Source organism: Staurois parvus, unplaced genomic scaffold (assembly GCF_062004578.1).
Source record: "Staurois parvus isolate SC_StPar_1 unplaced genomic scaffold, SC_StPar_1.0 ptg000116l, whole genome shotgun sequence".
NCBI lineage: Eukaryota > Metazoa > Chordata > Amphibia > Anura > Ranidae > Staurois > Staurois parvus.
Window position 1 is genome coordinate 5,276,462 of NW_028317912.1, and position 144,179 is coordinate 5,420,640.

The 144,179-nt window shown below is 42.3% G+C and overlaps 1 long non-coding RNA gene across 1 annotated transcript; it reads right to left on the reverse strand.

Moving 5' to 3' along the window:
- Nucleotides 1–14,873: 14,873 nt before the first annotated feature.
- Nucleotides 14,874–63,592, reverse strand: LOC149467298 (uncharacterized). The gene is made up of 4 exons (XR_016311977.1): nt 63,237–63,592; nt 34,353–34,423; nt 16,965–17,126; nt 14,874–16,878 (listed from the first exon to the last, which is right to left on the reverse strand). It is a non-coding gene; the product is annotated as an uncharacterized LOC149467298 (long non-coding RNA).
- Nucleotides 63,593–144,179: the final 80,587 nt, after the last annotated feature.

A 144,179-nucleotide genomic window follows, 5' to 3' on the forward strand; every position in this document is an offset into this window, starting at 1 on the left:
ACAGATGTACAGCAGTTCTCAGAAACAGTGCTTATACAACTAAATATTAATTAAGTGATTCAAAGGAAAGCAAAATCCTCAAACATTTTTCAGTTTCTATAGTGAATGTTTGAGTTTGTAAAGAAGAATACAAACACTGCTATTTTTTTGAACAGTCTAATATTCACTTTTCTTCAATTTTTTTAGAGGAACAACACAAATTTGATATATTTTTCTTCATGTTTTGATTTGGAATAGAATGTGTAGTGTTCCCAATGCATTTGTGTGAATTGAAATAAAAGCTATTAGAAGGATTTTGAGCTTTATTCACTTTTTTCAACACACTGCTATTATTTTGAACACAACTGTATGTGTATGACAGTAACTCATAAAGGTGAGCAATACCATATTTACGGTAACATACCTGTGTTACATTCACCTAAACTTATGAGTCCTCTTTCCTGTTATATGTATTTCTTCAGCTCTGATAACAAAAGAGTTGGGATAAGCAGCTTCACCTTATGATTACCATTGCTGTATTTAGATGCTACCTTCCTGAAGACGGTATATTACAGCTACCTCATTGAGAGGTTTTGCTCTTATTGCTAATTATGTTTCCTGTTGGATTTTTTACTGAATTGTGTATGATAGAGAATGAAACAGGGAGTCAAAACTTTTTGTGGGGGATAGAAACACCCTTATGTCCAAGGTGGGCTGGAATAGAGCTAGGAATTATGGCAGGAAAATCTCACTTCTAGAATCTCCAAGCTGCTACACTGCTACATGATTATAAGCAACATTCAAATGTGCTCAGACTTGCAATATGCTTGACTTCACTGAACATAAATAAATTGTAGCACTGCCAGTACTAACCTTCTACAATCATTGATCTTTACCTGACAATGAGGTCCCAGGGGCATTATTCTGAGGGATTGATTCTTTTCTTGGGATGGAAGAAAGATGGATGCCAGTCTCTTTAAAGTTAAACTTCAACAGGTTTATTGCACCAGTGCATAGAGAACAGGAAGGAGGGAGGACAGAGAACAGGATGTGGTTACTTCTTTAGAGAACAGTGTTTGATCTTTTGTAAATCAAAACTCTTTGAGTCTTTCTCTCCCTGGTCTATGTTGTATGGCCACTAAATTTAGAATGTGGCTCTTTGGCAATTGAGGTTCAAGTGGTAAATCAATCACTCTGTGGTCTTTTTAAACCTTTCTAAACTCTCTGGGTCTTTCTCACACTGGGCTATATTGACTGTCCGCTAAGCTTAGAATGTGTCTCTTTGGCAATTTAGGTTCAAGTGGTAAATCAATATTTATGTCTCAAGGCAGGATTACATAGAGTGGTTCCTGTCTATGCTTTCCATTCAACCAGTCATTCATCACCTCTTTTGTAGAGATCAGTTTGAAGCTTGCTTCCCCTAGGCTAGAACAGTGTGTTCCTTCCTACAAAACCCTTAGGGTTTCCACCCAGGAGCAGAAACTCCTGCAGCACTCGAATCCAAGGAGTTCTTGGAGAATCCTGAGCGAAAGGCAGTTTTCACAGCAGGCAGAAGTCCTGGAGAGAAGATCATGTGCCAAATATTTATTACCTTTCTAGTCAGTTCACCAGGCTCCCAAGCCTGCTGATTGTCTAAGTCACTAAACATCCAAAACACAGAATGTCACCTCTCTAGCACACACTGCAACAGCAATCTGAAACAGTGGCTAAGAAAGTACATGCCATGCTAATGCAGGTCATAGACAGGTCGTTTATCGGGTGAATTTTTGTCTGCATGAAAAATCGGCCGATATTCACGCCGTTAGTGAGGCCAGCCTGTTGGCCGTTCTTCGCGGATCTTCTCATTTATTTTTATCGGTCATGCTGGAAAATCGGTTTTTCGTGGATATTGGTGGCAGCATCGGCAACGTGGCCGACCGATTTTTCGTTTATCGGCCGAAAGTTCAGCCGATAAACGGCCCGTCTAAGGCCTGCTTTAGAGAACACTAACTGGAACACACACAGGCTGACTACAATCCAATGTTTTCTACAGTATTACAAAAGGTCAAAAAAAGATAATTTAAATAAATACTGCATTCCTCCAAAATGGATGCTTTTTCACACAAACATTTTTTATTTTTTGGAAAATTCTTTTTATTTAAATTTAAAAGGTATTAACCACTTGTCGTCCGGCCGCTGTATATAAACGGCCGGATGGTGGCAGTCCAGGGGCAGGTTGCCGTTCATAAATGGCGACCGCCACTTTGGACTGTGCACGCTCCCTGGGAGCTTGCAGCACCACGATCCAGTGCCCGCTGCTCCGGACACAGTGGAACACCGATCATCGTACGGGACTTCTGTGTGAGGTCCCTATCATGTGATCACATGCAGAGTAGTAAGCAAGAGGTCACTTCTGACATCATTACTTACTACATGTAAAATCTGTGAATGATCACAGAGGTCACATGGTACAAGGCTATTCACAACAGCCTTGTACCATGTGACAAGCTGTGACCAATCACAGCTCACACAGTAGTTCTCAATGGCTGCAAGAATGCAGCCAGAGAGAAGGAGAAATGATTGATTTTCCAGCCTTTATGGGTGTAAAAGCAATCAGTGTAAGAAAAAAAAAATCTTCATCACTCCCTACAAGCAGTACGGTGTCACCATGGTGACATTGTACTGCTAGGGTGACAGTATGTAAAAAAAAACACATAAATAATAATATAAAAAAAATTAAATAAAAATGTAAAAAACGTTTTTAAAAAATTATAATTTTTGGTTATAAACTAATTTGGGTTATTTTTTTTTACTAAAAAGATATCTGAATAAATTTTGGCCAAGATTTTTTGATGAAATGTTATTTATTTGCTAAAGTTTATAAGAAAAAAACTTTTCCAAATTTTTGGACATTTTCATTTATATAGCAAAAAAAATAAAAATCCCAGTGGTGAATAAATACCACTAAAATAAAGCTTTATCTGTCTCAAAAAAATGCTAAAAAATTCATATGGGTACAGTGTTGCATGACCGCACAATTGTCATTCAAAGTGTGATAGCGCTGAAAGCTGAAAATTGGCCTGGACAAGAAGGGGGCAAAAGTGTCCGGACTTGAAGAGGTAAAAGTATACAAAACAGAGCCTATAGGGCATACCCAGGCTTGGCACCACACTTGACAAGGTTAAAAACTTATAACAAAAAAAAAACAACAATAACAAGTCAACTGTACGCTCAATCTCATGTAAAGTTCAAGACATTTCTTGATACCAAAAAACTCTGGAAAAAAAACTTGCCTTCTAGGAAGCTAACAGAAATTGCAACACCAGGGCTCTTATACCAATGTTAATACCATAACCACTGAGATCTCCATGAGAACAAAAGAGATAACAGTTACATTTCAAGCTAAATGGAGGAATCTTGCTCCTCATTCATGTCTGGCGAGTCTACCCAAATATCCCAAACCTTATGGAATTTATGAGGACATCTCCTTGAGAGATAGGTGGCCTTATACACCTCCAGAAATTAGAGGTGGAGGCAATCAGAGACTTCCACTGCAACACGATGGCCTTTCTAGCATAAAACAATAAAATTCCTAATGGGGTTCTGGAAGCCCTACTGTGACAGAGAGTCGACTAGCCCCAACAGACATAAATCCACTGATAACGGTACTGGAATGGTGGTAACCAAGAAGATACAGGCCACCACTGATCTCCAGAAAAATTGAATATGTGGGCACTGCCAAAAATATATGAATGAAATCAGCTGAGGGCGCCCCACATTTCCAGCAGTCAGCCGGAACTGAGGAATATATTCTATGGAGACGTATAGGGGTGAGATAAATACGGTGTAAAATTTTCAACTGTATCAGCCTGTCTTTAATGGAGACCAGATGTTGAAAGGAACATTCCCATACATCTTCCCAATCCTCACCATCCAAGTCTGGAAAATCTACTAGCCACTTAGTTTTAAGTGCCTCAAGACCCTTATGGACCGATGGAAGCATTTCTTTGTATATATTGGATAGAGGTCTGCCAAAAGTGTCATCTCTGAGCAAATTCTCCAAATCAGATTCACAAAAAACAACAGGTGTTACTGGAAATTGAGTAAGAAAAACATGTCTAAGTTGTAATTATCTAAACAAATAAGTATTAGGGAGATCATATTGTTGTTTCAGGTTGTCAATTGTGCTTAACTCCCCTCCCAAACAGATTTGGTCAATGTACTTAATGCCCTTCACTGCCCAGATATGAGGGTCAGGGATCATAGCAAATTCAGGCAATCTAGGGCTACACCACAGAGGGGTTTGTTGAGAGAAAAATCCCGGGGGAACCCATTGATCCATATAAGCTATGGACCATGCCCGTAAAACTGTTTTCATTGCCCTGGTCAATGGAAGAGAAGCCGATGGGTCTGGGTAGACAAGATTCCCCAACGCTTCATAAGAGCCCAAGCAGGAAGCTTCCAATACTACTGCTGCATTAGAGTCATCTGCAATCATCCAATTATGTGCATGTGTAAGCATAGCCGCTAGATAATATTTAAATAAAAACAGGGCAGCAAGACTTCCTTGTTGCCAGGGTCTCTGTAATGTCAACAGACGGAATCTTGGCCAGGCAACAATTTCATTTTAAAGAGATTAATCTGACCCATTAAAGTAATCGTATGACTATCCCAGGACCTCAATTTAATTTTTATGTTGTTTAACAGGAGGACCATATACAATACACAATAATCAGAAGGGGAAGAAGAGATCGTAATACCTAAATATTTCATCTGATTGGCTCATACCAAAGGTATATTAGGGTCAGCCTGTTTACTGGCATCAGGGTCAATAGGCAGGATTTGTGATTTTCGCCAATGAACCTGTAACCCTGAGTAGGAAGAGAACTCTGAAGGGAGGGTCCTGGGTCATTAAGGAATAAAATGAAGTCATCAGCATACATCACCAATTTTTCATCCAGAACTCCAACACGGATACCCGCCACGGATACCGCTGGGGAACATCTGAGCGAGGCGCGCTGCCGCCCTACCTGTCCCGCCGATCACAGCCGTGGATGTCAGTCTCCGGGTCACAGCCGGTCGTTACTAGCTATGTCCCGGCGATCGGCGGCAATCGCTGACAGAGAGCACAGCTGCAGAAGCTGTGCTTTCTGTCAGTTCCCTGACAGCTCCAGGACAAGCTGATCGGGACAGAAGAGTTTCTCTCTCCCAATCAGCGGTGTCCTGTGCAGTACACACCCCCGCCCCCTAGTAAAACACTCCCCTCACACAGTTAACCCTTTCCCTGAAAAATAAACTTAACCCCTTCCTCCCCAGTGCCATTAGTACAGTGTCAGTGTTTTTTTTTTTGCACTGATCACTGTATTGGTGTCACTGGGGATGTCAGTGACCCCAAGTCAGTACCCCCCAATGTCAGAATGTCCGCCGCAGTCCCGCCATAAGTCGCTGATCGCCGCCATAAGTCACTGATCACCGCCATAAGTCGCTGATCGCCGCCATTATTAGTATTGAAAAAAACCTAAAAATCCCAGTATCTTTCCCGCCATTTGTAAACGCTATAAATTTCACGTAAACCAATTAATTTACACGTATTGGGTTTTTTTTTAGCAAAGACGTGTCGCAGAATGCATTTTGGCAGAAATTTATGACTAAATTTGATTTTTAAATTTTTTTTTACTGGACATGTTTTATAGCAAAAAGTCCAAAATATTGTTTTTTTTCCTCAATATTGTCAGCCTTTTTTTTATAGCGCATAAAATAAAAACCGCACAGGCGATCAAAAACCACCAAAAGAAAGCTCAATTTGTGGGGGAAAAAAGGCTGTAAATTTCATTTATGTACTGTATTGCATGACCGTGCAATTGTCCGTTAAACTAGCGCAGCGCTGTATAGCAAAAAAATGGCGTAAATTGCAGTATTTATACCATAGTTTGTAGACGCTATAACTTACACACAAAGCAATCAATATACACTTATTGGGATTTTTTTTACCAAAAACGTAGCAGAATACATTTTGGTCTAAATTTATAACCAACTTTGAGTTTACTATATATTTTTTATAGCTGAAAGTAAAAAATATTGTTTTTCTTCATAATTTTGGGCCTTTTTTTGTTTATAGCGTGAAAAATAGAAAGCGCACAGGTGATCAAATACCACCGAAAGAAAGCTCTATTTTGTTTGGGTGCAACATTGCATGACCGCACAATTATCAGTTGAATTAGTGTAGCGCCGAGTAGCAAAAAGAGGCCTGGTCATTAAGGGGGTAAATCCTCTGGAGGTCAAGTGGTTAAATCATAATTGAGCAAGGAAATAGGCCTAAGAAACACATTGAGACTGGTCCTCGCCGGGTTTAGGCAATATAATGATATGAGCCTGATACATCAAAGGGGGCAGTGTCAATTGTGATCTACACTCTGAGTAAAGTCGAAGAAGCCTAGGTGTCAGAGTAGCAGCATACATCCCATATCATTCCCCTAGTATACCGCCCAGACCAGGAGTCTTGTTGCCCGGGAAATATCGTATAGCTAACTCAATTCCTCCAACCGTGAAGTCTTTGTCAAGCTCCGCAGCCCCCTCCTGCGAAAGTCGAGGGAGAGCCAGAGCAGACAAATAATCATAAAGTTCTGATCCAAACACACTAGAACTGGCACCATAAAGACCACCATAAAAATCAGTGAATTCCCGTAAGATGCGGTCAGGGTCAGAATTCACAGTGCCATCTGCACAGGTAATAGTGGAAATAACCGTATGAGCCCTAGAATCTGCTGCCAGATTAGGTAGCAATTTGCCATTCTTGTCCCGAGACTCAAAAACCCTGCCTGCAAGGGACCTGAGATCAAAATGTGTAGCAGAGGTTAGGTGAAGGAACAAGTTGCGTCTCGCCTGAGCAAGTAAATTAAAATTATTTGAGATCGGGGAGGCAGAAACATTTTCTGCTGCCACCAATGATTCACTGTCCTCCAACTTTTGTAACTTTGAAGACAGATCCTGTCTAACCATCCTGATGGCCGAGATATATTTCCCTCGGACATGCACTTTAAATGCATCCCATACCATAGGAGCTGGAGCAGAGTCATTATTTAGTTCCCTATAAAGGGACTTTGTAGGGGAAATCACCTCCCCAACCTTTGGGTCCTGTATCCACTGGTGTGCTAGACGCCAGCAGCCAGAATGGTGGGCAGTAGATAGGGTAACTCTGAGCTCTATAAGGGCATGATCCGACAGACCCGCAGGTAGGTAGGAGACTCCTCGCACCGATGACAAGGCTTGAGTATTTCCAAAACTAAGGTCTAAACGGGAGGCAGATTTATGCATGGATGAGAAACAGGAATAGGTTCTAGTAAAGGGGTGTTTCCATCTCCAGATTTCAGTAAACTGAAAAGCCTGAGCCCAATGAAGTAAGTCAAGGCTATATGCTCTGAGAGGGTTAGAGGAATCTAAGTGCGTGTCACGAGTCAAGTTGAAATCACTTGCAATATACAATTGGGAAAACTGGAGAGGAGCGAGTTTGTCATATATGGTATACAGGACCTGCTGGTTAACCACCTGCAGACCGCAAATAGCCGAATGACGGCTACACTGCGGCCGGCCAGTTCTGGGAGAGCGTCATATGATGTCCTCCCAAAACGCACTCTCCTGCGTGCCCCTGGGGGCGCGCACCCGGCGATCTCTGTGATCACTGTGTCCTACGGACACAGCTGATTACGTGGTGTGGTAAAAGGAAAATCACAGCGGCCTTTTACCATGTGATGAGCCATGTCCAATGACACGCTGATCACCAGGAAATGCAATTGCCAGTTCTCGGCTGCACTTTCCTCACGCTGACAGAGCGTGAGGAAAGTACTGACGAGAACCGGCAGTTGTCAGAGCAGGGATCTGCACTGATCATCAGGGCACTGATGATCAGTGCCCTGAAGATCGGTACCCAGCAGTGCCACCCACCAGTTCTATCCACCTGTGCCCAGCAGTGCCCACCTGTGCCCATCAGTGCTGCCCACCTGTACCCAGCAGTGCACCCACCTGTGCCCAGCAGTTCACCCACCTGTGCCACCCAGCAGTGCCACTTACCTGTGCTCAGAAGTGCCATCTACCTGTGCCCAGCAGTGACACCCACCTGTGCCCACCAGTGCCACCCACATGTGCCCACCAGTGCCCATCAGTGCAGCCCAGCAGTGCTGCCAGTCAGTGCCAAGAGTCAGTGCCCAGTGGTTGTGCCAGTCAATGCCCAGCAGTTGTGCCAGTCAATGCCTAGCAGTGCCACCAGTCATTGCCCAGCTGTGATGCTACCTATCAGTGCTGTCTATCAGTGCCACCTATCAGTGCCGCCTATCCTTGACACCTCATTAGTGCTGCCTATCGGTGCCGCCTATCCGTGCCACCTCATTAGTGCTGCCTATAAGTTCCCATCAGTGCTGCCTATCAGTGCCGCCTATTAGTGCCCATCAGTGCTGCCTCATCAACGCACATCAGTGAAGGAGAAAAATTACCTGTTTGAAAAATTTTATAATAGAAACAAAGAAACTTTTTTGTCAACTTTTTTGCAGTTTGTTGTTTATAGCGCAAAAAGTAAAGTGCCCAGTGGCAATTAAATACCACCAAAAGAAAAGACATCAAATCAATATCTTCCTATTGATATCATTTATCTATATCTCACTTCCCCTACCCTCCCCTCCCCCCCCCCCCCCCTACTCCTTCAATCACCCTCCCACTCTGCATTTCTCTTCTAACCCAAAGATTTTTTTTTTCTCTCTAAAAACCATTTCTAAAATCCATTTTTATTTTGAGGGGTATAAATCATCATCATATATTTCTCTTTTTCTCTATACTCTTCCCATTTTTTCCACTTTATATAATACTTCTCCATCTTATCTATATGCATATAATACAATCTTTCCATCCCACAAATCTGATTCATTCTGACCATCCAATCTTCCTCTGTCGGCACCTCCCTTTTTTTCCAGAACCTAGGTATAAGACTCTTACCTGCGCTCAAGAAATGCCATATTCCTGAATCCTTATATAATCTCACTGGAAGCTCTGTGACATGGAGAAGACATACAGTAGCTCTGGATCCAGTCTAATATTGATCTCAGTAATTTTCCTTACTAAGTAAACAATTTTCCTCCAAAACACCTGTATCTTTAAACACTCCCACCATATTTGATATGCCGTACCCACTTCTCCACACCCTCTCCAACACAGTGGTGAAATTTCCCCATTCAATTTGTGCTCCACATTCGGTGTTATGTGCCATCTTACTAAACACTTAAGAGTTCAACTCCACTTCCCACATGCTAATATTTTTGTGAATTAATCTAAACATTTTCATCTGCTACGCCTTGTCTATTTCCCTTCCCATATCTTTTTCCCATTTCTCTACATATATTAGTTTTGTGCCGGTGTCTAATTCTGTTAGTATTCTACATATTTTTGCAACTCCGTGTCTCCCATCTCCCCGTGTTTCTAATAATCTTTCAAATTCACTCCTTTCTAGTTCTCACAGGTTTTGTGAGACTCCCAAAGAAATATATGTCAATAGTAGGATATTGATTTGATGTCTTCTCTATAGAAGAATGTGATTGTGATTTGTATTTGGTTGAAAATTAATAAATATTTATAATAGAAAAAAAAATACCACCAAAAGAAAGCTCTGTTTGTGAGAAAAAAATTATACAAATTTCATATGGGTACAATGTTACATGACCACACAACTGTCATTCAAAATGCGACAGCGCTGAAAGCTGAAAATTGGCCTGGTAAAGAAGGGGGTATAAGTGCCCAGTAGGCACGTGGTTAAAGGGCGGGGGAACATACACATTGACGACAGCTAACATAACAGCTCTAATTTCCAGCAACAATATAATAAATCTGCCCAGAGGGTCAGTTATTAGGTGCACTATCTTATATGCTAAGGATTTATTGAGGAGAATGGCAAGTCCTCGAGCATAACAGGAATAAGTGTAGTGAAAGTAATGTTGGGTCCAAGATCTGTGTAAGGCTACTATTTTTTCCCCATAAGATGGGTTTCTTGCAGGAGCAAGATATGAGGCTTATGATGACTCAAATATTTAAACATGAGTGCTCTTTTAAATTTATCATTGAGACCCCTAGCATTCCACGATATTAATTTGAACTCCATATAGTAAAAAGAATAGGGGAAATCACAACCGGATAATCCCAAGGTGGAAACCAGAATACCTCATATAGCCCCGGAAAGTGCCAAAACCCAAATGTCATAAAGAAGGAGATAGGTGTTGTTTCGTATAGAGCAGCACGTAACCATAATAGAAATTGTGCATACAGTTGAAAAACAACAATTAACCCCCTACTGACCATAATACCCCAACAGACAACTTAGGTCAGTTTAATTCCCTAAACTGGAACCATAACTTCTTCAGTGACGAAGTCCAAACTGGTGGTAGAAGGAGGATTCACCAACATACAATCACTGAAGATAGTCGGGGAGATAGCTAGATTACTTCGTAAATAAGCAGAAAAGCATCTCAGTGTGGAGTACTCCCGAACAACAGGTGACCTCAAGAGAAAGGTAGTGTAAGCTGGTAAAAGAGGAGAACAAGCAGTATTATTATTATTATTATACAGTATTTATATAGCGCTAAAAGGTTTGCTCAGCGCTGTACATTGTAGTGGGGGACAGAACATGAGACAATACAGTAACAAAACAAAACACGAGGGGGTCAAGGGGCCTGCTCTTTCGAGCTTACAATCTAGGATGACAATTAACGTTGTACACCAGCATGACAGAAAAGCAGGTTTCCCCAGGCACAGAGAAAATAAAAAGGTAGCATCAACATCAACCCCTGCAGGCCCAGATATACGGTCCTCCACCATATCTGCAAGTGAAGATGGCCACGGTCCTCCCATAGGGCATCAAGAGAATGTGAAGGATGTGGAGAAGGAGTCAGTATTCCAAAGACAGCATCCCAGGAGAGATGATATGACATGACAGGAACAAACATGAAGGAAACATGGATAGGTCTTATCACAGCATATCCATCCAGGAGTCCACCTCTGCTGGGGTATCAAAAAATGTCATTGTCTCCTCATGTTGCTCTCATAGACAACTCGGATAAATCAAGTTATATTTGATGTTGCTATCTTGTAAATGACGGCGAACTTCGTTAAAGGTCTTACGCTTCTTTTGTAGCTCTTATTAGAAATCTGGAAACAACATGATGTGGACATTGCCAAACTGTAGGAAGGGATGCTTCCTAACCTCCGCAAGGATAAGGTCTCGATCTCAATGTTTAAGAAGCAAACTAAAAAGGGACAAGGGGGGCTCCCACGTATGAGCCCTTTCAGCTACATATGTGGGAGATACTTCAGTAAGATGTAGGAGATCCTTGAAAAGAGTTTCTGCAAAGACGCTGGTCTTTTCCCCTTAGCACCCTCAGGTAGGCCCAGGACCCTTATGTTGTTGCACCAAAGACGATTCTCAGCATCGTCAGATTTTGCAGACAGGAGCTTAACAGTATGTTGCAGTTTAGATAGCATATCCTCATGTTGACTAGTGCGATCCTCCACAGTTGACACCCTGGCTTCAGATTCAGAAAGGCGGCATCTGATCTTGTCTAGGTTGGATCGTATAAGATTACTTTCTTCCCCTAGTTGGTCAATCCTGACCATTAGCAATGTCTTACTACGCTCTATAGTCGCCAGGATCAGGAACGTGTCGTCAGCGGGCAGGTGATCAGACTGAGGGATCGGAGACTCCGATGCTCTGCTCTCTCCCATCTCTGATAGAAGAGCCTAGATCTTTTTGGCCAAAATGGTGTCGACACATGGAGAGGGAGCCGCTGCCGCCTCCATTCCCTGCACTTTGCTTGGCTGAGCCGCAGAGGAGCGATGTTTGGAGTGCATGGTTCTGTGCCCAGCTCCAGCGGTACCCCAGGAAAACGTGGGGGGAACCTTAGGTGATCAGAGGATCAGCAATTAGTTCAGCATATCAGGAGCTCCACTCTGGCACGTCCGCTCAGGTCCACCTCCGGCCACGCCCCTCACACAAACATTTTTAACAGAAACTTCTCATAGGTGAAACACAGAGGCTGCTGACACTGACCATCTTGCTCCAGTACCTCTCCACTTACAGACCTGGAACATGTGAAGCAAGCAAAGTACGTGTAAACACATCATATTAATACTGTTCAGGTCTATGATTTAGAAAGTATTGAAACAATTAGAGTAGCATTTTTTAGTATGCAATGGCATACATGCTTCAGTCACAGATCCCTTTTAAAGTGTGCGTGCAATAGAAGCAACTCAGCTGACCTGTGCGTGCAATGTCTGAACACAAACACTTGCTTGAGGAATGCAAAGGAAGAACTTTGAAAATTCAGGTGTCAAAATCAGACCGCAGTGTGTGCTTTACAATAAAAAAAGTACACAGGTATTTAAACGTCCCAAGTTTCCCAGCACAGCCCTGATTATTATCATATCCAGTATCTAAATCCAGTTAGCCATGCCTCTGTTTTAAAGGAAAGATTCAATCTTGTGATTTGCTATTAAGAAATAAATTAACTTGTGAGCCACTGGAGTCAACAATTTAATCAATTATTGTATTAGGTCGCAGGCTCCCTTGCTCTCCCTCATATAATGTGTGCTAAATGGAAGATAATAAAAAAATAATTAGTTGCCACGCTCTAACACTAATATTCCAATTAAATTAACTTATACTGTAAAAGTTAAGTATACTAACTCAATAATGTGTTGTATGAAAATATTGGTGTCAACTTATAAATTACATCACCATAAAAGGTCAAATTGTGATCACACAGTGAAAGACCAAAAATAGAAATTACATTTATAAATATGAAAATAAAAGTCCAATTGTGATATTAGATCAATATCAATGAGAAAGAAAAAAAAAATATTAAAATTTTTTTTTTAAATAAATATGCCCAATGTGCAATTGTGCAAAAAACATGTGAAAAGAAGTTCAGCAGAGAATAAGATATCAATATACTCTCCTTCCAAGCAGCCTGTAGTTGTATAAGTGGGATTCTGCAGCTTCTCTATGAGCCTGTGTGGGTGTAGGGATCTCTCCCTCCTTGAACTGCTCCTCACTCCAATTCTCTATGTATCCTCGTGTGAACCATAAAAGAAAGGAAAGGATATATGGTGCCTTATCCAAGATGTAAAAAGCCTTTATTGTGCTTCCATATTGCACTCACAATAATCAAGTTAAAATGCGCTTATCATGCAAATAACCGCTGAGTGCGGTGAGGATCAGCCTCGTGCATGTGTTGACACACTCCGTCAGTACTCGCCGTATCGATGAACAGATGCGTGGTGACGTCACTGCCCCTCCCCAACGCGTTGCACCACAGAGAACACGTAGCTTCATCTGGGGGATGTAGTCAGACGAAGGGAAAGAGGAAAAGAGATTTAGAATTTTGCTATGGTAGTCTGTGATTTTTAGCTATACCCTGACATCAGGTGATCGGTGGAGGGCACAAATCACTTCAGTTACACATCCTAGAAGAAGTTAGAGTGTTTTAGAGGTGGGAAATCTCCTGTGGTCTGTGAACTGATGCTCTTTCACAAACACTGTAGTCAGTGGCGTATTTACCACACAGCAAACAAGGCACTTGCCTAGGGCAGCACCTCCCCCCAGAAGAAGGGATGAAAGAAGGGACATGCATTCCATAGGAACCAGGTGGGATCCGAGAGAGGCTGCAGGCTGCTTGGTAGTGTATGTAGAGCCTCACTCTCGTTCCCAGGGATGTCTGGAGCTCTGAAGATGAGTGTCTTTCTCTCTATTGCTGGGGGGGGTAGTGGAAGTCTCTCCCAGGTGGTGGGCAGGGGTGTTGTTGGTCAATATCAGACTCTCTCTGCGGGAGGAGGAAGGGGGGGTGGTGTTGGTCAGTGTCCGTGGGGGCAGATGATTTTTGTGGTGCCTAGGGCAACACAAAACTTAAATACACCCCTGACTTTAGTACAAAGTCAGATCATACAGTATAGCACAGAATCCTGTGATGGGAGGCTAAACTCTCTGAAGCCCTATGAGAAGCTTTCTAAATCAGGCAGTGTTGGATGATGTAAATTTTAGGAGTGGACTGATTTTTTCACATCTGAATTTTTTCCTGGATAGCATTTGCAGTGCACCACCACAGTGGCTAAATGGTTAGCACTTCCACCTGGCAGTACTAGGGTCATTGGTTCAAATCCCAATCATGACACCACCTGCCTGGAGTTTGCATGTTCTCCCTGTTCTTGCGTGGGTTTCCTCTGGGTACTCCGGTTTCCTCCTACACTCCAAAGACATGGTGAATTGGCTCCTGTCTAAATTGGCCCTAGTATGTGTATGTATAAATGTAAACCTTAGATTGTACGCCCCTTGAGGGTTAGGGACTGATGTGAATGTACAATATATAAATAAAGCGCTGCATAAAATTGACAGCACTATATAAGTACCTGAAATAAATTACTTTTTGCCAGGAGCTGCTCTTTAAACACAGTGGGTTTGATTGTTAGTCATCTAATATAACGTTCTGTATCACTGTTACAGGAAGAAGCTGTTGTTTTCCGGTTGAGGTGGTTGGGCTCCGTGTTTTCCTGTGATCCATAATTTATCACTTAGTAATACATATCAATGAGCAAGCTATGACTGGCTTTATTTACAGATTATAATGGCAGCTCAGCTAATGCATCCTGTACACTGTCTCCCGCAAACACCAGCACATTGGATAATTAACTTTGAAATTACCTTGATCAGGAAAAACAAATATGCATCCATGTGTTTTTATGTTCAAGATTTCCTGATTTCCTCTTTTCATAGCAGGAATTGTGACAATTACTGTACTGCTTTTGTCAAGTAATTACTGTAAGTTCTAATAAAACGCAAACGAGCAGATGAATAGTAAATTTCATTCTTGAAAAATAATACAAAAATAGCATAAGTGGCATTTCTTGTTTACTGGGAAAAGAAGCAAGAAATCACATGACCTACATTCCATGTGACATTTGAAAGATTGCAAAAAGCATTACATTTCTTGTTTTTTAGGACAATCATATCGGAAAGTTACAGTTTGTGTGATTTACAAAACCTGTGTTTTTTTGTAACACTGATTTCCTATCTTTAGCTTTATCACACATTTGGAGCTTGGATCATATACCATCATCTTCCTAGATAGGTTGCTAGGATGTTAGGTAAATTGTGTTCTTTTTGGCTCCTCTATAATCATTGGGGCAGCTTTTGATTTCTTTTGGCTGTTTTGGATTTCACAAACTGCATGTTTGATTGCTCTCAATTGCCTTGTTGGGCAAGGCAAATGAGCAGCATGATTATTTATTGTGCTGCAGCCATCTCTGGGAAGATGGACCCAGTAGGTGGCTGAAGGGCAATAAAAAGCATGAGCAATAGAACAGCATGGTCTTCCTGTTGAAGGGATTCCACCCATCTGGGCACGGGTGGCTATCCCCCTTCCTGCAGCAGTTCTACTGATTCTTCAGCTGCAGTTCATTGAGGTCCCGGCTATAGTATAGCTGCGGGGGCCTATTTCTAAATGTCTAAACTGGACACTCTTCAGTGAGGGAAACGTTACTGCTCACAATGCCACTAGACAGCTATGCACTCTTAGCTTTCACCTGGGACTCTTCAGGGAGTTCTCCAGACTGGATCCTTAGCTTCAAACAGCTTGCTATGGGGGAACCCAAGTAGGCGTGCTCCCGAGCTGCAGCTCTGCGTATCCATTACACACATTTTTGCTCTGCCCCGCCCCTTCCCTTTCCTTATTGGCTCACTGGCTGTGATTGACCTCAGCAGGAGCCAATGGGTCCCACTGCTGCTTCAGCCAATCAGGAGTGAGAGTCTCCGGAGACCGGAGGCACTCGTGGACATCGTTGGATCAAGAGGAGGCTCAAGTAAGTGTTGGAGGGGGGGCTGCTGTTGGGGGGGGGGGTTATCAAAACATAAACCTTTTTATGCAGGCCATAAGAAAACATATAACATTTATTTGCCAATATGATGGCATTAACTTTGACATTACCCTCCCCAAACAAGAAAGGCAAAAATGTTAAATATATAAAAAAACGAAAAAAAAATGTTCTGAACCTTTTTATATAGTACTATATTCTAGCAGCTAACGCAATATGTAAAACTGTGAAATTGGTCATACAACTACATGGTACAGCAGGCACATATTATGAAAAATGATATGTTAGGTTGACATGTTGTCAATTTAACGTAAAATAAATAAATACATCATGATTGCTATTTTGGGGTAAGTATGAGGTTGGGTATGAGGTTGACCCACTGCTGGTTAAAGGCCTTGGGGACTGGGAATCATGGAGTTTGAATGGTGTGCTAGGAAAAGGAATTGGCTGATAAACCCTTTGAGTGAGTGGGGTGCCAAGTGTGGAGGGCATTGTGATAGAGTAGGATATGGAATTGGGGGATGTGATGGAACAGGGACATTTCTGTAGTCAGCGGAGTATGGGCGGAAGCAAGGTGGAAAGTAAGGATGTTTTCTGGGTGGCGGAGGGGTTGGATGGGGGTAATAGGGTCTGGATGGTGGTGGTGGCCCAAACACATTAGGTGGTGAGGTGGTCCCTGGCTCATCCATGAAGGAGTTCACCAGGTCCATGACTGACATCTTCATGTTGCGTTTTTTGTCTCTGAGTGGATCTTTTGGAACATGCTGCCAAGAGCATTCCAAATGCATGGTCCTCACTCTGGTGCTCCTCTAATTTTTCATGGCATTTGTTGACCACCTCCACAAATTTTTCAATACTTTTGCCACTCCTCCCTCTTGCAGGTCTGTATGGCCAACGACTAACAACCTGGCTCCTCTGAGGTTGCAAACTGAACAGGCATGCTAACATGTCATGTGGATCTTCTCCATCAGCAGTCTCCTGTGACTCCTCCCCTCATCATGGCTCCCTTTCCAACTAGCTTGTGTTCTGAAATACAAAGAAATTATTGTTTAGGCACACCATTCATGCATTTCCATAGTTACAAAATTAAATTATGACAGATGGTAGATTACTCTCTCTCTTTCCAGGAATGGTTTTAAAAAGTCCAAGTCCCTTGCATGGGCATATGGTACTATGCTTGTTGCTTCTGATCCGGTCCTTTCCTCCCTCAGCTTGCTTCCTAAGATAGCTGGTGAAGCAGTCACTTAGGCTCCATCTGGTTTGCAACACTTTCACTGCAAAAGATAAAAAAACATACAAAGTAACATTTGTTTTTCCTTTCAGGTACCTGACAACGGGTTATTCCTTTGCTAACCTGCATTATGGTGGGGAAAACAAACATCAAGCTACATTAAAGAGGACACCAGCGGAGTCATATGTGATGTGATGAAGAATGTGGTCATGAAGAAACTAGCATAGGCAGATTGGACCAATATAGCCCAAGTTTTTTGGGAGCGCTACTATTTCACAAATTGTGTTGGAGCTATTGACTGGAATTACATGCGGATCATCAATCTCCTAGCTAGTGGCAGCAAATACTTTAATTACAATTTTTTTTCTTTTGTTCTATTAGCAGTGGCTGATGCAAATTATTGGTTTACCTACATAGATATTTTGTCATATGGGAGTAGCTCAAACTCCATTATTGTTGCGCATTCTTCAAATGCTACGTGAAAATAAATGGGAGCTTTCTGAGAACTACCTGTTACCTGGAACTAGTGAACCTCCTCTACCCTTCATTTTTGTCAGTGAGGAGGTGTCCGCGCTGAATGAACACCTGATGAGGCCTTACTCATACCGCAATCTGCTAATAAGTGGCATTTGCTCCAGTTTTTCTTTAAAACTAGAGAATGCTATATCTGCTGTTAAAGCAGCATGTGTTCTACAAATCTTTATACGTCAGCGTGATGGCTATCTTTTCAAGGATTCATTCATGCATGACATGGAAAGTGCACATGGGACTGCTAATAGGGGCTCCAGCAATGCTGCCAGAATTTGGGAAACTTTCACATCCTACTTCTTTCTTCCACTGGTGAGGTTGCATGGCAGCTTGATTCTATTTCATAATTTATGAAATAAGTACACTATCTGCTCTGGGTGTGTCCATTAACTAACTCGTTGTACAGCCCTACTTACATCACTGTCTGTTTTTTTTTTTTAAATGTTAAAAAAAGGATGTAAAAAAAAGAGATCTATACCTTACAGCATTTTATACTTTGTTCTGTAATAAAATAAATATTGAGATTCTGACATATGAAGTGGTTGTGTGATATACTGTATATATTCAGTGTCTCTATATTTTTACAGATTTGGTTGTTATAAAAAAGCTGATATGAATGTTGTGGTGGTTTATGTAAGGATATATTTTACTTATAAAGGGCGTGTCCCTTTCCCTTAGATGAAATATTACAGTGCCTCCAGCCGTTAAAATACAGCAAATATTTAGTAAACCAATAATTTGGACACCTTGATAATTTGATCACCACTTATTATTATACCTTGAATTCTTTTAGCCAATATGATTTCGTACCATACACACAAAATTTGCCTTATAATAGATAAATATAAAAATTTATTTATGTACAAAAATTATATATATATTAACACAAAACGCAAAAGACTGGTGATAAATGAACATTGGTACACACAATCAAAGATATATCCTACCAATGTAATACACAATAATAAGGTTTCTAACTAATTACATCAATATCACAATTTCTAAATGATCTGATTAAAAATTAAATTTATTAATAACTAATAATTTCGAGTATCTCAAAGGTTATATTCTCACAAGCCGTGGCCATAGGATTGCAAGAAGCTATTCCTTGATAAATTATACTCTGATTATTAATATTTAATAAATTATGAAATATGGAAAAAATTATAATATGGCACCAAACAATTTTTAACAGTAAAACAGGATCTCTCTACATATATATATATCTACCCAATATTGTTGTGATACACTAAGGTAATTCTATGATTCCACACAACAGAGAAAATAGGTAATGCAAAGCCAAATAAACAGTCTCACCGCACCCAGCATTCAGACTAGGAAACTCTCCTGTGGATTTAGCTGGCAATGGAACGCCTTCAGAATGATGACCACAGGATAAAATGAGATAGAGTTCAATAGTGTGGGAGGATGTAGGAAGTTAGAAGGACAGAGGTTTAGCAATTTAGTAAAGTTTGGAAGTTTAAAAGGATGGAAGAGGGGTTATAGAGAGGTCTCTTCAGATGTCTTCAGAATCATGTCTTTCTTCAGTCAGGCTTTCTTTCTTTTGATCAGTTTTCTTTTGATGAGTTTTTTTTTTTTTTAAAGGTGCATGGGCTTTTATATCCACTAATCCATTGTTCTAAGATACCTTCCCACCAGGCTTCCTGATTGGCTAGTTGAGAAATGTGTGTACATAAGCTATTTCTCACCTGCCCGCCAGATGGCAGTCATGTATCATAGAACAATTTGAGTATTTGAGATGACTCATACCTCGGGTGGAATTTTAAGGTAATTACAGGGATTAAATATACGTCTTTCCAGATATATGAGTGATCATACCTATAATATTCTAAATAGGGACCATGGAATATTGGTGTATATTCAGTTATTCCTTCTTGAAATACCATCCTGTCTGTTTCCTGATAAGACATATAACTACTGCTAGTTTACATCTTACTTTCCATCATCTCAATACTCAAGTTAGTGATATATAGTTCCCATTGCTGAATATCTGGTGGTGTGTGAAACCTATTCTTTATAACATCTCTAGATACTATGTTTTTGTAGTTAGATACATTCAATTTTTAGTCTTAAATGTCCTGAATTTAACTTCTTTGTTTTAGAACCAACATTTTCTATGTGTAGGGAAAAACTCTCTGTTTGCCTGGCTCTTGTATTGGAGTCACAGTAAACAACTCTTAATACTTTCACCCTTGGTGGACAATAGTATATTGTGATAGTTTCAGAGGTCTGTTGGTTTATCACCCTCTGCAAGGTTTGGGTAAACTTCCAACCAGTTGAGTTCCCGTCTCATTATTGTTAAAATGTTTGAAAGTCGAAGTCCTATCTGGCTATCTGTTTGACTTTTTGTATATACATTCTTCTCAACCTCAATATACAAAGAGTACTTGTTGACAGTCCAAACAGTCTTATTGTCTTGGAAAAGTCTCACTTCCCCCATTCTATCCATTTCTTAACTAGGATCCTTGGAGGGTTCAACCAAGACAAAATTAACTCTTAGCATCCGGCTATACTGATCTGCTTGTCATATAATGTTATGTCTTGATAAAGTCATGTTTTTGAGACATAATTCAAAAGGTCCACAACAATGTAATTCCTTATTATAAGGAGACATTATTTTGTTTTTTTATCAAAGTAACATTTTACAACAAATATGAAAAAAAAGTTAAAAGGATTTAAATTGAGTTGCATATTTCTTGATATTAACATTACTTAGCAACAAAGTAAGACCATAAATAAATTCTCCCACTCATGATGATCACAACAATACAACATATATCTGAAGTATACTAGTTGTTGTCGGTACCCTTAGTAACAACAAACAGTAGGGCCCTTTTTCCTTTTTTTTTTTTTTTTGGTGATATCCTAACTAAAACAATAGTCATTTCAAACGAGAAAAAAAAAAAAAAAAAAAAAAAACTACTCAAAATATACTTAGTTCAAACCATGATCTATTTTTTTTTAGCCTTCACATGTAGATAGGGGAGACATGGTTTACAGTGCAGACAACCAAAAAAAAAATTTAAGAAAACAATTAAAAAAACAAAACAAAAGCAAAATAAAATGTACTTTTTTCAGAGTGATCTGTTGTGAATAAAGTGTCCCATTCCATATGGCAAATTCTGCAGATCTCTAGCCATGCACGGTCCCTCTTAACTTGATCCTTATAATTAGCAGCTCTGTTATACAGCTGTGGAAGGTCCCGAAACAGCCTGATCAGCAACTCATTGTCCAGGACTTCTCTGGGTGCTCTGGATGACATTTTGTATTCCCTTGCGCAGGTGACAAGTGCTAGGAGGAAACTGATGTGCACAGCCAAAGAGTGGGAGGAGCTAGCAGAGCAGGGATTGGCAGGGGTAATTTTCCTGTAATGTCGGCACAATAATCACAACTATTTAGATGAGGATCTGACTTGGACATGACTTCTGTCAAAGTCTATGGGCAGAAGCAGGGGCGGACTGACAACTCATGGGGCCCCCGGGCAATGGGGGATCATGGGGCCCCTGTGTCCTCACCCACACTCAAACCGCACCCAAAAAAGCCTATGAAAGGTACCAGGGGCATCTCATGGGGCCCCTTTTGACCCAAGGCCCTCAGGCAGTGCCCGAGTTTCCAAATGGTCAGTCCGCCCCTGGGTAGAAGTAGCATCCAAGTCACCTCAAAATAGTGTAGGAACCTTTTCTGAAGTTGTCAATTGGAATGGCTCCTATAGAGAAGCATTGCATTTCACATGTCCCTCCACTTTGGGTCTTACAAGTAGGATCCAAAGTCACAGGAGTGGACAGCCCAGAGTTGCTGTGTAAATTCAATAGATGTATGAGTTGCTGTTGTCAAAAACTGTCTGAGAAAATAAACACTGTTCCGATGCAAGATAGAGAGATACAAAGTAACATTGTTACTGTCAGGGATCCCCTCGATCCCCGCCGCGTTGGTCCCGGCGCAGGCGCAGTATGCCGCCCGGCGCAGGGACTCGAGCACTGGTTCCGGGCCGGCCGCGGCGTTCGAGTTCGCGCATGCGCAGTAGAAGCCGCGGCCGCCCGCTGGGCACCAATGGCAGCGCAGGGCGGGATATTTAAACGACCCTGAGCTGTCATTCAGTGCCTTCTGGTCTTTCCTGCATTCTGAATCCTGTGAACCTGTACCCTGTAAATTATTGACCCGGATTGTACCTGACCTTGCTGTTTTCTCCTGTTCTGACCCTTGCTTTGCCTGACCTCTCTCCTGAATGCCCCCTATTGGATTTGACCTGCTGTTGCTGACCTGGCGTGTGACCCGACCATTCTATGCCCGCTGCCTTGTACCTTGCCGCCCTCTCTGTTACCGACCCGGCCCGTCTGACCCTGCTCATCCATCCATCCATCCCGTGCAGTGGGGTCTTCTGACCTCCTCACATCAGACTCTTCCCCGTGGGAGCCCCTTGCGCATACTACTACCACTGACGGACGCACCCGGTAGTCACGACCTGGTCTCAGGGAGCTCCAAGTCCATCCCCACCATCAGGGGCCCTGGTGAACAAGCACCCTGGGACTTAGACTCCGTGCGCTGGGGACGCCTATTCAGTGGAGTGCTAGTAGTACCGCCGGGCGGTCCCTTACAGTACCAGAAGGCCATGACTGAGTCTAGAGGAGGTCCCTCGCCGCTGGAGGAGATCTGTAGGCACCTATCCAATTTGACACAGGCCGTATCGGCCCTGCAGGATAGATGTCAGCAGATTGAAACTCAATTCCAGGCCTGCACTATATCCGTTCCTGCCCCACAGGCCGCGGTCCCCACACCTCCAGCTGTAGCAGTCCCTGTGCTGGTGTCTGGGGCATCCGCACCACTCCCGGCGGCCGACCCCCGAGTACCCTTACCAGAACGTTTCCACGGGGACCGCACTCGGTTCAGATCATTCCGCGAGTCCTGCCTCCTCTATTTTGAGCTACAACCCCGAACCTTCGTGACTGAATCCGTGAAGGTGGGGTTCGTCATATCCCTCCTGCAGGGTGAACCCCAAGACTGGGCCCATCGATTACGGGGAAAAAATGACCCTCACCTTGGTTCGGTTGACAGTTTTTTTGATGCTATGGCCATCCTTTATGATGACCCGCAGCGGGCAGCTTCTGCTGAAGCTACTCTGTACACACTCCGGCAAGGCCGCCGAGCGGCGGAGGAGTACGCATCTGAATTTAGGCGGTGGATGGGGGATACTCGCTGGAACGAGTTCGCACTCCTGCATCAGTTCCGTGTTGGCCTATCAGACGGCCTGAAAGACGAGCTCGCCCGGGTGGAGGTACCTGAGACTTTAGAGGACCTAATAGCACTGACCATTAAAATTGACCGTAGACTGCGGGAACGCAGGTTTGAGAGGTCCGGCCAGGGTCACGGAAATCCCTGGGGATCATTTCAGGGTCCCAGTCAAACACCTAGGCCAGTCATCCAAAACCGGCCACCTGGAGACAACCCCGAACCCATGCAGCTCGGCCTGGCACGGCCTAAACTATCCCCAGAGGAACATCTGCGCAGACGATCCCAGAACCTGTGCCTCTATTGTGGAGAAGCTGGTCATATGGCGCGTTCCTGCCCGCAGAAACTGAGTAAGTGCACCTCTTCTTCCTTATCCCTTGGCAATGTTGGTCCATCCCAATACTTAGTGGTGCCCCTTTCCTTTCAGCTTCCAGAAAGGACCGTGGAAGTATCGGCCATAATTGACTCTGGGGCATGCAGCTGCTTCGTGGATATTAATTTTGCTCACCAGCAGGGTATTCCCCTTCACTTGAAACAGAAGGGGTTCAATATTTATTTGGCCGACGGTTCCCGAATAAAATCGGGGGTAGTGAACCAGGAAACCCCCTCCATCACCACTGTCATTGCCGGCCAGCACCAGGAACTCCTCCGCCTGGATGCTATAGCTTCACCCCTCTTCCCAGTCATTCTGGGGCTCCCATGGTTACGGGCCCATAACCCCCAGATTGACTGGGAGACCGGAGTAATCACGTTCCCTTCCCCATACTGTCGAATATACTGCCGCACTTCGGGCCCGGGGACCCCCCAAATCCTCCTGTGCTCTGAGGGGGAAGCTGAATTAAAACAAGTAATCCCTGCGGCCTACCATGGGTTTCTAGATGTGTTCAGCAAACGGGGAGCTGATACTCTACCCCCCCACCGCCCTTATGACTGCCCCATTGACCTGTTACCCGGCTCAGAAATTCCTTTTGGGCGAATCTTCCCCCTTTCAGAGCCCGAATTGGGGGCCCTAAAGGAATATATCGAGGACAGCCTCCAGAAGGGGTTCATCCGCCACTCCACTTCACCGGCGGGGGCGGGAATCTTCTTTGTTGAAAAGAAGGACAAAACCTTAAGGCCATGTATCGATTACAGGGAATTGAACAGGGTCACGATAAAAAACCGTTACCCACTACCGTTGGTACCTGAGCTGTTCCAAAGTTTAAAGTCAGCAGTAGTTTTTACCAAGCTGGATCTGAGGGGGGCGTACAACTTGATTCGCATAAGGGAGGGGGACGAGTGGAAGACGGCCTTCCGCACCCGCTTCGGTCATTTTGAATATCTGGTCATGCCGTTCGGGTTGTGTAATGCTCCGGCCACGTTTCAACATTTTGTAAATGATATTTTTAGGGACTTTCTGGATGTCTTTGTGATCGTTTATTTAGACGACATTCTGATTTTTTCCCCGTCTCTGGGGGAACACAGAATACATGTAGCAAAAGTATTGGGGCGGTTGCGGCAGCATGGGTTGTACGCCAAGGCAGAAAAATGTTGTTTTGAACAATCCAGCATTGCCTTCTTGGGCCTGATTATCTCCACCGCGGGGGTCGCGATGGATCCCCAGAAGGTCGCTGCAATACTGGATTGGCCTGAACCCACAGACAGGAAAGGCGTCCAGCGATTCATCGGCTTTGCAAATTTTTACCGGAAGTTCATCAAGAACTTCTCGGGTCTGGTCTCCCCCATTACTCAGCTAACCAAGCTGGGAACCCGATTCAGATGGACACCAGAAGCGCAGGGAGCTTTCGAAGCCTTAAAGAAACTGTTCACTTCGGCACCCATTTTGGGTCACCCAGACGCCGCTCTGCCCTACATCTTGGAGGTAGATGCATCGGAGAATGCGGTAGGCTCCATCCTCTCCCAACGAAAAGGCACCAAGGAACTGCTCCACCCGGTAGCGTTCTTCTCACGGAAGCTGACCCCAGCGGAGAGGAACTATGATATCGGTGACCGTGAGCTACTAGCGATCAAAACGGCGTTAGAGGAATGGAGGTACCTGCTGGAAGGTGCGGTGCACCCCATCTTAATATTTACTGACCATAAGAACTTAGAGTATCTGAGAACTGCCAAGCGTCTACGCCCGCGACAGGCGAGATGGGCACTATTTTTTTCAAGATTCAACTTCCATATTACGTACCGGCCGGGATCAAAGAACACTAAGCCGGATGCGTTATCACGGATGTACGAAGACGCCAAAGAGACCCCAGTACCTGACACCATCCTGTCCTCGGGTAACTTCTTGGTCCTTCAGTCGGACCTTCGTTCCAGGCTAATGGAGGCATCCACAAACTTCTCTACCCCAGGCGGAGGGCCGCTCCAGAACAAGGGGGGACTCCTATGGAGGGAAGATCGAATTGTGGTGCCGGAAGAAGCTCGAACCCTGGTCTTGGGGCATTGCCACGACCACCCAATGGCGGGGCACTTTGGCCCAGAAAAGACCCTGGAACTTCTCCGACGCTCATTCTGGTGGCCAGACATGGCTAAAGATTGTAAGGGCTATGTCAGGTCCTGTGTCACCTGCCAGAAGAACAAGCCCTCAAGAAACAAGGTTTGGGGTCTGCTGCGACCCTTACCTATTCCTGAACGGCCTTGGCAAAAGATCTCACTGGACTTTATAGTCGAGCTTCCGCCATCCCGAGACCACACGGCAATCCTGGTAGTCGTGGACCGCTTGTCCAAGATGGCCCACTTCATCCCGTTGAAGAAGACCCCCTCGGCGGCCGAGACCGCGCGAGTCTTCATTCGTGAGGTAGTCAGGTTGCATGGGGTCCCCGAAGACATTGTCTCGGACCGAGGGGTCCAGTTCACGTCCAGATTCTGGAGAGCACTGTGCAAAGCCCTGGACATCAAATTATCTCTCTCTTCTGCGTTCCACCCTCAAACTAACGGTCAAACCGAAAGGACCAATCAGACCTTAGAGCAATATTTAAGATGCTATACCTCGTTTACTCAAGATGACTGGCTGCCACTTCTTCCTTTAGCAGAATTTGCGTATAACAACGCCCGCCACTCAGCAACAGGGCAGTCCCCGTTCTTCGCCAACTATGGCTTTCACCCAGTCTTCCTCCCGGATTTGGTGTCGGAATGCCCAGTACCAGCAACACAAGATGTGGTAACGTTCTTCGCTGCGAACAATAAGAAGCTTCAAGTGGCCATCAGTCGGGCCCAGGAAAACTACAGGAAAGCATTCAACAGGAAACGGAGAGGAGATCTGGTATTGCGGCCTGGGGAGAAGGTTTGGCTGGCGACGTCCAATCTTAAGATGCTTTGCCCGTCAAAGAAATTGGGACCCAAATTCATAGGCCCCTTCTGCATTAAACGGATGGTTAACGAAGTAGCCTATGAACTCGCCCTCCCTGACACGCTCAAGATCCACCCGGTCTTTCATGTATCCCTTCTGAAGCCTGTGGTCCCAGACGCCTTCCCTGACCGGGAATCTAGACCCCCGGAAGCGGTAACGGTCGAAGGAGAAGAAGAATTTGAGGTTGAAACTATCCTGAAGTGTCGAAGGAGGGGAGGCCAGACCCAATTCCTTATCAAATGGAAGGGCTATGGTCCTGAGGACAATTCTTGGGAACCAGCCCATAATGTCCATGCACCCAGACTTGTCCGGAGGTTCTTTCGCGATCACCCGTGGTGGAGAGATCGGGTGGGCATCCGGAGGTTGCCCGTAGGGGGGGGGCAATGTCAGGGATCCCCTCGATCCCCGCCGCGTTGGTCCCGGCGCAGGCGCAGTATGCCGCCCGGCGCAGGGACTCGAGCACTGGTTCCGGGCCGGCCGCGGCGTTCGAGTTCGCGCATGCGCAGTAGAAGCCGCGGCCGCCCGCTGGGCACCAATGGCAGCGCAGGGCGGGATATTTAAACGACCCTGAGCTGTCATTCAGTGCCTTCTGGTCTTTCCTGCATTCTGAATCCTGTGAACCTGTACCCTGTAAATTATTGACCCGGATTGTACCTGACCTTGCTGTTTTCTCCTGTTCTGACCCTTGCTTTGCCTGACCTCTCTCCTGAATGCCCCCTATTGGATTTGACCTGCTGTTGCTGACCTGGCGTGTGACCCGACCATTCTATGCCCGCTGCCTTGTACCTTGCCGCCCTCTCTGTTACCGACCCGGCCCGTCTGACCCTGCTCATCCATCCATCCATCCCGTGCAGTGGGGTCTTCTGACCTCCTCACATCAGACTCTTCCCCGTGGGAGCCCCTTGCGCATACTACTACCACTGACGGACGCACCCGGTAGTCACGACCTGGTCTCAGGGAGCTCCAAGTCCATCCCCACCATCAGGGGCCCTGGTGAACAAGCACCCTGGGACTTAGACTCCGTGCGCTGGGGACGCCTATTCAGTGGAGTGCTAGTAGTACCGCCGGGCGGTCCCTTACAGTTACTTTTGTATTTTCCCTGTTTTAATTAAGGGCAGATCAAATGGATCAGCTTCTGCATATGCCAGTTAACCACATGCCCTCCAGAGAATTTAACCCCCTTCCTGAGCAGGCCATTGTTCACGATACGGCACTGCGTTACTTTAACTGACAATTGCGTGGTCATGCAATACTGCACCCAAATGAAATTTATATACTTTTTTTCCCACAAATGGAGCTTTCTTTTGGTGGTATTTGATCATTTGTGCTTTTTTTTATTTTTTGCACTATAAAGAAAAAAAGACCAACAATTTTTAGAAAAAAACAATATTTTTGGCTTTTTGCTATTAAACATGTCAAATAAAAAAATAAATAAAATGTTTGTCATAAATTTAGACCAAAATGTATTCTGCTACATGTCTTTGCTAAAAAAAAATCCCAATACGTGTCAATTATTTGGTTGACATAAACAGCGACTTATGGTGGGGCTGCGGGACTACGGTGGGCATTCTGACACTGTGGGGAGGGGGGACTGACTAACTGTCACTGACATCCCCAGCGACACTAATACAGTGATCAGTGCTAATAAAAAGCACTGACACTGTACTAATGACACTGGGCAGGAAAGGGTTAACATCTGGGGCGATCAAAGGGTTAACTTTGTGCTATGTGAGCTTTACTGTGTCAGCACATTGCTTTGTATGGCTTTGCTATGCAGAGCAAGACAAAGCAATGTGCAGAAACTGACAGGAGAAAGATCTATATTGTTTACATAAAGGTCTCTCCCCATCAGTAATACTTGGCGATCGGCGAGGGAATCACCACCCGGGACCCGGTGATCAACAGCTGAGGCCGCCAATGCAAAATCACGTATATATACATGTAAGAAACTGGAAAAGAGTGAGCGCCTGGTTGAACAATAGCTGCTAGCATTCAGGATGAACCTCTGTATCCTCAAAACAGCAAGACAAAGCAATGTGCAGGAACTGACAGGAGAGAGATCTGTATTGTTTACATATAGGTCTCTTCCTCGTCAGTGATACTCGGCGATCGGCGAGGGAATCACCACCCGGGACCAGCTGATCAAATGCAAAATTACGTATATATACATGTAAGAAACTGGAAAAGTGCGAGCGCCTGATTGAATAATAGCTGCTATCATTCAGGATGAACCTCTGTATCCTCAAAACAGCTTGCTAAATAAATAATACAGCGCTGAAAATTCTTATAGTGACTGATGCATCAAATGTGAGCGCTAAAATTGCTCTAAAGTGATAAATGTAATGGTTAAGTGGACCGTCATAAATTGACGCATAAATTAGTGGCTTATACAATCATCGTGACTTCAGTGTTTAACCTCCCTGGCGGTATTCCCGAGTGTAGCTCGGGGTAACATTTCAGTACCAAAAGCGGTAACCCCGAGCTACACTCGGGAATACCATGCGGCGCTGCTCCGGCATGTGTTCTTCACTTACCTTACCCTGCGCTCCCACGATGTGTCCCCTGCAGCATCCCCGGCCATCTCCTCCGGCTGATGCCTGCATCCGGCTTCTGTGTCCTGTCCCTGTGACGTCGGGACGTACGGGCGGCGCCGCCGCCGGCGGCGGGAAATTTAAAAATTTTAAAAAATGTCATTTTTTTTTTTTTTCATTTTACACAGTAAAACATTGCTGTTTCAACCTATTTCACATACATATTGTCCCTAGTGCTTTGTCCTGTGCCCTGCCTGCATTTTGTCTGTTCTTTCTGCCTGGAAACTGAGAAATGTCCATGGCGTCCAAAAAGTGTCCCTTTAGGTCAAAAGCGGTTTAGATCAGCTAGAGAACAGCGATAGTAAATCAGAACCACTTACAGAATTGAGTGATAATTAGAGATGAGCGAATTTCTCAAAAATTCGATTCGGCTGATTCGGCGAATTCCAGTGTGAAATTCGATTCGATGCGAATTTCTTCGCTACGAAGATGACTTATAAAAAGGGTTTCTAGGCTTCAGAGAGCCTTTAAATTAGTGCAGAACACTGTACCTTTAATTTAAATGCCCTTGGAGATGAGGAAAGAGAAGGAGAAGGAGAAGGAGAAGGATGAGAAGAAGGAGAAGGAGAAGGATGAGAAGAAGGAGAAGGAGAAGGATGAGAAGAAAGAGAAGGAGAAGGATGAGAAGAAGGAGAAGGAGAAGGATGAGAAGAAGGAGAAGGAGAAGGATGAGGAGAAGGAGAAGGATGAGAAGAAGGAGAAGGATGAGAAGAAGGAGAAGGAGAAGGATGAGAAGAAGGAGAAGGATGAGAAGAAGGAGAAGGAGAAGGATGAGAAGATGGAGAAGGAGAAGGATGAGAAGAAGGAGAAGGAGAAGGATGAGAAGAAGGAGAAGGAGAAGGATGAGAAGAAGGAGAAGGAGAAGGATGAGAAGAAGGAGAAGGATGAGAAGAAGGAGAAGGAGAAGGATGAGAAGAAGGAGAAGGAGAAGGATGAGAAGAAGGAGAAGGAGAAGGATGAGAAGAAGGAGAAGGATGAGAAGAAGGAGAAGGAGAAGGATGAGAAGAAGGAGAAGGATGAGAAGAAGAAGGAGAAGGATGAGAAGAAGGATGAGAAGAAGGATGAGAAGAAGGATGAGAAGAAGGAGAAGGATGAGAAGAAGGACAGTTCTGTGACAGTTTCTGTCTATTTCTGACAGTTCTGGGACATTCACTCCATACAGCTGTTTCAACCGCTGTATGGAGGGAATGTCATGGAACTGTCAGAGTCCCAGAACTGTCATTAATAGTCTATTTCTGACAGTTCCATGACATTCCCTCCATACAGCGGTTGAAACAGCTGTATGGAGTGATTGTCCCAGAACTGTCAGAAATAGTCTATTTCTGACAGTTCTGGGACATTCACTCCATACAGCTGTTTCAACCGCTGTATGGAGGGAATGTCATGGAACTGTCAGAGTCCCAGAACTGTCATTAATAGTCTATTTCTGACAGTTCCATGACATTCCCTCCATACAGCGGTTGAAACAGCTGTATGGAGTGAATGTCCCAGAACTGTCAGAAATAGACTATTTATGACAGTTCTGGGACATTCACTCCATACAGCGGTTGAAACATTGTATCTATTTTTTTCCATAAATGACATTCTGCAGATACACTTAGAGGAGCGCTGCAGATACACTTTTTGCCGGCTTGGAATTATTCTTATTTTCATCCTACTTCTTCTTTTTCTTCTTATGAGGATGAGGATGAAGAAGAAGAAGTAGGATGAAAATAAGATTAATTCCAAGCCGGCAAAAAGTGTATCTGCAGCGCTCCTCTAAGTGTATTTGCAGAATGTCATTTATGGAAAAAAATAGATACAATGTTTCAACCGCTGTATGGAAGGACAGTCCCAGAACTGTCAGAAATAGTCTATTTCTGACAGTTCTGGGACAATCACTCCATACAGCTGTTTCAACCGCTGTATGGAGGGAATGTCATGGAACTGTCAGAAATAGACTATTAATGACAGTTCTGGGACTGTCCTTCCATACAGCGGTTGAAACATTGTATGTATTTGTTTCCATAAATGGATCCATTTATGGAAACAAATACATACAATGTTTCAACCGCTGTATGGAAGGACAGTCCCAGAACTGTCATAAATAGTCTATTTCTGACAGTTCTGGGACATTCACTCCATACAGCTGTTTCAACCGCTGTATGGAGGGAATGTCATAGAACTGTCAGAAATAGACTATTAATGACAGTTCTGGGACTGTCCTTCCATACAGCGGTTGAAACATTGTATCTATTTGTTTCCATAAATGGATCCATTTATGGAAACAAATAGATACAATGTTTCAACCGCTGTATGGAAGGACAGTCCCAGAACTGTCATTAATAGTCTATTTCTGAAACAGCTGTATGGAGTGAATGTCCCAGAACTGTCAGAAATAGACTATTTCTGACAGTTCTGGGACTGTCCTTCCATACAGCGGTTGAAACATTGTATCTATTTTTTTCCATAAATGACATTCTGCAAATACACTTAGAGGAGCGCTGCAGATACACTTTTTGCCGGCTTGGAATTAATCTTATTTTCATCCTACTTCTTCTTCTTCATCCTCATCCTCATAAGAAGAAAAAGAAGAAGTAGGATGAAAATAAGAATAATTCCAAGCCGGCAAAAAGTGTATCTGCAGCGCTCCTCTAAGTGTATCTGCAGAATGTCATTTATGGAAAAAAATAGATACAATGTTTCAACCGCTGTATGGAGTGAATGTCCCAGAACTGTCAGAAATAGTCTATTTCTGACAGTTCTGGGACATTCACTCCATACAGCTGTTTCAACCGCTGTATGGAGGGAATGTCATAGAACTGTCAGAAATAGACTATTAATGACAGTTCTGGGACTGTCCTTCCATACAGCGGTTGAAACATTGTATCTATTTGTTTCCATAAATGGATCCATTTATGGAAACAAATAGATACAATGTTTCAACCGCTGTATGGAAGGACAGTCCCAGAACTGTCATTAATAGTCTATTTCTGACAGTTCTATGACATTCCCTCCATACAGCGGTTGAAACAGCTGTATAGAGTGAATGTCCCAGAACTGTCAGAAATAGACTATTTATGACAGTTCTGGGACTGTCCTTCCATACAGCGGTTGAAACATTGTATCTATTTTTTTCCATAAATGACATTCTGCAAATACACTTAGAGGAGCGCTGCAGATACACTTTTTGCCGGCTTGGAATTAATCTTATTTTCATCCTACTTCTTCTTCTTCATCCTCATCCTCATAAGAAGAAAAAGAAGAAGTAGGATGAAAATAAGAATAATTCCAAGCCGGCAAAAAGTGTATCTGCAGCGCTCCTCTAAGTGTATCTGCAGAATGTCATTTATGGAAAAAAATAGATACAATGTTTCAACCGCTGTATGGAGTGAATGTCCCAGAACTGTCAGAAATAGTCTATTTCTGACAGTTCTGGGACATTCACTCCATACAGCTGTTTCAACCGCTGTATGGAGGGAATGTCATAGAACTGTCAGAAATAGACTATTAATGACAGTTCTGGGACTGTCCTTCCATACAGCGGTTGAAACATTGTATCTATTTGTTTCCATAAATGGATCCATTTATGGAAACAAATAGATACAATGTTTCAACCGCTGTATGGAAGGACAGTCCCAGAACTGTCATTAATAGTCTATTTCTGACAGTTCTATGACATTCCCTCCATACAGCGGTTGAAACAGCTGTATGGAGTGAATGTCCCAGAACTGTCAGAAATAGACTATTTCTGACAGTTCTGGGACATTCCCTCCATACAGCGGTTTCCGGCAAAAAGTGTATGTGCAGAGTTCCTCTATTCTGCAGATACACTTAGAGGAGCTCTGCAGATACACTTAGAGGAGCTCTGCACATACACTTTTTGCCGGCTTGGAATTATTCTTATTTTCATCCTACTTCTTCTTCTTCTTCTTCTTCTTCTTCTTCATCCTCATCCTCATCCTCTTCTTCTTCTTCTGAGGATGAGGATGAGGATGAAGAAGAAGAAGAAGAAGAAGAAGTAGGATGAAAATAAGATTAATTCCAAGCCGGCAAAAAGTGTATGTGCAGAGCTCCTCTAAGTGTATCTGCAGAATAGAGGAACTCTGCACATACACTTTTTGCCGGCTTGCAATTATTCTTATTTTCATCCTACTTCTTCTTCTTCTTCTTCTTCTTCTTCTTCTTCTTCATCCTCTTCTTCTGAGGATGAGGATAAAGAAGAAGAAGAAGAAGAAGTAGGATGAAAATAAGATTAATTCCAAACAGGCAAAAAGTGTATGTGCAGAGCTCCTCTAAGTGTATCTGCAGAATAGAGGAACTCTGCACATACACTTTTTGCCGGCTTGGAATTATTCTTATTTTCATCCTACTGCTTCTTCTTCTTCTTCATCCTCATCCTCAGAAGAAGAGGATGAGGATGAGGATGAAGAAGAAGAAGAAGAAGTAGGATGAAAAGAAGAATAATTCCAAGCCGGCAAAAAGTGTATGTGCAGAGTTCCTCTATTTCTGACAGTTCTCTCACAGCTTCTTCACATGAACAGTGGTTGAAACATCTGTATCCTAAATATAAACTAATAGATACAATGTTTCAACCGCTAAACATGTGTTCCTTCTGTCAGAGAACTGTCAGAAATAGCGGAGCTCACTGCAGGGACACTTTTGCCGGCTGATCGGGAAATGTTCGATTCGCGCACCCGAAGTAGGCAAAATTTCGGTTTCGCCGCGAATCGAATATTTCCTGAAATTCGACTCGAATTCCGGTTCGCCTGGTTCGATTCGCTCATCTCTAGTGATAATGATTCGTGGGGGAAATTCGTCATCAGAAACTGAAAACGATTTTGCGACTGAGCTCAGCAATGTGCGAACTTGGCGCTCTATTTCACATTTCAGTGTTTTTGGTTTGATTATATTATTGAATTAAATATTTTATTATTTTTATATTATTTTTATGATTATTTATTAAATTATAATTTATGATTTTGTGTTTCAAATTTTATCATACCCGGGATGTTTACTAGACTCTTTTTCGGACAGATTTCAGTGAGTTTTTCCTAAAAATTACAGCCTACAATAAAAAAAATACATATTTCCATGCAAAAAAATGGTACCGCTTTCAGCACCAAAAATCTGAAATAATCATACCGCCAGGGAGGTTAATAAATGTAATTATGGCGTAAAATCAATAAAATATGGAAAGGCATAAAATAGTCCAAATTATTCCGTGAGATCCGTGCACGTGACTTCCGTGATAAGAATCAATAGTGTGATTGCACTCACCAGAAGCGCATTATTATTCTGCATGTATATATATTATCCTCTGTGGTCATCTGGGTTCAGGCAAGGAATAAGAACAGACACCATACAAGGCATAACTCCAGACCTCACTCACAGGACCCTCTCAGTATCCAGAAACAGCTCCTCAATACTTTATCAACATCGGATAATAATAGCTCAAAAAAGGATGTTTCACCTTAAAAGGCTCGTTATAAACAAGCCAGAAACAATAAAGTGCTGATAGTGTAGTATTTTATTGGTATGCAAAAAGGATCAATCCATAAAACAGCTGTCAGCACACACTTACAGGGACAAAAGATGGCCGTCGGCCTTCCATGCGGCATCTGCAGTGTGACCTCAATAAAGCAGGGCTCCTCCCTAAAAGGATAGGGGAAAAAATATTTTTTTATTATGGTTTGCTTAAAAAGTAAAATAATGTTTTCAAGTCATATTACAAAAATAAAGGAGCATGTACTGCTTTACAGGTAATCTTTTTATTTGAAAATTTAAGTGACAGAGTTGTGCATACTTTATATTTTACTGCATTTAACACTTTATCACAGACAAAAGTGATAACAGAAGGTTTACTAATGCATCTTGTGCACAATCACCCACAAACACCAGCCCATTTCATAAATACCACTAAAATATCTTTTTCATGAAAACAAATATGCATCCATGTATAATATTTTATGTCATTGAAGGAAGGTAATGGTAAGTTTGGTTAGAAAGCAAATAATCAAAGAAAAGATGAAGTGAGTAAATGTCAATACAAAAAAATGAAATTGCCAAAAACATTTTTGAACAAATCTTGTGTATAATCTGCTATAGGTTTTGCATTCTCCATCTAAGAGGCTTAGTATGTCTGCAAGGTTTCTGAATGCTGTATCTCTCAAATGTTATTAAATATACAGTTCTATTTAACAATCACATTCTGAAAGGGTTCATTATTTATTTGAATATGAATTTAATGGCTGATAAGGATAGAAAAGTTAGGAATCTTATTAAAGGGTCAACATATCTTTGATATAGTTTCATGTAAACTGAAGACTAACTATAATGTGTTTTCACAATAAAGTTTACTGTTTGATTTGACTTTTTTCATTTTTACTTGCTTACCGTGTCATATTAACATGTTCATATTTCATAAACACATTCTTAGGGTCACCAAATAACGAGAGGATCAATTACTTGTTATTCATAATAATGTATGAACGATGGAAGAACCGCAAGCATTAACTGCGGAGAAGGTTACTTCATCCAGTAGTTCTTTCTGTAGCTAATCGGGAAAGGGATTCTTTGGACTCCTTACTAGCTTACTTGGGGAGCCAAAACTACAAAGTGAGTTACTTCTTTATTAGCACAGTGATGTCAAAAGGATATGAGAATAATTTCTTATAATTTCCTGTCCATTATGTCAGTGGATAAAAGTGGAGTTCAGCAGGATATGTGGAGCACACCTGTTATGAGATGGAGCTATGGCTCCATGTAAAGGGTGACCTAATGCTTTACTGTTAAGAGTTTTGCCGAACTCCATTCACACCTCAACTGAGCAGGTTGTCCATTTGTCAGGGTGTTTTATTTGATAAAAATTGATATTAATGCAGCTTTGACATTAACTAAAATATGTCTTCTCCAAAAGCAAATTTCAACGGAATTTGTATTAATGCAAATGAAGATTGCAAAGTCAACCAACAACAAAGAGCATACGATCATTAGCACATTGACCAGTAGAACCTCTGGGGTTCTTTTAATGCTCAAACCTGGCCAGTTTTGCAACATGGTTCCTGGGGAAAGATCGTATGGACATCCTATGTAATCATCTGCTCAAAAAAGGAATAAACCTTTGTGATCTCTGGTGCAATATGTCTTCAACAATAGATCAAGGATGCAATTTACTGGGATCAAACCGATGGTGCTTCTCAAGACTGGACAAGAAGCCCTGGTGTGAGAGAATGATTTCATGTCAGCCTAGAGAGGACCCCCTTCTTCCTTGTATATCTCCCTTCATCTCCCTGTTACTTCATCCACTTTCCCATTTCCCTATTAACTTTAAGGTATGTATATCGATTTGTAATTAAACTCAACCCTTGTTTTAATGCTCCATTCACACTTGTGCAACTTTTCTTGCAACTATGGATGCATAAAGTCACACGACAAGTCACAGCCCATGTATTTCAATGAAAGACATTCAAATCTATGCGACATAAAGGTTCCTGCACTACTTTAATGTGACTTTCATGTGAGTTGAGTGTCATAGACTGCAATGTAAACTCTCAAAAGTCATATGAAAGTCAAACTTTAATGTTATCAATGCACAGTTGTGAAACAGTCAAAACCAAAGTGAACAGCCAAAGTCGCGTCCAAGTTGCAGCCACCCAAAGTTGCATCAAAGTCGCAATGGAAATCGCACGCCTTTGGATTCACACAAGTGTGAATGGAGCCTAACAGTTAGTCATCCTTCACTGGAATCAAGGCACGCCAAACAGAGTATATCTTTCACAGGCCGAACTAATATTTGGTGAACATCTGCTTGCTTTGGTTTGGCCTGATCTTGAGGGATTCCACTCATAGTTATAACTAATCGCTACAAAGTGATAAGACTTCAGTAAAGAAGCTTTTTAATAATTGCTTTGAATGAATGCCCTTTGCACTACCCTAATGATTAGAGAGTGGGAGAATGTATACATGATTTTCAGTTTTGTGATCAAAGAAGCCAGCAAACACTTTACAGTATCATTCATGTCAGTTCCAATATGCAACTCTTCTACAAATAGCCCACGGCTGGAGTAGTGCAGCTGATGAGACACCTGAGCAGACATTTAAAGCCAGGCAGCAATTTATTAATGTTCTGGAATCCTGATGACATGAAGCCAAATCTGTTCAGCCATCTGTATTACATCTGGAGCAAAAAGCCTACCCCGAAGAAGGTGTATGAAGTGCCACTCTTGCCGACAGTTGATACATATGCGAAGACTAGGGATGATTGATTACAGTGAAGTTATGCAGAAGAAGAAACTTTTAATTTAGTTCATTTAGCTGCTTAGGTGAAATTTTCTTGAAAAAAAAGACCTGCTTTTTGACCTTCATTTAAAGCACGTCTGTATTTTATTTAGGTGTAATTAGAATTATTTGGTTTATTTAATTTTTTGTTATTTGTATTTGTGTTTTTTTCACTTTTTATTATGTATCTGATCATTATTATTAAAGAGTTAGTAAACCCACAACAGTAAAATAAGTCCTGTATATGCAGTAAAGCATGCTTGTTATACTCACTGTGGAACCTAAGGAGTTAATCCTCTGCATTGTGTAAAAAATCTGTTTGATCCTTTCTTCTATGCTCCTCCCCTTTTTCAAGTGACCACCTCTTATCTCCAGACTGAACCATAGGCATACACATGCTCAGTTTGGTGTGTATTGCTAAAGAGGGATTTGTTGTTTCTTGGGAGACTGCATGTGATTAGCATAGGGCCAATCAGCACTGTCCAGACAGAGGTCAGGGGATTTCCATCCTCCTAGAGCAGAAAGAAAACTCCTCCTACAAGCTTTAGCTAGTGCTGGGCTGGACACTGATAGAAGTCACAAGACAGCTCTAACTTCTGATGAGAAAAGGTATTTAGCAGTTTATATTTACTAAAATAATTGCACTTCCATGTTCTGTGTACTGTTGGAGACCAGATGTAGTGAATGCAGGGTCCTGGGTTTAGTAACACTTTAATGTACTGTCACTTTGACATTTTTATGTTACTTACGTTTTTGTGAAAAAGGAAATAATAATTAAGTTGAAAAAAAGGCTAATAAGAGGTCTTTTTGGGCACATGAACAGGTTCAGAATGGGTGAAAGGAGCTTCTGTAACTATCAGGAGCCATTTAAAGACCATTAAAAAAAACCCACCTTAATTTGAACTTCACTATTGACTCATGCGTTTTGCCAGAATAGTGAAATATTGTCAATATCTACATATTTTTCCATAGGAAAATGAAAGCTCTCAATTTAGCTCAAACCTGGGCAGGATATGAGGTCTACCACAATTATTTTAAAAAGTAATTTACCATATTAATAGCTTATTTTTATAGATAGTAGAGCAAATGCTCTAATTCATAGCATCAACCAATCAGAATTTACCTTTCACTGATCTAACTTCAGCAGATAGGAATCTGACTTGGTTTCTGCACTTTACTTCTTACTGTTTAGACTGATTTATCCAACAATCCTCCTGCTGTCAGTCCAGCCTCATAACATTATTAACCAAAACCATCAACGTCAAAGGACATAAAAATATGTATAATTCTGAGAACTCCTTGGAACATAATACTCATACCACTGTATTGTAAATTTGTAAACAGTTCACTTAATAACACATTTAAGAAAATGTATGAGAGATAAGAGCTTTCTCTGAGAACTTACAAGGCTAGTAGGGACTAATAAATCTAACCTTTAATGGGATATAAACATAGTTATTTTTTGTTGTGCACAGTCACTGTATAAGACTCTCATGACTCTTGCCATAGGCCACACTGACAATATATGCTATCACAGAGTTTGTGATTGTATGTGTTTCATATTTCTTACATCTGACCTACTCTTGCCCTCTGAATCAAATATTTCCCTGCTGATAGGGTACAAGCCTGCAGATGATTTATTGGAAAGTGTGTAATTGCACATTTTCAAGAAGTGTAGCAGTTGAAGATGGCCAACTTTCTTCTACTGACCCAAAACTGTGGATACAGAAGCTGGTCTTAAAAAAAAGGTGCTAAAGAAAACATTTCATCAGCTCTCTTGATTTATATTTAAACCTGGAAAGTTAAATGACTATTGAGAATGAAATGGTTGCCATCCTTTAGAAACACTTTCCCTACATCAGTTTTGTCCACTTTAGCAGAGAGAACTTGAGTTCCACCAAGGATAGTTACAGTACCTGCATCGAATTTGTGTTTTCCCTTAATGCTCTGGTTTCCTCAGATTTGTGGACAAATGACCATCACAAGTATATGATTTTGCTGGAAATCCCATTCCAAAACCATGGAATTCCATATAGAGTTACCCCACCTTCCTTTTTGTATAACTATGTCTGTGGAAAATGGTGCAAATTGAGCCTGAAGGGCATTTGTGAGGTCAGGTATTGATGTGGGAAGAGAAGACCTGGCTCATGATTGTCATTCCAATTCATCCCAAAGGTTTCTGCATCACTGAGGTCAGGGCTCTGTACAGGATATTTAAGATCTTCCACATTAAACTCATGAAGTCATGTCTTTATGGAGCTGGCTTTGTGTACATGGGCACAGTCATTCTGGAGCAGAAAGGGGACTTGTACCGCTACAAGGTTGAAAGCACACAATTGTCTATAATGCCTATAGCATTACCAGTACCCTCCCCCAGAAACACTTGAGCGCAATAATATATATACCTATAATAACATAGTAGGTGTGATCATCAGGTGTGCGCAAATGTTTGCAATCAGAACTATAAACCAGTAATGTTGTCTGACTCTCCAGAACCAAATTAATTACAGACTACTGTGTGGGAATCACAACTGATAAAACAATATGAGAGCTGTGCATCAATCTCTCTATGGACAGAACCCACTAGGTCCTAAAACATAACTCTTATTCATGCACAGCTAAAAATAATGTATGTTGGCATAAATGTAAAAATCATGAACCTACAGGTGGAAGTAGGGGATAAAACATCTAGTATTCAAAATGGGTTTTCCATGAAGAGAAACAATCCTATAGATATATCCAAAAACTGGACATACTAATGAGTGCCTCCCACACCAGACTATTTTTTAATTTTACCTTGCATCCCCTGATAATATAACACATGAAAAAGTGAGCATCCTAACCCCAAAACTCAACACGTTTCACCCATAAAAGGGCTTCGTCAGGAATAAAAAAGTGCCATTTTAAATAAAAAGTGTGTTTCTTCAAAACTATGCCATTTACATGTTCCAGGGCATGTTGCCTAATCATTTTCCCAACACAAAACAGTGGGTAAGGACAACTGGCAACGTATAGAAGCCCACTGGAACAACAGTTGTAAAGAGGGCTTCTCAGCCAGTCCCCCAGACGTTGTGATTTCTGACCAAACACAAAGGGTAGGTCCTACGATGATAACGTAATCACGCACAAGACCATTGATTGACAGCTGGGTCTGTTCAGAGAAGCCTGTAGGAATGCCATAGAAATACTGATACCCTTGTGAAGCCCTTGCTATACTACTTTTATGTGAGTGCATAAAAGAAGTTTATAATAAATGCTTGATAAATATAGTTTTACACTACAAGAGTGCTCTTGTAATTCTATTTTTTACCAACCAAGCCTTTATATTTTATGTATGCCCTGGCAGAGGAAATCATACGATGTGAGAGAGATCTTAAGATCTTGAGTGCAGTTTGACCATTTGTGACACAGTGGTCTTTTTGTCTGCAAAAAAGCTACCTTTTTCCTCTTGCTTGGGCACACTTTCCTTTGGATTTGGAGTGACAGCATATTTGTTACCTTCCAACACATGGTGATCTTTATCTCAGCCTATGAAGATTCCCTTTCATTTTGTGTTCACTATACTGTCTTTGTGGACTTTTGTATTCCATTTTTTTTTTGGACTCACTGAATTGTTTGGAAGATCGCTTCCTTATTTCACTTTGCAGTTTTACCCCCTAATATTTATCTGAGCCCCATTGCAATCCAGCAATGTGTACAAGAGCCTCAGCTCTCTGGGAGCCATTGGCTCCCTCTGCTGTCAATAACAGCCAGTGAGAAAATGAGGAGAGAGAGGGTGTGGGGCCGAGCAGCAGCTCAGGAGTGAGCATGCTTGGGTGCACTTGGCATGAGGAAGGGGCCAGGAGTGCTGGCGGGGAACTTGAGAAGAGAAGGATCACTGCTGCTCTGTGCAAAACCACTGCACAGAGCAGGTAAGTATGGCATGTTTTTTTTTTTATTGCCTTTAATATCACTTCAATGGCAACTTTTTGAATTTCACTTGTGAAGTACATGCCAATGTTGTGAAGTATCGCAAATGTTTGGCCATATAGTGTATCTTGGCAGCTTATTGCTTATGTATCAGTATACTTGTTGTAGGGACATTAGAATTGGATCCTCTTGGGGAAGAGAAGGATCACTGCTGCTCTGTGCAAAACCACTGCACAGAGCAGGTAAGTATGGCATGTTTTTTTTTTTATTGCCTTTAATATCACTTCAATGGCAACTTTTTGAATTTCACTTGTGAAGTACATGCCAATGTTGTGAAGTATCGCAAATGTTTGGCCATATAGTGTATCTTGGCAGCTTATTGTTCATGTATCAGTATACTTGTTGTAGGGACATTAGAATTGGATCCTCTTGGGGCAGAACATTTTCCATGTGCTCTTTGAAGTACTGCATAATATGTTAGAGCTATATAACTACTGGAAATTATAGCAAAATAAATATTTTTGCCTCTAGGTGTCCATATTTCAGACAGGTATTCTGAAAACAAAAAAATTAGCTCCTTTGTGAGATATTTGCAGTGTCTATACAAACCAGTATTTTGCAGTGTGGAAAGTACACCCATTTACATTGCATTATATTCCAACACACAGTATTAGCCATGAGCTACATGTAATCACCCCTCTCTGTGCCTCTTCAACTTCAGCTGTCTTCAGCTGTCTCCTCTCTGGCTCTTCTGTCATCACGTTCAGTCAACCCTGTCCATGCATTGTTTGGTAAGGCTCTTAATTTCCGCAGTTGGGATGGAGGAGACATCCGGTTATGCAAGTTTTCTTATGAGAAAGCCAACATAATTTGCAGGTTAACAGCTGGTCAGATTTAGAGTAATATGAGTGGAGCACCTCTCAGTGTTAACATTTACATTTTTTTTAAGCTTTAGTTTGCATCTCTTCTAGTGAAACTTTACCTTTAATATAGTCACATGACCACGCCCAGTGTCGTAATTTAAAACACTGCAACACACGCATTTAGCATTCTCTGCAAGCATCTCATAAAAAAATGATACCCCAAGACTAGTAAACCTATACAAATCGGCAGGTATTCCATATCCCATGCCATAGGCTGCCTACAATTTGACTTCAAGTTGTGTCTTGTCTTTATAAATGGCATCTACATCCACACTAATGATGAAATGCAGTGCATAAAGTGGAACTACACTGCATCTGGGCACCACAAATCAAAAACACTATTTGATTAATTTTTATTATTCAAAGCAAATTCCACCATCCAGCCATGTCTCCAAGCTTTATTTTGCTGAAAACTCACTTTGAGAAACACCCCCTAGCATTTCTGGCCATGGCCATCTTACCTAAGGGCATATGATTCATACAGCAATTACCTCCTGGAATCCATATGCCCTTAGCTGAAGCATACAGGCAAGGGGGTGAGCATAGCTGAGAAAACTCTTTCTCCCCTACTGAAGACTCCTGGGTTGTATGACATCATTTGCCTAGGCATGGAAACCAGGGGAAAAAAAGGTTAAAAAAAATATACTTTTCTATCTATTTACTAATGCTAGCAGAATAAGAATTAAAAACAGTCACTGTTGAGAGTGAAATTCTGCTTTGTTTCTTTTTTTTTTCTTTTTTAAAGTGACTTTGTCATGAGAAAAGTATAGGAGCTGCCATTGCTGACTTCTTTCAAAATGCTAGTTGTCCAGCAGTCATACTGAAACACTTTTTTCAATGTTGCCTGAAAAAATATAGAAATAAGGAATTCTGATAATTATTAACATCACATTTTTTCCAAGTCTGTGACTCAAAAGTATTAAAGGATATATAGCCAAACAAATGGAATTTTAAAACAGAACCGGTAATGCGAAGGCCCATGCTTTTCTCATGACATAGTTAGTTTAAAATTATTTCACTATAAAAACCTTTTATGAGATTAGATAAATGTTTCAGATTGTTATGTTTTTTAGTTTTAAATTGTGACAAGTATTTTATAATGTGTAATGTTCTGTAGTGGGACGTTCCACTGAGGCGGTGATATTCTAGGGTTAAATACAGAACATACAAAAGCATAAGGTTTATTTTATGGTTCATTATGTAAAATTTTTTTTCACTTGATAAGACAGAAGAGTTTTTGGTTTGATTACTTTCTGGATAATTTATCACGTGGCAATGAATTTTTACCCTGCTCTACTTTCCAACATGCATGCCATAATCCTTTGGGCATGTACCTAATTCATTATTGTGACAGTTTACTTAAAAAGGGTTAATGTTTCGTATCATTTCACTTCCATGGTATAGGATCAGAGATCACCATACAGTGCTTCACCCTTTTTTTGGTTCTTAGATTAGCCATTCCCATAAGAATCTTCTGTATTAACTACTGCTCAAGGACCCTTGCATTTCTTCTTTTCACTAGGCCAGCAACATGTCTCCATGATATTAAGGAGTTTCATGACACAACTCTGAAAATGTATTCCCAAATCAGGATAGAAAGCCTTCTGCTACAGTGAATATAAAAGGTCCACACACCCCTGGTAAAATGTCAGGTTTCTGTGATGTAAAAAAATGAGACAAAGATAAATCATTTCAGAACCTTTTCCACCTTTAATGTGACCTATAAACTGTACAAATCAATTGAAAAACAAATTGAAATCTTTTATAAAAAACTAAAATAATGTGGTTGCATAAGTGTGTACACCCTCTTATAACTGGGGATGTAGCTGTGTTTAGAATTAAGTAATCACATTCAAAATCATGTTAAATAGGAGTCAGTACACATCTTCCATTATTTAAAGTGCCTCTAATTAACCCCAAATAAAGTTCAGATATTCTAGTAGGTCTTTCCTGACATTTTCTTAGTCACATCCTACAGCAAAAGCCACGGTCTGTAGAGAGCTTCCAAAGCATCAGAGGGATTTCATTGTTAAACTGTATCAGTCAGGAGAAGAATACAAATTAATTTCTAAGGCATTAGATATACCATGGAACACAGTGAAGACATGAAGTGATGAAAATATGGCGCAACAATTACATTACCAAGAACTGGACATCCTTCCAAAATTGATGAAAAGATGAGAAGAAAACTGGTCTGGCAGGCTGCAACAATCTCCCGTATTCTTCATATGTCTGAGCTGTGGGGTACAGTGGCAAGATGGAAGCCTTTTCTTATGAAGAAAATCATCCTACACTTTCCGAGAAAACTGATAAGCATAAGCTCAGTCTATATGGTCAACTGACTGAAAGAGCCAAAAGGATATTGCGCAGTATTGTGACCTGGAAGAAAACAACTGCTGCAAAAGTGTCTTCATGGGATTGAGATTGAGCTCTGCAGTCACTTTTGTAGCACTTGCTTTCTTATTCCAGGTCACAATATAAAATATAACCAATAAGTTTTTTTTCTGTCTTCAGTGCAGACCATTATGTGGTCTGTATTTTTGAACAATTTAATAGTTCTAAAACAGTTTTGTGTAACCAGTTTCCATTTTTCTGTGTCCCCATGGATGTGAAGTCAGCTAACACTGAACACAATAAATCAATTTTTCTTCTAGAAGTCATATTATTCACAACTTCTGAAATATAGTAACTGAAAGTTTTGTATTGTGAATTCACTTATCTCTAGCTATACATTCTTTGAAAGAAATATAGAAAAATAATATGCTTGTAATTTATAATATGGTATATATTATTCCATATATATTCAATTATTATCTTTTGATCATACCTACCCATGTAGGTAAGTGTTAGATTCTTATGGACAGAACAGAGAGGGAAATTGAAGTTGATTGGCTCATGCTGGTGCTGGACCTATGACAGATGTTTGATCTGTCACCAGGGGCGGACTGACAGCTCATGGGGCCCCCGGGCAATAGGGGATCATGGGGGCCCTGTGTCCTTGCCCATACTCAAAGCACACTCAAAAAAGCCTATAAAAGCTACCAGGGGCATTTTCTACTGACCCTGGGCCCTCAGGCAGTGCCCGAGTGCTCGAATGGTCAGTCTGCCCCTGTCTGTCACTGTTTAAGGCCTTCTGCACACCTGGCATTTAGCCCAGTGCATGAGATCCCTGTGTTTATGTGTGGCTGGAAGGCATAGGTGCACCTCCCTGCCCTACTGCTTGCAGCCTGTAAAACTCTATGAAAAGCTGGAAGCTGCTGCAACTGGACAGTGCACCATAATGAGATTTAGGGCAGCATTAACCCAAGGAGGAATGCCTAGAATGCAGACTGCTTATATTCCTGACATACGTTTCTGGGCACACTCTACTCTAAACCATAGAACCAGTGCAACATCCAGCCCTGTCCAGCCTAAGCAGCTTTCAGTCTTAAAAAGTCCTACAGGCTGTCAGCAGATGGAATGTGTCTTCTACTTGCACCAAAATGCTAGGATCTCATGCAGTGGAGTTAAATGGGCCAGTATGCATGAGGCCTAAAGATACAGATATTACCTGTTTCGACCGTGAAAAGGTTCCTCAAAAGGTGTGAGACACATTGGAGACTGGTGATTGTTGCCCCACAAAAGGGAATCTGTCTAGATAGTCAATGTTCCCTCCCCGGGAGACAGATTGCTGCTGGAGCAGTGGATGTGTTTAGACAGGCACGCAAAAACCAAGTGTCCAGGCTTGTCTGACCTTAGAGGCAGACCGATGCCTGAAGAAAGGTTTAGGATCCCTGTACACGAGCCTACCCTGACCGCCGTCCGCAGGAAAATGCAAATCGCGGCAAACTGTGGCAACTGCGGTACCGTGATTTTGCAGCATTTTGTGTTTTCAAAACGTTCCTATCCTGAACGCAATTCTTACATGTTCAATAGAGAGAGGTTTAACCTTACCTCAGCTCCTAAACTCTGCTAAAAGCCTATGTGTACATGGACACTGACTTTTATGGAGTTGAGTTTAGGAGATTTGGCAAACCAAATGCCAAAAGCTCCAAAACTCGAGTTTAGGAGCTGCTCGTGTACATGAAGCCTTAGGGCTCGTTCACACTTGGCTGTTTTACCAACGCTTGCCAAACGCCCCTATGTTGTTTGGCAAGCATTGGACCGGCGTTTGTGAAGCGTTTTTTAACACTCGGCAAACGCTCCGCAAACACCGCATGCGCAGTTTAGCGGCGGTTGCTAGGCATTTGCCGAGCATTAAAAACGCCCCACAAACGCCTATAATGCAGTTTGAATGGTGCTACTGCTCCGCAAACACCCCGGAACCGCGTCGCAACCGCACCGCAAACGCTGGCCAGGCGTTTGTGGAGCGGCACCATAGACTAGAATAGGAGGCTTCAACGCCTCCTGACTCGACCAGAGGCATCCGTTTTGCCGCGATGCGACGCAAACGCTCCCGTTAGAACAGCACCATGTGCTGTAATGTGCAGAATTGGCAGAGGCGTTTGGGAAGTGGTAAAAACGCTTCCCAAATGCCTCTCTGCCGCCTTCACACAACACTAGTGTGAACGTAGCCTTAGTCTGCTAAAGCAGGATGAGGGTCTAGGCAGACAAAATAGCCAGGAGGCTGAAGTTTTACTTTATCTTTCTGTGACAAAGTAGTCGGGAGTAAACAAAATATACGTTTTCTAAGTAGCCTTAGGCTGGCAATACACTGCTCAAAATTCTGCCATACCTGATGAATTTCAATCAGTGTGTAGTTTTCCCCCGCTCAACACAAGTGGATTATTTTATTTCAGTCTAAAGCCCCATGCACATAATGAGAATATCGGACAAATGATCATCCATTTTTTTTTTTGCACACTAGTCTCATATTGAAAGAGAAGAGGTTACTAAAATTATGAAAATTCTTGTATGACAGAACAAATATTCAGAAGTGGTGTAATGTATTTGTATTGTATTTTCAGATGAAAACTGTGCTGATTAAACAAAAATCGTACGCTCTGGTATCGTACAAGAAAAATATTTGTGCTTGTCCCTTCAAATAATTTAGGATGAATCAGACTAACGATCAGATTGTCATACAATTGCTTCAAAAGCAGTATTTTTCATATGATTTTTCTGATCGTGTGTACTAGGCTTAAGGGGCACAATGGAAATTGTTTAGTTGATCAGTTGCTGCCACTGTCAGAACACAATGCCCTAGCGATGGACTTCCCCTATATACTTTATTTGTGTGGATCAAAGAATGGTTGGAAAAAAAAAAAAAGGCTCCATGTACACGGGACATTTGGAAAACACTTCTGCTGGAAAACGTAGGTTAAAAAATGTCTGTTTAACTGCGTTTGCATACCACGTTTATGCGCATTTATGTGTATTTATGAGCGTTTGCGCTTAGAAGCGCTTTTTTAAGATAACCTCAGGAGACCTTCCAAAATTCCCAGAATGCACTGAAAAACAGTAAAAAATTTACTATTTCAGACATTTTGAGAGAAATTGAGAGAGCAGAAGCAGAGACAGCAGTATGTGTTGAGAAGACCTATCTTTTCTGGTTGTATGCGCTATGGATCCCATCATGAGCCTAATGCGGCATGTTCTACCATTTTTTTCTTCACGCAAAACCTGGAACTGACTGCACTGGTGTGCTAGGTCCATTTGAATACATGGAAAATGCTTTCTGATGAGGAAAAAAGGCTCTGGACAGCATTTGGATATGGAACAGTTAGCCGCATTTACAAGCATTTACAAGTGTTTGGCATTTGAAACGCTGATAAAATCTACTCCTGAACGCAAGTTTGGTGCATTAAAAAAAACGATTGTAAACTCAACTGCCTGTAAACGATGATGTGTACATGGACACATAGGAAAACATTAGGGAGAGTTCAGAGGCTGCTGAAAAAAAATGCTGAACAGCTCCTGAACATGAGTTTATCAGCTGCAGTGTACATGAGCCCTAAGTGTGTATGGCCATTCCTGGAAAGCTCTCTCTTTGGAGCTAGGAAAGAAAAATGACGACATAAGCATCTATGTTAAAGATATAATGTATATCACAGTATTTAGGAATCATTTTCCTTGTGGTTATGTACTAGTGGGTTTCTTCCCAAATGCCCAGAAATGTAACTGACAATACCTTGGGTCCTGATAGGGATCTGGTGGCTAGTCCATTGGGACATTGCCACATCTTGATGCACCATTTAATTTAATTTAGGAATAATCCCAGGGCTATTTTGTCTGCATATGAAGCAAAGGTAGATTGCATAGCTCTTGACCATGCATGCTCAGGGATAAGGATGGCAAAAAAAAAAAATGCAAGAGGAGGACACCCAGTGGAAGATTAGGTAGTGCCAAAATGCAGAATGTGGGATGCAGGTGTTGCCATGAACACTAACAATGATTGATTCCAGGCTGTACTAGTATCCAGTGGGAAGGCTTACCTTAAAAGTGCACATTTACAGGACAGGAAACATATTGTTTATATTACTGTGGTCACTATACCAGAGTAAATTTGTTGTTTTTATTAATCTTATTATTAATATTATTGGTTGAATTTTGGCCTTACATTAAAAAAAATGTTGTAGCACTTCAATATGTGCATCTGCACTTACAGATTTCTCTTAATCCTTGTAACGCCTGTTGAGCCTCCCAGTATAGTCCACCTAATGCAGTTTCTTGTGATGTGGTTGTAATGATGCAGCACATGTGACTTAAGAGTACTGCCATATAGTACTCTAGGTTATGCCTGACTACACTACAGCGGGATGAGAAGACTAGGCAGGTGAATATAATTATTGGCATTGTCACTGCTGATTCACAAGCCTGTAGCTTGTCAATCAATACCTGGCTACATCTAGTCCTGGCCACTGCCACTGGATTGTTGCTGAAACCCTCCCACTGTGAGCTGCAGTGTCTGGGAGGGGGAGCATAACGCTCCATGCACACTGGACCTTTTAATAATGCTGGTAACATTAGCTGTGTAAACTCATGTTAAAAACCTTTTTCAGCATTTTTTTGTGTTTTTATATTAGCGTTTAGCGGGGTATTGCTGCGTTTTTTTGAGTTTGCGTTTCCAGGGTTAAAATATATTTTTTTGGTCAAAAGAAATGTCCAAAAACGCTGGTTTGCTGCAATTTACCACATTTTACTATGTTTTGCCACGTTTTTCAGTGGTAAAAATCTCCTATAGAAACCCACAAGTTCTTGGGGGTTTTTCTAGACAAAAAACGCCCCTGCCAAGTCTATGTGTCCATGGACACATAGGATAACATGCTGGGGAGTTTACTGGCTGTAGAAAAGAATGTCAAAAGCCAAAAAGAGCAGCTGTAAAAACATCCAGTTTGCATGAGGACTCAGAGAAACAAACCAAGGGGGATTTGGTTCAGTCAGAGAAGGTAAAGGACGTTTAGGTTGTACATTAAAGTCAAGAACAAAAGGTAATCCTGGTGGAGTTGCAGTTTCTGATGTGCTTTTCTGTGTGTGGTGTGTCTGAAGACAATTACAATTTCTCTTCTCATAATGGTTCAGCTTTTCTAAATACAGTATCTCACAGAAGAGTCCACCCCTCACATTTTTGTAAATATTTTATTCTATCTTTTCATGTGATAACACTGAAGAAATTACACTTTGCTACAATGTAAAGTAGTGAGTGTACAACTTGTATAACAGTGTAAATTTGCTGTCCCCTCAAAATAACTCAACACACAGCCATTAATGTCTAAACCGCTGGCAACAAAAGTGAGGTCAGGCACTGATGTCCGACGAGAAGGTCTGGCTTGCAGTCTCCATTTTAATTCATCCCAAAGGTGTTCTATGGGATTGAGGTCAGGACTCTGTGCAGGCCAGTCAGGTTCCTCCACCCCAAACTTGCTCATCCATGTATTTATGGACCTTGCTTTGATGTACTGGTGCACAGTCATGTTGGAACAGGAAGGGGCCATCCCCAAACTGTTCCCACAAAGATGGAAGCATGAAACTGTCCAAAATGTCTGAGTTTGCTGACACCTTAAGACTTCCCTTCACTGGAACTAAGAGGCAAAACCCTACCCCTAAAAAACAACCCCACACCATAATCCCCCCTCCACCAAACGTTTTTTGCAAAATGAAGTCAGGCAAGTGCCTTTCTCCTGGCAACCTTTAAACACAGACACGTCCATCAGATTGCCAGACAGAGAAGCGTAATTCGTAACTCCAGAGAACACATCTCCACTGCTCTAGAGTCCAGTGGCGGCATGCTTTACACCACTGCATCCAATGCTTTGCATTACACTTGGTGATGTAAGGCTTGGATGTAGCTGCTCGGCCATGGAAGCACATTCCATGAAGCTCTCTACACACTGTTGTTGTGGTAATCTGAAGGCCACACAAAGTTTGGAGGTCTTTAGCTATTGACTCTGCAGACAGTTGACGACTTCTGTGCACTGTGCGCTTTACCATGTGCTGACCCCATTCTGTCATTTTACGTGGCCTACCACTTGGTGGGTGAGTTGCTGTTGTTCCCAGTTGCTGTCACTTTGTATTAATACCACTAACCACTGACCGTGGAATATTAGCAGCAAGGAAATTTCATGGATGGACTTATTGCACAGGTGACAACCTATCCCAGTACCACGCTTGAAATCACTGAGCTCCTGAGAGTGACTCATTCTTTCACAAATGTTTGTAGAAGCAGTCTGCATGCCTAGGTGCTTGTTTCTATACATCGGTGGCCAAGGTAGTGATTGGAACACCTGAATCCAATGATTTGGAGGGATGTCCCAATACTTTTCGCAATATAGTGTATATATATATATATAATTCAATCCTGTAAACTCATTTGCTCTGCATTTGCACCATGAATAGTTTAGTAAAGCTCAGTCATATTTATTCGATAAAGCATGCAGAAAGCCTGCTTTCGGATTTGTCTTCCCTTACCTTCTTTGTGGTATGTCACATGCCTGCCCACTGAACTCCAGGCGCAGGTAAGGTAAATATCCAAACATTGCTAATCTCCACTGCCTCTGTGCTAAGCACAAGACGGATAAACTATAAAGGCAAACATACTACACTGTTCAATCACCTATCCAGTGTCCAAATGTGAATATATTCTGATAAATAAATATTCATAAATTAAAATCAGTGAACTAGAATAGAAAAATGGCAATACCTGAAAAAAGTCTGTGCTAATAAAGACCCTGATCAGATAAATCAGGTTTTGTAAACCCACAGTACTTATTTGCAGGGCTATCCACTGCACCATTCTATATGCACAGCAAAATCATATCATTATGTTGGCTTTTATCACCTTCTGAAGAGATCTCTCTTTCACATGTTTTTGATTCTGAATGGAGTGGATTTACAAAAGGCAAATAGATTGTACACTTTGCAAGTGCAGTTGCACTTACTTTCCTTAGTAAATGTAAATGCGGTAAAACTTCACTTTATAAAGAATACCCAATCAGTTGCAAGGAAAATAAAAAAAACAGCATTTTTGTTTGCACGTTTGGATGATGGAAACCAGCAGAGCTTTACCATAGTTACAAAGCTCTGCACGTACAAAGTGCAAAGTCTGTTTTCTTTAGTACATGCACCCCAATGTGTCAGAGAATCCCATTGACATCAACAGGCAGTACATACAGGTGAAACTCGAAAAATTAGAATATCGTACAAGAGTTCATTTGTTTCAGTAATGCAACTTAAAAGGTGAAATTAATGTATGAGATAGACTCATTACATGCAAAGCAAGATAGTTCAAGCCATGATTTGTCATAATTGTGATGATTATGGCTTACAGCTCATGAAAACCCCAAATCCACAATCTCAGATCATTAGAATATTGTGAAAAGGTGCAATAGTCTAGGCTCAAAGTGTCCCACTCTAATCAGCTAATTAGGCCATAACACCTGCAAAGGGTTCCTGAGCCTTTAAATGGTCTCTCAGTCTGGTTCAGTAGGAATCACAATCATGGGAAAGACTGCTGACCTCACAGTTGTGCAGAAAACCATCATTGACACCCTCCATAAGGAGGAAAAGCCTCAAAAGGTATTTGCAAAAGAAGTTGGATGTTCCCAAAGTGCTGTATCAAAGCACATTAATAGAAAGTTATGTGGAAGGGAAAAATGTGGAAGAAAAAGGTGCACAAGCAGCAGGGATGACCGCAGCCTGGAGAGGATTGTCAGGAAAAGGCCATTCAAAAGTGTTGGGGACTTTCACAAGGAGTGGACTGAGGCTGGAGTCAGTGCATCAAGAGCCACCACACACAGACGGATCCTGGACATGGGCTTCAAATGTCGTATTCCTCTTGTCAAGCCGCTCCTGAACAACAAACAACGTCAGAAGCGTCTTACCTGGGCTAAAGAAAAACAGACCTGGTCTGTTGCTTAGTGGTCCAAAGTCCTCTTTTCTGATGAAAGCAACTTTTGCATCTCATTTGGAAACCAAGGACCCAGAGTATGGAGGAAGAATGGAGAGGCACACACTGCAAGATGCTTGAAGTCCAGTGTGAAGTTTCCACAGTCTGTATTGATTTGGGGAGCCATGTCATCTGCTGGTGTTGGTCCACTGTGCTTCATTAGGTTCAGGGTCAATGCAGCCGTCTACCAGGAGATTTTGGAGCACTTCATGCTTCCTTCCGCAGACGAGCTTTATGGGGATGCTGACTTCATTTTCCAGCAGGACTTGGCACCTGCCCACACTGCCAAAAGCACCAAAACCTGGTTCAACGACAGTGGGATTATTGTGCTTGATTGGCCAGCAAACTCGCCTGACCTGAATCCCATAGAGAATCTATGGGGCATTGCTAAGAGAAAGATGAGACACATGAGACCGAACAATGCAGAAGAGCTGAAGGCCGCTATTGAAGCATCCTGGTCTTCCATAACACCTCAGCAGTGCCACAGGCTGATAGCTTCCATGCCACGCCGCATTGAGGCAGTAATTGCTGCAAAAGGGGCCCAAACCAAGTACTGAGTACATATGCATGCTTATACTTTTCAGAGGTCCGATATTGTTCTATGTACAATCCTTGTTTTATTAATTGCATGTAATATTCTAATTTTCTGAGATTGTGGATTTGGGGTTTTCATGAGCTGTAAGCCATAATCATCACAATTATGACAAATCACGGCTTGAACTATCTTGCTTTGCATGTAATGAGTCTATCTCATATATTAGTTTCATCATTTAAGTTGCATTACTGAAATAAATGAACTTTTGCATGATATTCTAATTTTTCGAGTTTCACCTGTATATTGGGGTTAATTTACTAAAGGCAAATAAACTGTGCACTTTGCGAAGTGCAGTTACTTCAGTAAATGAGATGAAGCTTCACTTTGCAAAGAATACCTAATCATGTGCAATAAAAATAAAAACAAAAACATCATATTTTCTTGCACATGATTGGATAATGGAAGTTATCAGAGATTCTGTTTATTTGATAAGCTCTGGAGCAACTGCTCTTGCAGTTTGCAAAGTGCACAGTCTATTTGCTTTTAATAAATCAACCCCATTGACTGGAAGAGAAAGAAGGAGAATGCCAGAGAAATGTGTGAAGCAGCCTATTCCCTTGCTCCAGGGGCAGCTGAGGAAGTTGTTTCATTTCCTAGAATCTTGTGATGTAACTTTGAAGAGGCTTTCAGTAACTTTTTATGGCAACATAGGCACAGCCCCAAATCAGCAGCACCGACCATGACAGACTGTACCCCATATATCCTTCTGTGGTAGTTCTGCGGTATAGAAAGGACGTCTTAGTTGGGTTGAAATAGTAATGAAATTGTGCACACCTTTCATTTAACCATAAGCCGCCCGGCCAATGGCCGTTTGGCGGCTTCAAAACTGCCTCTGCACTCCGGGTGCACGCCATTTGGCGTGCTCCCGCACATGCGCAGTTTGCGCTAATGCAGAGCGGCGCAGCAGTGCGATCTGTCACCGGCCGTGCACCTCGGACACGGCCGATGACAGATCCGAGTACCGGCTCCCGTTGCTGGTACCATGTGACCTGCTGTGACCAATCACAGCAGGTCACATGACAGTTGTATACAATGGATGGCTTCATTCATGATGCCATCCATTGTATACTAGTGCCTAGCTGTGAATGGTCACAGCTAATCACATGCACATGTCATGTGATTAGCTGTGACCAAATCACAGCTAAGCACAAAAAAGAAAAAAAAAAGCTGAATGAATCGATTTCATTCAGGTAAATGCTTGCTTATAGCAAAGTAATTCTTTGCTATAAGCAAATTGTGTAAAAAAAAAAAAAAATACTGATCACTTCCCCAAAGTAGTACAATGTTACTATGGTAACATTGTACTACTTTGGTCATAGTAAAATATGAAAAAAAAATCTTTAAAAAAATAAAAAAAAATGTAATAAAAAATTAAATATAATAAAAAAATTAAAAATATATATATATATTTTTTTTTTTCATACTGTCACCAGTCAGTGTCCCTGTTCACCACCAAGCCAGTTATATGATGATGCTGTACTGCACTGGTGACAGTATGTAAAAAAAAAATAGTGAAAATAATTTTTTTAATTTTTTCATTTTCCGAAAAATTATGACAAAAAAATACAACTTCAAAAAACTCGCCATGCCTCTTATGAAGTACGTCGGACTGTCTACTCTGCAAAAAGGGGTCATTTGGGGGATATCTGTACTATTCTGACATTCTTGGACCTCAAGAAATTAGATTGGCTGTCAGTACTTCAGGATTGATCAATATTCAGATCTATACCATAGTTTGTGAACTCTATAACTTTCCTAGAAACTAAAAAATACATCCTAATTTGGGTTATTTTCACCAAAGACATGTAGCAGAATACATCTTGGCCTAAATTTATGAAGAACAATTATTTATTTGTAAACTTTTATAACAGAAACAAAGAAAAATGTGGTTTTTTTTCAAAATTTTTGGTCTTTTTTTGTTAATTCAGCAAAAAATAAAAACCCCAGCGGTGATTAAATACCACCAAAAGAAAGCTCTAGTTGTGTGAAGAAAATGATAACATTTTAGTTTAGGTACAGTGTTGTATGAGCGCGCAATTGTCATTCAAAGTGTGAGAGCGCTGAAACCTGAAAAATGGCCTGGGCAGGAAGGTGTAAAATTGCACGGTATTGAAACGGTTAAAAGAGAAAAAAATATTTCTGGAGACTTTTACTATTATAAGCAGGGGTGAAATCCTACATATGCAACACAACAGCCTAAAAGGACAATGAGGCCCCTAAAGAACATTGTAATATATCCTTGGGATAAGGACAGGTGTTAAGAATATTTGAAGGAACTTTATTCCATTTTTGATCACCTGAGATTCCCTGCCAGTAACCAGACCCCAATCAGAATGACAAATTGTGTAATGTGAATTTGTCACAAATCCGAATCACAACAAAGAATATGACGTAAGAATGCATGAGCAAAGTAAAATTATATCTGGGGTGCTGAAGTTATATGTAAATTATATGTAAACTATGGACTATTCGACTCCCCAGAAAGTCTCCATATTGGTAAGGAAAATCATCTATTAAAGGTTCAAGAGGCAGGCTTAGGGTGTAAAAGGTGGGGTCAGGATGAACTTTTACAGGAACATTCTACATGCGTTTATAATTTAATTAGCTTTCTGGAACTGATTGAGGTGATTGTAGCCATATTAGTGCACTTGCGACAGAAACAATTCAGTACTGTCCGTGATACTTTTTTATTTGCACTAGCATACAATTTTGAGGACAAGCTTTCGGGGAGTGTCCCTTTCTTCAAGGTCCAAGCAGTACTGAGTACTGAGTATTGAGTACTGCTTGGACCTTGAAGAAGGGGACACTCCCCGAAAGCTTGTCCTCAAAATTGTATGTTAGTGAAAATAAAAATAGGATCACGGACAGTACTGAATTGTTTCTTTCTGTAACTGCTAATTGTTTTGAAAAGTAGTTATTACTGAAGATCAGTTTAGACTGCCTGGTTTCTGACAGGTTTACTTTAAAGTGGTTATAAACCTCAGACATGAAATATGAACAAAGCATATCCCTCTATAGTGTGTGCTTGCCTCATTTAAGAGCACTACGTGTTATTTCTGTCTGCTGCCTCTTTCTTCTGCTATGAGCACGAATCACTTCTGACAAGTATTCCTGACACCAAAAGGAAAATGGTGACAGGGGAGGGAACTCCACCAGATTGACAGCCTTAGCTTTGTTTCTGTGTGCTGTGTAGAGGGGGTGTGTCTCTTCCCTCCAATCAGCTCTCAGAGCTCTCCTCACTGATCTCTGCAGAGTGTAAGTTCAGCTGTCTACTCTACTTTTTTTTTACAGCTCTAAAAATATAAAGAAGACTGCAGATAGATGAATACAACTTATGTAGGAGGATTTGTTACATCTCTGTGTATTACCTGAGACCAGTAACTTCACTAGGTATATGTAAGGGTTAACCACTTTCTTACCATGCTATACCCAAAAGATGGCTACAGAGCGTCTTTATTGCTACAGGAAGGAGTCCATGGACATCCTCCCGGAACCAGAATGGAAACAACAGACAAGCCTACTTTTTAAAAAAACAGCGGGGCTTACTCCCCAATCCTTACCAGGCCCATTGAATATGGATTTTGAGGGGGACCCCATGCCAATTTTTTTTTTTAATGGTGTGGGGATTCCCCCTAAAATCCATATCACACTAAGTGACCCACACTCTTGTACCCTGTAATGTCATCAACAGGTGCATGTTGGGTTGATGATGTCACAAGGAGTGGGGTCATCCAGAGATGTCAAAGGGTTTATTTAGCAGTGGGTGGGCACCAGTGCTGTAACACGGCGGGGGCCAAGCGGCAGGTGTGGACTGTTTTTTTTTTTTCAAGCCGGTCGGCAGCCAGCATTCATACCTGGTAGTGTTGGGGAGGAAAACAGTTTTTAACACCAACTCTTGTTTACATTCTACTGTCAGTGGGTAATCCTGCTAACAGCAGATTAGTTATGGTTGTTAAGGATGCAGTGGGTGCTGGCTCCTTAACAACCAGTTATTCACAGGTTGTTAAGGATTCTGGCAGCTGCCGGACCTTAACAACCAGCTATTTCCTGAGGGTGCCAGCTCTTTGACAACCAGCTAAAATGAAAATATTCTTTAACTATTGCATACCTGGACCACTACTTATTTAACACATGCATTTATTTCCTTCAGTGAATTGACTAACACTGTTCTATATCGTATTTACCAGGTCTTTTCGCTTTTTGAAGTAAGTACCACATAAAGGGATAATGAATTGACATTTGCAGTATCGCATACGATATTTGGGGAAAATGTGTCACGTGACCTGATATGCTTTATTGAATTGAGCCCATTGCCTAACATGTGCCTGTGACCTTCGTTTATTACCTTTGGTATCACTTGTCCCTCCCTTTTAGATTGTAAGCTATCATGAGCAGGGTATTTCTAACTCTCTTGTGTCGAATTGTATTGTAACTGTACTGCCTCCCTTTATGTTGTAAAGCGCTGTGCAAACTGTTTGTGCTATACAATGCATGTATTATAATAATAACAAAATTATGAAATTGTGCTGTTTGTATTATAGAATGTGAATATTTCACTTTAGTAGGTGTATGCATGAGGCACATGATAAAATCAATGATGATTCATGTGGATGCAACAGATGACTGAAATGTCTATTTCTGTAGACACGACAAACATTGCTCTGTCATCAGAGACTGAACATTTTTACTCATAGGCCTGCTATTTCATACAGAATGTTTATAGTGGAAAAACATATAAGAATTGTCAGCCTTTGTCTGTGGGAATTTCCGAAACAAATATAATGCATACTTTACATCAGACTGTTATACTGAAGCTACACTCCAGTTAAAATTGTTCTTCAGGGTCCATTCAGATTATTCCAATATGTTATTTTCCATGACTTTATGGGCAGTATTTCACGTAATAACATACATTTTTTGTTATGGCAGACCACTGATTTTAAATGGGCTGTTAAAACAGTACAAGGCATAATTAAAGGCCTATGAACCAACACAACACAGTGCACCACAATGCACAGATGATGGATATCTGTACCTTATGGTGTGTTAAAATGCATGTATGGTATAGTGCAATGGCTAGATGTGTTGGGGTACCATTCATGGATATGTGTTGCAGCATATTATGACAAATTATATAGTGTAGCATTACATTTTTATAAGAGTAAAAATATAGAATTAACCCCAAATCATTATAGCTCAACTCTAACCACTAGCCTACAGGGCACCTATACCCCCTTCCTGCCCAGGCCAATTTCCAGCTTTCAGTGCTGTCGCACTTTGAATGACAATTGCGCAGTCATGCAACACTGTACCCATATGAAATTGTTATCATTTTTTTGTGACAGATAGAGCTTATTTTGGTGGTATTTAATCACCTCTGGGATTTTTATTTTTTCTTAGACAAACCAAAAACCACTAAAAATTTTGAAAAAAAAAATGTTCTTAGTTTTTGTTATAACATTTTGTAAATAAGTGATTTTTCTCCTTCACTGATGTGCGCTATTAAGGGTGCACTGATGGGCACTGATAGGCTGCACTGATGGACACTGATAGGTGGGACTGATGAGGAGGCACTGGTAGGTGGCACTGATGTGTATTGACAGGCATCACTGATTGGCACTGAAAGGCAGCACTGATACATGGCACTGACATATGGCACTGATAGGCGGCAATGACTGGCACTAATATGCAGCACTGACTGGCACTGATAGGCTGCACTGACTGGCACTGTTAGGCGGCACTGACAGGCACTGATAGGCGGCACTGATAGGCAGCACTGACAGGCGGCACTGACTGGCACTGATAGGTGGCACTGATTGGCAGCACTGATAGGTGGCACTGATTGGCATTGATAGGTGGCACTGACTGGCACTGATGGGTGACACTGAAAGGCAGCTCAGATGGTGCACTGATGATCAGTGTACATGTCCCCTCCGCGGAAAGACGATTACCGGCTCTCCTCTCCTCTCGAGCTGTGACAGCTCGAGAGGAGAGAAATGCCGATAACCGGCATTTCCCTGTTTACATGTGATCAGCTGTGATTGGACAAAGCTGAGCACATGTCCGAGTCAACATCTTCGGCTCTTTCCGTGATCGGTGATCCGCTGTGTCCGAGGGACACAGCGCACCGCCGATCGCTGCGCGCTCCCCATGGTCATCACTGTCACACTCTATACATTTGATGATCGCTTTACGGTCCTTTGCAAAGTGTTCTGAGGAGGCACAGCATTTGTAGCAAACCCAAAATTTCTTCAAAAGTTCCTTACGTTCTTGGAGGGTTTTCTTTCTGAAGCCCATACATTTCTTAAGTGGATGTGGTTTGTTATGTATTGGACATTGGCGATTTGGGTCCTCAATTTTCTTGTTTTGATCAGTCTTTTCAAGAACTGTAGCAGGTGCAGGTAGAACATTAGTCCTTTTTCACTAACGCTGGACCTCTACGGTCTCTGTGCGACATATGTATGTTCGTAGGTCTTTGAAAGAGTGGACTGAGAGAGTTACATATGACCCATATGTAACCCATATGAGAAACGTGGGTCATTCTTAGTGTCTGCAATTCTTTTGATGAACTCGCAGAAGTAGGAAAAAGGAGGAAAGGCAACTCTATGTTCTTCCTTATAGTTTGATCCAAGTGCTGCTCATCTTTCTTGAATTCCATATGGTCACTTGAGAACAATAGATTTAATGCCATGAGAGGTGTCAAGGTAACTGAGACCAGGTAAGTTGATGTCAGCCATAGCAAGTTGAACCTCTAATAGAACATCGCTGAGTTCTTGAAACTTTAGGTTGTCGCTAGCAGAAATCATTGGGAAGCTTTGCAACCTTTTGAAAAAAGCATCTTCAATGGCCTCTGGGCTGCCAAAGGTATGTTCAAGTCTAACCAAAGCAACATTAAGACCTGCTGCAGGGTTGTCAATATGAACTGCTTTGAGTCTCTTGATGCGTTCAGTAGACTGGGGACCTAGCCATCTGATGAGTAGATCTAATTCCTCTGTGTCATTGATGTCTAGGTCACTCATTGTGGCCTTAAAAGTGGATTTCCAGCCTCTGTAATTTTCAGGCTTGTCATAAAACTTGGTGAGGCCTGCCTTAACAAGCTCTCTGCAGAGCATGTATTTAGCAAACTGTGACATGTCCGTGTTTTCAAATTTTGGGTGCATGACTGCAGGTGGAACAGAGTTGGTTGTGATGGTTGGTGGACTTACGTGGAGTGACTTGGGAATATATATTGCTGCTAAGGCATTCCATGCCGGAGCTGGCTTAAAGTCCACTGGCATGTTGGTTTGTAGAGTAGTGCGTTTGCTAGGAGGTACCGTATATACTCGAGTATAAGCCGAGTTTTTCAGCACATTTTTTGGGCTGAAAAATGGCCCCCTCGGCTTATACTCAAGTCAACGTCTGGGGGGGCGCGAGGCTCCATCAAGGGGGGCGCGTACAGGGGTGGGCAGAGGGCTGCTGTCTCTTACCTGGCTCCCACGATGATCCATCCAGGAAGCGCTGCTCCTTCCGTCACTCCGGCCACTCCCTCACTCCTGCCGCTCGGCTCCGCCTCCTCACCGGTGATTGGCCGCCAGAACTGTAGCTCAGGAAAGGTACACAGGTGGTCAATCACGGGCGAGGAGGCGGAGCCGAGCAGACCCGCGAAAATCGAGTGAGGGAAAAGCTGGTAAGTGTGCAGTGCAGAGGTGCTGCTGCAACCACATATGCTGGCTGCAGCAGCACCATACTGCAACAGGGGTCAGCAAGTGTCATTGGTGTCAGTGGGAGGAATAGTGCCGCATCATTGGTGTCACTGATACTAATGTTGAGGCATTATTCCTCCCACTGACACCAACGATGGGGCACTATTCCTCCCACTGACACCAATGATGGGGCACTATTCCTCCCACTGACACCAATGATGGGGCACTATTCCTCCCACTGACACCAATGATGGGGCACTATTCCTCCCACTGATACCAATGATGGGGCACTATTCCTCCCACTGATACCAATGATGGGGCACTATTTCTCCCACTGACACCAATGATGGGGCACTATTCTTCCCACTGATACTAATGATGGGGCACTATTCCTCCCACTGATACCAATGATGGGACACTATTCCTCCCACTGACACCAATGATGGGGCACTATTCCTCCCACTGATACTAATGATGGGGCACTATTCCTCCCACTGATACCAATGATGGGACACTATTCCTCCCACTGACACCAATGATGGGGCACTATTCCTCCCACTGATACTAATGATGGGGCACTATTCCTCCCACTGATACTAATGATGGGGCACTATTCCTCCCACAAGATACGGTATTTTTGATACCATATTGTTTTTGTTGACCCCATTTTCCACTTACAGAGCTATTTTACTGTTTTTCGTTTAAATAAATATTCATGTGATTTTATTGGTCTCTATCTTTATTTTTTACATTGACTAGTAGGTGCCTCATTTCCCACCCTCGGCTTATACTCGAGACAATAGTTTTTCCCAGTTTTTTGTGGTAAAATTAGGTACCTCGGCTTGTATTCGGGTCGGCTTATACTCGAGCATATACGGTACTCTGTTGGTGTCAAAGTAGGGTGGACGGTCTGTTAAATACACACCAGTGTCTGCGGCTGAGTGAGATGCTGCAGTCTGATGTATTAGAGGATATAAAGGCAAATGGTCTTGAGGTACAGTAGGTGCAGAGAAGATACTTTGATTGAGTACTTTGGCTTCTGTGACAGGGAGTTGATGTTCTGGAGAGGTGTGTGAAGAATCTGAGACATAAGATACAACTGAGTGTCTGGAACTGTTGTCTCTTTCGTTTTCACTAGCGGCTTGTTCTAAGACCCTTAACCTTGCCATGGCTGTGGCATGCTCACATTGTTTTTCCAAAACTTCAATTTCTGCCTTTTGATGTGTGGCTTCAGCCTCCATTTGTGCTTTCTTATATGCAACCTGAGCCTCTATTTCTGCGGCCTGAGCCTCTCTTTCTATTTCTGATGTGTGACCTGAGCCTCCATTTGTGCTTTTTGATGTGTGGCCTGAGCCTCTATTTCTGCGACCTGAGCCTCTCTGTCTGCTTTCTGAGGTGCGGCCTGAGCCTCCATTTGTGCTTTCTTATATGCAACCTGAGCCTCTATTTCTGCGGCCTGAGCCTCTCTTTCTACTTTTTGATGTGTGGCCTGAACCTCCATTTGTGCTTTTTGATGTGTGGCCTGAGCCTCTATTTCTGCGACCTGAGCCTCTCTGTCTGCTTTCTGAGGTGCGGCCTGAGCCTCCATTTGTGCTTTTTGATGTGTGGCCTGAACCTCTATTTCTGCGGCCTGAGCCTCTCTTTCTGCTTTCTGATGTGTGACCTGAGCCTCCATTTCTGCTTTCTTTTGGGTGAAGGCTGCCTGAATTTTAGAAGCTTCAGCATCAGCACGGGCTTTTATTAGTTGTTGACTGAGTGTAGAAGATCTTGAGTGTAGGGATTTGGAAGATCTTGAGGGACGTCTAGTAGACGCAGAGCGATAAGATCTGGATTCATAAAGCTGTGCTATTCTCACCTCTGCCTTTGTCTTTGTTTACACCACTAAATTGTCTCTTTCAATATTGAGCTCCTCAAAACTCATTAATTCTTCCAATGACCATTGACAGTTGTACCGCTTTAACAGAGCAATATATTTAACACACAGTCTTTGATAATTCTCATAAGCAACATTAAATTGCTGGATAGCGCCCTCTAGTTGTAATGGCTCATGAGATTGTTGGGAGAGAGCAGACATGCATTTAACAGTAGTAGACCATAAGTCATTAATATTAGACAGCAATTCTGACTTGTCAGCATTAAGATTTTCTTGTACCTACCAGGTTAGATTTCTTAAGCGTTTTTCTCTTTTATCTAATTCAGGGTTTAAGTCCTGCTCTGGATGAAGCTCTGATTGTGGTTGTGTATTAGTTTCCCCAGACTGTATATTGCTCTCCTGAAACATCATGTTAGCAAGGAGAGGGGTTGATAGAAAGCTTACAGAGAAATGTATAACTTCTTCTCTGACTGAGTTCAGGTTTTAATGCAATCATTTTCTTTCTTATAAGTTCACAGACAAGAGTTGTGTGGTAATGTGTACACATGCAGTGTATAAACTTGCAGTTGTAAAACATTCACATCAATAATGTGTCCTGACACTGATGAGTGTTATGCTGGGATATACTTGCAGACATGTACAGACTTGTGTAGAGGTGGCTGCACTCTCTATAGCTGTTATATCCAGTATCCATGTAACATCTCACTGTGTATAGTAGTTAGCAAGGATTCCTATGAAGCATTCCACTGTTCTTTTGACTAGCCAGGATGAAGCATTCAACCGTTCTTTTGACTGTTCTGTGTGTCCAATCTAAGCATTGATAGTGTGATCTCTGTAACTTACAGTTGTGATGAGATGGTGATAACTTCAACCTCAGTTGGGGTCCACAGTCAGTGACTCGATCAGAATGATATCTTGCAGATGTTGTGAAGTTTATTCCATAAACTGAGAGAATCTTACAACAATAAACATTCGATAGGTTGAAAGAACATACTTTTTCTGCTTCTTGCCATGAGGCTGCTGCAATGCATCTCTGGGAAGGGGGGAGGGCTATCTATGCAACATTCGTTAAACTAAAGGAAAGGGAGGAGCAGAGACAAAACACTGATAACATTTAAAGGTAAATGACAGTCAACATGACAGTCAAGTGAAACATGACAGTCAGGATAGGTTGGACAAGCAGAATGTCAGGGAAAGTGGCACACCTAAAAAAGAAGCCAAACACAGTTCATGTTATAACCAGTGGTGACTAGACGTAGCAAATATACAAGAATGAGCCAAGAACACAGACAGATGCCAGTTCTAAATAAAAAATGGCAGTCTAGCAGATCAGGATGCAGAGGTCTTTAATCAGACATTCAGATTGCAGGTAGAGATCACAATTTAAGCTCTACTAACTGGGACTAGGAGATTGATTTGCTAAAGGCAAATAGACTGTGCATTTTGCAAGTGTAGTTGCTCCAGAGCTTAGCAAATGATTAAAAGCTCTGGTGATTTTCATCATCCAATCATGTGAAAGCAAAAATGCTGTTTTTTTATTTTCCTTGCTTGTGATTGGGTATTTTTTACAAAGTGAAGTTTTACAGCATTTACTAAACCCTGGGGAAAATGCGTGCAACTGCGCTTGCAAAGTGCATAGTCTATGTGCCTTTAGTAAATCCACCCCAGTATGGCTAAGTGTCCCAGAAAGAAGACGTAATGCAAGTGAGGTAAGTAAGGTGCCAACAATCTCAAAAGTGCCGGACCCTTTCACACCCATATGATCCGATTCTGCACATCACACCGCTTTTTTGTGAACTGATTTCGGTGTGTCGCTAACTTAAAATACACACCCGCAGTGGTTTGTATGAACAGGGTGTGATTATAATGCGGTGCGGAAACTGGTGCAAATTCCTCACCGCATTAGTTTGAACCCAGGCAAAAGGTGGCAGCTGATGAGAGAACTGCATAGTTAAGGCATTCTATGCATGAAAGCAAAAAAAATTCAGCCTGCAGAACCAATTTAAAAGATCAGTGTTGGGTAGACAGGAGATCTGAGGGATTGAACATTTTCCATTTAATTTTAGTAGTGATAGGAAAATTGTCTTATAGTATATGTATGTACTAGACAGTGGTTGTGCATACTGAATGAAGAAAACACTTGCTAAGAGTATACTGAGCTTTGTAATTTTTCAAAATATTTTTGAAGATATGATCTCCCTACTCAAAGACCAATTTCAGTTTTTTTTTTAAGATGAATGCTTAAGCCATGGTTTAAAAATAAAGTAACTCTAGCTGCAATTCTTACTTTCTCTCTTGCTCTGTCACTTTCAATGATTCCTTTTCATCCCTGATGTTCTCAGGATTAATGATAGCCAGTGTCATTCAACCTGGAAGGCTGAGTATGACCTGTGAGTGAAGGGTGTCATGAACCCACCCCCAGAGGAGGCAATATAGCAATGCAGAGACCAAAGTCATCACGTTAGCACCAGGGGCGGACTGACAGTTCATGGGGCCCCCGGGCAATAGGGGATCAAACTGTCCTTGCCCAAACTCAAAAAAGCCTATTAAAAAGGTACCAGGGGCATCTCATGGGGCCCCCTACTGACCCCGGGCCCTCGGGCATTGCCCGAGTTTCCAAATGGTCAGTCCACTCCTGGTTAGCACCATGACTGGGGACTGTCCAGTGCCAGAGAAAAAGGGAAGAGGAAGAGAAACATGTGTGTAATGTGACTGGCCTGAAGACATCTGGAAAAGGTATAAAAACAACAAAAATTACTAGCTGGGGGCATCCAGAAGGGGGATAGAGAAGAGGTTGTAACTGAGCTTTAACAATTCTAATAGACATAGATGCTTGTTGTACTAAAGCAGACCATATACATATAAAATTTTTCCTTCAACCAGAAAATTTTTAACAGATTGCTTTATCCATGGTAGACAGAGCAGATAGACAAATCTTCTGCTGAAGCTACTGAATTTTGACCACTGGCTCCGCCAGATGTAAAAATACATAAACAGTGCCGGAATCCAATTGGATGTAGGAACTGTTTGGTTGGCAAATGTGTTCCAGCTCCTTTTGATTTTTCAATCGGGAGATGTGGGGCAGTAGGCAGCCAACAGGGCCACCCACTCAACGAGTTTCAACCAGTTCTTCAGGAACCTAGTAGAAATGTTCTCCATGTATGTATCAAATAAAAAGTCACTTGGCTTTTATAATATTGTGCTCCTCCAGTTTATGCCAGGATAATATTGATATTGCAAGCCTTAGCAATGCACAGTATATTGTAGGAGCTTGATGTCCTACCTCCACAGGTGGGGGAGATTATAAAGACTGAACAATAGTTTACTACTGTAGAGTTAAGAAGGCGACAGGGAAACCAGCTACTCTACAAATGCAGAAAACGTTGCCACAGCATAAAAATAATGAAAATGTTTTACATTACCATTATAATTGTTATAATGATAATTACTGGAAGTTCAGTTTTGTTTTCCTTTAACGTATCTATGTTACGCAGTATTGTGGGATGAACAGAATATTACAGTATTGTGAAATAGTACAGTGGACTTGTGTCCGCAAAGCTTTTTGATATGAAATATGTTATTGGAATCACACAGTAATCTCCCCATAAAACACCCGAATCATCTATGATTCATTGGTATTTGGGAGATATTGCTTGATGTAATTTTATTGAAGAAAGGTCTTAAAGGTAGCACTTGGTCAGTCTGGTTTTGTGTTAGTCATACAATCTAAAAAACTTACTTTATATTTCTCCCTGAAATGGGTGATGTTTCTTGCAAAGAGACTAGATTTATAGTTGCATGATGCTAAAAAAGTATTTGTAATTTTAAATATTTATCGGTTTGATGCAAGTTATTAGATTTATGAATATACTTTATTTACTTCGGGCAGCACAGTGGCTAAATGGTTAGCACTTCCACCTGGCAGTACTAGGGTTGTTGGCTCAAATCCCAGCCATGGCACCTCCTGCCTGGAGTTTGCATGTTCTCTCTGTGCCTGCATGGGTTTCCTCTGGGTACTCCGGTTTCCTCCCACATTCCAAAGACATGCTGGTAGGTTAATTGGATCCTGTCTAAATTGGCCCTAGTATATGAATGTGAGTTAGGGACCTTAGATTGTATACCCCTTGAAGGTTAGGGACTGATGTGAATGTACAATATATATGTAAAGCGCTGCGTAAATGCGCGGCGCTATATAAGTACCTGAAATAAATACATTTACCAAAATGTTTCAATGCATTTTTCTAAATAATCACCCTGACTTGTCCATTATACAACTTGCTTTTTACATGCGTTTGTTATATATATATATATATATATATATATATTGATTATATTGATCCAAAACAGATATACAGGCACACATGGGTCTTGCAGCTGAGGTTATTAAAAAAACCCAGAGTTTTTATGGTCTGCATTTCAATGAAGCTCAGTCCATATTTCTCAAGATGTGTCGGGAAAGATAGACTTAGCATCATTGAAGCATCAGCAATAAGAACATTGTTATTTTGATTTATCTCCTCTGAAAGACCCGTGAGTGTCTCTTTAACTGTTTTGGATTTGCATGGATTTCTTTGTGGGTGAGTACTTGTGCATTTACTGTATCTCACACATAGAGAGTGGTAGCTACCATTAGGACTACATGTATATACAGTATGTATTTCAGCGCCACAAATTCCAATAAAAAAGTCGTATAGCTTTGTTTTAAAGTGAACACATACCTGTTAAAGTCTACAAGTAATCGTTACGCCTAAGAATAGATATTAGTGTTGGGCTAGATATTTGAGTCGAACATAAGTTACACAGCAGCCTTGTGTAGTGTGTTGGTGGAGTTAGTTAGGTGAGGTTAGGTAGACAGTGTAGTCAGTGTAGTGCGGTGTTGTGGAGCAGTCTAGTGGTGTTCGTGTTGTTTTTACAGCACTTCTGCATCACCACTGTTCTCATGTTTAATTGTTAATTTTTTTTCTTAATTTTAGACAAACTGGAGGGAAACCCTCAGTGAAGGTGGGACTTTAAAGGCATTGTACTCATACAGATTATAATAGATAAAATAATAATATGTATTAGTTCACATATAAATTGTAAGCAATTCCATATCCATTGTGTACAAAACTTTTCTTAAAATCATAAAGCTTCAAAGATGAGGTAGTGTCCTGTTTGTAATACTGATACGTTTTGCAGTTCACATCTGCTTCATCAGGGACCTTGCGGGACTGTCCAAATAATTTTTTCACAATTATTACATAGCAATAGTACCATTCAGGTAGATAACATGAACATCTCTAATTTACAGACTATGTGGTGATTAAATCCTCCAAACAAACCAACCTTACTTGATACCCACAACTATTTGAATCTCAGTTACCACTACTTCCTGAGAGGGCGCTATGTGTGTAGTTGAAACACCCTCACCTCACCAAAGACAGCAAGGGAGGGCTACCTGGAAATTGGGCCAAGAAGAGAGAAGGGAGAAACAGGCTACTATTGGCCAATAGATTCACACTAAAATTAAAAATAAAATAAAAAGTACAATATAGTCTAACAAAAATAGTAATAATGAAAATAAAAATGTAAAATACATATATCCTATATGATCATTCAGTTATGCATACTTACATGCTCCTACCCAATTGGAATATATTGAGGGGACAGAGCGTGCACATATAACCCTACAGTGATGTAAAAACAAGGGATGGAAAAGCCATTAGCCCTACCCACTAAAAAACAAAACAAAAAAAACAAGACACATGATATGGAAAATTATCTATCATCCATCAATATCAAGTAAATAACCACATGGAAGAGGACCACTTAACCCTATACAAGGACCTAGCTGGTCCAGAGACCATGGTGTAACTGTCCACAGCTGCTCCAAATAAGTTAATGCTCGTGAGGAGAGGATTGTTTGTATCAAAAAGAAGGCAGAACAGCAAAGACAAGTCACTAAGTTGTAATTAAATCCTCCAAACAAACCAACCCTACTTGTTACCCACAACTGGGGAAAGGCTACATCAATGATAGCACAACACATAATATAATATAATATAATATAAAGAACAGTCCATCAAAACAATAAGTATCCCCCAGTATGCAGGACACAGATATATTATTCCAGATATCAAACTTTAATACTCACATATGGTATAGTGATTCAATGTGTCCCAGTCACAGCGTAAACCTACAGCAGCGGGACCTGCTTCTCACCCCTCCTCCCTAAATGGCCCCACTGGGTTGGATGCCACCACGCAGATGTCTGGTACTAATTGACTTCAGGCCGGTATGTGACGTCACGTCCAGTGCAGGTGCCCAGCAATAGCGCATGTACCCACACAGCAAAGGTCAAAAGAAGCAGACCAAGGAGCAGGTAGAACGCAAACTACAGGCAGAGGTGGAATATTGCCTCCAACCAATGTGGGAAAAAGTTGATTCCCCCTAAGTGGAAAACTCTGGGCGCCTGAATGTCCGGGGAACTTCCCCTAGTGGGGGAATACTCAAACCACACAAGGGATAAATAGCACCGTCTCAGGTTACAATAACATAATTAAGGTGCCCAGCAGTGTTTTCCTTTTTTTTTATTTTCCTTTTTACTTTTTAATTGAATTAATTTTTTTTTGGCTGCAGCAGCAGCACTAAAACTATATAGGACATAAGTGCTGTTCACTCTGCTGCATCGCAGGCGTTCCTCCTTCTGTGTCAGCAGTGGTTCCCTGTTTTTTCTTTTTTTTATTTTCTGAATTCTTTTATTTTTATTTAATTTTTCTTTTTTGCCGCAGCAGCAGCAGCATAAATATTGCAGGCATAATTGCTGTTCCTTTTTCTGAGTTACAGGTGTTCTTCCTTCTGTGTCACAATTTCTTTTTTGGCTTTCTTAATTTTTTTACATTTTTTTTTGCCATAGCAGCAGTAATAAAAAAATATCCATAATTGCTGAACCCCCTATTTTCTGTAAATAAATAAATCGGCTTATAGTGTACCAAGCACAAAAGTATTGCAACCAAGCATTAAAAATTCCCATCCCACAGTCAAAAATAAAACGTTATAAAAATCCCCATCATGTCTGAAAGGCCAACAAGGAGAGGCAGACACTCACAGGCAGCTAAGAGAGGGCAAGCAGCCTCTGTGTCCACAGTGAAAAGTGGTGGTTGTTGACATGTTGTATACTCTGCAGGCAGGGCATGCTTGCCCTTTTTTCCAGTGCTGGCTGTGTTATTGAGCCACAACATGCAGAAGAGGTGGTGAAGTGGATAACTAAGCCATCTTCATCCTCCTTATCCTCTGTCACCCAGGCTCATACTAGTTTGCCTTCCACCGCAGCTGCCAAAGCAGCCTATTCCACAGGCTCCTTGTCTACCACAGCTGCTCCTTCCGTAGCCCCACCATCATGCACAGAGGAGCAGGGGTGGACTGACAACTCATGGGGCCCCGGGCAATAGGGGATCATGGGGCCCCTGTGTCCTTGCCCAAACTCAAAAAAGCCTATGGAAAAAGGTACCAGGAGCATCTCATGGGGCCCCCTACTGACCCCGGGCCCTCGGGCACTGCCCGAGTTTCCAAATGGTCAGTCCGCCCCTGCAGAGGACTCACCAGAATTATTTGATTGTAGTGTCAGTTACATGCTGCTGGAGGATGCACAGCAATTTGAATTCTCCAATGTTGGTTCCCTGGTCGAGGAAGGGAGTGACGTGAGCCTAGACAGAGGGGTTGCCAATGAGGGAAAAAAATTGGTAGTCAAGTTCCCCGCAGCCGCAGCACACTGCCAAGTTGGCTCCAATGACTAGGAGGGAGGGGATGATAAGGTCACTGACTGTACTTGGGTGCCTGAGAGAACAGAGGAGGAAAGTGGCACAACTCCAAAGAGGCAGGATGTCCTCCAGGGGCAGGTGTAAGGGCACCCACCCTATTGCATCACACGACAGAGCTCCACAGGTGCAGGACGCTGCAGACTCCTGACTAACTTACAAAAGTTCAATGGTGTGGACTTTTTTCAACATATGTGCAGCAGACCGCAGCGTTGGTGTTTGCAGTCTCTGTCTGAAGCGGATGAAGCATGACCAAAACACCAGCCGCCTGGGCACCACATGCTTGACAAGACATATGACAACCTGCCATGCAGCCAGTTGGCAACAGCACCTGAAAGACCCACATCCTAAAAAATTGCTCCTCATTTGGGATCTCTACCCCTACTATAAAACCTCAAGTCTTCTCAACAGCCTACACTGAGAGTGATGGTATAGCAAAGGGTGCCACAAGTCCTTGCACCAAATCTGCTAAAAGTACACCACCTGTTAATCTCAGCAGGCAAATTCCGCTACCCCAGTTGCTGAATCGTAAAAAAAAATACTGTCCTATCCATCCATATGCTCATTGTCTAAAAGCTAGCTTGGCCAAATTGCTAGTGTTACAACTACTGCCTTTTCATCTGGTAGACTCTGCCCCTTCATGAATTTGCAGAATATGCTGTACCACAGTGGCAGGTTCTGAAAATACATTTCTTTTCACATAAGGCCATTCCAGCTCTGTACCATCATGTGGAAGGCAATGTTTTTGGCCTCGTTGAACAGGGCGGTCAGCAGCAAGGTCCACTTTACTGCTGACACATGGTCCAGCAGGCATGGTCAGGGACTTTTCATATCGTTCATGGCACACTGGGTAACTCAGGGTTGGGTTCTGGAGCTTGTTCTACTACCACGCCTCCAAAAAGCAGGTGTTGATTCTGCCACACCTGTCTGTTCCACCCCCTCCTCTTCTGCTGAATTGTCCTCTGAACCAGAAGGTCTGTAAGCATTCAAGGGGCTACTCAAGCAGCCAGGCTAAAAGATGCCATGGTGGTGCTTCAGCTGGTCTGTCTAGGGGACAGGAGCCACACCAGGGCAAATATTCTGTCAGCTCTGTAGGGGCAGGCTCAGAGGTGGTTGACATCATGGAATCTTGAGCCAGGAATAGTTGTATGCGACAATGCCACCAACCTTCTCTCCGCCCTCCAACAGGGACACTTGACACATGTTCCATGCTTGGCACACGTCCTGAATTTGGTGGTGCAGCATTTCTTGAACAGGTACCCAGGCTTTCAAGATCTTCTGAGGCAGGCCAGAAACGTCTGTGCTACTTCAGGCGGTCATACATCGCCAGAGTTTGGCTGGCTGACATTCAACGGGAATTCAACCTACCCACCAACTGCCTCATTTGTGACATGCCCACCAGGTGGAACTCAACATTGGCAATGCTGCAGCACAGCACACACAGCAGAGGGACATCGATGAGTACCCATGTGAGTATGGCCCAAGGACAGGCTCAGGGGATGATGAGAAAGGATGCATGCACTATCCTGTCACCATTTGGGGAGGTCACAAGAATGGTGAGCCATGACAATACATGCATCGGTGACACTATCCCTCTAGTCTTCCTGCTGGAGCACACACTGCATAGAATCATGGACAGGGCACTTGAGGCAGAACAGCGGGAGGAAGAGGTGGACTTACTTTTCTCTCAAGGCCCCGTTTATGCAGATACCATTCCTGCGGGGCCGCAGAACACACAGGCGGAGGAGGAAGAGGAGGATTGTGGCAGCATGGATGTAGAGGATAACATACAGCAGTCTTCAAAGGATGGTTTGCAGTCCCCGGAAACCCAGCCAGGAGTAGTACAAGGCTGGGGGGAGGTAGTTCCTCACAGTGTCATCCTCAGTGACCCAGAGGGCTCAGAATCTCATGCCTCCTCAAAGTTACATTCCTACGCCCAGCAAGAGTAACAATAAGGGGATACAGTGTTCAGGCACCACCAACACCCGAAGCCCAATTTTTCTGCACCTGCTTGACAGGTGCATCTAATTTACATTTTTTTACATTCTTTCCCTAATTGTTAACAATATTTAACAGTAGGGTCCATTCCTGCACCCAGCAAGAGTAATTGTGAGTGGTAACAGTACTCAGGCACCACCAACACCCAAGGCCCAATTTTTCTGCACCTGTTTGACAGGTGCATCCAATTTAAATTTTGTACAATCGTTCTCTAATAGTTAACAATTTTTAATAGCAGGGCCTATTCCTGAGCCCAGTAAGAGTAACTGTGAGACGTTACAGTATTCAGGCACCACCAACACTCAAGGCCCAATTTTTCTGCACTTATCTGACAGGCGGTAATTTTTTTTAAGTTTCGGCAAGTCAGCGTTGTTGTGACAGCGCTGGACGACGTGATTGACAATGGATTACAATGCTAGAATCATTTTTTGGGGCTTTTTTTATTTTTAAATAAAGGACTTGTCAAAAACTGCTTTTTGGGTTTTTTTCAATAAAGGATTTTCAAACGTCTGGTTTCTTTATTATTTCACAATTCTAACCCTTTAGTGAACGGGTAGGGGTACAAGCACCCCTTACACATTCACAAGGAGGGGCAAAGCATCAAGGTGCCCCCTTATTTAAAGGGGTACCCTGATGTTAATGAGCTCACCTGTCCTCAGACCCCCACAACCATCAGGCGAGGGTTGTAGGGAAGAGGCCCTTGTCCACATTGGCATGGGAACACCGTCCTAATGCCGAGGGCACGTGGCCTGGTAATCATGCTCCCCCCCCCATTTTTTGGGGGGTGGGGTTCCCCTTAAAAGTTCTACCAGGCCTAAAGGCTTGGTATGACTTTTAGGGGGAGTAGAGCAGAGGATAGTGTCAGTAGAGTGTCAGTAGGGCAAAGAATGATGTCAGTAGTGCAGTAGATGGTGTCTGTAGTGCAGTGGATGATGTCAGTAGTGCAGAGGAAGGTGTCAGTAGAGCAGTGGATGGTGTTGGTAGGGCACAGGATGGAGTTAGTAGAATAGTGGACAGTGTCAGTAGGGCAGTAGATGGTGTGAGTAGGGCAGTGAATGATGTCAGTAGGGCAGTAGATGGTCTTGGACTTGAAAAAGCGCATGCGCACGAAACATGTTGTCCCGGACACCAGGACATCGCAACCACGTGGTCCCTGATCTGACAGGCATTCATCTCCTCCACTGCTCCCCTCTGAGTGGACAGGCCGTCCATCTGGAAACCTGGCGTCTTAAAGCCACAGGCTTGTGTTTTATCATATTACCCTGTGATGTTTTATTAAAGGCACACCTCCATATAAGGTGTTTTATATGATTACAAACTTCACAGTGCCTGACTCTTGTCAATACTCCTTGATATACTTATGTGTTTTACTATGGCAGCAGTGAGTTTATACCATTGATGACAGTTGACAATATTTACCTTTTCCTTTGGGGCACATCTGTGTGCTTATGTCTACAGTGTTCATTCAGTAGGTTGTGTCAGTAGTGCAGTGGACGGTGTCAGTAGGGAAGAGGATGGTGTCAATAGAGCAGTGGATGGCTATCAGTAGGGCAGAGGATGGTGTCAGTAGGGCAGTGGACAGTGTCAGTAGAGCAGTGGATGGTGTCAGCAGTGCAGTAGACAGTGTCAGTAGTACAGTGGACGGTGTTAGTAGGACAGAGGATGATGTCAGTAGAATAGTGGACAGTGTCAGTAGGGTAGTAGATGGAGTGAGTAGAGCAGAGGATGGTCTCAATAGAGGAGAGGACTTTGTCAGTAGGGCAGAGGACTGTGTCAGTAGTGCAGTGGATGGTGTCAGTAGGGCAGAGAATGGTGTCAGTAGAATAGTGGACAGTGCAAGTAGGGTAGTAGACGTTGTGAGTAGGGCAGTGGGTGGTGTGAATAGGGTAGTGGATGGTGTCAGTAGTGCAGTGGATGGTGTCAACAGTGCAGAAGATGGTGTCAGTAGTGCAATGGACTGTGTCTGTAGGGCAGAGGACAGTTTCAATAGGGTAGTGGATGGTGTGTGTCAGTGAGCCGTGGATGGTGTCAGTAGGGCAGAGGACGGTGTCAGTAGGGCAGTAGATGGTGTCAGTTTGGACATGGACTGTGTCAGTAGGGCTGAGGATGGTGACAGTAGGGCCGAGGACAGTGTCAGTAGGTCAGAGGACAGTGTCAGTAGGGCAGTGGATGGTGTCAGTAGAGCCGAGGACGGTGTCAGTAGGGCTGAGGATGGTGACAGCAAGGCCGAGGAATGTGTCAGTAGGGCAGTGGACGGTGTTAGCAGGGCAGAGGTTGGTGTTAGTTGAGCACTGCAGTGTGGTCACAGGGAAGGCAATAAGATGGACAACATAATATAACACAGAGGGTGAAAAATGAGCAGTATATCCCAGGTAATTAACACATGTAGGGAATATAAAAAGTCCTATATATGTTATAGCACGAGAGTATTTTGCCACATTTTTGTACATAGCTCTTCATTACATGCTAAAACTAAAACAAGCTATTATACCACAAGAAAGTTAAATGTCTCCTGAATAACAATACCAATAACACATATATTCATATATTTAACATGGAAAAATAATATAGTAAGCAAGTTTGGGATCCAAAGTTTGTGCTTGAAGACTCATTCCCTTTCCTCCCAATGACCAGTGATCCATGCATAGAGGCTCTGCTCCTCTCTGGGCTGTACCTTTCCTGTACAGAGAAGAAATGGAGAACAAAACAAAGCCCCCCTGCTTCCCCCCCCCCACCACACCCCACCTAACCCTTCCCGCCGGGAAGCCTCATCCCAGCAGCATATGATGATCTTGGACTGGGCTGACCAGCTGGAAAACATGAGCCGCATAGAACTGTGGGGCGGAGGTGTGGGGCAGGTGGGTTAATAGAAAAGGAGAGGTTTGTGTGGGTAGAGCGGAGGAGGATAGACAGTGCAGGGAACATTGCCGCTCAGTGCATCCACTGGGAATGGCACTAGCTGGGAGTCAGGACAGGCTAAATTATCTTTACGAGAGCCAGCAGCTCCCATCACAATGTGGCGCCCAGGACACATGTCCCCCCTCATAGTTTCGGCCCTGTACTCAGGGATGGTTTTATGCTCACTCTGAAGCAAACTGTACCCGACTAAAAGTGAACCATGTCTGGGACCCCCTCTTCCAAGTGGTCCCAGGCACTATATCCTTAACCATTCCTGGGCTTATGTAGCCTAGTACTTTACTGACAGAAGAGAAGTAGCTGCAGCCATTTTTATCTGCTGTTGCCTCTGTGTGTGTGGACTTCTACACCCACACAGTCCTAGCAAAAGCTTTTACTGTGCAATTGTAACAGTCAGTGCAAGCTTGCCTCCATCCACTAGAGGGCACCTCTGAATTACAAGAGACTCTGAGAAAGATTGTGATGGATTGTGGGAAGATTAGAGGAACTGGGCTATATCACAGACTGATAACGCCTCCTGAAAGGTATGTCGAGGCAGAGCTACAGGAAGTGACATCATTCCATTCCAGTGGAGACACCTGGCAGTGGTGAGACACCCAAATAGTGAAATGGACCATGCTTTCACTAGGCTGTAGTGGATCCGGCCCATAATAACAATAGGCTGTTTAACCTGGGAGCAGGGCAGAATGCACAAACTAATGTGAGCTCACAAACTGATGCTTTTTATGTATTTGTATACAGCGGTTAGTTTAATAAAAGTAGTGGTGTGAACCTCCTGCGCTAATAATCCTAAAAAATGTCCTGCTAAGAGAAGCTGCTAACATTAAATCATATACCATGCCCTGAGGAAGTCACATAGTATTGTGACACAACGCGTAGGCCTGCCCGTAGTGACGCACTTCCGGTGTAGACGGCATTTTGGCACACCGATTCCTATACCCATGAAGAGTACACCCAAAAAGCATGCGGTTTGAAGCTGTCAGATACTGGAGATTTATGTGAGTGCACATTTATTATATTTGGTTCGATCTTCTTGTGAATAAACATATTACACTATGGGAGGCTGTGTTTATGTTTGAGATACTGGTACATACCCCCACCCTATCTGGAGAGGAGCCACTATCTGAGTGCTGACCTCCTGAGAGGGAGATCTGTGTGCGGTGAGAGCAGACCAGTGGAGAGGCTGCATGCTAGAAGGATCTGAGGGTGTGATCCCACAATACGCTTTGACCCGTACAGGTCGAAGTTTTGAGGTGAGAGGCTAATCTAGCCGTCGGTTGGATTTTCTTTACCAGCAGTTACCCACAGTCACTTATATCAGCACGAGTGTCGTATTGGAATAAGTGGTATTATCCACTGTATTGGACTTTAGTGCACATATCAGACTTTTCAGTCTGATCCAATTAGTGTGTTGTTTGCACATTATTTGCACAATTTTTGTCTCTTTATTTTCTGTTTGATAGATGTATATATTTATTGCACTTATTGAGATTTATACTTATTGCACCTTATTAATAGTATATATTCTCTGTTATATATTGTAGCACTAGTAGACATTTGGTGCTTGTTTAACATTATATTTATATGCACTAGTTTTTTGCATGTTTATACATTTTATATTGAGTTTGCAGTGGTATTGATTTATCACTGGTTTTACTGGACTAATATTCACTTTCATGTTTTGGTCCAGTTGTAGAACACTATTATTTGTGGTAGTGTATCTACGTGCAGGGGTGGACTGACAACTCATGGGGCCCCCAGGCAACAGGGGATCATGGGGCCCCAGTGTCCTTGGGGCCCCCTACTGACCCTGGGCCTTCAATAGGGGATCATGGGCCCCCTGTGTCCTTGCCCAAACTCAAAAAAGCCAATGAAAAAGGTACCAGGGGCATCTCATGGGGCCCCCTACTGACCCGGGGCCCTCGGGCAGTGCCCGAGTTTCCAAATGGTCAGTCCGCCCCTGTCTACGTGTCACATCGCATGATGGTATATTGTTTCACAGGCATGTCACTTTTTTGTGGCACTTTTTGTGAATATTTTGTTTCACCATTGTGAAACAAACAGTCTGTCATTTGTTTTTATCCACATGAGTGTATGCATATATTATTTTTTGTATTTATATATTATATGTGAGTAGTGCTACATTTTTTATAGTTATTTGTTTAATAAAAAGGTTTTACACTATCAGAATATCTTTCCCCTCTGATTTTATGATGTTCCTGTTGACATTGTGAGAAGGAAGAAGATTCCTGGATGTGATAAAACCCCTTGGGGGATAAAGCACATACTGTATAGACCAACTCTTAAGTCAGAGGTCATGGTCATCTGGTGAGTTTCCCTTAGTTGTGGTGGTGCAAAGTAGTGTAGGGAAGCACAGATGGAAGCACTGACATAAAGAAGTGGTTTGCTGCAATTCACAAGTATACTTAGCACAATTTGCATGGAGCACTTTATATATTATATGGAAGAATTGGAAGAATACACTTTAAATTGACTTTCTTTAGCACTTTAATGCATTTGTGAATTATGCACTTTAGTTTTTATATAGTTTTTATATAATAGTTTTATACAATTTATTTTGTATATGATTTGTTATAAGAGCATGGTACACTGTAATATATCACAGGCTGGCTGGAAAAACTACAACTGCCACTAGAGGCACATTAAAAGGGAAGGGCTGGAGTGATTTTCCTGAGTTGCAAGAGGAATAACTTTTTTCATGCAGGGAGACCAGGATCATACACACTGTAGCCCATGTGTGTGTAGTGCAAGCAGAGGGAGGAACATCTTTAACTGGAAACAGAGGGGCTCTATCCTTGAGCCTTGGACTAACACTGCAGTTGCTAGCAGAGAGGCAGATTTTCTGGTTAGGAACACTTTCATATTGCATGCAATAACTCTAAGAGACAATACCTCAAGCGTGCCAGCGCAAAGTCTTGGGCCCCACCTAGCTGGCCAGCAGAAGACTCAAATCAGGTGATTAATGACTGTTGCTATACAGACCACCTATACATTCTTTCACTGGTTAGGGTTGCCAGTAGCAGGTGTAGGACGATTTACTGTCTGTTGTGTGATAAGTAAATTGTTCAGCTGTTGCATTATCACCATTTTATGCTGTTTGATTGCGCAGTTTATACCTCTAATGATTTTAAAATGTTGTGAGGTATGAGCCAACTGTTAATCAATATAGTACACAATTTTCCGGTTTACTATTACCCAGTCTTTTTCTACATACATCTATGCCAGTACACTTTACTATTATTTAAGCGGCTTGGTGTAATGTTTCTGGTGCATTTGTATTACTGTGTATTGGAGATATAAATATATACTGCATATACAGTATATACACACACAGGTATCTTCAACCACCTCCTCATCCCAGCCAGGTGTGCCATAGAGTACAGAACTGTTTACAGAGTAGTGGGAATTTGGACCGAGGATCTGATACATCAAGCAGCTCCTTCAGGGTGAGCGATACACTCAGATCAGAGCACTCACAATTCACAAATGAACTGGACCATGTGGTTGATCCGTACCTGGGCACATTTAAAACTGCCTGTGTGGGTGCACCCTTAGCATTTGAGCACCTAGGTCAGTGGTATTCACATTGTGATGGTTGGTCATACAATAAAATACTGCTCCGTATAAACATACTTAATCAGATTTGCTGATACACTGAACAAATGTCTAGTATGATTTCCATGAAATCCACCCTGGAACTCGTCTCATCTTTTTTAGACATGTATTTGCTATATATGCCTTTTAAGTTGGTTACTCAAATGTAATAAAAAAAACAAAATGAACATAATATAAAAAGCACAGATATTTTGCTGTATGTTGAGTAGCTTGAAATAACCGGCCTCATGAACTACAAGTAATGTATCAGATGAAAGAATCATATTATTGTGCAATTATCCTTCTCTGCGTTTGGTGATGTCATCAAGCTTTCACGGGCAATATATCGAAAAGCTTATACTGATACAAGTTTCACTCAATGAAATTGCACTGAAAATTACCTGGGTGCACTTAGGAGGTAGGAGCCTGAACCAGTGCGCTAGGTCAAGTCTTTGATGAGTCAACTGGTCCTATGGAAAGCCATGGATCTATGTGCTAAATATTGCCTAGTCTTTATTTTTTCAATAAAAAAAAAACTTTGCTTGTGCTTTATTAAACAGAGGATCCAGAATTGGGCAAAACACACAGGAATGACGTATAGAGCAACTTGCACTCAAAACTTGCTAAATGCAGTAGAGCAGTCATATTTAGGTATTATCATTCATTGCTATTTACAAAAAGTTAACATTTTGTCTAAGCCTTCCTGACCCCTGGTTCACATCTGCATGGGTGGTGCCACTGCAGATCCGCACAAAAATCCGTGAAGCCACACCACCCGCACAGAGGACTGCGGACCCTTGGGTGGGTGCCATTAATTCTAATGGCACGCCGCCCGCACTGGAAATCGCAACCATACTGGGAACCGAGGTTCCGTGCAGGCTGCATTTTCCGAAGAAGTGCAAGGACTTCTTCCCTGCGTGTCCTGGGGCACGGGAGTCCATTCAAATGAATGGGTTCTTGTGCTCGTGCAAAACGAGGACCGCACGTCCGCAGATGTGTGAACCAGGGGTTAGAGACAAACTTCAATGAAAAACTATACCACTACAAGCAACTGTTGAGAAAATAAACACTCCTGTCAGGAATATGTAATGCGCAACATAACATATAGAGTGCAGAGGTCAGGTCTATGAAACATACTTTACAGCACATAGAGTGTAAGCAGTTGGGACAATGCAATGTACAACAGAGTGTAGAGTTCATCAGTATGCACTGTGTAGTATTGGGCCCCTCATATTTCTGGTCAGTGGAAGAAATCAATGTTAGTTGTGGGGAAAAAAGACCATTTAATTAGTTGGGGGGTGGGGGGGGTGCTCTGGAGTCAGTGGTCTCTAGGAAGGAAAAAATACCCTGGAATCAATAGGAGAAAAAATGCCCAATGTCATTGGTCAGTAATAGGAAAAGATGTCTGTCGTTGATGGTCAGTGGGAGGAAAAAATACCTGGGGTTGGTAATCAGTGTAGTGTCAGTATTCAAGAGGAAAAAAAACACCTAGAAGAAAGTATGCTGTGACATTGGTGGTCAGTGGGGTGTGGTGGGGGGTATTAGTGCTCAGTGATACGTGGAGGGAGGACAATTGTGCTGTGCAGGTGGTGGGGGAACAATAGTGTCCAGTCTGAGGTGGAGGAACAATAGTACCAAGGAAGGGGAAAAACACTGTACTCAGCAGGGGATGGGGAAGGGGGGTAACAGTGCCAAACAGGAGCAGGGAAGAGCAATGGTGCTCAGCTTGGGGTGTTTGGAATTAAAGTGTCCCAAAAGAGGTGCAGGGGAAAAATAGTGTCCAGCAGGAGTCAGAGGAAACAATAGTGCCCACTAAGTATGGGTCTAAACACTGATGCCAGTGCACAACAGTTACCTTGCACTGAAGTCTGTGTTCCATGCTCCCTCCTATGCAGACTCTGTTGGGCAGGAGATCACTGTGCCACACAGAGTCAGCAGACAGCTGGGGCCAGGTGCTTGAACAAGTGATCCAGCGCTTGGCTCCAAAACACAGAGAAGATTCAAAGGATGTCAGGATTCTTTACACGTGGAATCTGGGGCAGTTGGGGGGGGTACAGATTTACCCTGACTTCCTGTCCTGATGACAATAGTTTGTCATATTTATGGTGTGCATAACCTTCATCATGGGTTGTGTTTGTCCCAACCCAGGGGGTAATTTTAAAGCCGTTAGCAACCCAGAATCAAATGAACCCAAAGCCTGACATGTTTTGACACATGCTCCTCCTCAGAGGGTATTTCTTGGACCTTTTAGAGAAGAACATTACACATAAGGTAAAGTGATATTAAAATTCCACACCTGCCCAAAGACAATATAAAAATTATATACTACATTGCATACAATATATCAAAGTCGTATGATCATAGGTGACCTGTGTGAAAGAAGCTAAAACCATATGGCATGTGTGCAGAGTGACCCAGTCCAGTAGGCAGACGAAAAGGAGAGCCCAGCAGTCACAGAGATCCCATAGGAGAACTATATGGATACAAAACAACAGGACATTCTTTAAAAAAAAGGAAAAAGTACAAAAATACCAAAACATAAAAAAAAAGAGGCCAACCTTAACAGGGTATCAGTATCAGGGTATCATCCAGCGGTATGATCGTCCGCAACCACTAAACCATGGAAACCAAAAGACACAGCAATGACACTTGGAGGGACTTTTATATATAGAAAAAACAGCCCTCTCCACCTCATCATAATGGAACATTGGGCTCCATTCAAGTGCTCCTATAACAGGAGGAGAACAAGCAAGCACCCTCCAGTGGATCCCCTGATGCCCGCCCAGGTCAAAATGGCCAAGGTGGCGGCACACAGTGGCCATCTTTGGAGCCATATGCACTCCAGTGGCCAAAAGGGGAAGAGCCCAAGCCGGAGGGGGAGAAAAAAAGATTCTCATGGGCCACCAAAATAGGCTGCCGCTCAACAACCCCCCCCCCCACACACACACACACACACAATGTAAGGGATTTACGGCAAGACGAACCGCGATCGGAAATGCGCGATCACGCATGTGCATGTGCACACGCACGGTGAAGATTGGCGCCAGACGGCCTATTTAAGGAGTGTTTCTGTTCATGTTCAGTGCTGACTGGTCTTCAGCTCCCCCCTGTGTCCTGCTTGTTCCTGTGTGATTCCTTTGTTGCAGACCCGGCTTGTTCCTCACCTGACTCTGATTTCTCTCCTGCTCCTGGTTCCTGACTTCGGCTCTGCTCCTGACTTTGGCTTCTGCTTCTGATTCTGTACCACGGTGCCCGACTGTTGATGACCCTGGCTTTTCCATGACACTGCTCCTGTCTCTTGTCCTCACTACCTGCCTTGCTCTGGTACACGCCTGACAATCTACCAAACCTGCTCTGCCTGCTACTCCTGTGCCAAAATCAGAGGATCTTCAGCCTTCCAAGGTATTCATCTGCAAGAGCTGCAAACAACAACTACTGGTACTCTTGTTCCCCTGGGTCCTAGACTCCCTCTGTTTCAACCTCAGCGTGGTCAGGGCTAGTGACACAAGTGAGGCCAACCTCGTCAATTCAGTCTCCCATCAGGTGCTTGACACACACACACTAACGGAGCACCCTCTACCCATCATCCCACAAGACCCAAAAGAAAGAGTTGAAAGCCATGGGCTCTGCGTGCCAGGTGGAGTGGATAGACCCCCCAGCACATTGGCAAAGAGGGAGCAAATCCCCCCTCCCCCACCAATGAAATGGGCCAGTCTGCATGTCTACATGCAGATCTGTCTGCTTGCCAGCATGTAGGCAGGGCCTGAGCATGGGGTACCCAATCAGGGGAGACATCCCACACAGTCCTTAATGTTGTAATTGAACTTGTGTATTGAATATAGGTTAGCAGTGATGAATAGAGACAGATTCAATAGGTACTGGTAATAGACAATATTGCTGTTGCTACAAGGCACTATAGCAGTTAGTAACTGTACAGTGTGACCAGTCTTGGGCCTGTTTTACTGGAGGGCAGCTGCCATTGGAGGGGTGGCAGTTTGTGGTGTATTGTGATGGCGCTCTAATTCGTACTGCTGAGCAGATCCTCACTTCACTGGTCTGGATACTTGAATGTTCCCTATGCACAGGCGATGTCCCTGAGCTGACCTTTCTCTCCCTAAGCTATTCTTCCTCCCCAACAAATGGGGTATCTGTCCCTCAGCTACAACTTGTTCCAGGTGTGCCTAAATTATTTGGGCACCCTAATTTATAAGGTCCCACATCAAGATGGCTGCCAGAGGTCACCAGAAATTACAATGAGCTGAAACCTCTGTGACAGTTACTGAATCTCTGAGGGAGCTTTTTCCTCCAAAGACCCCACCTTATCTTTATAATGGCACAGCAACACCTAGTGGATGGAGGAAAACCTGAACCTGCCTACAATCAGCTTGCTATTTTGTAGGAGAAACTACTATGGTAACTGTTGGCTTGTGTTGTATTGATTGACCATGTTGGAGAAGAGTGCCATCATTTAGAAAAACACAAGCCCACAACAACATACACTGGCTGCTACACCAGTCAGCCTATTTAAAATGAGAAAAAACAGTCACTTTGCTGTTTGGTACCAATGTGTGCACCAAACTGAACCAGAGAAAGCAAAGTTGCCAGTCTTTGGCTGTCTTAATTGGCCGGTGCAGGACGAGTCATTCATTCTGGCACACTGGTACTGTGCCAGAAATGTACATGTTTTATGAACTGCCAGGTACATTTTACTGTAGATGAGACATTGCATGTCTCTTTTGCAATAAAAGGTCGTCCTGTTTGCGATTTTAAATTTTTTGCATTTATTTCTGCTTTAATGGCTTTGGATACATTTTAAGGTAAATAAATATACTAAGTTATCTATCTAGCAGCTGATTTTGTTACTGAATGTATTCAGATACTGTGTATTGCAGGTCATACTGTCAAAAACACTTGCTAGGTCTCACTTGCCTTTCTTTGGAATATATTTGCTGGACTCCTTAATGACTGCATTTTGCTGAGTGGAACAATGAGCAAGCGAGCAAATTGATAGTGTATTTCTGTGACAGATGACTGTAGACTGTGAGGATATCAATTACTTAGCGATTACTCCTCCTAATCCAACTTGAGCTGTCTTTAATTGATGGTCTGAGTCTGCAAACTCTGCCAGCTTTGAATTCTATGGTTTTGACAGACCTAATAGACTGTAGTGCTATTTGCCAACCCACGCTTTCTTGCTGTTGCGGTATCACAATTCCTTAAAGCTGCACAGGCTTAAAGGAATTATAATTGCAGATAAACCTGTGTAAGACAGAATCTACTAGTAAAAACATCATCAAGCTTATTTAAGAATGAAAATGCGTTAGATACTAGCAACCAACCAGAAATAATCCTTGTTCTGAAAAGTCTGCTCTTTGCACTGCTTTGTAAATATATCTGTATGTGTAAGTAAAACAAAAAAACTTTAGTTCCTTATCAGTATCAGGTTTTAACAATTGGTAATCAAATAAGCAGGACTGTTGTAACATGTAATAGCCACAGTTGATGTGCAGGCAGGCTACTACTGCTTTTACTGATACGGTGCCTATTCACACTTATGTGCTTAAAAATGCATGCATTATTAATATGCACTTTGAGGCATATTTTTGATGCATTATACATGCATTTTTTCAAATGCTTTCCAGGGTTTAGGATGCACTGTGTACCTCAATACGTTATGACACATAGGGGTTGATTTACTAACACTGGAGAGTGTGAAATCTGGTGCAGCTCTGCATAGAAACCAATCAGCTTCCAGTTTCCTCTGTCAAAGCTTAACTGAACAAGCTGAAGTTAGGAGCTGATTAGCTAACAAGCACAGCTGCACCAGATTTTGCATTCTCCAGTTTTAGTAAATCAACCCTATGGTCAGGGGCGTATTTGCCACAAGGCAAACAAGGCATTTGCCTAGGGCGGCATTTTTCAGGGGGGCAGCACCGCTCCCTTGGAAGAATTGACAGAAGAAGGGACACATGCGGCTTGGGAACCAGGTGGGATCTGAAAGAGGCTGCGGGCTGCTTTACTCTTGTTCCTGGGGATGTCCACAGCTGTGAAGGTGAGTGTTTTTCTCTTTCTTGCCGGGAGGGGAGTGGCTGGTGTGTGGGGGTGATGGTAGTGGAAGGCTCTAGGGTGTGGGTAGGGGTGTTGTTGGTCAATGTCAGGCTCTCTTCGGGGAGGGGCACATTTTGTGTTGCCTAGGGCAGCACAAAACCTTAATACACCACTGCCTATGGTGTTTGTTTACAGGTATTAAAAAAATTCCATATGGGAGATGAACTTGTGGGAAACTGCACCACAAATGTAAAAAACAAAACTCTTTACCTACAATATCTCACAGAAGTGAGTACACCCCTCACATTTTTGTAAATATTTTATTCTATCTTTTCATGTGACAACACTGAAGAAACAACACTTTGCTACAATGTAAAGTAGTGAGTGTACAGCTTGTATAACAGTGTAAATTTGCTGTCCCCTCAAAATAACTCAACACACAGCCATTAATGTCTAAACCGCTGGCAACAAACGTGAGTACACCCCTAAGTGAAAATGTCCACATTGAGCCCAATTAGCCATTTTCCCTCCCCGGTGTCATGTGATTCATTAGTGTTACAAGGTCTCAGTTGTGAATGAGGAGGAGACGTGTTAAATTTGGTGTTATCGCTCTCACTCTCTCATACTGGTTGTGACGATTGTGCGCAATAGAGACATGGACGCGGTACGTGACAGCCATCTTGTTAGGTCTCAGCCTTATTCTCTCCTGTCCTCCCTCCTCCCTTTTGAATGGAATGTATAGCTGTAAGTTGAATGGAGGTCAAAAGGACCTCTTATCCTAAATAAAACACAGCTAGATAAAGCTCCAGGGCTGTAAACCGCTAATTAGTTTGGTTCAAGGGGTCTTCTTTGAAAACCACTTTCCTCTGCCCGATCGTAAAAAAATAACTCAGTCAGTCCTGACCTGTTAGGCCATTAGGGCTAGAGCGTGCCATAAAACGTACATTCCACATGAGACATTTTTCATACAATTCATAAGGTTTAGCAGGAACTGGGCACATTAATATTAGGTACATATTTGGATAGATCATTTTAATATGAGTCAAATAAGGCCTTACATGACTATATTAGCACCTAGGAGAGAGAAGTAGCAGTCTCTTTCATCCAGGGTGACAAGGTGTCACGGTATAGGGGCCCAGCCAATTATTAATTGCTGCTTAATGTCCCAAATTATTAATTCCCTCATTAATCCCTCCTGGCCATATTAAGAGCATCCTCCAATTAGTATTCTACTCCTGTGTGCCAAAGGCCCCTAGCTGTAATTAACGCACCCCCTCCGCAAAAGGTCCCAAATTCAATTAGTGTATTCTCCCCATTGTTATCCTGTTTACAACTACAAATTCAATTATTGTGTTTCCTTCCCTGTCCATCTTGCCCATCCTGGTTTGTGTCCAAATGTATATTCTTCCCCACTGTTATCCCCTTAACAGCTGCAAATCTAATTACTGTATTTCCTTTCCTGTCCATCCCCTCCATTGTCCTCCAAATGTCCACAAACTCAATTAAGGCCTTCCCCCCATTGTCACCCTGCTAATGACCCCCCTCCACCTCTGGTCCTGCTCCAGGGGTTTAAGAGGTCAGTGCTGATCTCTCATGATAACAGCCCCAAACACGCCTCCAAGACGACCACTACCTTGCTAAAGAAGCTGAGTGTAAAGGTGATGGCCTGGCCAAGCATGTCTCCAGACCTAAACCCTGTTGAGCATCTGTGGGGCATCCTCAAACGGAAGGTGGAGGAGCACAAGGTCTCTAACATCCACCAGCTCCGTGATGTCATCATGGAGGAGTGGAAGAGGACTCCAGTGGCAACCTGTGAAGCTCTGGTGAACTCCATGCTCAAGAGGGTTAAGGCAGTGCTGGAAAATAATGGTGGCCATACAAAATGTTGACACTTTGGGCCCAGTTTGGACATTTTCACTTAGGGGTGTACTCACTTTTGTTGCCAGCGGTTTAGACATTTATGGCTGTTGAGTTATTTTGAGGGGACAGCAAATTTACACTGTTATACAAGCTGTACACTCACTACTTTACATTGTAGCAAAGTGTAATTTCTTCAGTGTTGTCACATGAAAAGATATAATAAAATATTTACAAAAATGTGAGGGGTGTACTCACTTCTGTGACATACTGTAGCTGAAGAATTCCTACAACTCTTGAGACACAGTAGTGACATAGCAGCTAGTGTTTTATGTTTTTGCAACAGAGTCTTGGAAGTAGGTGGTTTGGGGCAAACTCTGCAATACCCTAAGAGCACTGGTGCTGTTCTGTCAGGTTAGTGGTGCATAGGAATGATAATGTAATTCTGTACTCACTAAACCACTTTCCCATTTTAGTTTTCATTAGTAAATAAGTGGCCATATCACTGCTGCTTACTTCTGTTGGTAGAGGGAGCCAAGCACTGATGTGTCCTCTTCCATAGATTCTGAACGAGAGAGCCTGTGCCTAGTTTTGATGCAGAGTTCTCACAACAAGCATTTTGGAAACTTATGTGCTATAAATAGCAAAATGTGTGTCACAAAGGGGCTCAAGATTGGGAAGTGAGTGGACAGGGAGGGGAACTTGTTTGAAGAAACAGTTAGGCCTCATCCCTCAGCTGGGAACGGGTTGTAGCCCTGATAACTCTGTGAGTTGAGGTGCTTTATTCCTCAGAAGATTATGAGAGTAATGAGAAGATTAGTCTACCACAGGGGCGGACTGACCATTTGGAAACTCGGGCACTGCCCAGGGTCAGTAGGGGGCCCCATGAGATGCCCCTGGTATCTTTTTCATAGGCTTTTTTGAGTTTGGGCAAGGACACAGGGGCCCCATGATCCCCTAATGCCTGGGGGCCACATGAGTTGTCAGTCCGCCCCTGGTCTACCATGTACTGTCACCCACCAGAAAAACTGTCCACTTACGAGTGGAGTAACTGCTGTGAAGAGAGCTAGCCTTTTCAGAAGCTTAAGGAACAACTGAATGATTGTTCTTCCTAGTGTCATGGTTGGTAGGGTTGAATAAAGACATCAGTCCATCTAGTTCAACGTGTGCGTGTGTATTTATGACTCTACCACTTCACATATCCCTGTATATTGTATCAATAAGATGCCCATCTAGAAGTTTTTTTTAAATTAGTAACACGTCCACTGAAACCAACTATTGTGAAAGGGAGTTCCATATCCTTACCGCTCTACAATAAAGAACACCCTACACAGTTTAAGGTTACACCGCTTGTTGACCAACTTTATTGAGTGGACATCATAATTTCCCTTTGGGATTATTAAAGTAATCTGAATCTTAATCTGAAAACATCCAATTCTGCAAAATTAACCAAAGGCTCACAATCACACTTGAATTGTGGATTTGGACAGCTTCAATGCAGAGATCATTTGAAGCACACTAGTACTGAATAGTATCCCAGCCTTTCTCTTCTTCTTCAAATTCTCCCCCACACGCAACTAGCATAACCCCACTGCTGATGGGAAGGGGCAACCAAGGATGCTGTGCAGGCACCTGATTTGCTCCTTAGCAACAGATTACATCATCTATAGATTTTTTTTTTTAATTATTTTTTGATTTTATATAATTATTATTTGTTTAATGGTATCATTATTTGTTATTTATGCCATTTTTTAATTGGCACACTTATTTTAAATCGTTATATGTATTATTAAAAAGATTGTAATGCATAGTAAAAGAAGAGGTTGTTCAATTCCAGGCAGTCCGATGAGTCATATGCAAAGTATCTTTCCGAGATAGTAGCGTAGTAATTGAAACAAATGTGTCAAAAGGAAGGAGAGTTTGTGCTTCCAATTGACCCCAAAAACATGGCCGCCTCCAGTACATCTACGGGAAAATGGAGGACGGGATATATATAAGCTGGCAATGGATGAGTGATTGACCTATCACAACCCCCTGATGAAGCCACGTGATTGGAGGCGTAACGCGTAGGGGAGGGGCTACGTCATCACTCGGAGAGGAGCCGCACAACACGATAGACGGCAGGTGTATGACTCAGAGGCCAGCAGAGGATTTCCAATGGGATATTGCGTTACTTAAACCTGTGTAATGTGAGTTTAATACTTGGATGGTGGGAATAAAAAGTTTTAAAAGGTAAAGCACTATGTCCTCTATTTCTTCCTGCATGCGGAGTAACACAAGGAGAGGATAATTAGGAGGTCTGGGATAACAAAAGGAGTGTGTAATCCCTGAGAGGATAATCAGCCACCAGAGGATACATCCATTACTCCTAAAGGAAGGATCTCCCTATTTCACCAGCAAAAGTATATGTCTTGCAGGTTCCAGGGAAAGTGAACCGAAAGCGTGTATAGCCTAATTGCAGGCATCAAAGGAGGTGAGCAAACATCTTCACTATTTGAAGGATTCACAAAAGTCACAAATTGAAGAACAACAAGCAACAAGTCACTATATGTAAACAATTGTTTATTCAATGGGACTATTATTTTGATGATATTTGGATTCATACTAATCACTATTAATTATTTATGAGCATTTGGTTATTTTTATTTATGGGGGATCATCTAAATGCATTTTAGTTGAGGGTTATTAGTTGGTTTATTATTTTTATTATATTAAATGAGGGTATTATGAATATAAATGAAATTGAGGGTATTAGTAAGTACAGTTGCAAGAAAAAGTATGTGAACCCCTTGGGATTACGTGGAGTTTTGCATGAATTGGGCATAAAATGTGCTCTGAACGTCATCTAAGTCACAACAATAGAAGAACACAGTCTGCTGAACATAATACTACACAAACATTAGATGTTGCCATGGTTTAATTGCACATAACCTGTAAACATTCACAGTGCAGGGAGGAAAAAGTATGTGAACCTTTGAACTTAATAACTGGTTGACCCTCCTTTGGCAGCAATAACCTCAACCAAACGTTTCCTGTAGTTGCAGATCAGACCTGCACAACGATCTGGAGTCATTTTGGACCACTCCTCTTCACAAAACTGTTTCAGTGTAGCAATATTCTTGGGATGTCTGGTGTGAATCTCTCTCTTAAGGTCATGCCACCGCATTTCAATCGGGTTGAGGTCAGGACTCTGACTGGGCCACTCCAGAAGGCGTATTCTGTGCTGTTGCAGCCATTGTTTTGTTGAATTACTTGTATGCTTTGGGTCATTGTCCTGTTGCATCACCCATCCTCTGCGGAGCTTCAGTTGGCGGACAGATGGTCGTACGTTTTCCTGCAAAATGTCTTGATAAACTCTGGAATTAATTTTCCCATCAATGACAACAATCCGTCCAGGCCCTGAGGCAGTAAAGCAGCCCCAAACCATGATGCTCCCTCCGCCATGTTTCACAGTGGGGATGAGGTTTTGATGTTTGTGTGCTGGGCCTTTTTTTCTCCACACATAGTGTTGTGTGTTCTTCCCAAACAACTCAATCTTGGTTTCATATGTCCACAGTATATTTTGCCAGTAGTGCTGTGGAACATCCAGGTGCTCTTTTGCAAACTTCAAACGTGCTGCAATCTTCTTTTTGGACAGCAATGGCTTCCTCCGTGGTGTCCTCCCATGTACTCCATTCTTGTTTAATGTTTTCCTTATTGTAGATGTGTCAACAAAAATGTTAGCATGTGCCAGAGATTTCTGTAGGTCTTTAGCTGACACTCTGGGATTCTTCTTTACCTCATGCAGCATTCTGCGCTGTGCTCTTGCAGTCATTTTTACAGGACGACAACGCCTAGGGAGAGTAGCAACAGTGCTAAACTTTCTCCATTTGTAGACAGTCTGTCTTACCGTGGACACATGAACATCAAGGCTTTTGGAGATACTTTTGTAACCCTTTCCAGCTTCATGCAAGTCAACAATTCTTGATCGTAGGTCTTCTGAGAGCTCTTTTCTGCGAGGCATGGTTCACATCAGGCAGTGCTTCTTGAAACCAGTAAACCCAAAACAGGTGTGTGTTTTTTAAGGGCAGGACAGCTGTCAGCAACACATCAAATATCATCACACTGATTGGAGTCAAGGTTGGCTCACTCCTGGCTCCAATTAGCTCTGGGAGAAGTCATTAAGCTAGGGCCTCACATACTTTTTCCTCCCTGCACTGTGAATGTTTACATGTTATGTGCAATTAAACCATGGCAACATCTAATGTTTGTGTAGTATTATGTTCAGCAGACTGTGTTCTTCTATTGTTGTGACTTAGATGACGTTCAGAGCACATTTTATGCCCAATTCATGCAAAACTCCACGTAATCCCAAGGGGTTCACATACTTTTTCTTGCAACTGTACATCATGTCACTAATAGATGATTTATGAGCACTTGGTAAAAAAATTTTTTAGAGGAGTATTTCATGTGGAATTATTTTGATATTTATTTGGAGGAGATTAATTAGTTGAAACTATCTATTTAAATATTTTTTGGTATTTATACACTTTTATTAGTTATTTGTATCATAATTTGAATTAATTTAATGGTAATAATTTAATTATTATTTATTGAGAAGTATTTAGGAGCGCAACATATATTTGTAATTACATCATCTGTTATTAGGGTGCTGCTGACATCCTGTGGGAATCCATGATTGCAATGTTGCAGAATGAAATACTGTGGCTTTGTGTAACAAACAAAAGTCAGGCTTGATCCACCCAATGACTTGTGTACAATTTTTGGGCAATTTGGAGCAACTTTTAGGCATTTTGCCTCCACACCCCTGTAGAACGTAGATAATATTCTAGAGTGCTGCAGCACCCTAGGTGAGAGGGGCCAGTATACGTAATACACCAAAAAGGACAAAATAGAATTTCATTGTTTGGCTTTACATACACTTTAAAGTTTGAGCTATTCTCTTATCCCTGTTTTATATTATTTCTGGTGAATGTAGTTTCTGCAGATAGATTTATGCTCATCTGGATGCAATGCTGAATAACATGTAATTCATTTACAGCTTTCTGTTGAATAATTACAGTAAAAGCATTAGAGCAATTCCCTACAGGTAAATCAAACCACAGGCTACTTCAGGATGTGGGAAAAAGATTGATGACATCATCACTGTCAGCTCAACGTAGGAGTATTATCATCTTACCACTTTGTTTTCGTAAATAACTTGGTTTTACTTGCTAAGTAAATTTTTTTTCTTGAGATTTTACACATATTCAGCTAAACATCAACCAAGGACAGCATACTACATAATATTTATTATATGTAATGCTACAGAACACTGTCATAGACTAAAGACTAAAGCAAATGGTCAAAGAGGGTTCTACAGGAGCATTTGGAGATTCTAGTCATGGTGTAGGAGACAGCAAGAGACAAGAAACTTGCTAAATAAAACTGCTAGAGATTACTGTTGGTAAAGGCTCCATTAGAAATCAATGCTCCCATTACTGACTGCTGGGACCTGAAGACTCCCTTCAATCACCAAGGGGTTGCATGTGGCCCTTGGATCGTAGGTTGGGAGCCAAGGACTCACAGCTAACTTATGTTGGGGAAATTCTATAGAGATTACTTGCTAAGTAAGTTTTAAGTTTTTTAAGAGATGTTTTACAGATATTCAGCTAAACATCAACCAAGGGCAGTATATAATATGTATTATATGTAATGCTACAGAACACTGTTATAGACTAAAGACTTACAAAAGCAAATGGTCTAAGAGGGTCCTACGGGAGCATTTGGAGACAAGTCATGATGTAGGAGCCAGAGACTAGGGACTTGCTGCATGAAACTGCTAGAGATTACTGTTATTAAAGAACCCCTAACAAATCAGTTCTCTCATTACTGATTGTTGGGGCCTGAGGGGCACACTCCAAACACTAAAGGGTTGTATTGGGCCCTTGGGCCACAGGTTGGGCACCAGGGACTTCGAGCCACCTTATTTTGGGGGAAAAATAGGAACTAGAAAATACACTACTTTGCTTCTAATTTCTATTATTCTATTGTCCTGTAACAGTGACAACTCAGTTCAATCATCTATTAATATTATAGGGGTTTTTAAAAGGAACCTATCCCTAAAGTTCTGATTCTATGCTGCTATGCACATTCTAAAAAAGGTGGTTGACTGACACTGACTTCATGACTCTGAAAGTTTATGACTCAGAATAAGCAGCAATTAAAATAGATGTAAACCCTAACTGGATGACAGTTAGTTTGTTAAAGCACTGTGTACCATAAACAATTGCAATGTTTTTCTTTTTTTTTCAAAAAATACTCTTTTCCTCCTTTACATCTCAATGCTGCTAAACTCCCTAAGGCAATTCCTGTCCACATGCTTTGGTTACACAGAATTGCTCTGGACTGACTTTCTGTAGTCTCCACCAGAAGCATGTGTAACTGGGTGACAATGCTGTAGCAAAGCTGGAAACCATTGCCACCCTATAACAGGAAGTGTTTGTGCAAGGACCTTTGTGGCAAGGTTATCAGGTATTATTTTGAGTTCAATCTGAGTTTATTAAAATATTTCAAATTGCAAAAAATGTAATGAAACATGACCAACAGTTACCAAGTCTATCCCGTTACAACAAAGGGAAAGGTATCATATTGTAAGCTGGAAAAAGGAAAGTTAAGTGGTAAATCATCCACGATCAAGTAAAGAAAAATATTGATATTACATATGAGTAGAGTGGTAGAAGCACTGACCCCTAATAAAAAACATAAGAACCCAAACACATTTCCAATGTGGGGTGACTTAGGCATAAAGGGAAGGTAAGAGGGGGTAGGGGTTAATGAGAGAGGAGAGGAGTAGAGAGGAAAAGATAGGAAAAATAAAGAGGTTTGAAAAAGGCTGGGGGGGGGGGGGGGTGTCCTCCAAGGGACATCACCTTACAAAAAAAAAACAAAAAGAAAGAAACAACAGAAAAAAGATTATACATTCCATATTATAATGCAGCAAGAAGGTCTTTTAATTCTTGAGGTTCTCTAAAGGCCTTTCAAGAGAGCCAGGTTTGATGACGCAAGTCATACATACCCAATATATACATACCCAATACATACATACCCAATTCGTTAGCAAGCAGTCTCCATATGCTCATCGTGTTTTTTTTTTTTTAAAGATGCAAAATTATAAAAAGATTTTACAATGCCATAGACATGTTAAAGCTTATATTAGATTATAGTGATTAAGTTTAGATCGGTTTTAAGTCAGAACAGAGCTGTGTCATTTTACAGTCTGTAGAAATTGTTTAGCACTCACCCCCCAAAAGGGCCCACTGATTTGGTCGCAAGGCTCTAACCCCAGTAGGTGCTCTAGCAGCCAGGAACACAGTCTCGTTCACTTCTCTGGCTCAGTGATCAGTTTAGGGGTATTCTTTTAATACTTTACTGAACAAACTTGACCTTCGATGGGTGCTGGGTAACTGTGGGATACTCTAGCAACGTAAAGTAGTAACCTGAGGACACCTGTCTTTATCCTAAGAATTCTGATGCAAGAGGGTTAGCAGCAGCACACAGTCACTGAGATCTCACACACTGATCTGTACTCCCTAATATCCTTGGATAATTGGATGCCTCCTTCCAATATTTTCCAGACACCTCTCCTGTGAATCCTCCAGACCAGATTCCAAAATGTAGTCCCTAAGTCAACTTCATCAGAATTCGGCAGAATACGCACCCTTCCAGCTAGCCAGCTGGGACTTCGATGAGCAGTAGAAAAGCATGGCTAGACTGCCCAGAAGGGCAGCAGCCCTTCAGGCTAGGGTCTGCTGGTTCAGGCCTCAGACTATTTATGCTCACTCCCAGCCACCAACTGGGCACCCTCCCCTAGGGATTGAGTGGGACCACATAAAAATACATACTGTAGATTTGACTCTCCCAGCCCACTACTTTCCAGAACCATCCAGAAAACAGTGGGGAGCAGCCAAACCCACAGCCTATGAAACTCAGCATATCAGAGTAATCACATGCAGCTCCACTGATTACAGCTAAGAATCAAATTTACCTAAACCTAGCACCTACCTAGGAGGGTGCTACATAACCTAAAAATGTTATAAATATAAAAAAAACCCCAAAAGTGTATATGTTCACTAACATCATTACACTGCCATAGTAGTTTTCTTTAAAGGCAGGCGTAAAATGTATTTTTTTTTAAATGTTGCTTGTGCATATTGAAAAGCATTGAATCAACTTAACCAGTGTAACAGCCAGGCAACAATCATTTTCAGATGGAGAGATAAGCAATGGCAGCCTACATATTCAATAATTTATTTATTTTTAATTTTGTAATTTTTTTTTACAGTTTTCTTTTTTAGATAGCATTGGGATTTAAAAAAAAAACCCAAAAAACAGGAAGTAAGGGCATATCTTGCAAACACGCAGGTATAACCCCATTTAGACAGTTGTCACTGGAACAGATTGACCCATTGGAAGATTTTTCCCTCACCTTGTTCCTTTGACAGCCCTAAAATGTATTTTTCCTTATGGAGAGAATGGTCTCCAGGACACACAGTGGAAGATTTACTAAAACTGAGGCACTCAGAATCTGGTGCAGCTGTGTATGCTAGCCAATCAGCTTCTAACTTCAGCTGCTTCAATTAAGCTTTGTTAACAAAACCTGGAAGCTGATTGGTTTCTAAGCAAAGTTGCACCAGATTTTGCATGCTCCAGCTTTAGTAAATAACCCCATCAGAGAGAGTGAATCTCCTCAGTGGTGACACAGACAGCAATAGAAATCTGACAGATGTTTTACCAATTCCCTACTCTATCCAAAACAAAAAAAAAAAAAGTTTAGCTCTGCATACACGTTATAGAGACACCAAAATAAAGAAAATTGTAACATACGCCTAGTGGTGGGATACCATTTTTCCACAACCACAATTAAAAGCATGCAGAACGTTAGGTTTTTTTGTAACCAAGAACAGAATGTACAGCCTCTCTGACTAAGCATTCCTACAGCAAAAGTTCATTGGCAATGAATAATATGTTGTACGGCAAGCTAAATTACATTCTAAATAATTTTTTTATGTTAATAGTCATCTGATTCTTTCCCGTCTCTCTGCAGTCCTCTCCTGGCTTGACTTGGTCCATCTCAGAACGTGAAAGTGGAATCAGATGTACCTCTAAATGATATCAGCATCCCTAATGGACGAATTGTAAGGTTTTATACCTCAATTTCAGACTATCGTGACACAGAACTGTCGCATGAAAATCATTTTCTCCTCTGTCCTGGTTGAAGCGGTCATGATCAACTACTAAACTGTCATAAACATGAGTATTAGCCAGGCATATGCATGCTTTACAACCCTCTCTTGATGCATTTATTACCTGATTTACATTATTTTAAATTACTCATCTATTATTCAGATGCCTTTTGCCTCTAGTAGAATTCTGACTCATCTTCAAAAGCAAAATAAGGATATTAACTCATGAGAACATGTAAAATGCAACACTGTTCACTCTTTACTTTATTTAGTCTCTATATTTTTTATCATAAATTTAGTAGATCAAATTGATCACCAGGTTTACAAGGTTTTTAAAGGGTAACTCCACTTTTGTGGAAAGAAACCGAGCAAAAACAATATTATAGCATATACAATTGTGACACGTCATACTGTAATTGAATGTTATTAAAAATGTTGTTTCTTGTTCAATCTGCAGTGTTGTATTTCTCTGTAAAATACAATGCAATATAGCTACCTGTAGGTGTTCTGTACAAAGATGGTGTACAGAACCCACCAGATATGTAATTTCTTGCTTGTGTGATTGTCTTACTGATTTTCCCAGAAGTCTACACTAAGATACAAGTCAAATTTTGAGCATCCCCTGCAACAAAAAGATCATTTTGGTGAGGTACTCCCAAAGGGATGCAGACACTGTCACTTTCCTCATTAGAGACCTGAAAGTGCAGCAGTTGATTGATAATTATGAAGGCACTCCCATACAGATTCACTCTGCACATGGACACAGACAAACAAACAGCTACTTCTTCACAATAACAAAAGGAAGGAATCTGCAACAAAGTTTGTTAAAATCCTTGTACATAGATCACCCAGAGGGGAATATTTTTTTTCTCAACAAAAGTGGAGTTAATCTTTAAATGTACCCTTCACATATTTAAATTAAATTTTAGAGCCAGAAGTTTCAGTGCAGTGTTCAAAAAGAAACAATAAAACATTGACTCAAAAGTGACATTATCCTTTAACACTTATCTCCCTAGCACTTAACATGTATAGTACAGCGTATCAAAACCCATAAATAAAAATGTAATATATTTCATATATATATGTCAGTGTTGAATGGTTTGTCTCAACACTCTGACTCCCAATTTAGCTGGACAGCTTGGTCTATTGAAGGAAGTTGAATTATAATAGACTTATTGTCCAAATCAGCAGGAAAAAATAAAGGAAAAAAACCTTAGAATAAAACTAATGCAACCAATACATTTTGGGATTGCTAACCTGCAAAATATTACATTTTTGCTTTTGGGTTTATATACACTTTTATCTGAAAACTCCAGCTGTAAACCTCTCCTTACTCCTAATCAAATTTCTAGGACTAATAATATTTTTGTTCTAGAGCATACTGGTCTTACACAGTTCTTTGCTGAACAGACACAGCTCTCAGATCAAAAATCCACACATCTAACTAATGTGTAAAAAAAGTACTTAAATAAATGAAAATTTGTTCACCTCTTGGCCAAGCAAATACATATTTTAAAATTTATCAAAAGCCCACTTTTTAAAAAAAATTTGGATAGATTTGGGGAGGGTTAAAAACCCTGTTACATTCCTATACCTTTCTGTGCCTCATTTCGGAGATTCCCCCTCTTTGTTTGTCTTAGTGTCCACTGTCACCAGCACAAAAAGAGATGGGAAGTCCAAAATTTTCAGTTGTCACTAGAACAGGAATAAAGAGGAAATCTCCCAATAGGGACATCTTTTCCAGTGACAATTGTAATTTCCCTCACTTTGGACACATTTCCTCTCACTTTCTGTTGTGTCTATAGCGCAGCAAGTGAAGGGTAATGTTCCTAAAAAAAAACCTCACAGGAGTTTGATACATTACCTTTTTTTTCATAAATGAAATAAAGACAGAGGTATGGCAACGTGCTAACAAAAATGACAGAGAACTGATCATTAGGCCAATATAGTTTTCATATTTGTTAATATTCTGATATATAACAAAATACAAAACATGTGAAAGCATCTTAGACAACTCATAGTTATTACACTAGTAATTGAAAATAGCTGAGACACTCGGTTGTTTACATGCTATTGCAGCTTTGAAACTGCTTTGGCAACTGTGCATTGAAGCATATCATTTTCTCAATAGTACTGTTCACAATCAGCAATGTGTAATGAAAAATTACCAAGTGAAAAATGCATTCAAACTACTGGCAGATCTCTTTTATCAAGACTGCAGACTAAAAACTAAAGATGACTAAGACATTATTGATGGAAAATAACCAAGATTCTTCAGTTTAAGCTCTGCTTGAAGTTTTGGCAATGTGTAGCAATCACAGTCATGGCTAACACATTTTATTGGGCCCTGGACATTACACTAACCACAGGCCTTACTCAACCTTCTTAAAATTGTCCTACTTAAAGTTCCCTGTAACTTTTTTTATTATTTATAGAAGGTGTAAAGCAGAACAAGATTTGACTTTTCAAGCTTTCACACAAATTTGTTTTTATTGTACGTTCATAGAAGGGAAGGTCAAAGAGTATAGCGTGGGAGGGGTTGGCCAAACATGTTGGGTGGGGGGACATAGTAGAGTGAAAAGGAGATTAATGGTAGAGGAGATTAATAACTGGTATCAAGTTGGCTAATCCTTAAAGTGTTACTAAACCCAGGACCCTGCATTCACTATATCTGGTCTCCCACAGTACACACAACATGGAAATGCAATTATTTTAGTAGTATATAAACTGCTAGATACCTTTTCTCATTAGCAGTATGTAGCAGTCTTGTGACTTCTATCAGTGTCCAGCAGAACACTGGTTAAATCTTGTAGGAAGAGTTTTCATTCTCCCCTGATTGTCCTATGAGGCTGCATAACCCCCGACCCTCTGTCTGGACAGTGCTGATTGGCCCTGTGCTGATCATATGCATTCTCCCAAGAAAAAATAAACTCTCTAGCAATAAACACCAAACTGAGCATGTGCAGCTTGCCCTAAGGATCAAACATCCTTTTTACACAATGCAGAGGATTAACCCCTTAGGTTCCACAGTGAGTATAACAAGCATGCTTTACTACATATGCAGCAAGTGCTTCAAAACGCATCACTTCACCCTTTTCCTGCCCTGCCATTGGTCGCTCACCGAGGTCCCGACTTCCTTGCGGTCCATGCTAGTTTCGGCGCCATTTCAAACACTCTCTGCATTGCTGAATACTGACGGCTCCATCTCTGCTCATCCTGCATAACCAGGATCCATCTTCACATCACTGGAAGACTGAGGGCTTACCAAAGGCATTCTTTTACCATGCTTTAACACTTCTTACGTTTGTGAGCAGTTTTTAACCTTTTGTTACTAATACATTTTTAACCCTCTACACTGAGATTGGCACCCCCTTGTGTCCAATTTTACTACATATACAGACTGATTTTACTGTTGTGGGTTTAGTAACACTTTAAAGCAACCTTGTGCTTTGTCCATTTAGGGTAAAATTTTAGGTTTGAGTTAATTCCTCCCTATCTCCCCAGTATGTACTTAGCATTCTTTTACCCTTATTTCTCTATTCAGTGTTATGTGCTAAAGAAAACATCCAGTACTTTTATGTATGAATATGTGGCTCATGCCATGTTAACAGCATTGCACCAATTGTTGGAAAGTCCATAGCCCAGCAACCCCAAGCTACATCTCCAGCAACTCTTAGCTCACGACAGATTTTATTTACTACTAGGGGATAAATGAAGCAATGGTGGAGTGGGAGGAAGTTATACACTGCTGGATATAGATAAGGTAAAGTAAAACTGTTGCTTTGCCGTTTTTGGCCAAAACACAGGTTCACTTTAAGATTAGTTGGACCTAATCAAACCTAAAATGACACTGGACCAGTGAAAATGCAGATCAGCAAAGATGCCAATCCTTGTGGGAGTCCTCCCTCAACATCTTTCTGGAACCACCGCAGAATCAGATCAGTCAATTAGGCTGTATGCAGTTGTCTCCAGACAACTAAGTTCCTGCCTTTTCATAAGAGATGCATACTATAAGATTTCTGTATGTTCAAAGTCTGGAGGACACGGTAAGAAAATTACAGGCTTTTCAGTGTTCCAAAGCCTTGTTTGATGTGAATGATGTAACCATTAGAGCCCAGTTATTGTCACCACCTATCCACACTGACTTTCACCTCCAATATTGAACAAACCAACAAACAAGACCCAGGAGAAATATATCAGGATGTCACCAAGCTTATCAGAAATTCTTGAAGTACAAATTTATCACAAGAGCAGCATGTCAACTAATTAGAAAGGGATATCTATCAAAGTCAACATCATCTTTTTAAAGCTAAAGCTTGATAATTATGAATATAGGAATTGGTGAAATAATGTCCACATAGAAGATTTAATCTACTCTTGATAACCAAAGGAATAGAAACAGATTGAGTCCACGGCACTTTAGGTCCAACCCTATATACTCCTTCAGTCCATGGCACACTATCTGTACAGTCCATTTCTCTAACATGAAAGAAGAAATCAGGCTGTATGAAACAACAAAAATTGATAGCCTAGAGCAGGCATGTCCAAAGTCCGGCCCGCGGGCCATTTACGGCCCGGGGGTCGGTTTAATATGGCCCTCAAACAGCCCTCTCTGCTCTGTGTAATGTGGCCCTCCCACGGCCCTCCCTTCTATGGCAGACAGTCTTCTGCTTGAGAGCAGAGGGCAGTGCGCATTCCTGACTGCGGTGCGTTCTCCCTGGTCTGTGTAAATGCAGCTGTCGCACGGCCCTCCCTTCTATGGCAGACAGTCTTCTGCTTGAGAGCAGTGCACATGCGTGATTGCGCCGCACTGGGAGCGACAGAGGGTGGTGACGTCAGGGCCGGGCTTCCAGCGTGAAGTGTGTTTCTCTTCCCCTCCTGGCTGCCGAGCAGAGACTTCAGCTCCAGCTACCTTTTTCACCCTTCACATTAGTGCAGGTAAGTTTTTTTAAAATTTATTTTCAATACATTGTGAAAACTCGGCAGTCAGTTGATCTTAATGTTATGAAATGAAGAGTATGTCGTTTGCAATTAACTTGGCATAAAATAATTTATTTGCATTTAATTGTAATGGTTCAAAGAATGTTCGGAAAAATGTTCGGCCCTCCACCATATTCACTTCATCCAATCTGGCCCTCTTTGAAAAAAGTTTGGACACCCCTGGCCTAGAGCAATCCTCCTACTTCTCTCTTTGGAAATATGCACTATTCATCTTCATTGCAGACCTCAAATATGTATAATTTTAATTTGGCTGCCATTCTTGTACTCTTTTATGACCAAAAACCTACCTACTGGCTCATGCAGACAATCTATTTCATTATCTATGCGCTTAATCTATACGATCTATCCAGACTATTCTTGCTGAAAGAAATAGAAAACTTTACTATACCAACATAATTGCAGCTTTTTATTTTCTATTTCAATCTCTATAACCTACACCAGACCCACCCTATATCACACACACTTGTAATCGATTAGGAGACATGTGAAGGAAAGTGCAATTTTCCTAAAGTGTTTATTTAGACTATAAAAAAAAGGGTGGGTGATTTTTTTTTTATAGGAAAGTGATTTGTGTTTTCAAACATTAAATATAAAACTTTGATTAAATCTTACTGTCAAAAATCTTAAGAGTGCACTAATAAACTTTATTTATAGTGCCTAAAAACACACTGGTCAAATTATCTCCTCAATTTCAATTAATAAAAGTCTTGTGAAGCAATATTATACTTAAGGTATTAGCAAACACAAAAAGTAATTTTCTCTGTTAATAATATGCTTGCTTAGAAATTGCTTTCAGTGATATGTACAGCAGGATGGAAGCAATGGTTTTTGGGATAGTATGTTCTTTGTAATTGATGAAGTGCTTCTGTGACATTTAACAGGGTGTGATGGACCCTGGGGAGAATGCAGTACATAAACCTCTCCATCAGCCTTTTCTGCTGGGTTAATATTGGCGCTCGCAGCTTAATGTTTATGAATGGAAGTGTTGCAGGCTGTGTAAGGATACCTTCATTACCAACATCTGTAGATTTCTTTCCTTTAAGCTATGCAGCATAAAATGCAGAAGAAAATACTTTGTCACAATGATCTTTTTTTCTCCTAGATGACTTCTGATCTAAAAACACTGTAGATTCTGCTAAACCTTTACAGCATAATGTTATATCTCTATAAAGTACATGTGGTTACTCTGCTGAGCTTGCAGCCAGTTTACAGAGTGGAATTTTTATAACCCATGTAGCACTACCCTCTTAGGAGTTGCTGAGTAATTCGGTCCCCCTATAGTACTGTACAGCCAGGCAACAAGCATTTTCCTCCTCCATACTTGCACACAAAGACAGCAAGCAGTCCTTGAGCTTTGTTTTGAAGTTTTATTAGGGGAATTAGAACTTGGATGGGGTGAGGGGTATGGGATGCCCATGGACAATGGCAACAGAGGACAAACTCCTTAGCAATCATGTACATCTGTAAGTCTTTACAGCAAAAATTCTACTGGAGAGCGAGCCAGCATCTCCTACAGTACCACCCGAGACCCCAGGTGAATCCTCTCCTCATCCAGCTATACTGAGTGAATCCCTGAGCAGGGGATCCACTGCCTACCACTGCAGTGTGAACAGTCCGTGTAAAAAGCTAATGCAGTTTCCCACCAGAGTGCCTCTTTCCCCTTGAAGGCCCAGGGGGGTGTAGGTCTCCTTCTCCCATATTGCGATTGGGTTGGTGGCTGCTACCAGGCCTTCTAGCTGGGCTGCTCCTTCCCTGCTACACAGGTAGTCCTCTCTCAGGGGGCTGGTTAAGTCCCAAGCTTTCCTCCTTCCAAGGTTCCTCTGCCTAGAGGTGAGCCCTTTTTCTCTTTTGGGCTGCCTTCACAGGCTCCTGCATCTCTTTCTCTCTCGCATCTTCCACCCGGACTCTCCTCCAACTCTCCTGCTGCTGAGCAAGCTCCATTACTCTGAAAGGTTGTCCTGACCCCTTGCCAAGCCTCTGGTTGGGGACTGGCCAGGATCCTCCAAGAGTACAAACCAGCCACTCCTCAGATCCACCCACTGCCTTCTAGACCTTTCTCCAAAGTTCTAGAGCAGGGGGAAATTCCAGATGGCTAGTCCCTGCTAGCTATCACACCCAGGCTGCTACTCAGCCTAACAATTGGAGTCTAGCTCCCCCTAGCAGACCAGGAGGGTGCTAGACCCATATGATAAGTCCTATCTTCCATAAAATGTTTGAGGCAGTCTGAAGAGGGTACATTAGTTTTCACTACTAATTGCTATGTATTTCTGAACATCAGCTCTTATACGTTTTAAGTGTAGCTCATTGCACCTATATGCATGCACGTACTTTGCTGTGATTCAACAATGGAGTGTACATCTTTGTTGTACAGGTGAAACTCGAAAAATTTGAATATCGTGCAAAAGTTCATTTATTTCAGTAATGCAACTTAAAAGGTGAAACTAATATATGAGATAGACTCATTACATGCAAAGCAAGATAGTTCAAGCCGTGATTTGTCATAACTGTGATGATTATGGTTTACAGCTCATGAAAACCCCAAATCCACAATCTCAGAAAATTAGAATATTACATGCAATCAATAAAACAAGGATTGTACATAGAACAATATCGGACCTCTGAAAAGTAGAAGCATACATATGTACTAAGTACTTGGTTTGGGCCCCTTTTGCAGCAATTACTGCGTCAATGCAGCGTGGCATGGAAGCTATCAGCCTGTGGCACTGCTGAGGTGTTATGGAAGACCAGGACGCTTCAATAGCGGCCTTCAACTCTTCTGCATTGTTCGGTCTCAAATCTCTCATCTTTCTATTGGCAATGCCCCATAGATTCTCTATGGGGTTCAGGTCAGGCGAGTTTGCTGGCCAATCAAGCACAGTAATCCCACGGTCATTGAACCAGGTTTTGGTGCATTTGGCAGTGTGGGCAGGTGTCAAGTCCTGCCTGGAAAATGAAGTCAGCATCCCCATAAAGCTCTGTGGAAGGAAGTATGAAGTGCTCCAAAATCTCCTGGTAGACAGCTGCGTTGACCCTGGACTTAATGAAGCACAGTGGTCCAACACCAACAGATGACATGGCTCCCCAAATCAACACAGTCTGTGGAAACTTCACACTGGACTTCAAGCATCTTGCAGTGTGTGCCTCTCCATTCTTCCTCCATACTCTGGGTCCTTGATTTTCCAAATGAGATGCAAAAGTTGCTCTCATCAGAAAAGAGGACTTTGAACCACTGAGCAACAGACCAGGTCTGTTTTTCTATAGCCCAGGTAAGACGCTTCTGACGTTGTTTGTTGTTCAGGAGCGGCTTGACAAGAAGAATACAACATTTGAAGCCCATGTCCAGGATCCATCTGTGTGTGGTGGCTCTTGATGCACTGACTCCAGCCTCAGTACACTCCTTGGAAAGTCCCCAACACTTTTGAATGGCCTTTTCCTGACAATCCTCTCCCAGGCTGCGGTCATCCCTGCTGCTTGTGCACCTTTTTCTTCCACACTTTTCCCTTCCACATAACTTTCTATTAATGTACTTTTAAATAGCAATTTGGGAACATGCAACTTCTTTCGCAATTACCTTTTGAGGCTTTCCCTCCTTATGGAGGGTGACAATGATGGTCTTCTGCACAACTGTCAGGTCAGCAGTCTTTCCCATGATTGTGATTCCTACTGAACCAGACTGAGAGACCATTTAAAGGCTCAGGAACCCTTTGCAGGTGTTATGGCTTAATTAGCTGATTAGAGTGAGACACTTTGAGCCTAGAATATTTCACCTTTTCACAATATTCTAATTTTCTGAGATTGTGGATTTGGGGTTTTCATGAGCTGTAAGCCATAATCATCACAATTATGACAAATCACGGCTTGAACTATCTTGCTTTGCATGTAATGAGTCTATCTCATATATTAGTTTCACCTTTTAAGTTGCATTACTGAAATAAATGGACTTTTGCATGATATTCTGATTTTTCGAGTTTCACCTGTATTATGCTTGATTTTAGATGACATACTTGGTTATCTGTACCTGCTGGGTGACTGTATATACTCTATATGCCTAATACAAACTTATTTCTAAAGCAGTTTGGCTATGTGGTATACTTACTCTATACATGAAAAACTATTGTACCAACAGATTGATACACTGTGGCAAGGTTTAAGCACCCTAAATAATAATATATTGCTGGTTGCTGACTGGTGTAGTGAATAGTGGTGTGTAGACCTTTTGTCTAGCATCTGTGGTAGTGAACCATTGTAGATTGCCAACTCAGGGTTCCCCAGGGCGCGGAGTCTAAGCCCCAGCCTACTTCTTCACCAGAGCCCCTGATGGTGGGGATGGATCTGCAACAAGCTGGAACCAGGTCGCGGCCCCCAGGTACGCCCAGCTGTGGATAAAGGGACCGCTCGCATGAGCAGAGTACTATAGCAGGAGACAACAGGAAACCTGATAGACAAGCCGAGGTTAGGATGGGCAGAAAACAAGCACAGTCTGTGGACGAAGCCAGGGTTGATACATGCAGGACCGCTGTTAGAAATCATGGGGCCTACCTGACGGGGCCTCTTCGATCTCACCCTTGACCACATGGATCCACCCTGGACGACACCTCCCCTGACCTTCAAAACAAAATGCAGATTAGTTTTCAAGGGCATGCAGTAGCAAGGGAAGCAGTTACAAATACAACTGTAAATGAGTCCTAAAGCTACAGGGCTTTTTTCTCATAAAATAGGTGCATAAACTCTATCACCCCTATTTCACCACTTGTCATCAAAAACAACCCCCCCCCCTGCCCCCCATGTGCTACAGAGTGCAGAATTCAGAGGTGCCCTATGTACAATATGCAGAGTTAAGAAGTGTGTTACGCATTGAGTGCAGCGTTTGAGCAGTGTGCTGCAAACAGAGTGCAGGGTTCATGAGTATGCTGTATACAGAGTGCATAGTTGAAGAGTGTTATTTACAGGGTTGAGGCATGCACTATGCACAGAGTGCAGAGTTCAGTAGTACACTGCGTACACAGTGCAGGGTTCAGGATTATGCTACGTACAGAATGCAGGGTTCAGGATTGTGCTACTTACAGACTGCAGAGTTCAGGAATGTATTTCCTTCAGAATGCCAGGTTCAAGGGTGCACTACATAAAGACTTCAGAGTTCAGGAGTGTGCTATCTTCAAAGTGCCAGGTTCAGGAATGCGCTGCGTACAATGCGCAAGGTTTAGGAATGCGTTATATACAGAGTGCAAATTTCAGGAGTGCGTTACATTCAGAGTGCAGAGTTGAGGATTGCACTTTGTACAGAGTGCAGGTGTTCATATCTCACAGGCCAGTTTACCCCTCCCCAGTACAGAGCTCTCCCCCCAAATTCCTGCAACCCCCCAATACAGAGTTCTTCTCTCCTCCCTGCTTAGTACAGAGAGCCCCTCTCCTCCTCTTCCTGACCTTTTCTTTACTCCCTGTCTAGTACACAGAGCTCCTCTGCTCCACAGAAAATAATGTACTGCAACTTACAGTAGGAGCTCACGGTGTCGGCGCAGGCTTCTGGTAATGCTGCAGGCATGAGGCTCAAGCTGTGTGCCTCAACCTGTCCAGTCCCACCACGCCCCCTCCTCATTCTGCCTTGCCCCCTCCTTGTTTTGCCTCGTCCCCTCTTTGTTCCACCTCACCCCCTCCTCTGTTGTATATGCAGGGAGAGAAGGGAGGGTTTCGAGTGTGCCGCCAATATCGCTGTCACTGTAGTGAGAGGCAATGCAAGGGCTAGGTTCTGGGGGAAGGTTATGGCTGAACAAAAAAGCCCTGTTACTAACACATTATAAAACTTGAACCTGCGAGTTGGCTGGGCCCCCCTGCCAAAGAGAAGGGCACTGGCCCCCTATAGGAGTACAGGGTACATGTCAGACACAGGATACAGGAGTAGCAACAAACGTAAGCTCAGAGAACTAAGAAGTTGCTCAGGTGAAGTTGGCTAGACTGAGCATGTCTTATATAGACACGCAAAATAGGTTCCGGTTCAACATGAAACTCAGAGTCAGCAAAGTCAAATGATCTGGACAAGGCATCTGGATAGGCATTTTTGGAACCGGGCCGGAAGGTAATGTCAAAGAAAAGAGCCCATCATGCTTGTCTGGGATTCAAAAGTCGGGTGGATTGCAGATACTGGAAGTTCTTATGCTCAGTATAAATCAGGATACGATGTGAAGATCCCTCCAGCAGATGTCACCATTCTTGCAGTGCCAGCTTTATAGCCAGCAGTTCCTGATGGTGTAATCCCTTTTGGCATCCAAAAACTTCTTAGAGAAGAAGGCACAAGGACGGAGCTTACCATTATGCATTTGGAGAAGAACGGCCCCCACTTCCAAAGATGAAGCATCTGCCTCCAAGAAGTAAGGCTGAAAAATGTCCAGACATATGAGAATAGATGCAGAGATGAAGGTGGATTTCAATTTGTGGAATGCCTCGACTGCCTCGGGAGGCCAGGTTCTAGCGTTGGCACCCTTCCAGGTCAGAGAAGTGATTGGAGTCACTAGCGAGGAATAGTCAGGAATGAACTGGTGATAGAAGTTGGTGAATCCCAAGGAGCGCTGCATGGCTTTCAGACCAGAGGGCTGAGGCCAGTTGAAGATGGCTTGGAGTTTTGCAGGATCCATAAGCAGCCCTTTATCTTTGACTACGTAGCCTAGAAGAGGAACCTGGGTTTGCTTGAAGAGGCACTTCTCCAACTTTGCATACAGGCGGTGGTCCTGAGACGAAGAAGGACGGTACATACGTGGTGACGTTTAATGATGAGTGTTTAACCACTTCCAGTCCGGACACTTTTACCCCCTTCCTGTCCGGGCCAATTTCCAGCTTTCAGTGCTATCACATTTTGAATGACAATTGCGTGGTCATGCAACATTGTACCCATATGAATTTTTTTGCATTTTTTTTAGACAGATAAAGCTTTATTTTGGTGGTATTTAGTCACCACTGGGATTTTAATTTTTTTTGCTATGTAAATTAAAAGTCCAAAAATTTTGAAAAAAAGTGTTTTTCTTATAAAATTTTGCAAATAAAAAATATTTCATCATAAATCTTGGCCAAAATTTATTCCGTTATATTTTTAGTAAAAAAAACCCCAACAAATTAGTTTATAACCAAAAATTATAATTTTTAAACTTTTTTTTACATTTTTTTTATATTATTTTTTATTTATTATTTATTTTTTTACATACTGTCACCCTAGCAGTACAGTGTCACCATGGTAACACTATACTACTTGTGGGGGGGCGATGAAGATTTTTTTTTTTTACACTGATTACTTTTACACCCAGAAAGGATGTAAAAGCAACAATTTCTCCTTCTGTCTAGCTGCATTCTTGCAGCCATTGAGAACTACTGAGTGAGCTGTGATTGATCACAGCTTGTCACATGGTACAAGGTTGTTGTGAATAGCCTTGTACCATGTGACCTCTGTGATCATTCACAGATTTCACACGTAGTAAGCAATGATGTCAGAAGTGACATCTTGGTTACTACTCTGCATGTGTTCACTGATTGGCCAATCAGTGATCACATGATCGGGACCTCATACAGAGGTCCCGTCCGAAAATCGCTGTTCCACTGTGTCCTCCGGACACAGTGGGCACCGGATCGTGGTGCTGCGCGCTCCCAGGGAGCGCGCACAAGCAGGGTGCGGGGAGGCCGTTTATAAATGGCCACCCGACCCTGCACTGCCACCGTCTGGCCGTTAATATACAACGGCTGGATGGGAGGTGGTTAAATTTGGAGAAAAGATGAGTATGTCATCCAGATAGACAATGACACAAACATATAGGAGATCAGAAAAAATGTCATTAACAAAGTTCTGAAAGACGGCTGGGGCATTACACAAGCCAAAGGATATTACAAGATATTCATAATGCTTGTCTCTGGTATTGAAAGCTGTTTTCCACTCATCACCCTCACGGATCCTAACCAGATTATATGCTCCACAAAGGTCTAACTTTGTGAAAATTCGAGCATCCTGGAGCCTGTCAAAGAGTTCAGAAATCAAAGGTAAAGGGTACCGATTCTTAACGGTGATGACATTGAGACCTCTATAATTAATGCAGGGCCGGAGTGTACCATCTTTTTTCTCCACAAAGAAGCCAGCCCCAGCAGGAGAATTGGACTTTTGGATAAATCCTTTCTGCAGATTTTCACAGACAAACTCAGATATGGCTTGAGTCTCAGGAATGGAGAGAGGGTAGACTTTAATTCGAGGTGGAATAGTCCCAGGTTGGAGGTCAATAGCACAATTGTAGGGACAGTGAGGAGGCAAACTGTCAGCAGCTTTCTTACAAAAGACATCTTGGAAGGCCTGATAATGTGAAGGGAGTATCGGAGAGGTGGTGACCTCAGCCTCAAGTACACCGAGAGGTAGGAGCACCTTAGGGAGACAAGTCTGATGGAATTGTGAGCCCCATGACAATACTTGGCCAGAGTTCCAGTCTAGATAGGGTGAGTGTTTCTGCAACCAAGGAAGTCCAAGAATGATGACTTGAAGACTTAGGAAGGATCAGGAAGGAGATGCCCTCATGATGAAGAACATCAACATGCATAGTTATGGAGTTAGTTTGGAGCAATAGGGGTCCTAAGGCCAAGGTAGAGGCATAAACTCATGCAGACTCCACCTCCGCAACATCACCAAAATACGCCCATTCCTAACCCCAGAAACTACTAAGCAGTTCATCCACTCCCTCATCATATCATGACTTGATTACTGCAACTCCCTCCTTACTGGCCTGCCTCACAACAGGCTATCACCACTGCAGTCGATCCTGAATACGGCGGCCAGACTCATCCACATTACCAACCGCTCCGTTTCTGCCACCCCCCTCTGCCAATCCCTCCACTGGCTTCCGATTGCCCAACGGATCAAATTCAAACTGCTAACACTGACGTACAAAGCTGTCCATAATTCTGCCCCAAACTACATCACCGACCTAATATCCAAATACCACCCAAAACACACTCTCTGCTCTTCACAAGACCTCCTTTTCTCTAGTTCCCTGATCTCCTCCTCCCATGCCCGCCTCCAGGACTTCTCCAGGGCATCACCCATCCTCTGGAACTCCCAAACCCAATCCATCAGACTATCACCACACTCTCCTCTCCTTTAGGCGTACCCTAAAAACCCACCTCTTCAGGGAAGCCTACCCCTCCCTCTGCAAACTGCCGATCTCCTCCACTCTTCCTACCACTCCATCCCCCACAGCTTTTCCTACCGTACCACTATCCCCTCCCTCCTAGATTGTAAGCTCCAAGGAGCAGGGCCCTCGAACCCCTTGTGTATCGCACTGTATTGTTATTGTACTGTCTCATGTATTGTCCCCCATTGTAATGTACAGCGCTGAGCGAACTGTTGGCGCTATATAAATACTGTATAATAATAATAATAAACTGCAGATACTGATAGAAGCGTCATCAAGGGGACAAGAGGAATGCCCAATTCAGCAGCCAACGATTGCTCAATGAAGTTCCCGGCTGCCCCAGAGTCCACAAATGCAGAAACCTGATACGAGTTCAGGCCCCAATGAATGGCGACAGGTATGATAAATCGAGGAAAGGTGGCAGAATCCAAGTTCTGGTCTAGATCACCTCCTTCACAGTGACCTAGACCCGAGAGTTTCCTGGACAGACAGAACAGGACTTTGTTACATGACCTTCAGCCCCACAGTAAACACAAAGAGCAAGTCTTAGGCGGCGCGATTGCTTTTTTCGAGTGAGGCGTGTTCGGCCTAACTGCATAGGCTCTTCAGATGTCAATACAGTTGCAGAGGTAGCTTTATCAGGGGATTTCTGGAAAACAGGAGCTAAACAACCCACTGGGGGGCAATGTGGACCGCAGCATTCATGAAACTGAACTGCACATTGACCAACGGTCATGCTACCTTGACAAAGCTGAAGAAGAGCTCCCATAGCAGATGAAGTCCTGCCAGTAACATCAAAGGTTTTATGGCTTTTATGGAAAGCCTGCTGGAAGGCTGAGATACTGGAAATAGTAGGCGGCTCTTGATGCTCCCACAGTGGCGAGGCCCAAGCCCAGAGCTTCACCTGAAAGGATGGAAATCATGTACACCACCTTGGAATGGTCAGTAGGATAAAGGTGGGCTGCTAGCTCAAAGAGAATTGAGCACTGATTGATGAAGCCCTGACAAGCTTTGGTATCATCAGGGAAGTGAGGCGGTGGAGGCAGCTGGAGTTTTGAAGTGTTCTACAGCAGGAACCGGAACAGAAGCTGAAACAGAGGGTGAGGAAGTGGACACAACCTGAAGCTGATCCAAATGGGAGGTGTCAGGGCTCCAGGGTGTGACCAGAGGTATGTGACTGACGCAGGGAAACGCAGGCTTCAGATATGTTATAAATATAATTTATTAACACTAACAATACATAAATGCAGTGCAATACTAAAACATAACACAGTGCAAACGAACCTAACCAAACCACCCACAGATAACAGTACATACAATGCAAGCGTCGTCGGGCAGGCCGGGATTATCAACAGGAGGTCAGAACGTATGGGGTTAAGCAGGAGAATGGTCAGACAAAGCCAGGGATCAGGAGCAGGAGAATGGTCAGACAAAGCCAGGGATCAGGAGCAGGAGAATGGTCAGACAAAGCCAGGGATCAGGAGCAGGAGAATGGTCAGACAAAGCCAGGGATCAGGAGCAGGAGAATGGTCAGACAAAGCCAGGGATCAGAGCAGGGTCAGCAATGAATCAGACAGGAACAGGGAGCAGGAACAGGATACAGGGCCCAGGAGAAACACACACCAAGGCAGAGTCTGCAGGTCTGGCCATCCCTTAAATACATCAGTATAAGCAGTTTCAGGTGTTTGGCTGGCTGCAAGGTTGAGTCTCTGATTGCTGGGAGCACCCGCTGGCCAGCCCTGGTACTGCAGCCTATAAGGCAGGTGAGTCCCACCATTGCTGGCCAGTCCATTCCTGACAGTACCCCCCCCTCAAGGAGCGGCCTCAGGACGCTCCAAACAGTCCTAGCTGGGCAAAATGTTCCACCGCCCGGGTCTGGTAACTGGCGGGATATCAAAGACTGGCACACCGGGCAGGACTCCGGGCAGCGGCACACCGGGCAGAACTCCGGGCAGCGGCCCATCGGGCTGCGGCACACCAGGCAGAGGCCCATCGGGCAGAACTCCGGGCAGCGGGACACCGGGTAGCAGCACACCGGGCAGCGGCACACCGGGCAGCGGCACATCGGGCTGGACTCCTGGCAGAGGCACATCGGGCTGGACTCCGGGCAGAGGCACATCGGATCACCAGGAGAAGCAGCAGGCAGCGGGCCACCAGGCGGAGCGGCAGGCACCGGGCCCCCAGGCGGAGCGGCAGGCACCGGGCCCCCAGGCAGAGCGGCAGGCACCGGGCCCCCAGGCGGAGCGGCAGGCACCGGGCCCCCAGGCGGAGCGACAGGCACCGGGCCCCCAGGCGGAGCGACAGGCACCGGGCCCCTAGGCGGGGCGACAGGCACCGGGCCCCCAGGCGGGGCGACAGGCATCGGGCCCCCAGGCAGACCAGCGGGCGCCGGGCCCCCAGGAGGGGCGACAGGCATCGGGCCCCCAGGCGAGGCGACAGGCATCGGGCCCCCAGGCGGGGTGACAGGCATTGGGCCCCCAGGCAGAGCGACAGGTCTCAGGCCCCCAGGCGGAGCGGCGGGCGCCAGACCCCCAGGCGGAGCGACAGGTCTCGGGCCCCCAGGCGGAGCGGCGGGCGCCGGACCCCCAGGCAAAGCGACAGGTCTCGGGCCCCCAGGCGGAGCGGCAGGCGCGGACATCCAGGCGGAGCGACAGGTCTCGGGCCCCCAGGCGGAGCGGCGGGCGCCGGACCCCCAGGCAGAGCGACAAGCACCGGGTCACCAGGCACGACAGTGGGCTCCGAGTCAACTGGCATGACCGCGGGCACTGGGTCAGACATTGGATCGTCTGGCTCGACAGCGGGCATCGGGTCACCAGGCATCAAGTCATTTGGCTCGACAGCGGGCACCGCGTCATCTGGCAAGGCAGTGGGCTCCGAGTCAACTGGTATGACCGCGGGCACTGGGTCAGACATTGGATCGTCTGGCTGGACAGCGGGCATCGGGTCACCAGGCATCAGGTAATTTGGCTCCACAGCGGGCACCGCGTCATCTGGCAAGACAGTGGGCACCAAGTCACCAGGCACGACAGTGGGCACCAAGTCACCAGGCACGACAGTGGGCTCTGAGTCAATTGGCACGACAGCGGGCACCGGGTCATCAGGTACCGGATTGTCTGGCTCGACAGCGGGCATCGGGTCACCAGGTATGACAGCGGGCACTGGGTCACCAGGCATCAGGTCATTTGGCTTGCCAGCGGGCACCGCGTCATCTGGCAAGGCAGTGGGCACCGGGTCACCAGGCATTGGATCGTCTGGCTCGACAGCGGGCATCGGGTCACCAGGTATGACAGCGGGCACTGGGTCACCAGGCATCAGGTCATTTGGCTCGCCAGCGGGCACCGCGTCATCTGGCAAGGCAGTGGGCACCGAGTCACCAGGTACGACAGCGGGCTCTGAGTCAATTGGCACGACAGCGGGCACCGGATCAGGTACCGGATCATCTGGATCAACAGCGGGCATCGAGTCAACTGGCCTAATAGGATCATCAGGCTGGATCAGTTCATCATGCTGGGTAGAGGCATCAGGCTGAGTGGAGGCATCAGGCTGAGTGGAGGCATCAGGCTGAGTGGAGGCATCAGGCTGACGAGAGGCATCAGGCTGACGAGAGGCATCAGGCTGACGAGAGGCATCAGGCTGAAGAGAGGCATCAGGCTGAATAGAGGCATCAGGCTGAGTACAGGCATCAGGCTGGGTTCAGGCATCAGGCTGGGTACAGACCTCAGGCTGAAGTGCGGGTGCCGAGGCACCAGGCTGAACCACGGAAGGCAGGTTCTAAGACGGCAGGCTCACCGGTTTGGATACTGGCAGGATGGTATTGGTTGGAAAGAATTTTCGCTTTTTTCTGGTTTTAACTACTGGAGCACTGCAAGTAAACGCAGGTCTGCAAACGAATGGAGCAGCTGGAGACAGAGAAGAGCTGGAGGATGGAACAGGGGAGGGAGCAGTTGCTACAGAGGGCTTTTTTACAGGGTTAAAGGCAGGATAGGTGCAGCGAGTGGGAACAGGGTACTGACATGCGGTAGATAGCAGGGTATACTGGGCTGTAACTGGAGGTGCTGTTGGGAATGCAGGAATAGAGCTTTGAGAAAATAGATTAGAAGCAGGACTGGGTTTTTGTAGGCTGACTGAGGCTGGGTGCAACAAATCTGTCCATGTCTGCAGTATGGGTTGAACAAAGCTGAGCTTACACAAAGCCTGTCTGGCCAAAGACTGCACTGCGTTTATACAATCTCTTAGTATCTGTGGTGAACATGCAGCATAATGCTCCAAGAAGCAATCCACATCATCCTCTAATAACCATACCAGGGACTCTACCTGGTCGGCACTAAATGGCGGCAAAAATTCATCCCTGCATTCGGGGGTACCAGATGAAACCAACTCCGCACAAATCTGAATCAATGGCTGCACCTCAGAGAATTCTGTGCCCTGATCTACTAGATCATGAGCGAGCCGTATACATTCTAGCAGTTCATCCCGGGGATACTCCTTCAGAGTTTGATAAGCATACTCTCTGTCATCAAACACTAGCAGATATAAATACACAACCTCATCAAGATCCATCCTTCCCATCAACAAACCAAGATGGCTTCCCTGTGCAGCCACTTCTGGTCAGGATTGGCCTTGGTGTAATGTCAGGGCTCCAGGGTGTGACCAGAGGTATGTGACTGAAGCAGGGAAACGCAAGCTTCAGATATGTTATAAATATAATTTATTAACACTAACAATACATAAATGCAGTGCAATACTAAAACATAACACAGTGCAAACGAACCTAACCAAACCACCCACAGATAACAGTACATACAATGCAAGCGTCGTCGGGCAGGCCGGGATTATCAACAGGAGGTCAGAAAGTATGGGGTTAAGCAGGAGAATGGTCAGACAAAGCCAGGGATCAGGAGCAGGAGAATGGTCAGACAAAGCCAGGGATCAGGAGCAGGAGAATGGTCAGACAAAGCCAGGGATCAGGAGCAGGAGAATGGTCAGACAAAGCCAGGGATCAGAGCAGGGTCAGCATTGAATCAGACAGGAACAGGGAGCAGGAACAGGATACAGGGCCCAGGAGAAACACACACCAAGGCAGAGTCTGCAGATCTGGCCATCCCTTAAATACATCAGTATAAGCAGTTTCAGGTGTTTGGCTGGCTGCAAGGTTGAGTCTCTGATTGCTGGGAGCACCCGCTGGCCAGCCCTGATACTGCAGCCCATAAGGCAGGTGAGTCCCACCATTGCTGGCCAGTCCATTCCTGACAGGAGGAAAGTTCCTGCAGACACTGCATAATTCATTCTTGATAGGCCTGCTGGACATCGACTCTCTGCGCTAAACACTGAAGTTGTTCCAGAAGAGGCTGCAGTGTCTCCAAAGAGCTCATGGCCTGAGCAAACTGCAAAGAGTCTATGGTAGTGAGCCCTTGTAGATCACCATCTCAGGGCTCCCCAGAGTCTAAGCCCCAGCATGCTTCTTCTTCAGCAGAGCCCCTGATGGTGGGGATGGACTTGCAGCAAGCTGGAACCAGGTACGCCCAGCTGTGGATGCGGAGACCACTCGCGTTTGCAGAGTACTAGAGCAGGAGACAACAGGAAATCCAATAGACAAGCTGATGTCAGGATGTGTGGAAAACAAGCACAGTCGGTACATGGGTAGTCAGATACAGGATACAGGAGTAGCAACAAATGGGAGCTCAGAGAATGAAGAAGTTGGTCAGGCAAAGTGGGCTAGCTGAGCATGTCTTATATAGACAAGCAAACTAGGAGGCAGGCCAGGAAGTGATGGAAGGGAAGGAAATAAAACCCAGAGAATAGTAGGCAATGCCCATAGTTGAGCACAGACAAACCACACATGTGGAAGGAACCAGGGTAGGAAAAGCACTGCAGCAAGAGGGTAAGAATACACAAACAAACTGCAGGTTAACTTGTGACACCTTTACTGCTAGTTGCATTTAAACAAATCCTGTACCTAAAGAAATATTTGGGCTGTCGTTACTGATTGCTGCTTGTAAAATTCTATTTCCATGGCTGTCAAGCTGACCCATTGACTTCAGTAATTTCTGTCACTGACCTGGAACAAATGCGGGTTTACTGCTACCATTTTTTCACGGTGAATTCCCAGGATTTGTGAACTTCATGAATTGCGGACCTCTAGACAGTTTGCAGGTTCATTGCCATAAACAGCCAATGCATAGAATTTTCCCCATAAAGATGAGCCACAACGGCCAAAAATTTTAAGGAATGGATATCCCAGCCCCCTTTTTTTTTTAAAAGGGCGGGCTCACAATAGCCATATTGCCAATGTGCATTGGGGCTGTTATCGAGAGCTGAGGTTTCTGTGCGAGATACTTTTTTTTTTTTTTAAATAGGCAGAATTAAATAACAAAATTACCCCCCCCCCCAATATATTTCAGTGTGGGTTACCACAATCATAGTTACATAGTTAACATACTCACAGTTAATCCAAAGGAAGAAAAAAAAAACGTATAAAGCATGGTAAAATTTGCTCCAGCAGAGCAAAAATACACTCTGATGCTCAAGGGGGCAATCAGATATTCCGTGGATCAACACTTTCTAGTGTTATTACCTATAAATATCAGTTATATTTTGTGCATCTAGGAAAGCGAAGTATACAAACTTTTAGCAAGATTTGTAAAACAGTTGTGAACTTTGTGTACTCTCTCACGCCTTGACAATGCCTTATGTTGAGTGCAACATTGGTGTGGTTAATTTGTATGATGTAAGTGTATTTAGACAGTGTCTCCGGGATAGGAAGTGTGAACTGTGCTTCCCAGTTTCCCAGTTGTTCATGGTGCTACCCCTGTTGGTGGCCAATAAATACAAGGAAAGAGCTCCATGTATGGGATCCAAAGAGGTTGTTGTGTCGCGTTGTGATTGAAATTTAGGGTCCCCGGTCAGGGTTTCCAGTATATGGACTTCATGGACTTACTATATTTTGAGTTATGAGCTACTGTAGGGCAGGGATACCAGGAGACGCCAGAAGCTAGAATGATAAATTGAGTGAACAATATCGATGAGAACTGCTGTATAATGGGAAGTCGTAATAGATGATGTTTCTACAGTAAAGAAAAGTTTTGGTAAAAACAACAACTGCCTGGTCTGAAGTGATTCAAGAATACATTAAAGGGGTGCATGCATGGCGTAGCACATAGCATGGGCACAATAGGGGGAAAGATAGTGCATGTCATAGACTTGGGGATGCAAGAAAACGATTAACCGGAGAACTCTGTGTTTTCAAGTTATCCAGAAAGAACTATCATAGTACTGTATGGCTTCCTATGTATAATGTATTCCTATGTAGGTGCCAGACTGTATGGGGTGGGCAGTGTCTATGATAATGCGTTTAGCTTTTATCTGCTGCTTTTCTGTATAAAATAAGTGTATTTCTCTAATAAAGCAGTTATTGTTTACTCCAAAAACTGGTGTTGTCTGGTTCTTTGGAGTGGCTACAGCTATAGTCACTTGCCTTGTGTTCCAGCACTTAGGAAGCAGCTTCTTAGCAGAGATACCCAGTCGAGGTGTCAGGAGTCCATCACAGTACATGGAGAAGATACAGTACATGTGTGCTACGAGCAGCTAAGTTAACCCTTGGAGGGGAGGATGGTCATTTCCAGTGACTATAGTACAAGTGTCTAGGTGCAATATAGCAGCCAGCCAGTCTGGAAACTGAAGTGACATGGCATAGGTGACAGAAGTCCCAAGTAGCGAAGTGTGCTTAGGTTCCTTCCCAACTGAGTCTGATTGGGGTATTGGGCATCCTAGGGACCCAGCCTGGGAGTCACAGAAGACGGAGTGAAGCCTTAGAAATCAGAAGCACAGATAGCGAATGGTATTATTAATATCACAGAGAGGAAGTGACAGCTGCTGGGCTGGTGGAGTCCAGTGCATGTTATGTGGCACTGGCTTAGAAATGCTGCACAGAGTGATAAGTGAATGAATTAACTGTCATCTGCAATCTTCAGTGGAACAATGTAGTGAACTAAACCAAAGATTCTAAGAATAACTAAGGGTCTGCAGGAGAAGCATCGCTTTATAACAGAGAGTGCTGCCTTTAAACCATACCCCATGTTCAGGCATATACATCTGGCAGCCTAAAGGAACATGAGCACCCACTTCTCCATATTCCTATGTAAGCCCTGCCCACAAACTGAACCCAGCCAGATTCATTTATCCCTACTGTCTTTGCAGTGTATGTGAACCACATAACTAACTGAATATAATTAGAAATCCTCGGACAGGTAAAATAGTAAATATATTTATATTTAACCATGTATTTAGCTGTTTGCCTAGGGTTCATGTTAAAAAGAATATTAATTTAGTAGCACAAACAAGCCTAAAGCTTTGGCATTTTGGATTGATTCATAGCTTCTCAAAATACATCAGTCATGCAATCTGCCTAAAAATAGAGGACCTTTGTTGGAAATGTTCCTTTTCTGGCCATGACACTCATCTGCCTACAGCATTCATTATAATGCAGCTTTTCATTAGTCCTCTACTTACATTTTTTAATCATGTAAATGCTTTATGTTCCAAATACAAAACTCAACAAATATCCATTCAGTATGTTCCTGTTCTAAATCAGTTCATTGTCACAGTAGCCTCAGTAAGTCTAGGTTGCTGTGGAAGTTGCTTCCATTTTCATCAAATGGCGTAGGCTTTGTACAGTTGACATTACTCTCTTTCATTTCTGTCACAGACGATTATTTTGAAATATTGTTGATTTCCTTTAGTAGATCAGATTCCCACAGGCTTTTATTGTGGCACAATTTTAAGATATTTTAGTGTTGTTAGTAATGAGCTGATTTAATAAGGGCAGAAAGCATAGTGCAACCAATGTTTATGTGACTCTTTTGTAGTGTTCAGCTGTGAAAGTAAGTCATTAGGTTGGTACTCAAGGTGCTAATTCATAAAGACAAACTGAAGTATTAATCAGCTGTTTGGTTGCGCACAAGGTATAACATAAAACAATGTTTTTTATTTGTATTAAGAGATGTTTTATTTAAGGCCTTTTAATGTCAGTAAAGAAAATCCTTTCTCTGCTCTGTAGGGCATGCTGTCCCCTGTATTGTACATCTGCTAAAGTTTCAATAGCTGGAGAGTTATGCTTAGCAAAGCTATTTTTTTAAGTAATTTCTGTAGGCTAATAAGTTAGTATTTAGTGGTTGGTATTAATTGTATGAGTTTTCCCATCCACATTACCATACGTTGTTCAATTTAGAATTATACATAGCAGGCAGTGTGCCTTAAAAAGCACCAAAAGCTTGTTCAACATCTTTGGTGGCCACCCCCTTTATTTAAACTGTTGGTGTGTCTGGGCATTTCCACATTCATCAACAGAACAATTTTTTTTAATTCAGAATGCAAGCTAAGCTGTTGGAATCAACCTTCATGTAGCCTCACAGATCAGCTATTTCAGGGACTCCACAGCTGCTGTGGGACACATACAATAGATTGTGGAGAGCTATCATATAGGAAAAGGTCAAGCAGCACTCCCTGACTGATTTGTACATAACTTCCACAAAGTGATCCAGTTTATAGATTATGGTGACCCATAACATTGCCCTTATTTATGCAAATATGTTTTTAATAAGAAAAATGGAAATACAATTTAAAAAAGATACATGAAGCCATGTGCGGAGAGTAACACATAGAAAGGAAGTTCTTCCAATTTAGAACACATAGAATGTTATGATAAAGGATGTCTTGTAAAGGTATATGATGTAATTTAAAAAAGGAAGAAAAAGGAGGAATGTCACAGGACGCTCCCCACCAAAATGTTGAGACAATGGAAAAAAAGGGATTGTGCTCCCTAATTAATGGGAGGGCAAGAGGGAAAAAGCTAGGAGAGGAATACAGAAAGGATGAGAGGAAAAAGAGGGAACAAAAAAGAAAGGTAAGGAGAAGAAATCAGTAGAGTTAAAAAAAAAGGAAAGAAGGCCTAAGGTCAGAAAGGGGGTCTGGCAGTGGTACTCGCTAGAGGATGTAGTTAGTAATCTAGGTAGGCTGAGTAACAAGAAAGTATAAAGAGTCTTTAAACAAAATCCAAGCCAACCAGACCTGTTTGAATTTGTCATTGGCGTTATTGTCCATGGCCACCAATTCTTCCATGCACATAAGGTTTTTGAGAGTCTCCAGTCAATCAGGAAAGGAAAGGATGGTATTGGATTTTAACTGACTAGGAATCAATGGTGGACTGCAAAGATCAAGAATCAGAGGGGGGAGATTTTCGCTTGTGGTAGTGGATGAGCAAGTTCAGGAGAATTCAAAATGAATTCCTAAGTAAATAAGTTGTATAGGGTAAAAACAGAGTCACAAAGCCTTAATATAGGGGGACAAGACCACCAGATATGAATAAGAGTGCCAGAAGAGGCCTGGCAGTACCAATATAAATCTGAATGAGATGGGTAAATGGAGTGTAAACTAGATGGAGTAAAGTACCTTTGTGAAGATAGCTTACAATTACGTTCCTGGGTAGACATGGATAATTTATGTGTATTAACAAAAATGTCACCAGTCCTCATCAGTAAGTAAATGGCCACAGTCGGAGGCCATTTGGTAGTAAGAAGAGGAAAGCCAGTAGAGACGATCGATAAGATTAAGGAATATTGTAAGCTCTAACGAGCAGGGCCCTCTGTTTCTTCTTGTACCAAATTGTATTGTAACTGTAACGTCTACCTTCATTTTGTAAAGTACTGCGCAAACTGTTGGCGATATATAAATCCTGTATAATAATCATAATATACCTTGAAATGGGATGGGCAGGTGATGAAGTAGAGATTCGAAGCTGTTAAACAACGTAAGAGTTTGATTTATTACTGTTGTGGGTAAAATGGAGTGATAAAAGCTCTTGAGTTGGTGATAAGAGAACCAAAGACACCTCAATATTTCCAGTAAGGCCAGTAGTTGTGAGAATGTAAGCAAAGTGTCACCAGCTAGAATGTGTCTAAGTTGGGGCTAGAAGGATATATCCCAGCTTAGATATGTGTCCAAGTGGAAGCCATTTGGGAAAGATGGGTTGTCCAGTAATGACACTGCCCTTTTTAATATAAAAAAGGATCTTAAGTATACTAATGATCTGAATGGGTAAGACCTTGATGACCTATACATTTTGTAGGAAATGATACGTTATATCAAGTCATCCTTATCAGTCTACTAATTCTGTATGTGTTCAAGTGCTCACAGGATCAAATCGGGTGCACAACATCCCTCATGTCTTCCTAGTACTTCCTGAAACCTGGGTTAACAAAATATACTCAAAGAATTGCCTCAATATGCACAAGCTCATGGCAATATACTGCATGAAAACAAATGTGAAGCAAACATTTGGCCGCTTTTGATCCTTTACGCTGGTTCATTACAAGTGATCTAGTTACTGGGCACCACTTTCCACTTCAAAGAGAGTTTCTAGTCTGAAGGCAAGGATATTGCATAGATTTATAAATATAGTTTAACCAATGGGTTAAACACAGATACAAATAGAAAGCCAGGCTATTAAAAAGAAGGCAGATTTGATGGTACACTTGGTCTTTTTCTGCTGTCACTGTCCGATGTTTATATTACTATGTAGTGAATTTGTATATAGAACCTTACCTATTATAAAATTAGACTGATGGTCATTCTTCTTTCTGTTAGCACAGCCATTAATCTGCAGTGAAGTGGTTTACATATGGTTTCATTCACTGCAGTTAGAGCCAGACCAGTGAAATGGTTACGATCCAGCTCCTATTAAACAATGCCTACACAAAGTCTTTTTGAAGACCTAATAGTGTGGTTTCCTCACTTTTTTTTTATAAAACTCAACGCACTATAAGTGCAATTCCTTGTGGGGGAAACATTGTTAAAGTGTCTTATGGATCTAGTATTACAATTTATTGCTGGTGGTAACAGTAACACATCTGCTGGAGATGAGGAAATTTGAATAGTACATCTACAAAACAAGATTAAAATACTAATAAAATTAGTGTTACTGATATCTGCTATAGATTGCATATAAACCTGCTTAACATACATATAAATCAGGGTGATTGTAAAATGGGCAAAAACTCATAACAAGACATAAATTAAATTGTAATAAGATTACCAATGACCAAATCTGAGAGGCAGGAAGCACGTGACAAACAACCATAAAAGTCTCACTTGCATAATTCTTGTTTTTTTTATGAGGAGGTATTTGTGGAAAGTAAAAAATGTCCCTAATCTCTCCCCGGAGGACAACATATTTTGGTACAAATAGAACACAACAATTAGGAATGCTGTTAACTTATATCTCCCATCATGCCAAGCAAATATCAGGAAACAGTCCCACATGCAGGAGAATGTTGGTTATAATTATATTATACATCATAGCCTCCAGATGTTTCTAGTCTGGAGTGACAGTCCCTTTTTCTTTCTTACCCAGTGCTCTGTAATTGTTAGTCTATGTAACTTGGCCTTTCTCAACAAGGGGTTCCATGGAACTCCAGGGTTCCTCCAGAAGTTACTAGGGGTTTCTTGAGCAATGAGCAACTTCTATCTCTGAGATGCAAACTCACTGACAGCAATGTTTGCGTGGGGGGTTTCTTTTCAATTACCACAAATGTGAAAAGCAAGCTTCCCAGTGACTATCACACTAATGTACAGTGAGCTATAGATATAATAAGTATTAGCAGCGTGTCCTGAGCCCAGAAAATAATTTCAAGGGTTCATTCATGTCAAAAAGGTTAATAAGGGCTGGTATAACTAAATATATGAAGTCTTTATAGACCTATACTTCAAAATAAAAGCAACTTTACTCTCAAAATGTATTAAAAACTGCTGAAAAATCTCCGGAATTTTCTATGTACTGAGCCCTAGTGCATTCTTGTTCAAATGTAATTATCTACTGTATGTTTCTATGGATTTCATTGTTAAACTGTAAAGGAAAGAACACTGTATAGGTCAGACTCCATCAGCCTATGTTGGTAATATGTATCGGTGATGCTTTTTCATAACTTGTACTATTATTCTTAAATAAAGAATTTAAGAAAAATAACAACTGAAGGACTTAAAGTGTTAGTACACCTTTTCAGAAAGGGATTAAAGGTGAACTAACACAGTACACACTCTCCACTCCCCCTGGTCCCTGCTGTACTTGCCTCCATGGGTGTTGAGCCAATATAGTGGTCTGGGGATTTGAAATCTCTGCTCTTCTCTCTACTCTTTCACACACAAAAATTTTGTAACCTAAAAATAAAGACACCCAAATGTCTGTCACATTCTTTATTAAAAAAATAAGAATCCACAAAACATGTCCCTCACTGTAAATCATGGTAGAAGAAAAATGCATGCAACTGATACCAACAGTAAAGTTGGCCATAGACAGATAGAATTTTGATTGAGAATTCTTAGAAAAAGTCTTAGGAAAATTTGTATGAAAATTCCCAAAACATTAATTTGTCATTTGAAAGATTTTGTTGGCTTTTAACTTTTGTTTTTGGAATGAATGGCCTGTACCGTTTAAAAACCAAATACACTGTGTTTCATTAGTTCAAGAAAATTTTTCCATCCTGCTCCTTCGAATTTTCTCATCACTGCGGTCAGAAACAAACGTTGATCTGGCCCACTAATAATTAGGAAAACAAACTAATTTTCTTAGAGCCTTCTTTTCCCAAGAATTTTTGTTTGAAATTCTACTGATCTATGGCCAGCTTAACACAAGCTGATTGACAGCTCTCCAAGCTGTCTACAGCTATAAAAGGGAAGGGGTGGGGATAATGGTGACACCATTGACAAGATATGGCCATGGCCATGGTCCATTATTAATCAGTTGATGTACTTTCTGTGTTAAAAGAGGCAGGAATTCCCTGTGATCTCAGTGGTTCCTAGGGACACCATTTGTACAAGCACCTGTGACTTCCTTAGCAACTATTGACAGTGGGAATCTGTTATACACAGAATTGGCAGAAATACTCCTTCTATATATGATGCACTGCTCTCCTCCCAAACAGGGGGACCAGTAGCCTAACATTCAGGCATTCATCTGAATGTCTGAACAGCCAAACTTTGGTCCAAACCTAGGGTTGGACTGAACCATCCGCTCATTCCTATAGAAGATTAAAGAACACAGAAGCTGTAACGGACCACCTGACAGCACCTCTAGCAACCCACTGGTCAGGCTTCCCCGGAGCGCGGAGTCTAAGTTCCGGAGCACTTGTTCACCAGGGCCCCTGATGGTGGGGATGGACTTGGAGTGCTCCGAGACCAGGTCGCAACTACCGGGTATACCCACCAGTGGTAGAGGAGTCCGCCAGAGGCTCCCACAGAGTAAGAGTCTGATGTGAGGGGACCGGGGGGTCCCAGTGAGATGGATGGACGGATAGATGAATGAGCTAAAGCTAGGTCAGACAAGCCGAGTCGGTAGCCGGGGGGTCGGTGTGGTACAAAGCAGCAGGCAAAGAATGGTCGGGTCACACGCCAGGTCAGTAACAGGAGATCAGATCTAAATAGGGACATTCGGGAGCGAGGTCAGGCAAGCCAAGGGTCAGGACAGGAAAAGGCAGCAAAGGTCAGACAATCCGGGTCAATAGTACTCACAGTCACAGGTTTCAGGGAACAGGAATCGCAGGAAGACCATTCGGCAACCAGTGACAGCACAGGGGGATTTAAATATCGCGCCCTGTGCTGTCATTGGCGCCAGGCGCACACCCGTGAACACCAGTGCGCATGCGTGAACTCCGTCGTCACGGCGGGCCGGGACCTAGCGCCCGCATCCCTGCATGAGAAGGCCTAATGCGCATGCGCCGGGACCAGCGCCGCTGTGATCCCTGACAGAAGCTCTCTTCTGATGCTGCATTAGTACTCTATTATATCTGCACTCTTTTGACCATATTGTGGCATAATGAAGGAGAAGATTCTAGTTCCAGGACAACATGGGTACCTTGTGGCACAAGAAAGCTGCTTTCAAGCTAGCCTTACACAGCTCAAATTTCTATTGGTACCACTTGGCTCAACAAAAGTGGACAATTATCAGTCGAACAGTCAGTGCATCCTACATAAGCTTTTTAAACATGATTCTTTTTAAAAGAGAAAGAAACACAAATAAAATTTGTAGTTAACCCCAATTTGTTTTTTAACACTAAAATTTGCACTTAACATTTTGGTTAATCCTTATTAATTTATTTACCCCTTGAATCTCTTTTTTTCTTTCATTTTAAAACATGTTAGAACTTGCAAGGCTACATTAAAGAACATGGGGGATGAACTTTGGCATCATTGCCTTGGGTGCCAGAATCCCTCATCCCAGCACTGCTCATAAGGTTCCTTCCTGGTCTGTTGGCCATGATATATTAATAATGCTTAGAAGAGGCTTTGAAGAACATCTTTTGCACCTGTGTGTAATCATTTTATTCCTCTATGGGCTGCCAGTGTACAGCAATGCATCCAAAATAGACATTGTCCAGTTTTTTCCACATAGTGCACCACAATGTGTGGCATGATAAAATGAATGGTACTGCAGTACATTATGGTGTGTAACACACTTTACCGCAACACTTAGGTCAGAATGTGGCCTTAGCTGTTTTCACATACGGTATGTGTTTTCATAAGGCACTTTAACAAAATCCTGGCTGTTGCATTATGGTGCAGTGTCTAGCAAAACACCTCTTCCATAAGAAATAATGGTACATTTACTTACCATGGATCTAAAGCAAATCTAAAATGTACTGCATTGCAAATTCATTTAGTTTGTTTTTAAGGTGAAAGGGCTTTGAAGCAAATCTTTATTTCAAAGGGGAAATATAGAGGCTGCTATTGTTTTCTTCTTTCAAGCATTTCTTAAAAGTCAAGATGCTGATCCAATGGCTTAAAAACAAACTAAGACTGGGCATAATTTTTCGATTAGCCAGCATGCTGATAAAAAAAAAATGGATTCCCCCATCCGCACAAGTGAGGTAGATGGAGTAATTCTCCCTGCTATGCTATTCCATTCCGACAGTGGGGTCTCCTTTACTGTAAAAATATGCTGAACAGTACTGTTGTCAATTGGCTGCAACTGCTAATTGCATAAAAAATGTTCCAACACATGACCAAATGGTACCAATTATTGGGAGGTGAAATGCGCTGGAAGAACTGGCAACTACTGTGGGCCCAAGCTGTGAAAAGCTCATAATGCCGCTTTACAAAGAGAATAAGAAAAAAATACTCTTTCATTGGCACTATGTCTCAGATGAGCTACAAGCCCTTCACTCTTCAGCTGATAATAGGCACTAGAGATGGAGGAAGACTCATGGAACAATGCAACATACTGTATATATTGGTATTGCCCGCCTAACAAGCCTTATTGGCAAGCTGTCCATACTCTGATTTACCACCTTTTTGAGGCCAGGATTCCTTTTACCCCTAAAACGTTTCATGTATGTCTACCTTCTTCTGGTTTTTTGAAGACATCTAAATAATTGCTGGCACGTTTGGAGCACAATGTTTAGTAGCCCTTTACTGGAAAAAAAAGTGAAACCACTTCTCTAACAGAGCTCAACTCCAAGATCAGGGATGTCAAAAGGATGGAATACCTTACAGCCACCATTAATTACTTGGTTGAAACATACAATGAGGTTTGGAAATTGTAGCATCTACTCTCCCTTTCTACTATTCCTCCTCTTCCTAGCCCTCTCTTCTTCACTGTGCCTTCTTCCTTCTTCTGCTAATTTCTTCTCCATTGGCTAGTTGCTGCACCTAGTCATACCTAATTCTATGACAATTTTCCATAAACTATACCTTTACTTCAGTGGTTTTTGCAATAAAAGGGTACTTGCTTGTTGATTCACTCAGAAAATGGGTTCCCTCCTGAACCTCTGTCCCTATTACCTGTGGCTCCTAGCCTCATGTACGATTTCTCAGTCTTGTTGATTTAAATACCATGATTTATGGATCTTGTCACACAGATTCCTTCTAGAATTACCATTGTATACTTGAACTTTGTTTTGTATGTTCACTGTCCCTGTCCCTTACGTATGCTTTTAAAGTGTATCTTCTCTCTTTATTGAAATCCACAAAACATTTTATAAAAAAAACACTCCTATTTGAGCAGGAACAGCCATGGATGGTCCCTGCCAAACCAGACAAATTTCAATCCATTTTAATGTCAGTTTAAGAATAATGAAAAAATAACTTTTGTTGAGAAAAAAAACAATCCCCTCTGGGTGATCAATGGGATTTTACAAACTTTGTAGCAGATTCCAGCCTTTTGTTGCTGTGAAGAAATAGCACTTTGTTTGACCAGACTGATTGCATACTCATTCTGAATGGGGGGTCTGGTTCATTATTAATCAGTTGATGCACTTTCAGTGTTCTAATGAGGAATGCTAGAGTGCCTGAATTCCTTTGGAAGTGATGAACCCTTGGGGAGTATCTCACCAAAACTTCCATTTCTATTGCGAAGGATACCGAAAATCTGATTTTATCTTAGCTTAAATTTCTGGAAAAATCACTGGAGACAATCACATGAACTGAATATCACATTTTTGGAGGTATTATGTGCACCAATTGTGACAGAATGCCTCCAGGTTGCCATATTGCATTGAATTTTACAGAAAATTACAGCAGCTGCATATTGACAAGGCAAGGTAAATTTTAATAACAATGAAGCAGAACTAAAGTGATCTTTACTAACTTTTCCTTCAGCGGTCTCCATCTCTAGCCAGCCACATGTTATTCTGTGTGCCGGGTTTTCAGCCATCTTTGGTTGGCGTAGGATAATGTCAGTGCTGAGCATACACATGAGCCAGTCATCCCAGTCACAGGAATCACCCTGGCGTTGTAAGTTGAGCTGTGCATGTGAGCAAACAGATAGGTACATATTCTCGCAGAAGAGACATTACATGTCTCCCCTGCCTTGCAGTCTTTCTTAACTACTTGCCTACCGGGCACTTTTACCCTCTTCCTGCCCAGGCCAATTTTCAGCTTTCGGCGCTGTCACACTTTGAAGGACAATTGCGCGGTCATTCAACACTATCCCCAAACAAAATTTCTATCATTTTTTTTTAAGACAGAGCTTTCTTTTGGTGGTATACGTATAATCACCACTAGGGTTTTTTTTTTCTTTGCTAAACAAACTAAAAAAGACTGAAAATTCTGAAAAAAAAGTTTTTCTTAGTTTCTGTTATAAAATTGTGTAAATAAGTAATTTTTCTCCTTCACTGATGTGCGCTAATGAGGCTGCAGTGATGGGTACTGATAGGTGGCACTGATAGATGGCTCTGATAGGTGGCACTGATGAGTACTGACCAGGGTCACTGATAGACACTGAAAATCAGCACTGATAGGCACTGATATGTGGTACTGATGGGCGCTGATATGAGGCACTGATAGGTGGCAATGATGGGCACTGATAGGTAGCACTGATTGGCACTGATAGGTGGCACTGATAGGTGGCATTGATGGGCATTGACAGGCATCACTGATGGGCACTGAAAATCAGCACTCATATATGGCACTGATGGGCACTGATAGGTGTCACTGATTGGAACTGTTAGGTGGCACTGGTGGGCACTGATAGGCGGCACTGGTGGGCACTGATAGGCGGCACTGACGGGCACTGATAGGATGACCTGCCTGACACCGACAGGTGGCACTGACTGGCACTGATTGGCAACACTGATGGGCACTGATAGATAGAACTGATAGGAGTAACTGACTGGCACTGTTAGTTGGCACTGAAAAGCAGCTCTGATGGGCACTGATATGTGGCATTGGTGTGCACTGATGGGCACTGATATGTGGCATTGGTATGCACTGATGGGCACTGGTATGTGGCATTGATGGGCACTGACAGGCAGCAAATATGGGCACTGAAAGGCAGCACTAATGGGGCTGCACTGATCAGGCACTGATGATCAGTGCCCTGATTATCAGTGCAGATGTCCCCTCTGAGGAATGCTGCTTACCGGCTCTCCTCTCCGTACCTACTATTAGTATGAGTAAAGGAGAGCCCATAACCAACATTTCCTATTTACATGTGATCAGCTGTGATTGGACACAGCTGATTACATGATAGAGCCTGTGTCACTGGCTCTTTACTGCGATCAGTGATCCACTGTGTCCCAGGGACACAGCACACCACCGATCACCGTGCCTCATGCCCCCATGGGCAGCTAGAGTGGGAGGACGTCGTGTGACATCCTCCCAGAACAAGAGAGCCACCGGACACCTGTCATTTCTTTATATGGCAGGCGGGAGGAAGTTAAAGAAGATTTCAAAAAGAAGTATTATTTTTCCTTTAGAAATCATACTTACCTAGGTGGATGCTACATCTGTCCCCCCGCCGGCTCTAAGACTGAAAACTGAGTGATCAATGCCACTGATTGCTCAGTTCTCAGTGCTCTGGAGCACTGGGCTGTGGAAGTGGTGGGAGTATCTGGCTCAGGCTCTCAGTGATCCACTGGAGAATTATAGCCAAATGATCTTCGGCTGTACTTTTTTTCTTTTAGTTCCACTTTAAATACAACTTGGCTTGTTTAGCAATTGTATATGCTATTATTATTTGTTTTATTTTCTATATTGTTTTCTACAAAGGTGTTACAGATCAAGAGTTCTGATTTAGTTGTTGCAAGATTTTTTTTGGTCAGTTATTTAGAAAGTATTGAAACCAGACATAGCTCAAGAACTACTACTTAGAATTTTTTAATCACCCCCCATATTACTGTAATCACAGGTTTCTTTTAACTAAATTGACAAATGTTCTGCTAACATTACCTCTCTCCTACCTCCCCCTTTATTAGTGCGAGATGCAGCTGCACATTACCAGAGGTGAAATATATACACAACGTAGACAAATTGCACCAGAGATGGAAAGGAGGTGTCGGACATGCTGTGTTGTGTACAGAGCATTTGGTTTATTCACCATATCCCGGACAAAGTGCAGAGAGTTCACATCTGAGATGTATAGGCTTCAGCTACTTGCTCTGAGATGAAGTGTAATGTTGATGTGTTGAAAAGCTGTTTCAGGTGTCTGTGTCTAGAAGTAAAAAGTTCCCATGTGAAACTTAGTCAGCAATGACTTGTGACATTCAGTCAAGAGTAACAATATAATCACACCGTGACTCCACACATCAGCCCAACCAACTAGGCAACTAATTTAAGAATAACTTTTCCAGCTTATTTAAGTAGAACCTTAAAGCCAAACTCCGGGCACATAAATGTTCAATCAAATTTGATATACAGTATATATATATATATATATATATATATATATATATATATATATACTCACCGTGGTCACTTTATTAGGTACACCAGTTCAATTGCTTGGTAACACAAATTGCTAATCAGTCAATCACATGTCAGCAACTCAATGCATTTAGGCATCTAGACATGGTGAAGACGACTTTCTGAAGATCAAACTGAACCTCAGAATGGGGAATAAAGGGGATTTAAGTGACTTTGAATGTGGCATGGTTGTTGGCGCCAGACGGTCTGGTTTGAGTATTTCAAAATCAGCTGATCTACTGGGATTTTCACACATAACCATCTCTAGGGAAATCAACTCAATGGTTTTCCAAATTGTCCCATTTGGTGAGCCTCTGCGATCTGATTACATCACTTTTGGACCTTAGATACCACACAGAGCGGCCATCTTCTTGGTGTCTCTGTGGCCTGTTACACACAGGACTGCTACGGAGAGCTTCTGTGGGTCTTCAGCATCTGCTATTCAGTGTGTCCTTTCCAGCTGGTATGCCCACAAACTCCACCTTCACCACCAGTGCTAAGATAGGTGTTTGTGTACAGAGGTTGGATGTAATCTTTCATTTACACAAGACAGTGGTTTTACAGTGATTATGTTATTAAATTGCCATCACACGGCTTTTATATAGACTTTCTTTGGAAGACGGATTTATTATTGTATTACTCATTCTATATTACAGTCATGGACACCCTCTGTTTATGAGTGCGCAGCATAAGGTTGAGCTCTTCAGAGCTGCGGCTATTACAAAAGTGACTGCGACTGCGGAGAAAGAGGAACCCCATGCACTGTCATAGGAGGGGGGTTTGGGGGTGGGAAGTGGGTGCTTAGGGACATGTTGCACCCTTAATACAAGTGTAACATGTAACATGTTCCTAAAGGTGAACTTAGCCTTTAAATTCCTAAGGGGTTTCAGCGCCGAGAGGCGTGGTGGAGTTTCTGATTATGTGACCATCATGATTGGCTGTCACAGTCACATGATCAGAAAGCTCCTGATGACAAGTAGAGATCGGGAGCATTCTGTTAGCTGCCGGGAGCTCGCATGGGGCACTCTCTCAGCACCGTTCTGGTTTTCTTTGGGTACGCATATATGCGGCCTCTCGGCATTAAGACCCACGTGCCAATGGCCACATATATGCATATGGTCGGCATGAGTTAAGATTTTGGTGTAAAGGTCTGCTGAGCATTGTCTAGTAGCATGCAGTGGAAGGTTGAAGACTTCAGATACCAGCATGCAATACAGTTTATAATCAAATCTTGACTAGGTATGAGCTCTGGAGTGTTTGAATCCTAGTCTAAACCCACCCAAGCAAACATGCCAGGAATCTGTGACTGTACTGAGCCAATCACAAAAAGGTAAGGTATAACCCACAGCTGCACGTATACACAACCTTTCTATGTGGGTGGCTGCTTGTGATTGGCCCAGTACAAATGATAGCTTCCTGTGGGGATCAGACTAGGATCCGATGACATCTGAGCTTGTCCATAATCTTGTGAATAGGCAATTCATCATGTATCCTGAATATCTTTTTTCAGAGTAATCTGTAGCAAGTAACTCAATTCAAAATTCCAGTCAGTCATGAACTGTATTGCCAGGCTGGCCAATCAAGATGGATGGACGTGCCAAAACCCCAGGTGAAGATATCAGTGATGGTGAAAAGGTACATTGTGTCTGTCACAGTGCTAGAGGGGTTCCTTTTGGTAGGTATATAGCAACATCGGAATTCTCCCACTAAGCGTATTAGACTCCTATTTAGTCCACTCAAGTCAGTATCCGTCCACAACGAGGAGAAGTACAAGACCAAGCAACACCGGAATTCTCTCACTAAGTGTATTAGATGCTTATTCAAACCTAAGAGTCCACTGAAGTCGGTGAGTGAGGGGGAACACCGGTGGGGAGCACAGTGTGTTTATAAGCACCATTTAAGAAGAATATAGCACAGATACGTTTTTTAGAGGATGCACAATTTTTGACTGTTATGGATTTTGAATGATGTAATTGTATTAGATGACACTACTTATATTTATATATGTATTTGTGTACTTATGATTAGGCAGCGCTTAACTACTCCTACTGTTTAAATACTGTATTCTGTGCATAGTTGAATATCATGGGAAAAGCCCAAAGTGCAAATGTTATCTCATCAAGTGGTCAGACTAACTACTGAAATGATTACTGAAAGCAGAACTTTACCCATAACAACTTGATAAACATCCATTCCACATTATTAATTATACTACCAAAATTAGTGTGTGCTTTATATTCCCTCCAGTATTGTTCCTGTTGCTTCTTGCTGGAAGCTACCATTTTGCTGAAACCCAGAGCCCCTGACCAGTAGTAAATCTTTACATTTTCAGCACAGTGCCAAAAAAATAGTGCAACTGGGCATGTGCAGAGCAGGGTGAGACCATGTATTACTGGATTTTAAACACTATAGGCACTTATTTTTAATGTTTTATATAGCTATACTTGCAAAGGGTCCAGCCTGAGGTGATCTAACAGGACTTAATTTTCTGACTTCCACTTTAATAGGCTTTCTATACGTGCATTGTGTTACATCCCTGATTTTCTGAGATGTTGAATTCACTCAGGATTTGTTAGAAAATGACTCAGCATTCAATCATTGTTGTCTGAAAACTATCCCATGGTCAGTCACTTACTGAAAACTAAACCAAAATAATATCACATGTTAGATACAGCCAGATTAGCGCATTTCTGGGTAAGAAATGATTTGAAACTGTGGGAATAATCTTGACAGTTTTCAGGAAACTGCTAAAATCTAAAACTGCTGACATAAATTCTTGCTTCTCGAAGGGGCTAATGTATGCAAATTGCACCAACAAGAAAATCTCTGGTATCCCCTCTGCTTCGGCCCCTCTGCTTGTCTCACTCCTCTTGCAGCAGGAGGTGGCATCTCAGTCTGCCTACTGCATTCTTTACATTTTAAAATGAAAGACTGACTTGATTGCTTTTGGACATACTTAGACAAATATTTTATATTCAGCAGAACCAAAAATCAAAGAAGCAGATGTAACGGGGTCATGAAAACACAGTATTAATACCTTGATTAAGACCTCATGCACACTGGACATTTTTACAGCTGCTGTTTTTGGCTTTTGATGTTTTTTTTCTACAGCCAGTAAACTCCCCAGCATGTTATCCTATGTGTCCATGCACACATAGACTGTAATCAACATTTTTGGGCAGTGACGTTTTTTGGCTGCAAAAAAAAAACAGAACTAGTGGGCTGCTAGAAAAAGCTGTAAAAACAATTTGATGCTGAAAAACGCATCAAAACACAGTAAAACGCACTAAATCACAGCAAACCAGCATTGTTTGGACTTTTTTTTGGTAAAAAAAAAACTAAAAAAATACTAAAACAAAAAGTAAAAACACGCAAAAAAACTCAGCAAAAAGCCGCTAAACACTAATACAAAACCGCTAAAAAACACTGAAAAACTCACGTTTTTAACAAGACTTTACACATCTAACGTTACCAGTGTTATTAAAATGTCCAGTGTGCATGGAAACTAATAATAACCTTTTCCCATATTTCTTAAAAATGAGCTACAGCCTAAGTAGAAAAGCCTGTCCCCTGACAGCATACTGCATAACGGGACCCTGTCTTTGTACGGATAAGCAATGATCTTTTTGCAGAGGTACAATTTTGTGCTGAATCAGAGCCTAAGCTCTCCAATCAATGGGGAACATGAGCTTTGCTATAAAGCTACAAGTCTGACTCAGTGGAGGGCATATTGGACCTCTGCTTCCACACAGAGAGCAAAGCTTCCACTCTGCAACAGCTGGCAGGGCACAGGCCTTTTTCTTTAGGCTGTGGCCACTTTAGAAAGAAAACAAACCGTAAAACATTGAACACCTCTTGTTTTGTTGCACCTGAAATGTATTTAGTGGATTTAAACTCAAAGTTTAATTGGGTTTTAAAGAACTGACAGATAAAAAGCCAATGGATAATTCCAACTACAATTACTCTGCAGCTCCAGGGTAACTAGATTATCCTGAGCTTTGGCAAAGTGGGAGACAGGGTAATCAGTCTTTTATTTCTTAGTGCCTTCCCCTAAATATATTGGAATATCTGGAACTCTATGGGGTTTAGGTATACTGGCCAGCGGAAGCTGGATGGGTCTCAGCATTCAGGAGCCACAGGTTTCCATTGTAACAATGCAGCCACAACACAGATGGTTCTTATGTAACGTATGCTCCAGCTTTTTTACTCTAGCATAGGACTACTTCAAGCCCACATAGTGTACAGCAGCGGTCTCCAAACTGTGGCCCAGGGGCCAGAAGCAGCCCTTTGCTTGCCTTTATCTCGCCCTTGGGGCACTATTTCTTCAACTGATGAGTGTGATGGGGCACCATTGACACCAACAATGGGACACTATTCGGCCAACTGACATCAAAAGCGGGGTGCTATTCCTCCCAATAAAACCAATAATTGGGTATTGCGTACTCCCATTGATGGCAGGGCATTTTCTTTTCCCACCAGCCACAATCTAAACCCTGAAGGACAGTCAACTGGCCCTTTATTTAGAAAGGTTGGAGACCCCTGGTGTACTGGTACAGGCATACAGCCTGCTCATGAGGGAACCTCTCTGGAAAATTCTAGGTGGATGTGGGAATAACTCTTGCTGAGACCTCCCTGCTGTCAGAACACACTGAACAGCGCTGTCAGCTATAGCTGAAGTGCCGACTGAGTGGCATTTATCTGACAGAATGATTGTACACGAGTCAAACGGTAGATTGACTTCTGTAAAACCAGGTTGACATACATTAATCAGAATTCGAAAGTCCCTGCTGAACCAGCCAAATTTCGATCCATGTAGTTAGCCTAAGGATAGAAGACTATTAAACAACCATTCCATAACGATACCCCTCTGTTTTATCAAAGCATGGTTCAACCCGCCGATAACAAACTCACCAGGGGTTGGTCAGTTGACACAGCAAACAGAACTCTTGGTAATCACACTTGTCACCTAAATTTGGAGCCTTCCCAACAGATTCTGGCAGACTATGTAATACAGATTTCCCTGCACCCAATGGAGTTGATTTACTGTAGGCAATACTGTAGAATGTGCACTTTTCAAGTGCAGTTGTACTCTACAAGTGTAGTTGCAGTTATTTTTCTTATAACTGCACTTGCAGTAATGTGGTATGCTTCACTTTGTAAAGAATACCTAATCTGGTGAAAGAAAAATTAAACAAAAAAACATTTTTTGCTTGCACATGATTGGATGATGATAATACGCTTTACCTCATTTACTAAGATATAGGGAAAATTAGTGCAACTGCTATTTGTCCTTAGTTAATTCACCTTGCCGTTCCACAAAAACATTTGTAAAAAAAACCCTTAGAATTAACACTACTTTAGCATGGCTGTTAGAGACAAATCCTTAGATTAGTTTTAGAGAGAGTGATGGAGGATTAGATTCCCTGTTGGGGTTTTCTGCTATCTAGGGTTTATTGAAACACAGACAGCCAGCATCAGAAAGCTGCCAAAGGATCTATCTTCCCCAAAAAATGCTGCTGTATTTTTGTCTGTTACTGTAGGAGATATTTCCTCCCTTTCTCTTTGGTGAAACCATTCTCACTGTGACAGTAAGTGGGAAACAATCTTTCTAACAGAGCCCTGGAATGCAGTAAAACCTGACAGAGGTTCTAATTCTCCCCTATTCTGTTCTAAACTAAAGAAAACGTTTTGGCTGGGCATTCACTTTAAAATCTATAAGGTAACCAGTGAACAAACCAGACAAAAAAAATGCCAATATATACCTCGGGACTGGTTGTGTTGCAGCAATGCATGTGTTACCACAATTTGTAGTAGTACACATTATGTGCATCAACATGCTGGAGTTCCAGGGGCGGACTGACTATTTGTAAACTCTGGCACTGCCCGAGGGCCCGGGGTCAGTAGGGTGCCCCAAGAGATGCCCCTGGTACCTTTTTCATAGGCTTTTTTGAGTTTGGGCAAGGACACAGGGGCCCCATGATCCCCTATTGAGGGCCCGGGGTCAATAAGGGGCCCCATGAGATGCCCCTGGTACCTTTTTCATAGGCTTTTTTGAGTTTGGGCAAGGACACAGGGGCCCCATGATCCCCTATTGAGGGCCCGGGGTCAATAGGGGGCCCCATGAGATGCCCCTGGTACCTTTTTCATAGGCTTTTTTGAGTTTGGGCAAGGACACAGGGGCCCCATGATCCCCTATTGCCCGGGGGCCCCATGAGTTGTCAGTCCGCCCCTGTGGGGTTCCATTCATTTTGAATGGCACCCCAACTCTCAAAGTTTTTGGACAAAGTCCTTGGACTGCATTGTGTTACATTCCTGAAAAAAGGCAAGGTGTAGTTTTAGCTATGATTGTGTGCCATGGCAGCCCATTCGAAATGAATGGCCTGTCTAAACACAATGCATGTTAACGCGCAGTAGGGTAAGTGCATTACCAAACCATACAAACATGAACCTGGCCTTACCGTATATTTCTAAAATAATTGGGTCACATATGAAAGTCTATATACAGCTTGCCAGACTCCATTGTGATTGATCTTACCATAAACATATAAGACATTCTGGTCATTAGCAACGCTGCTTACAAATTGTGTCCAAAACATTTTGGTACAAACTGCTGAACCATATATCATTTTTTAAAATTTATATTTATAAAATTATTTACCTTTAAAAGAAACTACACCTTTTAAATACTGACAGGCAATTAAATTGTTAAAATATGACTCTATGCAAAACATTTTTTAAATGTGTGAAGAGTAGTTATATCCTCTGTCAAATGTTTATTGTGGTCTGTGTCCCCATTGGGGAGATTCACCCCACTCTGTCTGTCTGATCATTGTGACTCAGAAAGAAAATGAGAGAAAATCCAACATTTTAGAGCAGTTCAAGAAGTAAGGGAAAATCTTCCAATGGGGGCAACTGTTCAGGGGTAACTCTGTAAGAGGTGAACTTCCCTCACTTTTGGAAAGATCTGCAAAGTTCCTGTTGCATCTATGGAATGCAAAGTGATAGGAAATTTCCTCAAAGACACACAGATAGCAAAAAAATAAACCAATAGAGGTTTACTCTATTCAAAACAAAAAATGTATTGCTTATACAGTACATAACACATTTCAACTTACTTATTAGGGGATTTATTATCTTTCTCTCTGCTAAAACTGTTTTAGCAAACCTGTGTATTTGTGTGCATGTTGTTTACATCCCCCGATGTTCTCCTTACATTTTGGGCTGTAGTTGATGGACTAGGATTACAAATTATACATAATTTTTGGATGATTAAAGCGCTGCATAAACTGTTGGCGCTATATAAATCCTGAATAAAAATAGTAATTCAAGATTTAAGTAATTTCAGAAAGAAGGAAAAAATACTTTTTTTTTCTCTTAGAACAAGGGTTATCCTAACTTCCTGGAACAGGGGAACTGAGATATGATCTCCTTTATAATGTCACAATATATATATATGTATTATCTCAGCTTTGGTAAATGCTGTAAGAGTTTTGACCAGCCTTAATTGATCAGATTTTAATCCCAGCACACTGCCGGAGTCAGCAGAAAACTTGATCTGTTCGAATACGAGCAGATAGATCAGAAAGTGTCGAGAAATGTGTCTCGTCAGCTTGGAAAAAGGAAAACAAGACTGATTTATGGGGACAGTTTTGGTGAATCACCCACCCACCAGCCATCCAGATGAAATGCTAGCTTCTCTTCACTCTGCCCTGCCAGACACTAATACAATCAGGCTGCAAATTGGAGAACTTTGTTTCTTATTCTTTTTTCAGGTGTGAAAATGAATTAGAGATCTTCCTACGGCAAAGGGAATTGTGACTCATAGGCAATGACATATTATTTATTCTTTTATTTTATAACAAAAATAATTAAAACAAACCACAATCTTAAATGGAAGCTAAAATGTTTTTAAAGTGCACCTGTGCTTTACCCTACTCTGTCCCCTTGCTCCACTAGGAATAAAGAGAAATACCCAGTACTTCTGGGTATGGGGAGCATGTTGTTTACTACGCCTCCTCCCATTCTTCCTTCCACTAGTGATTGGTAGCTCAGGCACCAAGTGCTGTCACATGGAGCTGGGGAGTGAGCCCTTAACCCTTTGGTTGAAGCTTATACAGGACATCTTCTCTTCTGGAGCAGCTAAGAAATAAGGTACAAAACAATAGGCAAATCCAGGTTCATTTTAAAGTCTCTTAGACATACATATAGTTATGGTCAGCTACATCTTAGTATGTCCTAAAAGTGTAAAACATTTTTATGAATACATTGCAAATTACAGATGTATTTAGAAGCATCCACATTTGTACATACAGGCTAGGGAAGAACTGGGCTGGTATGGGCCTGTGAACCTTGGCCAGTACTGATAGGAGAAATTGGACTGGTGGTCTTGATTAGAGTAGGACCTACAGTCAGAGAAACATGGTCAGCATTATATAGCAATTTGCTCACCATTATGACCTGAAGCTGTATCAGAGGGAAATCTTTAAGCACTGATTTCCTGCGTGGCTCTGAGATGTTATGTGGCTGAATGCCGAAAGTCACATAAATACTGGAAGGTGTGAAAAGGTGTCACAATAAACCATGTCCTGTAGGAACACCCATCTTTAACAATACCAAGTAATTATTGTGAAACCATTTCATACTTTGCATAGTACATTTTAATTGTTTTAGCCTGCAGAAATCTGTACCTCCAGTGGAAAGGTCACATGGTTCCCACTCCAACCCTGATGCAGACTGTATTCCAGGAACGTAATTTTTGGAAAGATGTAGGCTTAATTCTTTGTATTGAATTAAATAGTCTGCAAACCAAAAACAGCATTGTGCTAATGTGTGAGTAGGCTAAATCCTTATTTGGCTTCTTAGTCCTTTGGTTCTGTTGAGTTCCAGTATAGTTAAAGTGGTTGTAAAGGCTCAAAGTTTTTTTACCATCATACATTCTATGCATGAAGGTAAAAAACTTTCTGTGTACAGCAGCACCCCCAGCTCCCCCAATACTTACCTGGGACCCATCACAATCCAGTGATGTGCATGAGAGCCACAGCTCTCTTGGATTCTTCCCTCCTCATTGTCTGAGAGAGTTGTAGGAGCCATTGGCTCCCCCTGCTGTCAATCACAGCCAGTGAGACAATGAGGAGAGAAAGGGGGCAGGGCTGAACCGTGCTCTGTGTCTGAATGGACACGCAGAGCTGTGGTTTCCTATTTGGGTGCACTCGACAGGAGGGAGGGACCAGGTGCGTCGGCAGTGGACGAGAAGAGAAGGATCAGGGCTGCCATTCTTAACTGTTCTACCCAGATGGAAACCTTAAAATAACATAGATCTCAGGAAGCCCCTGCCAGCTCACTGTACAATACCCTGTGTCTTTAACACTCTCCTGCTCTAAACAACAAAATTATTTTCAGTAATGATCATGAAATTTAGACAAGTAATACAATTCCTATAAAAGGAATGCTGACTGTAAAAAACTGAACTGTCCCCTTACATTTGGAGATGATGGAGAACCACCACCCCTACATTGATGGTCAGTATTGTGCCTCCTTATTATGGTGGTCAGAGTATCCCCTTCTTACATTGGTGGCCAGAGGTAGGGGTGCCCCTTATACTGGTGGTCAGTAGGAAAGGGGACTGTTTCATTTACTTCTGTTTTTAGGCAATAACCATTACTTTTGTCAACCAAAAACTATTTTTTTTAAGAACTAAAAATAAAATGGACATGTGAAAAACAGAAGTACACTGATGTAAACTTAACTGAGCAGATCTGAAGATGGATGTACAAACTGATATAAAAGGATTTGGTTTTCATGCATTGTTTTTTATAGAACTGACTATGGTCATATGAAAGGACCCAAAAATGTGACTGATGATGCAGAAAGCAAAAAAAGGGTATGTTACACAGCATATGCTGAGCTTCTGGGGGTACCCTGCTATAGTAATGCTACTAGCTCTTTAGGCCTAGTTTATATTTATAGTTGAAGGCCATAAAAATAAGTGCCATGGTTTTATTGCCCCCCTTAAGGTGCAAAGACTGCTGGATGTACACATGCAGTGGCCGTGATGCCCTGCTTTGAGGTCATGGCAAAAATTATACTCCATGTCACATTTGGTGGGCAGTACTGCCACTGAACACAACCCATTCAAGTGAATGGGGAGGTGTAGGCTTTGCAAGGTGAACAGGTAACATAACACCTCCCAGCCACCTGTCAAATGCCCTCTAAGAAGATAAACTTCTGATTAAAGCAGAAAAGCATTAGTAGCTCCCATACTGATGTCACTTGTTACCTATAATCACTCTTTAACCAAATAGATGGATCATGAAGTTTCTTCTTGAATATAATAAATAGCAAGTTTTTTTTACAGTTCACAAACTAATTTTCAACTCAGTAGAGGACTGACAGTCAATCATCATCCCCAAGGTGCACGTTATCCTCAGATGTCCTTCTGTTTATCTTGGATGCTGGTCAACCTGTATCTGAATTTATAAAGCAGAATGATGTCTTCTCAACAGGACAAGATGTTAGCAATATCTAGCGGGTTAATGTGTTTTGCCTTTTATATAATTATTACATGTTTTTTCATGCCAGAATAAAGACACCTAATATTAACTGACACGTCAAGCACATTATATGACACCAAATTCAAATAAGGCCAAAAAAGCACTTAACATTGCTTGCTTTATTTGCCTAGTGGCATGCTTCAACCAGCTTTAGAAAAAATGGCTTGTTTTCATGAAAACAATGCCTTTTTGTTCATATTTACTTGTGAGCTAGATTCACCTCTACACAGCTTTAAATGAAGGGATGATACTGAACAGGTAACACACAGGCCATGTCACTCAGCCTGAGCAATGAATAAAGAACTTTAAGCCAGTCCATCATTTTGTAGCCGATGTAATGCAGCAAAGGTGAAGGGTAGAGAAAGGTACAGGCTGTCCTTGTACTTCTCAGTTATACAAGATTTAGTATATTTTTGGAATATGATGTTAAAGATGTGTCCTCACTCTGATTACGCCCCATCATGTTTCCATGTTACCATAGAAGTCAAATAAAGTAAACTGCATCCATGGTTGTAAATCAGTCTTTATGGTTAAGGCCTCATGCTCACTGAGCATTTAGCCCATGGTACAATGGTTCTTGGCATTTAGCTGCAGATAGAATGCACTGGCATACAATCCAGCCCCACTGCCAGCAGCATGCCAAACTCTATGACAGTCTCAATGCTGCTGCTGCTATAGGTGGCTTTTCCCTGTATAATTATCAAAACACACATTGTTTTTCTGTTATCAGTAGAAATATAAACTTATTTACACATGCTCTGCCTTTCTAATCTAAGTACGGAAGTGTGGTCTCTATAGCTGATCCAGTTGTGGCAACATAGCTGTAACTTACAGTCTCAGTAGAATTGGTGAACAGTGACTTCATTCAAATGACATCTTGCAGATCATAGAAAGCTTTCATCCAAAACTTGTGCAGATCTTCACAGATGAACATAGGATAGATCAAAAAAATCATAGTATGTCTGTGCTCAGAAAAGAAACTAAAGGCACACTAAAAAGGGGGTGGACTAGCTATATAGAACATCTCTTAGCTATGGAATAAGGAAGGGACATTATTTAAATGCAAACAGATAATACATGTGTAGCATGATACCACATTTGGATTTACTAAAGGAGTACAGACTGTTCACTCAAAGTGAATGTATAGCTTAACAATGAATTTCTCTTTTTTGATTCTCTTTGGTCGCTTATTATAACATTGAAAGGTATTGATCTTTCCAGATACTGTTGATCTTGCCAGTATTCTTGTGCTGTCCTGTGTCATCTGCATTGTGCAGTGTTATTTCAAGCAGTTCTATCAGCCCTGCCCAGTAAACTTATGTGAACTACAGAACACCCCTCCCTTCTCCCATCTCTATAACAGGGAAAGATGTTCTGTTTTTCAAACAGTTTTTTTCCTATCATTACAATTCTGTGATTCACCCTAGGAGAGTAAGCATGTTACTGACAGGATCACAAAGAAAAAATAAAAGCAAAAAGCCTGTAAAAAAAGAAAGTTAATGAAGCCATAACATCTAAGGCAGGAGTGTCCAACCTTTTGACCTTCCTAGGCCACATTGGAAGAAGAGAAATTGTCATGGGCTGCACATAAAATATAGTACCAATTAGGACAGCTGATGAGCAGTTTCTCATGCATCTCTGAGAAGGTAGCCGCAGCATCCAACCTCGTTCACTATAATGACAGGTCTGCTGAATAATACTATAATGACCTACCCGCTGAAAGCTGCTGGAAGAGCTGCTGCTACAATTCACACTGGTCCTTATTGCCGGTGTGAATGTAGCATATGCATGTACTATGTGGGAAGGTAGACAAGGGGGTTGTGGGCAGGGGGCCTTGGAGGGGCACAACTGAAATTTGGGGGGCGCAGCTCACCCCAGCACTCCAGTAGATCCAGCCATGCAGCATTAACTTACCTGGTGCCCTTGCATTTACTGGTACCAATTCTATTGCAAACACGGCAGCCCCTGCAGCCCTCAGACATGCATTTGCCTGGCTTGACAATGCAGGCTGATGCAGCTGCTATGCTTGCAGCCCCTGCATGGGCAAGGCTTGTCAGTGTAGGCTGCTGTGGCTGCTGTGCTTGCATGGCATCCCTGGCATCCTTCCAGATGGGCCGGGCCACATGCAGATCACAGTGGGGCTGCATGGTAGACCACTGTGATCTAAGGTTTGGTAAGCTGCAATGTAGTACATTTCATTTTTTCTTGGGTTTAAATACACTTTTACAAAGTGAATTAACATACCCAGACATATGAAAGAAAAAATAAACAAACAGGATGGTCTCATGCACATGATTGGGTGACTGAAGTGAGTAAAGTTGTACCCTACTATGCTTTTTGTTTCACTTATGAAACATTTTTATTTCAATGCTTTATAGCAAAATCATAATTTTAGTGCCATTATAGATGGGACACATTACTGAAGAAATATAAATACTTTAATTTACTGTAACACTAGTTATTTTAAAACGAACCGCATAAACATGCATAAACGCGTTATGCAAACTAGGCTAAACAGATGTTTTTTAACCTAGGTTTTCCAGTAGTCAGTTTCCATCATTCAGAAACATCCCGTGTACATGGGGCCTAATAAACATATTACTTTGTTATTATAAGCAATGACAAAGTTATAGCTCTGGTCACAACAGCAATACAGATGCATGAACTGAAGGGGTTAAGTAAAGTGTGTGTACGGTGTCTGAAATTTTATTTTAAACATCTCTCTTTTGCCAATTCCTTTTCCTTTTAGCAACAAAAGCAAACATTTGATAAATAATTCACAAGTCCTGAACTAAACTGAATGTGGTGCTTATGTAATAGAATTCCTTAAGCAGAAAAGTTATAACAAGTTATAATTATTTAATATCCCTTAGAGGGAAATAAAAATTTAATAAGGTATTCCCCAGACCTGTCAATATCTTTCTATTGCAGAGGCAGGACAAGAGGATTTCCCTGCTGATATTTATAAATGCAGTACGACCTAGTAAAACTGAATTTATTATTTACTGCGAAATGTTAATGGCATAAGATAACCTTAGCAAGTAATCCAATGTCACGTTACTGGAAGACTTGCTTTGGATGTAATGTGTCATTCAGGAAAGTGCAAAATTAGGTCTTTGAAAACCTAGTCCTGTTTTGTTGCATAATATTATTTTTTGTACATTTGTATTAATTGATATGGACTAGGCAATGGCCTAAAGAGTTTCTTCACTAAATCCATTTGTAAGCAGGTTGAAAGTAGTTAGATAGGTGCTGCTTTGGAAGGGAGGGTAGGGTTTAATGCCTTTCCTGGTTGTTTGGCTCTTTGTCAGGATCCTTGGGTCTGACCCACTGCACCTCTGATATAAAAGGGCCGAGTCTGGAGAGTTTGTTCGCTGTGATGATTGCCTGGCCCTGCTTCTTC